We start from the raw sequence: 124,511 nt of genomic DNA on the forward strand, positions 1-124,511 counted from the left end.
TATTTACTAAATACTGTCTTCCAAAATCTGAAAATAATCATCTTGTGTACAGAGGTCTTAGATCACATGGCAACTCCAGTTTGACATAAAGCATCACACAATTAACTTGTCATTATAGCAAAAATAACATTCATAGTTGCTAAACAGGGATTTGTGAACTGTTTTTAAAACAGCAGAGCACAGTGTACTTTCTAAAAGAACTAATTTTCAGAATGATTTTCTAAGCAGTATTTGACAAATGTAGTGATTAGGTAAAACAGGCACTTGGCACTCTGTCACTTTCAAAAACCTTCCACAGTTACGCAACTCTACCTGTTTATTTCTCTGGCCAGCCTTTGAGGGTACGGGGGCAGAAGGGAAGCATCTCTTTTTTTTTGCCAGAAGTCAAAATCAAAGCAAGATTGCCTAAGGTAATTATTTCTTCAGAGACAATATCAGCAAAAGTTCTTTTCTCTATCTTGTTTGCTCTCCAAACAATTACAATTTCTGAGAACACCAAAGGAAAAGAAGTTTGGGGTATTGCATTGCATCAAACAGAGAAGTACAGAGTCGGAGACTGAATTCTTCTCCTCTAGAGAGAATGTACTGGCCTGTAAATCACACCAGTACCGTGCAGTGTGTGGAGTGGGATAATAATGATAACCTGTTAAAACCACTCAACTCTATATTCATGAAATGCCTAACAAGCTCACTGTATTGAAGTGATTTACAAATGGCACATGGTTGGGATAAGGATGGCAATCTTGTGGACAGATTTTCACACATATGCATAAATATGTATGTGTACAAATACACACAAAATCTGGCTAAAATCTGAGCTGCAAAAGCTTTCTCTGCCCATGAACTGATGTCTTCTTTGGTACACAACTTTGTATATAGAGATCTTAATTATAAATCTGTGTTTGTGTTCGGAAAATATCTCCTGGACATTTAAATCACAATTAGGTCTGAATGAAGTATTTTGGTAAGAAGCAAAATATTTTCTTCCACTACAAAATGTTATTTAATTTCCTCTGAAAAGTCCCAGGAATAGTTTGTTTAATTTTAACCAATCTTTCTTGTGTGTAAGGAAACTAATAATTTTGCAGATAAATATTAAAATTTGTGTGCTAAAAGCAGAACACAGTGAACTTCGCAGTGACAGAGCATATTAAATTCTTACAATGAAACCAAGAGATAAGTTCTCCAGCGTGCTGTGGATAGGAAAGTCTCCATGAGGTATTTACACAGCTGACATAAAACTGAAGAGTTCTGGTGTCACTGACTTTACAGAAAGAGCTCATGCTGTGGAGCAGGTGGACAGATGGGACCAAGGGAGTACAATGCAGATACAATGTGGGTAGACAAGGAAGCAAGAACCAGCTCTAGAAATAAATGTCAGAAAAGCAAAGGCTACGCAGCTGCAGTCCCAAGCTGACAGAGAGAGGTGTGACGTGCATATGTGTGAAGCAAACAAAACTTGACAACAGCATAGCCTTGGAAAATCCACTACGGATTATGAATTTACAAGCACGGGGTCATAAAATAGAGTCCAAGGAGTGTGGTAACAGTTCTCCCTTCCTCAAAGGTAATGCTTGATCTCTGACGTGAAGCTGCACATGCCTGTGAGTAGACTGAGGTGGAGGAGGAATATCTTCATCCCCTACAGACTTGGCACTCGTCACACTGTTCTTTCAGATTCAGGACATAGCATAGCCTGAGACCTGCACGTGAGGGTAATTTGCCCGCAAAGCAGCAAAGGTTCAGAAAGCAGGTGAGTTGTGCTAATTTATTATTGGTTGGAGTGGTGGCATAGGAAAGGCTCAGGACAGGTAGCCACAGCCAAGAAAACAAGAAGAACAAACTACAGAAAAAGGTTACTACAATGGATGAGTTTGTCAAGGGACAGAACTTGGGGAAACCTCTCAGTGGTCTTGAAAAATGTTGTTGGATACATGACTTGCAATAAGGCCTTTCCAAGTCTATGTGGTCCTGTTGCAGGCAATGTGCTCAAATGAGTTGTCTTTTCCCCTGTTGCTCACTGGTTTCAATAAACTCTACATACAAGAATCAGCAGTTCCCAACACAGCATGTGACAGAATGCATAAATCAGGAAAAATGGAACATCCACAGGCCATGGCACATGTAGCTATCAGATCACCTTGTAACTTGAGCGCAATGTAACTCACCATTATAGTAGCAAAAAAAAATCCAAGGTTGAATGTATCATTCTATTGCGCCTTTCCACCCCCCACCCCTCCCCAAGATCTGGACATGTAGATCATCATAAACTCTGTCAGGTTGAGCTTTGTGACCTGGGTGGCTGGTTCCGCCTAGGGTTGGGATGCAAACAGGGAAAAGGGAGGAAGTTTTGAATAGGATGGTACCAGGATGATGCAGCTTGCAGGCTCAGGAGGCTCTTTGAATTTGACAAGACAGGTGGGTGCCCAGCTCACCACAAGATCTTGAAATCTGAAAAGGGAATGTGTGCCATGCTGCTCAGCAGGACCAGAAGGGCCATGTGGACTGAGGGACTGCTGTTCTTCAGGACAAACTTCAATCTATGGCTTCCACTTTGTGACTCTATCAGTATTGACATTTAGATGGTTTTTCCTGGATGTAGTGGCACTATGTGTGCAGGGTTCTTCCACATTAAAAAAAAAAAGTGTAATGCTCAGAAAACACAAAGCCTGTCAGTTGCACAGATCATCCCTTCCACACTCTTAGAGGTGCATTATTGTCTCTGCTTGCAGCATATTTCCAGTTTCTCTACATACAGCTGATATTCATTCCCACTCATGAAGTAGAATTTGTCCTTGTCGCTGCTGTTGTGTGCTTTTTAATATCTGTTTGTGTTCACTGAAGGGCTGGCAGCAGCTGCCTGTGTCAGAAGAGCTGCTAATGTTTATGAATGAGCCACTCCATAATGTAAGCAAGGCCCAGTGGAAAGCCCTCCAATATGCAATACAGAAAATACTGATTGATTCTTCTGCTGCTGATTTCCTGGTTAATTCACTTTGTTCTTCAGCATCCCACCTGTAAAGAAGGCTTATGAACTCATCAAGCTAGAGCAACATGGTAATGTTCTTTTTTTTTTGTCCCTTTTCCATATGCATGTTTGTTGCTGTAATGCATTGACTTTCTGAAGCATGTGATAGATATATCTATATCCCCACAGTTTTTCTGCTCACACTGCCACCTGACACATAGCTATTTCTTGATATGTAAACTACTGAACATCACAAGTATCACTGTTGAGCATGCTAAGACTCTGGCTCATGGGCAGATCTCCCCAGTTTAGCAAGTCATTCCACGTAAGCAGAGCTGTGGTCTCTTTGTCCATACCAACAGCATGTACCAAATACAAGGCACTGAATTTAGTTAAACTTGCAATGGAAGAGGGCTAAGTGAATTATTTTGTGCATTATTTTGCATTTGCTATGGGTTCAAAGTTTGTGTACAGGCAGTTCAGGTGGCTTTGTTGGTGCCTATTGATCTCATACACTTTGGTAACTTTGACCATGTATGCAACTTCAGTTGTATGTCCAAAGGGTGTACCTGATGGCTGCAGCAATGTACCTGACCCCAAGGACCTAGGACATAATAAGTAGACCCAAGACTATTTGGGGAACATCTCTGCAGTACAGTTTCATCCTATCTAACATTTATACTGTCCTGTTTTCCATATTAGGTCTCTCCTGCCCACTATGGGACTAGATAGCTCTTGCACGGGTTGGGAGACACCCAGTACGCAAAGAGGCAATTCCTGTTTTCTTTTCCCAAGTGTTTAGAGAACTTTATGCCCCTATACCCTGTCACTGGCAGCCTTTGATTCACTATGGTATCACACTCCTCCTTGTGCCTGTGTTTGTATACGTGTGTGAGGCGACTCATTGCCTGCACTGATTACTAGCACTGCTCTCTTACTTATTTCCATGCCTATTGAAATGCTGGCTTGCCTCTTGCTGGGATTCCAGAGAAAAGCTACCTTGCATTGGCATATCTCCTTCTGAAGGCCCTTCCCTCTTTTCTTTCATGTAGTGTTTGCTGTATAGCAGTTTCCTGAGCAGATCTAAATTAAGACAAAACGATCCAGGATCTTGGATCTTGGTTTCTTTTCGCCTCTCAGGGATCACATGGGCCAAACTCCTTGGATTGTGTGTACAGAGAAAACACAGGGAAAGCTGGGGCTTGCTTTTTCTGTCTGATCCTACATGTGTCTCCCATCCCTCACTTCAAGTCTTGTTACAGCATGGTTTGTTCAAAATAGTGAGTCAATATCTGCTGGATTTTCCTCTCACAGTTCATCACAAAATCTTAGCCAAACCATACCCCTCAAATGACACATGGTTGGGCTCAGGGTTTAATAGAACACGCTTCAGCCCATTACAATATCACTTATTGCTGCCCAGAGATTCTGGCTCTTCCTACCCCCTGCTAGTTATAATGCTTTCATATTTACAAAAGAACTGTTTTCTTCTGCTATTCATTAACACCCTCTGTACAACTATACTCTTTGTAGGCTTTTGATAGTTTTAAATACAAAGTTTAGGGAAGAATTCAAAGAGTTTTCAGCCTTGTAGCAAGAAACACACCTTGAATGTGCCTAGCACCTAGTAAGAGCTGGTGCATACATAGATGCTAACGCACCTCACATGATATAGGTTTAAGAGCTGGGGTAAGTTGGTCTGGCTGATTAGATCCCACTGTGTTCCTTGTGGGCAATTTTGCCTGAGTATGCTTTTAGGTGACATCATGAGAAGGGTATTTCCCTGCAAAAGCCGTTAGGGACCAGCTACTGTAAACATGGGGGGGTTATCTGTTAAAAACGCTGCAATTTACAACAATCAGCTGAAGTTCACTGGGAGAGGGAAGAAATAGCAGGGAGCAGCAGAGAGGAAAAGAAGATACTGACAAGGACACGCTGATACACAGTCAGCAATGGTAGATAACATAGGTTGTCCTGGGCCCCTGGGCTCAGGTATGGTGCTGCAGCCACCAGGTACACCCACTGGACGTACATCACTGCTGTCACCCTGCTTGATACAGCCTAACTGCTCAGCTATCAGGCTGTCAACTTAACCTCAGTCAGGTTTTGCATTCTGTCCCTTTGCCTCTTGCCTATGTCTGGATCTGGTGCTCTCTCTGCCTTCTCTTTCCTGTAGGTGCAGGCAACACTGATGTGTGAAAGCAGGGGATTGTTCAGGCACATGGGCTCCACCATATATGAGTGGTTTGAGAGCACTGATTAGTCCGCTCCTCAGTCTTCCTCTTCCCATTCAGCCCACGCTTTCTAAGCACCCTCCATGTGGCTGCAGCAGCAGCATGGTGAGCAAGTGGAAAAAACAAACAAACAAAAATCAACCAACCAACCAAACAAAACCCCAACAGAAATAGAGGCAGCAAGAGGCAGGGAAGTTCACCAGTGTCACTATGAGAGCTGAGAAAGTCTGCCAGTGTGGTAGGGTGCAAAGATGCCTGAAATCACAGAGCAAGAAGGATTCTCTTGCTCACTGCTGCTTACATTTGAGCCTAACTAACTGAGCTGAGTGGAGACAAAAGGTAGAGCAAAGGTTGCTTCAGCTCTCAGCAGAGCTGGTATTTTGACAAAGTTCTAGCTCAGGTTTTGTTGTAGGTTTCTTTGTTTTGTTTGGGGTTCTTTAGTGTGTGTGTGTTTTGTCTGGTTTTGTTTATTTTTTGTTTTGTTGGGTTTTGTTCATTTTGTTTGTGTTGTTTTGGTTTTTGTTGTTTTAGGGTTGTTTTTTTTTTTGGCAATCACTCTTTGTAAAGAACTGGTATAAGAAGAGGCAGAGAGAACAGAATCCTAATTCTTTTGTTCCCTAAGTCACCCCTCACGGTTTCAGCAAGCACTGCAGCCAGTCAGTCTACCTTCAGCCCTGTTATGCTTTTTGAGTGCCCAACTATGATAAACAGGACATTAATAATTACCATGTTATTACTAATCACCATTAGCTGTATTTTCCACTTTGTCAACATAGCTTGAGAGGTCATTGGGGGTTAATGAAAGATCCTGGCTGGACCCTTTGAAACAAACCCTGAAGTAATTTTTCAGTGCAATTCCCTGTGGAGAACTGAGCCTTTGATTTCAAGTCTCCAAGCTGTTAACATAGTTTAAACCACACTTTTTAACACAATGGCAGAATTACTGAGGGAAGTTCTAGGGTCATGGTTCAAGTAGGTCAGTATAGATGATCTTACAGGCCTTTCCTGACCTTAAAACACTACTAATCTATGAACAGTTCCTCCAGTGAGGTAGGAACTAATCCACTGAATCCTTACAGAGACATATAAATTCTTTAAGGTACTTTTAATTAAAAAGTTATCATTTTTTTAATCGAAGACAAAGCAAGTATATCTAACTCTGAAGCTGATTTGCACAGTGAAAAAGCATTGCAGTCCCCTATTCGGGAAAAAGTCAGTACTCCTTAAGATGAAGACTTGCAAAGATTCATCTTTCAATGACCTTCTTCCATTTTAATTATAGTTTTCTCCTGTGAAAATGCTGTTCTCAGCACTGGCTGGTTGATTGGACAGTATTCTCCACTGTTACTGACCACCAGGTTTTCACATTTCTTCTTCAACTCATAGAATCATAGAATATCTCAAATTGGAAGGGAACCATAAAGATCATTGAGTCCAACTCCCTGCTCCACACAGGACTACCTAAAACTAAATCACATGACTAAGAGCATAATCCAGATCCTCCTTGAACTCTGACAGGTTTGGTGCTGTGACCACTTCCCTGGGGAGCCTGTTCCAGCGACCAACCACCCTCTCAGTGGAGAACCTTTTCCTTGGGTCCAACATGGACATTGCCTGAAGCAGCTTCATTCCACCTCCTTGTGTCACCAGAGAGAGGATATAAGCACCTCCCCCTCTGCTGCCCACCTTGAGGAATCTGTAGGCTGCAATGAGGTCACTCACCCTTCTCCAAGCTGAACAAACCTCAGTGATCTCAGCCACTCTTCCTAAGTCTTGCTCTTCAGGCCTTTCACCATCTTGGTCACCCTCTGAATGCACTCCTAATAGTTTGACACCCTTCTTATATTACGGTGCGCAAAACCGCACACAGTACTTGAGGTGGGGCCACGCTAGTGCAATGTAGAGTGGGACAACCACCTCCCCAATCCACTGGTTGTGTTGTGTTTGGTGCACCCCAGGATACAGCTGGCCCTTTTGACTGTCAGGTCACACTGTTGACTCATATTCAAATTGCCACCAACTCAGATCCATAGACCTCTTTCCACGGGGCTGCTCTTCAGCCTCTTGTCCTTCAGTTTGTACATATAACCAGGATTACTCCACCCCAGATAGAGAACACTGCACTTGCTCTTGTTAAATTTCATATGGTTGGTGATTGCCCAGCTCTCCAGTCTAGCCAGATCTCTCTGCAAGGCCCCTTTTCCCTCAAGCGAGTCCACAGCTCCTCCTAGCTTAGTATAATCTGCAAACATACTTAATGTACATTTTATTCCCGCATCCAGATCGTTTATGAAAACATTAAAGAGCACTTCCCCTAAAACTGAGTCCTGGAGAACCCCACCAGCATCTGGCTAATAGTCTGACATAATCCCATTTACTAAAATTCTTTGAGCTCGATCCATCAGCACATTGCTCAATTTATTATGGACTTGTCTATCTATGTGATGGACCTTTTGTCCAGAATGATACTGTCAAAGACAGTATCATTACCTTTGCTAAACAAAACAAAACAACACAGATCTACTGGCTTGCCTCAGTCAGTGAGGTGGGTGACCCTGGCATGAAAGGAAATTAAATTAAGCAGGCCTTTCCCCTCATGAACGTATGCTGGCTATGACCAATGACTGAGTTGTCTCTCGAGTGTTTTTCCATGACTCCCAGAGTAACTTTCTCCTTAATTTTACCAGACACTGAAGTGAGACTAACAGGGCTGTGATCACCAGGGTCTTCCTTCTTAACGTTCTTGAAAACTGGTAAAACATTTGCCAGCTTCCGGTCAACGGGGACCTCTCCAGACACCCTGGACCATTAAAAAGTGATGGACACAGGTCCTATGATAACACTGGCCACCTCCTTTAGTACTCTGGGATTAATGCCATTGGGCCCTATAGACTCCTGTGGATCCAACTGGAGCAGCAAGTCTCAAAGAAGTTCAGGGTCAGGTGGAAGTTTATCATCCCCCCAGTCATGGTCTTCCAACACAGGGTTCTGGGGGTCCCAGAGCCCATCAGTGTTGAAGGCAGAGACAAAGAAAGCATTAAACATCCCTGCTTTGTCTACATTCTTATTTGCGAGGTTACTGACCACATCAAGTAACAGACCAATGTTATCTCTGATCCTCATTTTTCTGTTGACACACACAGGGTCTTCTCCAGGTGCCGGTCATAGTTGAAGAGAGTGAGATCCTCATGATCTCCCACCTTTATATGATGTATGACGTGGATGGCATGGAATACTTAATTGGTCAGTTTTATTCACCTACTCAGTTCGCTTCTCTTTGCAAATATGCGACGTGCATTCTTATCCACAACCTTGCATTCCATTGCTATGTCTACCAAAACATGTAGCCAAATTGAGAAAAGCACAGTTACTAAGAAGAACTTGGCTGAAAGGAAAATTCACTAAAAGAGGAACTGATCTTTTTCTTCAACAAAACCAGATGTCAGTTAGAGGCAGGTTTGAGTAGAGTATACTGAGTGCCTGAAAGCTACGTTCCAAACAGTATCTAGGTCAAAGCAATTACTCTAAGCAGAAGCAAACTAGTGATTTTTCTTGCTTTGCTAAGTAGTGATGTTCAACATCTTAGTCCAAGCGCACAAGGTGGTGGCATCTGATAGTCATGAAGTTCACCCTATAGAACCTCCTACTACTGCATTATGGTATGATAAATGATTTTGTGAGTAGTGAGCAATAAGTTTTAGTGGATATTTCTCAGAAGTGAGACCAGGGAGCCTGACAAAAAGCAAAATTGAATGCTACAGTGGAGGCTGACAAGTGGAATACAGTTGGAATCTTGACTAAGAAACATTCAAGAATTTTTGGCCATAAAATGATAGAATTGCAGACTGTTTTTTTAATAGAATCACAGGATGAATCACAGGATGTCCAGAGTTTGAAGGGACCCACAAGGATCATCAAGTCCAACTCCTGTCCCTGCATATGACAATCCCACAGTTCACATCATGTGTCTGAGGGTGTTGTTCAGTCTCTTCTTGAACACTGTCAGGCTTCAGGCCGTGACACCTCCCTGGGGAGCCTGTTCCAGTGCTTCAGCACCCTCTGGGTGAAGAACCTTTTCCTAATGTCCAACCTGAACCTCCACTGGCACATCTTCCTGCCATTCCATTCTCTCAGGTTCTGTCACTGGTCGCCAAATGACAGAACTTACTTCTTACTTCTGAGTTAGTTTGCTTGGGAGAAAGAAGCAGCCTTGATATCGGACATCAATTTGCATCAAGGCTGATAACCAAGGACTCACCATGGCATGGTTTAATGTTCAAAGCAAACTGCAAAGCAGATTGGTATCTGTAATAAGGAACTGACAATTCCTATTAGTAGGGGCCTCTCTTTTTTTGTATCTCAAAAGAAAACATGCAGTGGAGACAAATTCATGAAGCAAACCACTCCCAAAAGCAGCTAAATATGAATTGCCAGTAGTGGAGGACTTAAACAGTGTGACCTGAAGAAACCTTGAACTATTCAGTGTGATGCACCCATTAGAATGCAGACTGAGAGCAAAACTATTTTAAATTGCTCAGTTATAATGTCTTTCTGTTTGCCAAAAGCTAGTAAACAAAAGCTACAACCAAGGAATAGGAAAACGGGGGAAAAGAAGGGGTGATTTTCACAGCAACAGCTTCACATGGGATGCCACCGAAACAACGTTATTGGGGTTTGCAAGGTAATGAGATTCATGACACAAGAACAGGAGCTTGAGGACAACAAAGGAAAAATATTGCTTCATGGCCTCTGGGATAACACCATCACAGTGGCTCGTGTGAAAGGGCAGGAGCTGCCAGAGGAAAGCAGGCCACAGGACTGCAGATGGGAGGCCTTCCAGACCAGCAAGCTGCCAGGAGTTTTCTAGTGCCTTGTCCCTTCCTGCACTGGCCTCATGTGGAATAATGAGCTGATGCTAAGAAGCTTGTAACTCAGGAGCTAAGAGCACATCGAAGGAGCCATCCTCTTTTTGTGTGTCTCCTCTGCTTTGCAGGAGCTCTAGCTCAGCTGAAGTGCTCCCAGTGATAAAAGGAAGAAGCCTGGGTTTCAGTGTGCTCAAGTGTTACTGGAGAAGTTTGTGCCAGCTTAACCAGAGCTGAGGATGAAACCTCCATCAAAACAAAGAGAAAGCATCTCTTCTGTCCTGCTAGGTGCCTGGTTCGGCTTTATGATATTAAATGTGCCCTGCAAGAGAAACAAGAGCAGCTTTATTCTGTTTCTCAGGAGCTCATTAAGAATCACAGAATCACAGAATGTCAGGGATTAGAAGGGACTTCAAAAGATCATGTAGTCCCATCCCCCTGATGGAGCAGATGAGGTTACACACGAACGTGTCCAAGTGGGTTTTGAATGTCTCCAGAGAAGGAGACTCCACAACCTCCCTGGGCAGCCTGTTCCAGTGTTCCACTACCCTCACTTTGAAGAAGTTTCTTCTCAAATTTAAGTGGAACCTCTTGTGCTCCAGTTTGAACCCATTACCCCTTGTCTGAATTTGGAATTGCGTTGTCACTGAGAAGAACCTGGCTCCATCCTCATGACACTCACCCTCTATATATTTGTAAACATTCATAAGGTCACCCCTCAGTCTCCTCTTCTCCAAACTAAAGAGCCCCAGCTCCCTCAGCCTTTCCTCATAAGGGAGATGCTCCACTCCCTTAATCATCTTTGTTGCCCTGCGCTGGACTCTCTCCAGCAGTTCCCTGTCTCTCTTGAACTGAAGAGCTTGAAGTGAAGTAGCATGCTGGAAACCCCTTAACACCCTCATCACTCTTTTCTGCTGTGTCCAGAGGAGCATGAGACCTACGGTCCCAGAGCACAGCCAAAACTTCAGGCACAGACTGTGACTTTCCTCAGCCCTTAGCCAGATGGTGATGTTCTAATCAGGAATAAAAAGGGACAATTTTTATTTGCTCACCTTTGGAAAACATTTTAATAGCTACTGTAATGAATTCCTACCCGTTAGCTGCATATCAATTATTCATTATTTTCATTAAGGAAAACAAAGACAGGATAGGCTCATGTGGATGAAAGAAATCTGTAATGTTCTCTCTCTCCCTCTTCCCATGCCCCCCACCTGCCCCTCATACATTATAACTTTGAGATTCTTCTTAATCCATATATACTTGAATTAGGAAAACATATGGTTTTTATTATCATAAAACTTTAGGGATTTTTTTCCCCTACTGATTTTTCATAGATTTATGGATCCATAATTATTCACGTCACAGCCTGAGGGAGATGAGGCTGGAACAGGATAATAGCCCTTAAATCCCCTTCTCTAAGCACTCAGATCTTCCCTGTCAGCAAGATTAAAACGGTCAACAGCAGTCTTCATGTGTCTATATCCCACACAGAGCTTTCACAACAACCGGAGTGGTGGCTGGCAGGGAGAAAAATGCAGGACCTCTGCTGTGCGCGATACTACTGAGATAGAGAGAAGAAAACAGGATTGTCAGCCTTTGTAGTGTTGGAAAGTACTGTGCCAGTTCCTTGATCAGGTGAATGAAAAGAAGGGAGAAGAGTAAGGAAAAATAGTATGTTGCAGTTTAACATGCAGCGACAGTTTCCTTTCCTAAAACACAGAGGCAGAGAAAGACAAGGACCAAATGTCCTCTCGCAGACTGACAAGGGGAAGGATACAGAAGGCTTGCGTGTAGACAAGCAGAGTGTCTTTTCTGCTGCTGCTCCATTGAACTCCCAGCCCCTATTGCTCCTGGGACCTGAAGGGAATTACAACTATTATGTGGATGATGAAGATGAGGAAGAGGAAGAGAAAGAACAAGGAAAATGGCCAAGCGGAGACACTTTTGAGGGAGAAAACAAGCCCTCATCATCTATTCCTTGCTCCCCTGCCCTTTCTCCTGGAAGCCCAGCCAAAGCTTACACTTCATCTGTGTTGAACATCAATGTCGGCGGCCAAAGCTATCGCCTCACCTACCAGGCAGTGGCCATCTATCCCAAGACCCGCCTGGGCCGCCTGGCTACCTCCACTGACCGTCGCTGCCAGCTGGGCCTGTGCGATGACTACGCTGCCCAGGTAGATGAGTACTTCTTTGATCGGGACCCAGCCGTCTTCCAGCTCGTGTACAACTTCTATGCCTCAGGGGTGCTGCGTGTGCGGGATGAGCTGTGCCCCCGTAGCTTCCTGGAGGAGCTGAGCTACTGGGGCGTGCGGCTCAAATACACACCTCGCTGTTGCCGCATCTGCTTTGAGGAGCGCCGTGATGAGCTGAGCGAGCAGCTGAAGGTCCAGCGTGAGCTGCGCTCCCAGGCAGAGGCTCAGGAGAACGAGCAGCTCTTCCACCACATGCGCTACTATGGTCCCCAGCGCTGGCGCCTCTGGAACCTCATGGAGAAGCCCTTCTCCTCTGTCACTGCCAAAGTGATGGCAGTGGCCTCCAGCTTCTTTGTGCTCATCTCTGTGGTGGCCCTGGCACTCAATACAGTGGAGGAGATGCAGCAGGTAGACCGGAAGAGTGGGGAGAGCCGGCCTGTCTTGGAGCACATTGAGACCCTGTGCATAGCGTTCTTCACACTGGAGTACCTGCTGCGCCTGGTTTCTACCCCAGACCTGCGCCGCTTTGCCAGCAGTGCCCTCAATGCAGTAGACCTCATTGCCATCCTGCCCCTCTACCTGCAGCTGCTGCTTGAATGCTTTGCTGATGATGACCACCCCCGAGGTCGGGGCTCTCAGCATGAGCACGATATTGAGAAGGTGGGACGGGTGGGCAAGGTGGGACAAGTCCTTCGCATCATGCGCCTCATGCGCATCTTCCGCATCCTCAAGCTGGCCCGCCACTCCACAGGTCTGCGTGCCTTTGGCTTTACCTTGCGTCAGTGCTACCAGCAGGTGGGCTGCCTTTTGCTCTTCATTGCCATGGGCATCTTCGCCTTCTCTGCCATGGTCTACACAGTGGAGCACGATGTCTCCAGTACCAACTTCACCAGCATCCCTCATGCTTGGTGGTGGGCTGCCGTAAGTAAACACATCTCACCTTTCTGGGTAGCTGGAGATTTCTCTCCCTCTTCCCCACCCCTTTCTTGCTAGAATCACTGACAGTCTTGAAAACAGCAGGCTCAGATCAGTGAACATCTGCTCCGAATTCTGAGCTTACAGGACATATGCACTCACTCACGCACACACACATAAGCACTCATTCACCTCTGTTGTAAGCTGAAATCAAGGCTTAATCAGGCAGACAGTGCTGAAATTCCTGTCTGACCAAATATAGACACTACTAGCACTTTTAAATAAGAACTGAGCAAAGAGACAGGAATAATAATAATAATAATAATAATAATAATAGCTTGCATTGGCCTAAGTGGCTGCACGTGCACACAGGAGTTTCATTCTAGTCCTTTTTGTAGATCTGCTGTGACCCATCATACAACTGCAACATGATAAATCATCGTTTATTAACTACAGTCTGGTCATGGAAACTTGCAAAGCTGAAGCTGTTGCAGAGCTCTGGCTGTTAAAAATGCACTGGGACCAACAGTTGTTTTAGACAAGAGATTGTGTTCTGTTCCTTATGAGGCACATCTAAGGTGCATATCTGCACACACACAAAACATTGGTGGTTATTTATATGGTTCCAGGTTTGCAGAGGAACAAATACAAAAAGAAACAGAATGGCTCAATGGGCTGATAATGGGATAAACTGCCTTCTACATCTAGGTCACTGGTTTGAATCCCGTATCAGTCAGTACTGAGAGCTGGTTAATGTCACCTTGAATCTCTTTTTGCAACCTCTGCCAGAAAGAGTGTGATTTTAGTCCCATCCCAAGCACTTGGAGTGACGATAACTGGCTGAATTTCAGCTGACAAGCTTCAGAAATGAAGACAGAATGACCTCATTTCTAGAGACTGCCACTGGGTTAGTGCTCTAAGGTATTCAGACACATCTCGTTGAGAGGTCTGAACTATCACTGACCTGTATTATACTGTGTTATGTGGAGGGGTGTTAATTGAGGCAGCATTTTCTGGGCTGTTTGGTTTACATCTTTCAGGGGCATGAAGATTTAGACAGGAACACAGAGCTGTGAGATTTTAAAGTCCTCCACCTTGCTCAAGTGCCTCCTGGCTCTAGCACTGTCCTGGTAGCACTGTTACAGCATCCTAAACTCAAAATGCACATCTAAAGGGTTCAGGAAGCAGTTCAGCTCCAGGCTTGGGTTGCATTAACACCCAAGGACAGACATACATTCATTTACAGAAGGCCAAACAATACTTCTCAAACTGTTGTGAGATCAAAACAATAGTTACATCCTTCAAGGTGAACCCCGACAGCAAACAAAACACTTCTGGGTTTATCAAGACTAGCAGACAATGGAGAAGGAGACACAGGCTCTAAGTATAGTAAATGCTTAACAGATAATCTTAATGCCCAGGTATGGCAGTTTCACAATCATCATTTTTACAGCAATCTTTTGGCAAGGAAGGGGGTGGTTTCATGAAGGACACTGGGGAGAAGGAGATGTTGATCCCAGCCTGTGCTGCTGCCTGTGCTATCTCAGAGCTGGAAAACAACAACTCTGTTATGCTGCAGAAGATGTATGGATATATAGCAGCCTGGATCAAAACACAGGGCAGGTAGACAGTGCAGGTGCTGAGAGAAGGTAAAGGGCCCATATCTTGACTGTCCATAACTCTATGGCTTCTTCTAGTCTGTCATCATATACATGTCATTTTGCAGCAGCTGATGCTCCCCTCCATAACCCATGTTTATGGCAGGGCCCCGGGAGCACCTCTGACCCCTGGGCCAGGCTATGGGGCTGGCTATGTCCCAGTCACTTCACCAGGGAAGGAAGCCCATGTAAATGGACAGGAAAGGAGTAAAATGATCATTTAGATACTTCTGAGAAACCTATAGGACTATGACTGTAGCATGAACATTGCAATTCCAAGACATAAAACTCCTTTTAAAGCCTATTCATTCTTTGACAATGAAAATTAAGATCTTATTAATTTCATTACAATTCAACAGTGTTCACTGCCTCACGTACACAGGAGGACAAGTATCCGTCCCAAACTGTCACAGGTGATGTAGAAGACTATGCCAGTGGAACAGAACCTTATCACAGGATAATGGTTTTGTCCTGGCTGGTAGAGATAAACATCTTGCCTTCATCTCAGTATTTATTTTTGGAGATATTTATCCTGTATTATCATCCAAATCCAGTGACTTAATTTCCATTAAACCAAGTGACTAATCCTTTTTATTCCACAGGAAGCACCAGGTGCATCCTACAAATGTGCTTACCCAGTGCTGTCTCATATACCCTAATGCTTTCTTCATTTGAAATATCATTTTATATAGCATGTTAGTGGATGGCAGGCTGCACACTGTGACCTTCCTAAGACCTATCTCAGCGCTAAAGCCACAAGGACATTACAGTGAAAGTCCTACTGTCTGTGGTTTATCTCTGTATCTGTTTCACAGATACACGGGGTTTGTTGAGACACTGTTAGAAAAAAATAAAAAATTAATTGGCTGAAAAAGATCCTTTGCACAGACTACAGGGTGCCAGATGGCAGAAACATGCAAGTTTTACCTGTAAGAGAAAAATACATTGTATTTACTAAATGTAAAAATTTTAAACAATCAAGCGTTTCGCAGTGGAAGTAAATAAATTATTATATGCTGACTATTTGTCAGTACAGCATTCATATACATCATCCACATAAGCAAACATCCATGAATTTTTGAAACTAAATTTTACAAAGAAGCTATTGCAGTATTTGTTATAGTACCGGGTACATATAAAACACCGTTCTTTCATACATCCACAGGCTAAAAACATAAAATGGTCATGGTTGAGAAGAAAAAAGTACATGAAACTATGTAGAGAATATGATGGTAATATATATATATAGATAGATTCATATAAAGTGGATATACTTAAAAAACAACAAACAAACAAAAAATAAACAAATGAAAACCAAAACCAAACAAAAAAAACCCTCCCAAAGTCTTCGTCAAATGGGAATTCAGTAAGAATTTCCCACCTGGGTACCTGTCAGCTAAAATAAACAGGAATATTCCCTACTAAAGGCACGCATACACCTTACTTTTGTAACCTCTGACATACAGCTGAACAGGAAGATCAAACGATTTAGCACTATAAATATACATGTTGCGAGCATACACTGTGACCAAAATCTTCCAGGGAACAGAGAAAGATCTTTGTTTTTTCCAGAGCTCCTTGTAAGTATGTAACTATTAAAGGGGATTTTATCTAGAAACTTCAGTGTCCTGGTTCACTTCTTCCTCTAGTGTAAACACTATAAAAATATATTTCAAATCAGCTGAAGCTTTTCATGTGTTTTTCATTGTTTCATAAAATGTATGTGATAAACAAAGGTAATACTGAAAATACAACCCACAGAATAAGTCCCAAAATACTGAGTTTTATAAGCACACTGGATTTAAACACGGAACATCTGTTCCAAGTAACACGATGAGGGTGCAGGGCTGTGGTTATCACTGGATTTGCGTGCTCGGGGAGCCAGCTCTATCCACTCTTTGCAGCTGGGCAAACGCCTTGTGGACAGGCTGGTGCAGAAATTGTTTGCAAATTCCCTCTGCAGGACAGAGCCTTTCAAAATCCTCCTGAATGTTATCAAACTGCTCTGTTACCTTTCTTTACTGCATGAGAGGGATGGTTTTTTAATTGGGGATTTTTGCATACAATGGACAGTACAGAAAAGAAGGCAGCAGAAGATACTTCAGATTTATGATTCAAAGTGCAAAAATGCTAGCTTTAAAATTGTCTCTGGTCCCTGAGCATACCTGTTTGTACGCTTCTTCTAATAAGCTGAATGTTGGTTTGCCTGTAGGTCAGCATCTCCACAGTGGGATACGGAGACATGTGTCCAGAAACTCATCTTGGCCGCCTGTTTGCTTTCCTCTGCATCGCGTTTGGAATAATCCTGAACGGCATGCCCATTTCCATTCTCTACAACAAATTCTCAGATTATTACAGCAAGCTGAAGGCCTACGAGTATACAGCTCTCAAGAAAGAAAGGGGAAAGGTGGAGTTTACACGGAGAGCCATAAAGAAATTATCCGAATGCTGTGGAGAACACGTAACATACCGTTTGTCACACCACTGATATAATTTGTGGCTTGGATATTTTGAGGGAACAGAGGAGCTGAATGGTGAAGAGAAACAGATCAGCCAGTCTAACTGAAGATAAACTGAGAAGGCCAAAAGTAACAAAAGTAGACGGTGAGATCTGTTTTAAAGGGGATTTTTTGTTGTTGTTTTTGTTTTAGTTTTACGGGTTTTTTAAAGGCTTAGGTTGCAACATACAACAACAGATTATTTTTCTTGGCTTTTTTGGGCTGTGAACAGCACTTAAACGCTCATCAACTGAACGACACTCTTCAGACTAACCAGCAACTCTGAATTAGACCCACATGAAAATGTAAGGCCCACAATAATCAAACAAAAGGAAAACAAATTGCTGCCATTGAGGGTCAGCCACCTTGCTGCTGTCAAGGTAGTCTCAAAAATTAAACAAATAGAATACTCAATATATTGACTGCATTGCTGAAATCGGTTTTCCACCAGCTTTCAAAAACAGGAAAACAGCCTAGAGCATTTACCTTAATATTAGCAGAATCTATACTCCTTAAGCTTTCAGCTTCTCTTTCCACTGTCAGATAGCTATGCTTCACAGTTCTATTTATATTGTCCAAATGCAGCCCTGAAAATTATTCCCATTTTCATACCTAGGCAAGCAGCACACTGCTTTTAGTATTTGCCACACATACACCTCCATTATCATCTTTCATTATGCCAAGAACAAGGGAATAGGTCTGGAGGCTGAGTTGATAAATCTCACTGATCAATTTTGAAAACATTTCCAAACCAAAACCTTTGTTAGATATTGGATTAAGTGATGAACTGAATTTCTTTTGCGGCATTTAATGTATCTACTTATTGAATAGTCAGAATAATAACAGGCATATCACAGGATATAAATGTTAGAGCAGCATTTAAAAAAATCAAATTAAATGTGTAATGGATAATATCTCATAAAGACTTTTTATACAAAGGATCTTATCAGCATTTATCCGCAACCAATTTTAAATATAATTTAAAGTTAGGATATTTTTCTGGTACACACAGTCACTCAGGACACAATTCTGACACCGCAGCTCACACCAGGAGTACCTTAATTCCTTGGATTACTGAGCCTTCCTGCACAGCTGGATGCAATTTCTCACACGCTAGAAATTCACCCCAAAAACCTATGCAACAAATAACAACAACAATTAAAGGGAATTAGAGTTTCAGGATCAGTTTCACGGCATATCAGGAACAGTCATACTAGTTTAGTAATGCTAACCTGAATAACATATCTGAAAGAAAAGTTATTTTATTGATACACAGATACAAATAGAATTTTTTAAAGGGTAACAAAAAGAACCAATGGTAACCATCACTGATATCACCCATGGCTGATAGTCAGCAGCGCTCTTGCTGTAAAAAACCTGATGGCAGGGATGCATATTAAAATTATTGAACTCTCATGTTGTCTGTGCTGCCCTGCAGAATGCAAATGGCTGCATTCAAATCTCAGAGCCACACTGGAGACAATAGTGTGAAGCTTACTCTTTGGACAGCTGAGGGTGATAAAGTTCATTAATTTTGCCATGCCCATGCAAATTGTGTCAAGCATAGGGACATTTGTCCTTTCAATGGTAAGAAGGTAATTAGTAACCAAGTTGCTCTTCTCATTCTCTACCTCCAGACAAACATATCATAAGCCCATCTGTCATTTTGTTCTTTAGGAATGACAGTCAGCACATTGTGTGCTGATCAGCTCTGTTAAAAGCTAAACCATGTCTTTAAGGCACAGCTGAGCCCTGGGAGTTGAATGTGATAGATGTTTGCTGTTCAGGACTGCACACAAAGCAGCAGGCGCAATCCTGGCACTCACTGAGAAGAATAGCTGCTTTACTTTGGCTCTAGGGATGGTTTGAATTTGCATGGCCCTCTGCACAGCAACAACAGGATGAGGAGCTTTCTGAAGCCACAGGAAGCCTCTCTTAGGCCCACACTGCAGTTCGGTGAGGTGGCAGGTTACAAGCATGCAAAAGCACAGCTGTGCTTTATTTCCAACATGCAGCTTGGGTTAGATTCATTAAAAGGACTTGAATGTTGGTGATTACTCAACTTTCCAAGTTACGGGGCAACCTAAATTAATTTCCTTGTCTGGAGGAAACAGTACTTGCATGTACCACACAGATGGGATGCAGATGCTCAGGCTTGCATGGCAAGATCAGCAGCTTCTTGCCACCTGGAGAAATCCAGAGCCTGAGCACTTTCTCTGCTGAGGCTGGACTTCCTCATAGCCTCAGACTTGACACAAACCACAGGACCCACTGAAGTAGATGTAGATGTTCTTCCAGACATATAAGGGAATAGGCTTTCTACCCAAAACATGAGCAGGAGGAAAAGAACTGTTTCTATTAATCAAGAGTCAGAACTGAATGCTCTCAGTAAGTGCTTTCTTATCTCTCCAATAAGACTTTAATGCACAAGCCCCTTAGCTCTGCTCTAACCATTCAAATACAGCTTGGAGTTGGTCTCTCCCACCCCTCTGAATGAAGCTGTTCCACTTTGCACCAAGTAAATAACAACCCACCTGTGACAGAGGAAGATTATACAGCTTGGTGTTCGCAGCACTCAGCTGGGGGAAAACCTGAGGGTCACAGTCCCTGCTTCAATAAAGAGCTCTGAATATACCCTGATCAAGCAGCAAAATCTCCCCACTCACTCTCCCCTGGCCCAAGCAATCTTTGGCTGAAGGATTTAGACCAGGAAGACTCCAGAATCAGTCCCTGCCACTGTGCTGCCACAGGAAGGCAAAACTCCTACTTAGAGAACCCTGCAGGTTAATGGCCATGGGCCAAAACACTTCTCCATACAGATGAAAACAATTTGTGTCCCCTCATGAGAAGAAGACATTGTAACCAGTACCATCAGGTCCCATCTGGGTACTCTGAACACCAAGGCCATCACACCTCAGGCAGCTCAGCTCAGCAGCTGCCTCACTCTCCTCTTTCTCAGTGCACTTTGCCCTCTCATCCCTCTGCTGTCCAGTCCAACTATCTTGCTGATGGCAGCTTTGGTACCTTTTTGATTCTTCTGTGCTCTGACTCAACACACAAATGTGACAGTTTTGGGGATCCTTGGTTGTTTCTTGACCTAGCTCAATTTAGAGAGCTCTGACAAGTGCTAGAGCTGACGCAGAATCCACGGTAGAAGTGTGCAGTCTGGAAGACAGACCTCTGGCAACTGCCTCATGAAAAGGAAGCAGACGGCTACAAAAAAGCTGCTGTTTTTCTGCTTTGTACTCCCTGGCTCACCTGCTCTGCTGCAATCAGCAGTTAAATAGGTCCTTGGTGGAGTAAGGCATTTTTCAGAGAACTGAAAGTTGGGGTCTTTTTTATTTGGTTGTTGTTGGTGGTCGTGGTTGTTTATTTGTTTCAATCAAAGACTCATCATTTTACTTCCTGGATTACCTTATGAAGCTTTCTGCCTTGTGATTTAACTAATATTATTTTAGGGGTGACAAGCTTAAGTCTGTGCATTTCAATAGGAAAGAGTATACACAAAGTCGAGATACCGCTATACCAACCAGACGTTCTGAATGCCCAAAGATCTGACAGTACCAGCCTTTTCTGTCAATGGATACTAGCAAGGTCCTCCCACAAGGTCGTCTCCCCATGTGAGAGCCCCTGTGAGGGTGGAGGACCTCTAGCCAGCTAAGAGGAAGGAAGCTCATATGATGATATCCAAAACTAACACAGAAGAGCCTTGGTTATCTTGGTTACTTGAATGCCACAGGGCTTTGACAATCAAAAGAGTTCAAAATAACCACATCAAGGGACAATGTCCTTGAACACAACAAAGATGGGCAATACTATTAAAGCTAAAGTAGATATGGCTTGTTTTATGAGGTATTAATTTGGCATAGCTAAGTTATTGGGGAAACAGGGTGGAGGATTCTCAAACCACTGAGAAATTAGAAACTTCTCTGAATGCAATCACGCTGAAGTCTTCTTTTTTAACTAATTGCTGATATTAATGAGCCCCAGAGGGAGAAGTAAAATACATTCTCTAATTATGTTTCACTACAGACTTAGCAAATATGTTGTCTTTGGTAGACAAAAACCAGTCAGTTTATGTGGATGGCCTGGCTTCATTATAGGACAACTAGGTGTTGTTTCTTCTATTCATTTCAGGCCTAGGAACTATAGAGAAAAGAATAAATAAAAAGGAGAAATAAAAATTAAAAAAAATAAAAAGGAGAAAAAAATATAAGAGTGCGGTTGGTAGAAATCTAAAGAGCCTGTCCCTACATGAGGCAGTGGAAAGAATTCCTATTAGAATATATGCTTACACAAATCCTTGTCTTAGAAGAACATCGCTTTTTCAATGCAATTTAGCAGCTGTTTGCTTTCCTCATTCAGAAAGATAGCACTTAAAGGGGTCGCTACAGTACAGCCACAGATTAACAGGCATCTGGTGCTATTCCCAGGCTTCTAGGGTAAAGCGCAAAATTCAGTCTTTAAATATGCATAATTTTGGGGATTATAAACTAGGTATACTTCAATGTTTTAGGAGAAAAATAATTACTATCTGCAAGCCTAGGAAGGAAAAATGGTTTCCTTGCTTAAAAAATAGTTTCAACTGTTTAGCATGTTTTGTTTTTATGTTATGTAAAAATATTTGATTCATGCTTATCCGCTATTTACGAAACCTTTATTAACTTCTTTATTCAGTAGTAGAGAAATTACATGGCATTTGACTGTAATCCAGCTCCTTATCTTGTGTTGAAAAAGGGAAAGGTCGGAGGTACTAGCTTTTTATGTACTTAGATAATTTAACGGAAATATGCTGAGAGAAATTAAAGCATTCTACAGGTAGCTTCTGAGGCAGAGATTATGAATCTTTTTAAATAAAACTTGTCAGAGTCTAATTCTACCCTACAAAATGACTCCGCACTATCATTCTAACTTCTGAAGCAGATTTGCTCCGTTTATAAGCAAAAGCATTTCCTCCTTGCTAATAACCAGGTGAAAAAATGCCATACTTAAAAGTCAGTCTTTCACTTCCAGTAATAACTGTTCTTCAGGCCGCCACATACCCATGCAACACTATTCCCTCCACTGGTTCTGGCAGAGGAGATGCATGAGAAGCGCTTGGGCTACCAGCTGGCAAAGACAGGCAGAGCCTGCTCTGGCTGCTGAGCTGACATAGCTCTACATGGGCAAAACCAGGTAGCACTATGTGGCAGGATGCAAACCCCCTCTCTCCCCCTCTCTCCTTCAGTATGGAAGGAGTAGGCACATCTCCCTCTCTCTCTGCTGTTTGAGGCTGACAGCTTCTTTTGTTTGGCCCCAGAGCACCTTGGCCAGTGCCGTTAGGAGAAGGCAGTGCCGAGGCGCCAGGGAGCCGCTGGGCGCCTGCGGGCAGTGTGGGGGATGTTTAGAAGCTTCAGGGGCACCCACAGCCAGTGTGGGGGTGCAGAGAAGCTTCTGGAATGCCTACAGTCAGGTCTGATCAGCCAATAGAAAACGGGACTCTCGTCGAGACTCCGCCCATTGTCGCGGGTCTCTCGGAGCACGAGCGAGATGCTGCCCGAGAGCCCCGCCCCCTCCCCGGGATGGAGACTCCGCTCGCCTTGCTGCCATGGCTGTGAGTGAAACTTCTCACAGGATGGCGAGTGTATTTATACTTCCCGTGCACATATGCACGTGTAACTTTCTGTGCTTAATATGAGCACGTGTAAAATTAATCCTTGCATAATCGCGGGTGTATTTTCCTCCCGTGCTTCCACATAAGCACGTGTAACTTTCTGTGCACATTTGGACGCGTACTTTCCGTGCTTAATAGAAGAACGTGTACTTTCCGTGCACATTTGCACGCATACTTTTCCTGCTTAATACAAGCATGTGTAACTTTCCGTGCTCAATACGAGCATGTGTATAAAGTATTTCCTCACACAATCGCAAGTGTATTCTCCTCCTGTGCTTCCACATAAGCACGTGTAACTTTCCGTGCACATTTGCACACGTACTTTCCGTGCTTAATAGAAGAATGTGCACTTTCCTTGCACATTTGCATGTGTAACTTTCCGTGCTCAATACGAGCACGTGTATAAATTATTTCCTCACACAATCGTGAGTGTATTTTCCTCCCATGCTTCCACATAAGCACGTGTAATATTTCGTGCACATCTGCACGTGCAAGTAAATTAACCCTCGCAGGATTGCGAGTGTATTATAAATTTACACTTGCAGAATCGCGAGTGTACACTTTCCGTACTCACTATGAGTACGTGTATCTCTTTAAAATAATCCCACACCGTGTACAGGCAAGTGTGTACTCCTCCCGGACTCAGAAACGGCTCCAGGGTTGTTTTGGTGAAGCCACGTGCATGCACTCTGTGGACCGCCTGTTGTATTAGTTGCTGCCCCTTAATAATTTTCCTCAACTGATATCTGAACCTGTATTTAAGTCACTTTTGGAGTGCTAAAACCCTGTTTCTCACCAGTTTAATAAAAGTTGTTTTGGACCCTGTTGTCCCTTCAGCTAACCTAGGGGTGCCTCCGTGACACACCATCACTGAAAACTTCTGTTTTCAGAGGAACTTCTCAATACCCATTTAAGAAGAGCCTCACTCAATAGGACACTTCTTCCTCAAGTCTCCTCCAGCCAATGCTTGAGGGTCAGGCTGGTCTGACTTCCAAATACTTTAACATCCAAATATTTCAACATCCAAATATTTCATTTGGATAAACAAACAGGAAAGAAAAAAAAAAGCAGAAATTCAGGAAAATTCAGGCAATCACACACAGGTTGCGACAGCACGTCTTGCTGTGATGGGGGACCACAACACCCTGTGAGGAAAAAATGGGTCTCCTTGGGGAAAGTACAGTCCATTTCATGCAAAATTGTTCAGTGCTGCCGCCCAGAGGTTACAGGCTGCCAGGTTGTTATTTTTCTTAAAAATAAATCTAGTGCGTGCTACCTGCTGTTGGCTGACTGTACTCTGCTGCATCTTCCTCAGGTACAGTGTACCGAAAGCCTGGAGTCCTGTCAGCAAGAGCGTTCACAACAACGTAAAACTTAATCTGTATTGCAAAGTCTGTATTATCATCACTGTGCACTACATGAATCTTCAATCTAATGCTGCATTAATTACACTGGAGATTAATTTCCCCATTCCTTCTGTTCCTAAAAGACAGTGATTCTAGGCAGATCTGGATGACACCAGGATATGTTTAATACTCAGTTTGCATATTTCTAGAACAGTTTAAAAACAAAAATTATCATCACTTAACACCAGAAAATTAGTCAGGGAACACCAAAGTTCAAGATAAAGTTACTTTAACGGTAGGTTGAATGGATTGTTTTAGACGAATAGGGAGTATTGTCCAGGTTTTTATTGATGGGATTTAACACAAGCAGTCAAAACACAGGTCTCAACCAGTTGTCATTCAACCTTGTGGTACAGCAGGTTTAAAACAATGCTGATTTTCTGGATGTGTTTTTCCATGCAATACAATGTATGTTCCTCTAAATCTGCATGCACTGAAGAGAGAACAGTGCTGTTTTATACACAGATTTGAAATACAAGTTTGATCCCCTGCAAAGAGAATGTCTGCTCCTGGCCAGCATCAGACTTCGTGCAACGCTGCCGTTTAGCTTGTGCTGTGGTGTTCAAGCAAGTTCCCCTTTGTTCAGTGTGTTTTACCAGCTCACTAACAGAAACTAATTCAACAAGATTCTATGCAGAACACCACACACAAATCTCTAACAGGTTTGTGAACTGAACAAGTTTAGTGAATAGCCTGACAAATGCCAGAGCCGCTGTAATAAGGGGGCTGCAGCATCTTCTGTTCAAAGGCAGAAGGAAAAACACTACTGACTCTCCAAGCTGCTGGATTCAAAATTGCATTTATTAGGTTAACTGAGGGGCTGGAGAAGAGAGGAGGACACAGAAGGCACTAAGCACTGTTACCGTTTCACCTCTTTCCACAGGCCTCCACTACACTTACACAGCTGTAATACAGCTAATACACTTGCATTGTCCCCCTTCAATTCACTTTGGCATTGCTTTTCTAAGGCATCTTTCCTTCTGCAACAAGTTATTTTTCTCCAATCCCTTCTCCTTCAGAAATCTGCAAATACCTGCTTGTTTGCAGGTTCAGTTTGTCGGTACAGCACAGACCACTTCTTGACGTGCCTGCCTTCTCCCTGTGTTTCTCTCGTCCCCTCTGCTCTTCATACAAATTCTACCACAAAATTCACCTTCTGATCAAGTCAGATCGATTCTGTGTGATAAAGTTCACTGTTACAGATGCAGATTCACTACATTAGTGCATTATCCTAAGGCATTTTGAGTAAAACTGTCTGAAAACAAATTTTCATGTACAGTTTCTGTTCATCATACAGAATTCTGAGTAAAACAGTGGTTACTCCAGTTCAAACACAACACTTTCCCTTTGCAAAAATAAAATGGTTTTGGCTTCATTCATACTCGTCTCTATTATTACATTTATATTTTTTTTTAATCTAAAAATAAGCTTGGTTTAGCAAAACTTGCATTGCTTATCTCATTCCGTTTTCACAAACAAAAAAATCTTCTTGTGGGAAGAGAGTTAAAAACAACGTGGCACAAGTTACTTGTTAGAAAGCAGACCCTACATATTGCAGCAATTACATTCTGAGGGACATCACGCTGCCTAAGGGCAGACAACGTATGCAGAAATTTTACATTTTAGTGCACCACACCAAGATTAAAGGACAAAGCGCGACTGACAGCAGACACTCGACGTGCACCCAAAGCAGAAGAAAACAGGTGATTTGAAATGCACCATTACCGTGCTTGTTCCATTTGCTCTGTCAGTAACTGCTTGTCTCCAGGGCCGGTTCCAATGTGCACTTTGAACACCCAAGCAGCAATTGAAAGAGGCAAATGTTCAGACAGTGCGAAGCTGAATCATTATCTGTGAGAGCAAATGTCATCCAAATCAGCTGTGGTGCTGTCTAAAATAGGACATTTTAAAAGGGAAATCACTGGTGCTTCATGGAAGATGGTGAGCAGCACCAACTCCAGTAGCTCATTCATGACTGGGCCTTGGCTAATAAAATACCCTGAAATTTGACATGTAAAGTTGCAAGTTCAACAGATTCTAATTGTTTTGAAGATAAATCATTCAGACCCTTCTCAAAAATGTCTTTGCACTGCCTGTTCTTTTCACCTTACACTATGAAAAGACTTGGAATTTGATTTGTGCAACGCACATTTAAATGAATCTGTTTTAAAGATAAAAGAAACAAAAAAAAATCCCTCTACTTTTAGTATCTGTTTAGTACCATGTATATTTTTTTTTAGGACATAGCACAGGAAGAGTGAGAACGCTTATGTAGAAAAGCTGAAGTGCCAAGTGGTGAGTGTATGACGGTGTGGCCTTGTGTTCACCCTGACAAGTCTAAAACCCAAGTAGACAACAGAATAACAGGACTACAAAAGAAAATCTCACAGTTTATGGGTCACAGTCTGCATGCAATGTATATATTGTCCCAAACCATTCCCTGTTTTTCCAGCTACTTCAATAATTCTGTTTTATGGTAACGCCACTCTGTCCTTTGTTCTGCGCTCAGGAACAAGCTCAGAGTAACCATGTATATTTTCTGCTTCTGAAGAAATGGTAAGTTGGTGGAGTCAGAGGAAAAATATAACACTGCTTGTTCTTGGTAGCTCCTGCCGTTAGAAGCAAAGGGGAAAGCTGGTCCTTTCATACCTTAAACCAAGAAGTATTAAGTTGCAATAGTACCTACCTGTATTTCCAAGCGAATGGGAAATACACTATTACACACTAATATACACTATTACCAAAGTAATGGGTCATCTAAGAACCAAAAATAATAATCGCCACCATTTCTGTTCTAAACTGCCCTAGAATTCACAATGATTAAATATTCACTGTTCACCCTCCAACTTCTGCTGCATACAGTGAGAGGTGTTGGCTCTGGATGGCCAGAGGGACAGTCTCTTCTCCTCTGGATGGTGTCTTTAAAACCTTTAGTACCTCCCATAACCTCCTTCTTCTCTCCTTCCATAAGGTTATTTCAGAATTCAGTTTCAACTGACACTGAAGACACACCTTAACAGTAAAATTTATACTTTATCTCTGATACAAAAATCGTAGCATCATCAGCATAACCTTAACTGATGTCTATTTAATCAAGAGTGGCATTTCTCAAATTGTGATAAGGAAAATGAGTAGTCAGTCACTCTAAATTGCTACATGTAATTTAAAATAAATCATATACACAGTCTCAAAAATGGCAAATATACTGCCTGGTAGACATTCAGCTGAAGTAACGGGAATTAAAGCACGCATCAAAGCCTCCAATTAGATTCACCTAAGCAGACACTCTCACATAGTTTTTTGCTATTCAGTTTATTAATACCTATCTCTAGCTATGACTTACTTTCACTGCCCCCTTGAATTTTCTTGATTGGAAATAAGTGCCACATTCTAAGTAGTAGTTTATTCCCTTCAATAACCTGAAAATGGAGAAGGGTTTTATCAGATAATCTTTTTTTCCACTACTTTACTCTGCCCTTAATTATTCAGTCACAAATATATCGTGTATTTCATTCAGGTTGGGTTTTTTGGAAGTAACTGAGAGTTCTTTAGAAACAGTTAACTACAGTTTAAATTCATTAACTTCTGCTAATTAAAATGATCTGTTTTATTACCACAAAAGAAAATCCTGTTACAGAAACTAATGAGCTGCAACCTTCAGTAACTGAGATGTGTTTACAAGCACAAACACTTAATGCCAATGCCAATCATGTCTAATTGGGATTAACCTTAAAGTATTCAGTACTACTCATAAGCTTCGGTGGAATTAGAGGGAAGCACAGTCAGCAAAGTATCAGTAAATCAACAGATACTAACATTAGAAACACTTCTCCTACTGTGATGTTCATGTATTGCTTAAATTAACCTAAGTAAACTATGAATTACAATTGGGTTTATGATTTTTTTTAAAAAAATGCCTATTCAGGTATCTTACTTCTTTTTTTTAATACTAAAAGATGTTCCCCCCAGACACTGAGAAGCTAGAGATTACTTATCAAGATGAAACAATGTACTTCATTTCTTTGGCTAAACTCTTTATACTTAAACATACACGTCTAGAAAACGTTCTTTTAGCGCCTGTATACATAGAGGCGCTCCCAAGGAACCAGAGTATTTCACCTCATGCTATGGGCGTGAGTCTGAAGCCTCAGATCTGATCTTCACGGGTGCTGAGAACTCAAGCTCCCCATGGACTGTAGGAACAGCTGTGGATCACCATGACCTCTGACAATAAAATCAGTAATTTGGAAGACTGAAATACATGAAACACAGAAACTTAAAGCCAGTTTACTTAACCACTGGCAACTTCCAGTTAGTTGTATTGTATTTTATGTTGAAGAAGCTGTACTTAGCTGAAAATTTAATTAATTTGGTCCTTTGCATCAGTCCATCACCACGGCATTACACACCACCAGGGTGTTGTATGAATGCCCTACTAAGAAAGGTTTTTGTGTTGTTTGCTTAAAATGAAAAAAAAAAAAAACACAATATTGGCTTGTTTTTTCTAAATCAAAAGAGGGTACAGTAGAAATGAAGCAGACACTTATTTGATATCATGCAAAAGTAAATTTATCCCTCTCCTATTACAAGGAAGACACAAGGCCCCCCCCCCACCAAATCCCTCTGGTTAATTAGGGTCTTAAAGTCTGTGCTTTTCAGAAGACTTCAGAAAAACAAAACCAAGCTGTGCTCCATTGAAATAGTCAGCCTCTCCTTCAGAATCCTCTTTGAAAAAAGTCAGAGATACTATTTTCATTCTATTCTTGTTAATTCCTGAAGGATGAGAGCCTCCCATCACTCCTTCTCAGAGTAAGAATGGGACCTGACCTGCTTTTCTGCTCTGTTTTTTGAGGAAATCAGGAGGGAAGGGGATTAAGAACAAAAGTATTTGCCCAGTACACAAGAATATCTCCAGAACAGATGCTTCTGTTTCTATGGCAACCGTGACAACATACACACAAATACTCACAACACCCGAAGACTTTTTTGCAAGTTATCAGGAAAGATTTAACTTCTTGATTACATCAGGAGTTTCCACTAGCTCTTAAATCTTCCTGAGATTTCAATCTTTGAGAACAACCATTTACCACACACAACAGAATGAATACAACAGACAAGTTGTTTTAAAAATTATGTAATTTACAAACGCAGACATTGCTTCTTTAAACAACCATGGTGCAAAATCTTACAAATTCTGAGTTGCGTTGATGTAAATTTGTCTTTTTAGCTTCATTTACACTAGGAAGTCAATTTCTCCAGTAACGCTTCTATTCCTTTTACATCTTTCTTCAGCTTCAATTTTGGGACAAGCTTTTTCAGCCCTTTTTTGACTGTGTTTGCCACTTTCTGATCACTGCTCCGGAGAAGGCTACGAGGAAAAGGAAAAAACAAAGATGTCAAACGTCAGCATGTAGGTTATAGGAAAAGCTGCCCATGTAAGACAACAGGAACTGTTTAGGAAGAATATAGTTCAGGGCAGAGTCTACCACTTCCTATTAGAACAAGACACAAAATTCCCCACAAATCCTGAAACACCAACTGAGAACAGAACAAACACAGGTTAAACGAGATCGGAAGGAACTGCAGGTCCCTACTCAAAAGCAGGTTCAAACACTGGGTCAGAACAGGCTGCCCAGGGCTTCACCCATTTCAAGCCTGAAACCCTGGAATGCAGGAGAGAGCAAAATGCCCCTGGGCCCCAGCCCTACCACTGGGTTGTCCTCATGGGAAAAAGGCTTCACTTTATATCCAGCCTGGGCCTTCTGTGCTTCAGCTTCTGCCACTGCCTCCTGCGCTCCCACCATACAGGCACTGCTGTCTGGAGCCCAGCTTTCTCCATCCCTGCCAGTGTCAGGGATGCTGCCAAGTGCCCCCAAAGCCATCCCTTCTCCCAGCCAAACCAGCCCTGGTCCCACAGCCTCTCTTCCCAGGCCAAGGGATCCACCCCATGAGTGCATTTGGTCACCCTCCATTACAGAATCACAGAATTGACTGGGTTGGAAAAGACCTCAGAGATCATGAAGTCCAACCCTTGGTCCAACTCCAGTCCATTTACTAGATCATGGCACTAAGTGCCATGTCCAATCTCAGTTTAAAAACCTCCAGGGACGGTGAGTCCACCACCTCCCTGGGCAGCCATTCCAATGCCTGACCACTCTCTGTGGAAAGAATTTCTTTCTAATATCCAGCCTAAATTTCCCCTGGCAGAGTTTAAGCCCATGCCCCCTTGTCCTATTGCTGACTGCCTGGGAGAAGAGACCAATCCCCACCTGGCTATAACTTCCCTTTAGGTAGTTATAGAGAGTGATGAGCTCACCTCTAAGCCTCCTCTTCTCTAGACTAAACAACCCCAGCTCCCTCAGCCTCTCCCCATAGGTCTTGTGTTCAAGTCCCTTCACCAGTCTTGTTGCTCTTCTTTGGACCCAGTTGTTCATGCCCTTCTTGTAACAGGGGTCCTAAAACTGGATGCAGGGAAGTACATCTAATACATATCAAGTAGTAATACTTCTGCTGTTGTACTTCCATGCTTCATTCAGAGCAGGACTACAGAGCCTACCAGTTGTGTTCTGTTTTAGACACTACTTTTGGAAAACAAACGAGCTTTCCCAGATAACTTTTCTCCCCTAGAACATGATAATTCATCATAAGCTCTAAAATACTACTAGGAAAGTAAAAGCTTCTGCACTATCCAGATCAGCCTAGGCAGTGATTGCCCTTCTCCCCTTCCTTCAGCTAACAGTGAAATGTTCTTGGATTATAATACAAAATCAGTACAGGTAATGGCACACCTAATTTGCTACCTCAAAATGATGAGTAAACACTGCCTAAGAAACTTAATGTCTTCTGCAGCCAATGTGTACAATGCAGAACAGAATTACAACTTGCACTGGCATAGAAGGAACTGAGATAGGAAACACACTGTAACACACATACTTGCACCAAGCAGGCTGCAGGGCACTCTGCAAGTCTTTGCCATCCCCAGGGTTCTTCCAAACGGTTCCCAAATTTGCAGCTGCTTAAAAGCTTGTTTCTTGCCTACTTTTTAAACAAGGACTAGACATGCCAAGCTGAACTAAGTAAGATGGAAAATTTATGTAGCTTAAGGTAAGACTTAGATTTTGTCTCCTTAGGACTCCAAATCCTGTGCTGGGTGACAACACTACAGGCAGTAAAGTATGGGACGCCCCTCCTGACGCCACCACTATTTCCGCCTACTTTATTTCAAGATTTATTTCTATGACTAACAACTTCTAATGGCAACCTCTGTTACACTTTTAGCTACAACACTACTATTTAATCAAGAGGAGTTCTTTAAAACTGAATTAACACAGGTGAGTGCAACACTTTTCCAGCTTTTCTGTGACTCACATACCCCTGATAACAAGAAAGCCATGAGTACAGACAAAGGATGCGCTGAACATATTGGTATCTAACATGGAGAGATTCACATGGTTCACTACCAGGGACAAAGAGCATATAAAGTAGCAAGCCAGTCTCTACAGCATTTTATGTATTTCTGAAAATGAATTTCATCTGCCAACAGCTGTGCATGTAAAGCTGCTTTCAAATTCTTGGTATCCACAGATATTTCAAGACACCCTATTTTTCCTATAGAATATCTACATGTCTGATAATACAGCTAAAATACCATCGTAGGGGTTTTTTGTTTGTTTGTTTGGGTTTTTTTAATTATTATTAGGAAAGTTCTTCTAAGATCTGGTAAGCAGGCACCTATGTATTTTGTGGATATAAAATATAACTTTATCTGTTACAGAAATCACATATGTAAATCAATTAGTCATTTGGTGAGGTACATTTTTATCCATTTTCTACCCTGATATAACACATTATTGCCAAATTAAAAAATACTGAGGAGAGGTCTGGTGTAGAAACCTAAGTAGACCAGCATCCATGATATTCAAGTACTTACAACACTTTTATTTACACTAAGCTGGATTGTAATGTCTGCAAAGAGCCCTCTCCTTACCTTAGGACTCCCCATGCTTGCACTAGGTCAGAACCAGGTCCCAAATTTCTTTATACAAATCAAATGAGAGGCAAGTACGTCAATGAAAGGAGAGGGTCCAGAGGATAGCAGGTAACCAAGCAAACAAGCACATACAATGAACTGCTCACAGCTGGTGGATAAGCTTAAGTAACTAGAAAGACAAAAATCTCAAATGGACTGTCTGGGTAATTCTGAGTTTCAGATCTGCACACAAGTGACATCTTCTGAAAGCAACAACAAAAAAATCAATCACAGCTTCAGGGAGAACTGGTGGAGCCTGAAAATTACCCTGTCTGAGGGATTTGAGCTCCTTTATGACAACAGAAGTATCTGAATACTTTTTAAAATGAGAAAGCTGAGACTCAACAACTGTTACATGTTAAAAATATTGCAGTTAGTATGCACACCAAACTAAATCAAATTTATAATTGCTGTATGATTTAGGTAACCTCAGGCTTCAATGCATGCAGCTAAACAAAGACGAGATTAATTACCAGATGTTAGCGAGGTAAGCAGGTGTCACAGGAAATGGAACAAAAGCAGCTGGTTACGTGTTCTCAGCTGACTGAACGAAAGGGCGTCATGCCTCAACAATCAAGAGAAGTTAAATCTACAAAGGATTCAATTTTTTTTTTTTAAGTAAAACTAAAATTCCAGCAAACACACACTCCTCACCCATACTTTTCTCTCTCTTTCCTGTTGAGTTTCAGTATTGGTGAAAAATGTTTGACTAACAATCTGGGAAATAAGCTCCCCTGCTTGGTAACAAACCACACTTGTCAAAGGCCTGCCCTGTAGTGACATGAGTAATAGCAGAGAGTGAAAGCTTGATATTCCTTACAGACACGTCCTAAAACACCTGTGCTGTTTTTTGCCAATAAGCAATTACTAGTTTTCTGTTGATTTTCTTTTTGTTCTGTAAGTCTTCCAAAACGACTATGAGACTGCTGTCACAGTGACAGCTGAACAGTTATTGAAGTGTTATACGGGGAAAAAATTCCACTAATTTACTTTGCAACTTTATTTGGACAATCAAAATAACATAGTTCAGTATATAAACCAGCAACACCACATGTTAAATGAATCTCCTCAACTTTGTGTTCAGGGAAAAAGTCCAAGCATTAATACACTGTCAGTGAACAAGCCTTTATATAATAACAAATCTCCACTGAACATCTGTGAGCAGGATCAGATAACTTAAAGGCATTAGATGCATTTATTGAATTCTAAAGACCTGTTATCAGAGGCAAAGAAAAAGTGTTATCATTTTAGCAGCTGAACAGTCTTACCAACCAGATCCATATGACTATTACAATGTTGTGTAAACTGGTTTCATATCTGGATTGCAACTACTCTTCTACTACCACTTCTTCTCACTAGTGCTCTGAATGGTAATACTAAACAAAGTTACAATTGAACTCAGATTAACATAAGTCCTATTAGTGAAAGCAGTTTTTAATTCACCGTGCTGAAGAGCATAGACATCTAAGTAGCCTCACTCTAAAGTCATAAAGAGCAAAGAAGGAAAGCAAACAGCAAGGAGTCTAAAGTAACTTTAGGAGAGGGATAAACGGGGTGGAAAATAGGGAGATGAGGTTTTTATTTTTTAAAATAATGTTATCTGAATTGTTTGCTGATCTTGGCTCAGTGCAATTCTGTATGAGGAGCCAGCAGTGCAATGCTGACCCAGCAGTTCCAGAACACAGCCCACACACTGTGAGCTAAAGACAAAATCTTGGGTTTCTATGACCTGCCACTGACAGGTAGTTAGAAAGTGAAAACAGCGATGATTAACACAGCTGTCTGCATTTGATAAAAAAAATATTAATGTTAGCCCAATTCCTGTGGGGTCTTTTTGATCTCACTAGTTGCACAGTTCACTGCTCCGAAGCTTTGATCCAGTTAACTCGTCATAAGCCTCTGCATGGTCTATTCCAAGCATTTTTCCACTTCAGTATGAGACATACTTAGGATTCATAGTTAAGGCATCAACACAAAGCAGTGTTATTGAAAACAAAACCCAAAAAAAAAAAAACAACCCAAAACCACAACCACCCAAAAAACCCCCCTGGATTCTTCTGTGTTGCCACCTGTCACAGGTATTTCAGAGTTAATTATTTTAATGTTGCTATTTGTGCAGTGCTCACTTGAGAATTTTATGCTTGTAAAACAAGACATATTAAGCACAATTTTAAAAATAAATTTGACTTTTAATCTTTGGATTTTCCAACACTGAGCTACTTTCTAGTACTGCAAAGGCCTGAGCTCAAGAAACAACTTATGGAAACTTTGGTTTGAATTTTTCCAGTACCCTGTTCCATCACAGACTTACCACTGGCATCAAAGAGAGAACACACTGAGGAAAAAATAGCATTTTGCTGGTAGAAATTTCACATAATTATAGAATCATTTTGGTTGGAAGAGACTCTCAAGATCATGGAGTCCAACCATGACCTAACTCTGGCACTAAACCATGTGCCTAAGGACCTCAACTACATGTCTTTCAAACACCTCCAGGGATGGGGACTCAATCACTTCCCTGGGTAGCCTGTTCCGGTGCTTCGCAACCCTTTCAGTGAAGAAATTTTTCTTAATATCGACTTGAAACCTCCCCTGGCACAACTTGAGGCCATTTCCTCTCATCCTATCACTTGATACTTGGGAGAAGAGACCAACGCCCTCCACGCTACAACCTCCTTTCTGGTAGCTGTAGACAGCAATAAGGTCTCCCCTCAGCCTCCTTTTCTTAAGGCTGAACAGCCCCAGTTCCCTCAGCTGCTCCTCATCAGACTTGTGCTCCAGACCCCTCACCAGCTTCATTGCCCTTCTCTGAACTCTCTCCAGCACCTCAATGTCTTTCTTGTAGTGAGGGGCCCAACACTGAACACAGGATTCAAGGTGAGGCCTCACCAGTGCTGAGTACAGTGGGATGATCACTTCCCTAGTCCTGCTGGTCACTCTATTTCTGATACAAGCCAGGATGCCTGGGGTTGTTGTGACCCAAGTGCAGGACCTGGCACTTGGTCTTGTTAAACCTCATATAACTTGGCCTCAGCGCATCGATCCAGCTGGTCCACATCCCTCTGTATGGCCTTCCTACCCTCCAGCAGATCAACACTCCCACACAACTTCATGTTGTCAACTGATATTCTCTTAGCTGTTCAGAAACAGCCATGTGTCTTACATACCAGGAAAGAATAATGGCGCCTCGATTTACTTCTGCCCAGGTCTTCATATTCTCAATACCAACACGTTCCACCAATGTCCTTCCAAAGCAAACTGTAAAATGTGGGAAAGGGGGAGGGAGAAGAAAAAAAACCAGTATCTTTATGCAAAAAAAGCCTGTTAAAAGTTCTCTGCAGTTGTGATTTAATTAGAATTAAATTTGATGATTTTAGCCATCACAAAGTTTTGCACTCTGAAAATAACTGACTATTCAGTGGAATGAATACCTTTACAGATGTTTAACTACTTCCAAGTATTGCTTAAGATTAGTTAGACAATATCAGCACTGTGTGACGTTTCGCTAGTGTAAAGCAGGCAAGCTTGCAGTTTTCTTTTTTTTAAAGAGTGTCAAAGGCTATTCATGTCTTAAAGAAGGCATTCACTCCAAAGAAAGAACTTATTACGAACAATACAACACAAAAAATAATTATATGCAATATACTAATCCATACACACCTCTGCTGAAAAATGTTGGGTTTAAGCACCTGACTCTACAATTGAAGAAACAGAATTTGCGAAGATAAAGTTACTTATAACTTCAGAGCTAATCTTTTATTAATGCATGAAAACCACTAGGAACTTCGTTTCTTTCAGCTGTACTAATGCTACAGTGCTCTATTTCTTCAGCAGCTTTGAAAGCTTAAGTTGACTTGCAGATTCATTGCACTAATGGCATATACAAAAGGAAGAACCTAGGCTGACCTCAAGTCCCCAGCTGAATGTGAAGAACTGAACTTCATGAGAACTGCTCTTATAACTTGCATGCTCAGTGAAGTTATCAGCAAGCAACTCCAAAAAATCCCCACCCAACCCCAACAACTCCAGCCTCCAAACAAACAATGAAGCTATTTTTCACTGTCACTTTAGGTCAGAAATCCATCTGAAGAACAGGTCAGTTTTAATTCAACTTGTTTCCCACATGACAACAATTTGTTTGATTTTTAATGCCAATTCCATAAACTCAGGACAATTCTGTACAGTGCACTCTTTGGAGAAAAAGAAACTAAAGGAAACAGCTTGTGTTTAAAATGAGAATTGCGCAGTTCCAGCAGAAATAAATCCAGATAACGATCATCGTCTCAGTTAGGCTAGTCTCTGAAAGATACTGAAGTAAAACTTCCCCTTGGCACATTATTAATCATTCACTCGAGAAGTAGCAAAATAGCCTCCTTTCACACCCATTTAACAAAGCCCAACTAACTCTTATTTTTAAAGGAAACAGGAGATACCTGAAGGTAGCAAGAAAAAAAAGAAAGAGGTTTAACAAGGTATGATAATTCTACAAACAAAAAAGTCACTAACAGAAGAGAAGCTCCCTCCAGATTATACCATGTCACCCCCACTTCCTTTCATTTTTTGAGGTTTTTGTACGGTAAGAAGTAATCTCTATTAGGATATGGTGATTCACACAACAAGATTTTATAGTTATGTAATAAAATAACTTTAAAAGCTAAATTAAGATGAGAACAGCTGTGCTCAATCTCTGCCTTCTGGGATATGAAATGGCAAAGATGTCCTATTTTTGTGCACAAATTATTGTAATAATGGTCACAAAGCACCAACCCAGCAGCACTAATGAACAGAGTAAAGATTACCGTTTGGCTCACAAGCACTAATGAAAGAAATCTTCCTGTTAGAAAGACTTTACTTTTTCTATTATTATCCTTTAAATTGCTGTGCAATTTAGCAAAGCTATCAAGACGTTTTAAGCACAGAAATGAACCCTGTCCCAAATACACAGCAAAACCCTGAGGAAAAAACAAACAAACAAAAAAAACAACAGACCACTACTTGCTTTGCAGAGAAGGCAAACATATCCATGGCATTCTTTTCATATAATAGCTCACAACAGCAAAAGCACAGAAGCAATAACCTTAAAGGATATGTCAAATTTTCCAAATATTAGTATATTCAAAGAAATAAATGCAGCATTTTTTTTTAGGTCAGATAACTGATTACTCTTAAGTCATAAATTGATCAAATAAAGTTGAATTTTCAACTTACCATCTTTTCCACTCTCTCTCATCTTTTCATCTTGCTCTATTAACCATTTCAAAACTAGATGGCCTGCTGGATGCTCTGCAATGTGGAGCTTTAAGGGAAAAAAGAAACCAAAATAAAACCGAATTATTTATTGATGATATTTCAAAATAGAGTTACATGTCTGTCCATAAATATTCCTGCTTGATTTATACACTCTGCCCTCAAATGCCACATCACACTGATCCACATAGTCATCACCTACGCAAACATCAACAATGTAAGTATGTGAGTTCTTCTTTAAACTGACTAGTCTATTTTTTATGACCCTCCCTGTGTAATCTAACATTCGGTAATATAAATCCTTTCAACTGAAGTTTCATCCACTCCTCCAAGGACTTCATGCTTACTGAGCAGAATATTTAGGTCTAGCTGCTTCTACAAGAGCTTCCAAACTTTCCACATTGTCACAGACTTCAAAATTCACTACAGTATGCTGTACATATCTGATAGAGCTTAATCCAAAAAAATAGGGCAGGGGCAGACTTTGAAGAGAAGGTCATACTGTAAAGACAAACAACTACTACTGTAGGACAAACAGCTATTATCTAAGATCTTTCCTTGCATGGAAACACGCATACCTGAAAGCTAAGAGACCCTATCACTTTCTGCGTAAACAGTCAAATGAACTATTAAAATTTACTAACTGCTTGATTGCATAGTGGTAATGTTAAAAGAGACACTCTGTAACATGATTGCCAGCTACCTTCCCACAAAGTGTTTAAAGCAGTTCTGAAGATTCCAGTCATGAAGTACCTTGCTCTACAACTCAGACGAAATGCTGGCTCAAACCTTCACCACTCCAGATGCAATAATAATACATGATGAAAGGCAAATGCCACAAAACAGAAACCATGTCTAGCATATGAGTGCCATCAGGGCAGTACACTGATGTCTCACGTAAAGGAAAAAGTGAGCAGACTTCATTTTAGTAATACAAAATAAGCAAACTCTGTGCAAGATCTCAGCACCTTGTCCTCTGTTACATTACCTGCCCATCACGGCCACCTGGAACCAGCTCTTCTGCTGCTAAACTAGCAATTGCATCTAGTGCGGGCTGGATGTCACCAAGAGCTGTTCTTAGGGTATCAGCAACCAAGACAAAGGTAGCTTTGTCTGTCACCACTTCTTGGGTATGTTCTTGCAAATATTCTAGCAAAGGCGAGGAAATAGCTTCCAGCAGTTCACGGCGGCGGAGTTCAGTATCCTTCTTACTGTTGAAAGAGACAGCATGTTACTGTGGAAGCCTCGCTCTGTACACACATCAAGCAACAAGAAACTCAGAACACATGGGCTATTTGAGACAGCCATAAACTACTGGAAGATCAAAATAAAGCATTATTGTTCCCTCTGTTTCACACACAATTAAGCACATGTTGGACACACATTTTAACATCACATACAGTGAGAAAGTGTATAGTGTTTAAAGCTAACTGCCAGTAAACCTCAAGAGTTTTCTGTTAACAACAATAATTTAACCTCTGTTTATTTTCTCTTTATTCTGTTATCTCACCTACCGAGACGTATTTCCCAAACAGCTCATTAACCATCTAAAATTGCTCCTTCTTCAAAACCTGATAAGCAGTGTCAATACCAGACTGAATTGAAATTAACAAATTTCAATTTTTATTGCTAGATTTTGAGATATATTTTTATGCAACTCAAAACACCAATAATGCATATTACAATTTTCAGCTATGCCAAATTTGACATGTGACCTTAAACAAAAATTACATGACAACTTCTGTCCTTAACAAAGTGGGTAAACTGCTAATCACCAAAACATTGCTGGTCACCAATCATCATATACAAATTTTAAACCAAAACTACAAAAAGAAGGACTACAGACTGACAGGTATTATTCATATATATTTACATTACTTAGATATATCACGAAGAAAACCTGAAAGTACATTGATCATAAGAGAACATTGTGTGAACTCTTCTGGACTCTAGCGAAAACAACTTAACCCTCATATCTGAGTTACCTATAGGCATTTCCATCTCCCTGCTGCAGAAGCGTGACGATTTCTGGAACAAAATGTGCAGGGTCTCTAGGACTTAGCAAGTACAGCAAGACCTTCTTTCCATATTTATTGTTTATCATATTTGGCAAAGAAGAATTTATTTCCTGTACAAGTAAACAAACAGCAACAAAATATTAATAATAGTTTTGAGCCATCAGTAATTACTGATTACTTTTCAAATGCAAAGCTTAGGAAAAGAAAACTACATACTATGAATAAGATTCATATCGTCTTGTGAAATTAAATAAAACCCCTCTAATCAGAATGGAAGTTTGCAGAAGTGAGAGAAATAAAAAACATTAAGGTTTAAAATGTGTTCATCAGATGCATCCATGTCACCGATGTCAATGTCCTACACAAGGACAGGATCTGTTTTCACTGACACATGCAAGTACAAACAACACCACACATTCTGGTATGTCACTGGGAAAAAAACACCAGGAGAAACTCTATAAACAACACAGGCACTCCCACTCTTGTCAGTAACATCTCCCTAGCACTGCCTACTTAGAGTCTTCTTGAAAGAGAGGGATTTCCCACTAAAATCTGCCTGAATCCTGACACATGCCAAGCTCACAATGTACAGTTCCCATCACAAAGGAAAGTTTAAAGCACTATAAATATTCTTTGGTCCTAGATTAAGACAGTGGAGATGAGAGATGATGAGAAGAGTTTTCCTGAAGGATTGAAAGAGCTTAAAACCTACCCTTACATAAAAATTCCCAGCCATTCTGCCAATCCACATAAGTGATCAGTTTTATCATAGCTACCAAAAATAAAGACAAGACTTGCTCAAACACTGCTTTTTCTCCCCACAAAATCTTTTTTTATTTTCCTTACATTCCTAGGCTAAATTTTAGTATGGACAGAATTATAATCGATATAAGGTGTTTTAGAAGTCTAGCTGCTCTTTAAGATAATTTTGAGGCTTGGAGTCTTCTATAGTGTATGCTTCAATGCTTGATTTCTAGATGCTTCTACATTATTCTCTGCAACTCGTTTTCATTCACCACCTGAAAAGCTGGTTTTGATCTTTTCTCATTACTTTTTTCCTCTTCCCTGACATTTTTTCCCTGTTATTGACCTCATATAAACCCAGACAGGTCAATTCTGTATACGTGAAGGCCACTCCTCCTTATTGTCCTTTGCTCTTCTGTCCAGATTGATGTGGTAAGATGACCAAACAGTAAACACTCCATTATCTTTGATCTCAGACAGTGGAAAAACACAAATGATTCAGGAATCAAATGACATCTTGGAAGCTCAAGTGAAGCCAAACACATTATCTGAACCAATAAACTCCTCAGAAAGCAAAGTGTTGGTAACATAGTATGGGCACACCTCAATGACCTCATATCAAGACAGCTCTGATCTGTCAGGTTTTATTTGCTTGGGAACTTGCCCAGAAGTTGTTGCATTGCAGACTGGACTCTGGAAAAAAAATCCAGCTGTGATGACAGCTAATATACCCAAGAAACAAAAGCCATCTCCACACTGGTATGCTTTCATATCTCCACACCTATCAGAGAGGCACAGTGTTAAGGCCAGATCTCCATGCTGGGGTACAAAAACCCAATGCAAAAGTTGCTCAGTGGAAGAACTGCTCATAGTTTTTAAAGCAAGCCTCATCATAACCACCTTCTCCTCATAGTCCTTCTCCACATGGAGAGTATTTGCCTCATCTTCACCTCCCTATCACTGTTTCTCAACCCATTAGTCCTAAAAGCTATAGCATGAGTACTGCTATGAGCACGTTACAACCTATACATCATTTATCATCCTGCTGGCGTGAAAATTAAAAGAGACTTCATAGTGTACAATTATCAGTGTGAAAATGTAACTTCATGATAATTTACAGATTAAAACATCTTAGAAGTGATAGAATTTGCATGTAAACAGAATCTTAACAATAAACACTTTATGAAACCTTATTTAATATTTTTTGCAAGGAAGGTGGGGAAATGGGACATTCCAAAAGGAAGAGATGCAGACTAGATGATAGTATCCTGACTGTTTATTCTGCAATTACATGTTGGTGGAGCAAAACAGCTAGAGTGCTTCCATTTTGGAAGCAAATAAAAATATTACACAGATTTTATCCAGAAAGTTAGCTATTGTTTAGTTATCAGTATACTATGTAAAAATGTCAAGTTTTGAGAATTAATGTGAGTTAATTGTTTTAGCACCCAGCCCCAAGTATCCAAGTACTTTTTCTTGTTTGAAGTCATGGTATACTACATTCAGGTCTGTTGCCATGTTTCGGAAAGTTTACTATAGTTTATCTTGAAGTATCAATTTCTGAGATGCTACTTCTGAAAAAAGAGCTAAATATGCTAAATAGTCTCTTATACAACAATAAGTTTGCACAATAAGGACATTCTAGGCACTGACATTCTTGACATTCTAGGTTTTCCTTTTAAAATGGATAAGGTGACATCTTCATTCTAAAGTTTTCCACCAATTCAATCTCTTTAAATACTAGCAGAGCTCAAACTTCTATGACAAAGATATTGACTTTGAAGAGATTCCAGTCATCCATTTGCCAGAATGACCATGTACAAAAAGGGTAGTTTTCAGGAAGCACTGAATCAGGCTTGAAAACTAATTCAAGTAAATAATTAAAAGTAACATATGAAATGGTGACAAGGTCTTCTATGGAAAGAATAATCCCGATACACAAGTATAATGAAACAGAAATGGTGGAAAGGAATTTAATGGCTTGAGAAAAGCGGACGGATTCCTACTCTCCTCCTTCTGTACACTGACACACACACTGATGCTATTTAGGAAAAAATCAGTTACTTACAGATATAATTAACTGTTTCACAAGTTTAGTGTCATCAATGCAATCAAATGCTGCCAGCAGGACCAGATGAGAAAATTCACCCTGCAAAGATGACACGTCAGAAAGCACCATGCAGTCAAGTTCTATGAATATATTAATTGACTTATACACAACATTTCTGAAAGTTTATTGGAAACATGACACACCATGAACCACAAACACATTCTGTCTACTTTCACACAATGAGAAGGCAAACACTTAGACTCTCTCTGAAAGCAAAGCTTGTTAAGAGAAGCATTTTGTTAAAACAAAGGTAGATTAAGTTTATTTGGCATTAAAACTTGATATACTGCTTTATTACATCCAAACTATTAACCTAGTCCTATTGTTTAATCATAATTTGAAATAAGAGGGTTTGCCTTACAGGAACATTACATACAGACTTTACTTCTATGGTGGCTTTGCTTAAAACTGAGATAAATGACACACCACATTTTGGAGATCATGTCTGTGCACTGAGCCATACAGACTCTGCTGTATTGCTGGAGAGCAAGTCTCTGGCACACCCAAAAGGGCACAACCCAATTCACTTGTATGTCAGTGAGACTCTACATCAAAGTGAAGACAGACCTTCAGTGCTCCAGTGTTTTAGCTATTGTCCACCCACTGTCTCAAATTTCTATACATTTTATAAAATATAACAAATCATTTATTCTGGTACTTGAAGATTACGGAGAGTAACATTACTTAGACCAAGTGACCCTCAAAGTGGGATGCACAAGATAATCCATTGTGGTGCAGGAAGAAAATATTATTTTGCACCATTTATAAATATATAAAAATAAGCACTAGTTATCTTTATCTCATCTTTTTAAAATTTCTATTTCTTGCTATGTTTTATACCATATACTAGTACAGTATTATACATACATAATTTATACATATATTGTGAATGTGTGCTCAGGGTCATGGGATCTAAAAGGTTCGGAAACCACTGACAGAGACAATGTCAACTATTCGTAAACAGAACAACATGGTAAACAGGAAAGGAAGAAGTTTAAAAATCTTTTCTTCACAGATGTAGTTTTGCCCAGCACTATGAAATCTGTTTGCAATTGTTACTCTATTGGTGTTGCAGTCTCCAAACATACATGTTATTCAGAAAAAAAAAAAAACAGGCTTCCTCCACTGTATGTTACTTCAGCATCAATTAATTCTGAAGCTTCCTGACTTAAAAAGTTATTGAGCCTCTTATAAGAAATATGCACATTCAAATGGCCTTTTCAATGACATCCTCAACACATCATAATTTTTCTTCCTCTTCTGCACACACGTTATTTTACTCCCAACCAAGGAGAATTAACCAAGGAGCTACATGAAAAAGCAATATAATGTTGGACTCAAAAAAAAAAAAAAAAAGGTAGAAAAAAATTTAGGACTTATAATTAATTCAGCTGCTTTAAAGAAGGATAGTACTACACGTAGTGCCCACAATGAAGCTTCTCACTATGTGCCCAAATATTCCATAAAGTTCAGTATATTTCATATTCTCTAGTACATCTTCACTATTTTATACCTAGTTTTATTAAGATCTCATAGATATTTTCAGTATCAAAGCACATTTAAATTAGCCCCTATCAAATCACTTGTGTTTTCAGAGGCTATGAAATAAATAGTTAATGGACACTCACCGTTGCTATTTTTTCAATATATGTCTTCATAGTCTTCACAATTACCTTTCTGTCCTATCCAAAAGGAAACATAAAACTCAAATGAGCCTATAGGGCCAATATACTGAATAACTAAACTGTTACTTACACCTTCAAAAAGATAACCGTCAATCTGCTTACTAAAGCAAAGGCTATTTGCCAAAATCTAACATGTCTCAAGTGGTAGACCTGAACTGTGACAGTTCTGTGACATGTTGATAAGTCCGACCCACCAATGGGAAATGCCAAAAAGGGCAACTTGAAAAAACAACAACAAACCAACCAACCATATGTGTTCACCTATATCTTGTTCACTAACTACAGAAGAAGAATGCACCTCAGCTCTTCATTGAGAGAGAAACTTCTTCAAGAGAACCTGAAACTTTAAGGTAGCAAGTATTCTAGCCTGTTGCAAAACCTCTTCACTAGCAGGATTTTTTGGCAGAGAATTTCCTCTGTGCTTATACTCTTGGCTCTTGCAATTACTGCTCAGTCTTCTTTAGACTCATTACTACCCCTAGATCCTAGCAACTCTGTATTTTTTTCTATGCTCTTTTACGAGCAGACTATTTTAATAAATTATATTTAAGTAGAGAAAAAGATGGGAGGCATTACAGTATTTCCAAAAGATGACAGTATATGTTACACCTCAAAAATTTCATAATATTGTATTAGCAGGAAAAAATAAAACATGGTTCCTACAACATTTTTGAAGTCTTTTCATTCCACAGCCAAACATTGTCCCACATTAGGATTTCTTTACTTTCCCGTCCCTACTGCCACTTTCACCTGCATTAAGAAATCCATGGGATGAATGAATGGCCAATAATCCTAAAATGGAAAAGCTTTATGTGTCATCTCCAAGAACTCTGCTAAAAATAAAAGGAGATGCTTCCACTATTAAAGTTCTAATGAAAGCACTTGATTAATGAAAAACTACTGCTTATATTTGCTAATAGGTACAGTGGGGCTGCTTTTTAACCTTGCTCTCAAATACTTAATTGCGTCAAAATGTGCACTGGCAGAGGGACACGCGAGCAGTCGGACTCACAGCCTCAGACTAGACTATTGTTAAAGAGGACTGGGTAGAGAGAAACCAAACGATACCTTGGGAGTACCATGCCACAAACAGTGCATCGCTACGCGGGCTCCATCATGAGTGTGTGCCAGGTAGATGACAGCCTCTCTGATAGCTTCTATCATTTCCTGGAGAAGAAAAGGTGATAAAGCAAAAAAGTGAAAGAAAAGGCTTGAGAAATCTCAAAGCAGGTGGGCAAGGGCACGTGAGAGGACATTTTGTCTGTTCACAATACTATGGAGAGCACCACTGCCGCTACAGAACCAAAAAATCTGTAAATAACAAAAGCTTTCTCCCTTCAAAACTACAACATCCATCGTACTCATCCTGTGAGATGAGAACAGTATTGAAGCTTGTCAGTTGTCCCATTACAGAAAATTCAAGAAAGGGTGCTCAGAACTGAGACAGAAATCAGAAGAGGAGTTAAAGATAACCATCCATTTAGGAAGAAAAACTCTGGAAGTGATGCAATTTGTTATTCATACAGGGTATTTGGCAGAAAACAAAAAGAACTAAAAGGTCATTTAAGTGCCAGGTGATGTTATAAATCAGGTACGGCAAGATTCAGCCAAAAGACAGTCTTCATATCAAAAGAACAAGGTTCTGAAGTCATTTCACAAATAACACTACCAGCCAAAAAAGAAAAATTAAACCTAACAACCCCCTCCTGGGTTACCATAATATATACCACTTCTGTTACTCTTTGACAGATTTCTTTGACATGAAGCTCCCTTTCTATCCCTACCTTCTTCTTGCTCCCTAGTCAAAGGTTCCAAACGTTTCACCATTTATTTAGAAACTGCTCAGTCACAATACAATTTGCATCACTAGGTATATGCACAGGTAGGAACAGATCTACAAAAGGCATTTCCAGCCCCCAAAGAGAACATTCATATGCTACCACGTCTGCACAAAAGCCAAGCAAAGAGGAAGAGATATGTCCTTACTCCCCTGATTCACTCCAGACTGTGAATACAGAAACATTCTCTGACAAAGTATTACACGAAACCATGCACAGAAACCTTTAATTAGGTAAGATCTGGACTCAAAACAGGCCATGAATAATTCACCTCACTACCCTTCACTTTGTGTTTGTTAACAGTAACAAGAGTTCAGGAGTCCAGGCCGGCAGAAATAGGTAATGGACAGCAGGTCTGGAAGCTTCAAATGGCCTGGAGTGAGACTGTGCTGAACTGCAGAACCAAGGCAAGGCTGATGGACACAGCCTAAAACAGCTGAAGTCCAGCAGGATACTAGCTTATACAATGTCACATCACACAAATAGATTTAGGCCTAATTTCTGCAAGAATGGCTGGGGTAAGCTTAAAAGTGGAATTTAATATAGACATGGTGATACAAGCCATATGCTTGGTTCAGGAGGAGGCAGAAGACAAAGTTTTGGCTGCTGTCAGAAGGGCTCAATCTCATTGTATTTTAGTCAAGAGGTTTTTGGGCAATGGCTAGAAATGGGTAAGAAACTATGTGCTGGAAACCTAAACTATTGGAAGCAATATCCCTGGCTTTAATTATTCTCCAGCTATGGAGAAGGGCCATTTAGCATGGAGAAAGGAGACATCGAAGTAATTCCATCATATTTTTTTAAATTCAAATATCAACAAACACTAGGGCTTTAGTGTGAAAGTTCACTGTGACTGTAAATCTACATACAACACTACTCCCCAGTCATCTATCTGGAATCACCAGATGTGTAAAAATCTGTAAATGTAAGATGCATATTTTTGACTAGTTACAATCTCACTACAGGATTAAAACACTCCACTGAAAGGTGAAAGAAGACAAAACCAAAGAAAACGTACTTACAGATCTTTGTTTTGGAAGAGCGTAAGTGAAGAAGTCCAAAAATACTTTATGTACCAGCGAGTGCTTTATCACAGCCTCTCTGTATTTGGGAAGAGGAAAATAATGCAAAAAGTCCCACACAAGTAATAGTCTTAACATAAGCTATCCATACTTCATTTGTATTTTATGAAGTTAGGCAGTGTGCTGTGCAGAAAATACAGTCATTCCGGAACAGATGTTTCGCATTTACAATATGTGGAAGATTCTATGAAAACTTAGGAATTCTAAAATCTATCTAAACACTTTTTCGCAAAAAACACTGGAGAAGCTTGTCGAATAACGCATTATGGAAGAAAATCACACTGTGAGATTTCAACTGACTGTCCCACTGGGGCAGGGGACAGTTCAGTTTATGAAAATGGCATTCAAAATTAAGGTAAGACACTCATTATGACACTTTGGACAAAACCATAGGTACTTACTATATAACCCAGCTATGTTACAGCAGAAAAGAGTATCAATATTACTGTTCATATGTCAGAAACAAACCAATTCATGCTAGATCATCACACTTCAAATAAATTGTTGTTCTTACTTTTGTGCCATTGGTGTAAGAATCTGTTTCATTTCATCCAGGATGGCCTCTCTCTTTTCAGGCTGAGCTTCTAACACTTTATCCAGTGTTGAGACAATTGGTGTCTGAAATAAACACACAGAGGTTTAATTATTCCCAGTAAGTATCAGAGTTAAAATTACAATATTTAGACCCTTTTCAATTAAAATTCATAAACAACATCACAAACAAAATGAATTCTCTGAAAACGGTTTTCAAAATTTTAAAAAGAAAAAGCTTATCTACTTTGAGTATGTCAGAAGCTGTGTACTTAAGTTATACAAATTATTCATAATTAGCAAACAAAGATACTTCTGCTGTTTAAACTGCTTGTTGCCTGTTATGGTCAGCTCTTCACAAGACGGTCAAATACAAGGTAAAATACACAAAATTGGCATTGTGCTAAGGGGTTCCTGAGACAGCAAAAATCCTGCATGATAGTATGCACACGACAGGGGGCAACAGTGCAACAAGTCAATGAACTGAGAAGTTAATCAAGGCCCAGGAAATTCAAGTTCAAAGAAAGCAGAGAGGAGGAATATATAACATGTACCTTAAATACATAAGTATTTCCTGGTATTTCATCTAAACAATTATACTGGTAAGTCTTGTAATATAATCTGTTGTTAGAAGAACAATCTGACTAGGTATAAAATTAGAAGAAATGTATTTCTAACTCTACCTTCTTGGGGGTCAAATGGGGAATGACGAGTTGGAAGCAGGAGGAAGAAAAGTAAAACACACATTTCAAAACTCAAAGAAATTCCATGTCTTGTTAAGGATTACATTGTAATTTCTTATAAACCCATATGTTGTTGAATCTCAGGTTTGCATCTCAATGTAAGACTATTTGAAGCACTCACACCAAGAATGCCAGAATGATGGAATCTAACACTGTGCTTGATTTCAGAGGCTATTTTACTTCCAGCACAAACTACAGCCCACAAACACAGCAAACATGTTTATTACAGTGCTACAAAATGCTTTACTAAAAATAGCCTGTAAAGAAAAAACAGCAATACAGTTCAGAAATAAGCTGTTAATTTCTTATACAATTTTAACAGAAATCTTGGGTAGAAGTGTGCCATGTTGTGTACTAGGGTCCAGAAGTCACTCTAGTGTAGTCAATAACTGCGTAAAACAGTTTTTTACTTTATAGCAAATATAACTAATCGTGCCTCTAATGGAAGCCAACCTTCCAAGTCAGCAAGAAAGAAGGTAAAACAGAAGTCAAAAGAAGGGAGGTTGTACTTTTTAAAAAGGTTCCTACTGCCTGGAGAGGATCTACAACTAAATGGTTTCAAAAGAGTTTGGACTCAAGTCTTATATTCTCCATGGGAATAGAAAACAAACAAAAAACAAAGCCCAAATGGCATTCTCTATATAAATATAGGCACATTGTGCCCACACTCAGTTCCCATGAGACACAAGGCAGTTCTGAAACAAAAGCTTTCTACAGCATTAATGGGAATTAAGCCTAAACCTTACCTCAGCCAGGATGACAACCTCAGGCTAGACACTATGGTAACTACCACTACATGATATTAGACTGCCTTCGATGAGCAAAGCAAGCTCATACATGAACAAAATATATTTTAGAGTTCTAACTGAAAACAAAAGCAAGCAATTTAATCTGTAATAGAAATGTGCAAGTAACTGTAACATTTAAACATGCTAAACTAGACTACATTTGGACAGCTGACAGAAAGACATGCAAACAAAAGAAATAGTAGGTGAGATAGGTAAGGTATTACTAAACCTAAAACACCTTAGCATCCTAAATGCTAAAACACCTTACACCAGAAAGTATCGAAACATTACCTTGTACACCTGGAAAGTGTTCCCATATAGTTCTTCAGTCAGCATATTCCTCTGCTCCAGAATGGCTTTGTCATTATACGCATATTCCACTACAGCAGATGCTTCAGCATGACGGAGCATCTTTTTCACATGGCCTTTAAAACTTTTTATTATTTCTGCAATTTGTGGTTTTGTCCTGTTTCACAGGGAAGGATAGATAGCAAGAATTAAAGGTTTAGGGATAAGCTGACCTATCAATAGTATGATTTTTGGAATCACACTTAGGTGATAAGTTTCAGCACAGAAACCAGGAAACATATGCATGTGGATCAGCCTTATGGCATTTATGAAAATATGGTGAGGAAGCCAGGAATCTAGAATCACAAGGCATTTTGAGGGAAATAAAAGAAACCAGTGGATAAATTCTACAGAATAAAGGATGCCTTCCTAAAACACTAAGCAGAGAAAATTTTTAAGAACCAGTTTATTGTATAAGCAAAGATCAACTTTATGCCAAAAAAGTCCAAATACATGCTCATTCTCCTCAATATGTACAGCTTTAGCTTTACTTTCTGCAAAAGAAAAAGTGCTCTTCGCAATACCAGACACTCTCCTGTCTCATCAACATTATAAAGATGTTTCCAGAGGCATATTCATTCATGCACTATAGATTAAAAGCAGCATTCACACTGGAAATGAAACAATGCAACACAGCTAAGCAAGTTCACCTCATACTCACCCATACATAAGGAATTTCTTCACAATATTTCTGGAATATTTTGACTTGCTTAATTCTATTAGGCTATCTAGAAAAAGGGAAAAAGATTCAACTGGTTTAATTTTTCACTACATAAACTCTACAAAACAAGTTGCCATTATTTAAGTAAGTTTTAAGATCTCATTAGGAACAATGCGTCATTTCAGCAGAAAATTAAAAATATTAAAGAGAAAATAATATGGCTTGTTTTAATGTATCCTAACAACAATGCAGAAGCATATAGGTAAAATGTAAATGGGAATAAAGTACCTTTCAATTCTTCAAATATCTTTTGCCTTTGCTCCTCATTACCATACTGAATAAAGCACTGGATCACTCTAGTTGAATCATGTGCAAACGCCAGCTACAGGATAGAAATATTTCATTATCCTAGACTGTTCAAACAGCATTATGCACCAATTTTAATGCACTTTTTCTGTGATACAGTTGTATGCCACAAGTAGCATGTAATGCCATTTATAAAAGTTATCAGTTTATAACAAATTAAGGTTTAGGGTTTTTTACTGCTTTGTAAGCACTCTGTCAAACAAAACATGGACAATACTTGCAGATGCTAACAAGTACAGACATGCATCAAGGTTTTAATACTGAAAGAGAACCATGAAATGGTATAATGTTTTGTCTCACGTTATTGTCATTTCAGAGGGAGTGTGATGATGTAGCTCCAAGTCAGCATGGAATAGCAAGAATCACTTTAAAATCCAACATGTATTCCACTGCAAATTTATACATTTCAATATCAAGTGGAAAGACTCTTTAGTATAGTTAAGTATCAGGGCATTAATTTACCTATAATAAAGCTGCAAAGCAACAATTGTAATTAATCAAAACTCTAAGTGGCCAGTTTTGAACTTCAGTTAACAAAGAATTTCACTGAACTAAAGTTGCCTGGCAAAACAGACAATCTTGTAACAGACAAAGCATCCAGGACTACTGCCATGAGATCCAGGTGTCCAATGTAGCCTTTCAATGTTGTCCTCATTCTTTTTTAGACAGCTTAAAAAAATTCCCTGTAGGTTTTGGAAAAATAGGTGTCTACTACATTATAAGTTAATTTATATTTCACCATTCTTCAAAGTTTTTTTGTGATTTTTTGCACTATGGCATTAGTTTTTCTTACACTTTTAATTTTTCCTTGGATAAGTTTCTGCAGTTCATTCATCAGCTTTTCTCGCTTCTCCTTATCACACTTCTTCCTACAAGCAAAAAAAAAAGTAAACTGATCTTAATTGAGGAAGCACATGTTTCGTAGAACGATTCACTTCTATCTATAAATTAAGAAGATAGTACAAAATAAAGTTAGCTCCTGCTAATCCAAATTTACATTGTAATTCATTAAACCTGTACAGAGATGCAATTAAGCAGTTTTGGTTCCTAGAAACCAAACCAGTTTTCCACACTTCAGAATTGTTATTTTCTGAGTAACAGGACTATTAAAAATAGCAAACTCAAAACTGCAGCCAGAGTTGCTTACAGATCAAAAAAATCAGCCAGTACTGCAAAGCACAGACACTCAGAGTAAGTAAAATCAACTCGTCCTGCTGATGTGGGGCTCCAGTTCTAGAATTACACCTGCCCGGAGAGAATATATAAACCTCCACAAAAAACTCATGCAGTGATCCCTCTGCATGATCAGGCTGCATCAGTATGTGCTCTGTGCTTCAGGATTCAAAAATAATACAACTCCATAAGTATTTACTTACAAATTTTAGCATAAAATACAAGTGAGCTCAATCCAGACACTTCTAGCACTATGCATCACCACATTCCGCTTGAAGCATTGATTGCCTGTAATGTTATCATTCACCCACAGAGTTTCATTGTGGGGATATAGTTTCATAAAACTACAAGAGGAGAAAGAGAGGTGTCTTGCAACTTCTGACTAGAAGTCCACTGAATGAAGGAAAATAAAATATTACTATTACCTTCTCACACTTTCCCATATTTGCTTTGATTTTACAATTATGTCAAAATTACTTCTATCATTAAGTTGTCTGGTTTGCTTTAACTCCTTCCTTTTCTTTTTGAATTCATTCCACTTCGGTTTCTTAGACTCTGACCCTGTAGACAAAAATAAATACATTTTCTGTAGTTAATAAAAGAGAAGCACTGGAATCCTCTATTAGTATAAACTGTGGCAGTTCTGTAATTTGAACGGTTAACAATCCAGGAGCTTTGCCTGAAATTACCCAGCTAGCTAGTATGAAAGTGTAAATACCTATTATACATGCTAAGCTAGCAATTTCTACTTGTAGAATACTAGAAGAACACGGCAAGCCATGAATTTTTCCTCAAAGCTCTGTCAAAGGATGCATCACAAACCTCTCAATAGCTTGGAAATTGCCTCAAGATGCACCTAGCAGCCTATGGCTACCCAGGTAATTCTCCCTTAATAGTTCATCCTGCACTCATGCATACCTTCTCCTTCTTTCAAAAGAACCCTAACTAAAAAGGTACATATTCGAAATCTCAGAGGAAGGAAAAAAAAAGTCTTTTTACATGCTTTATCTTTTTATTCAGCGAAATCCCTTAAGCATGGGATTTTACTATACCACAGCTATGCACTGCCACACAACAAACTCATTTAAAGTAACTTTATAAAAGTGCCACAAATGACTTATGGAAAAACTTCAAGTATTTTATCTCAGTTTTATTCATACCTTAGCAAAAGCCATCATCTTATATTACATGGTTTCACAGGAGCAAGTCATGTTAACTATTACTTCTGTATGGAACAATTAAGACGCAGCTTTCAATTTTTAGACCTTAACGAACCACTTGTTGGTATTTAGCAGCACGCACTTAACTGTCTTACCCACCCAAAAACAAAGCTCTCTTTTTACAAAGCTTATTAACAATTTTTTCTATCACTCTCCTAAAGTATTAGTGACAAGCAAAACCCCAAACCAGTAACACTTTGCTTTGAGAGCAGTGCCGCCGTGCAATACACACCAGCTTTCTGTTATTCTTACAGACAACATTTAAGGTTTGTCATTGTGTTGTTCTGGGTTGGTGTTTGTTGGGGTTTTGTTTGGTTTTGTTGTGCTTTTTTGATGCTTTGTTTTGTGGGTTTTTTTGTTTTGTTGTTTGGGGTTATTTTGCTTTTTAAAGCATCTTAATATGAACAATTTATTGCTATTAAATTTCCAGACATCTAGCTTATATTCCCTGTGAAGCCCTTCTGCAAACATGCAACAACAAAAGTGAAATACTCAACACCTTCTACTGTCTTTCAAATAACTAACGCTTTTCTGCAGAACCTCAGAATCCCTCAGGTAAGACTCCACTTCTCATTTTACCGTGCTGTTTAACTGTGCCAGTAGAGCTTTGCTTCACCTCAGAAGAAGGAACAACATGAAGTTCTGATGTACCAGAAACAAACTTACAAAATAAACCCATGTAAACATTGATAAAACCAGACATCTATTTAGCCTTTCTTTATAAAGACAAAAATAAACTGTAAAATGTAAAATGCTGTGATAACATTAATTATATCGTCTGTCCCCCCAACTTATTTAAAAAAAAAAAACAGCTGACTAGTCTGGACCACAGAAAAAAAAAAAAAAAAGAATAATCAACTTTGTTTCATGAATTTTTATGTTCCAAACTTTATAGTCAGTACTTTTAGAATAGAGGATTATTTCTAAAACAGTCTATGAAAAACTCTGCATTTTTCAAATTTGTGTGAAAACAGCAAGTTTCAAGCCACCCACTTCATACTGTCATCAAAATAATCATAGCTTTATGATGGCATACCAATTATTTAAATTTATTACTGCAACTTTTTTACTTCCAAGAAAATTTGTAACTTATGATTGTCAGGACTGCAGCCTCAAGCTTCGTCACATGAAGTATATTTTTCCACAGCAAAGATTACACATGCAGTAAACTTGGAGTCATTCAATTTTGAAGGATGATAGCACAGCAATGGAAAAGAGGAAGACTTAGATGAACAATGTATTTCCCAAAACCTATTTTTCCAATTTTTCCATTGATATCCAGGCTTAAAAATATGCTCACCTCCCTCTTCGCCATCCTGGAGTTTCCTCTTCTTTGCAAACTTTTCTGATTGCTGTTTATTCTTGAATTGTTTGATACTACCTCTCCCAGGTCTTAATTGTCCTTTCACGAATTTCTTGGAAATGGTTTTAGGCTTTCCCTCCTCATCTCCTTTCTTAAGAAGTTTCTTTGGTGGACCCGAATCTATTAACCAACAAAACAGAAATTAAAATATTATCCTAGACTTAATGTTGCTTCAAAGTAACAAATTATTACTGAGCCAAGAATTTAAATAATTTGTAATAACAGTTACATATGTAACAATAATTCTTACATGCTACTCAAAGATAGTGGTTTTCATTGCTGTCCCTGGATGTCAGTTTTCCCTAGAGAACTTTTGCTGAGGCATTATTTTGCAGCAGTATAACGGCCCAAGGACAAAAAGGATTATTCTAAATTAAAAATTTCACCACCCTTGACATCGAAGTCATCAAACCCTAAATCATCTCTTCACAGTTATGGTTAGAGCTGTTTTGACATCATTTGTTCTAAGTAGAAGAGAGCAAACACTGAAAGGTATCTTCCCAACCCTAACCTACTGCATTTCATACACCATAGCTTCACCTCTCACATAAATTTTTTCTTAATGTTTGAAAGCAAAGTCTAGAATCAAAAAGTTAGCAATTTCAAACTTTTAATTTAAGGAGTATTTTAGGTCAAACAAATAGAGCTGAAGGGCTTGCAATGCAATCTATTTAAAGCATTTCAACTCTACTTTTTCCAGGTTATCGGGTCATACCATCAGCATAGCTTTGCATGCAAGATAGAATCATGGAATGACTGAGGCTGGAAGGGACCTCTGCAGGTTTCCTGGTCCAACCATTCTGCTCCAGGATGGTCACCCAAAACTGGTTACCGAGGACCATGTTCAAGAGGCTTTTGACTATCTCCAAGGTGGGAGACTCCAAAATCTCTCTGGGTCACCTGTACCAGTGCTCAGTCACACTCACAGTAAAAAACTGTTTCCTGATGTTCAGAGGGAACCTCCTGTGTTTTAGTTTGTGCCCATTGCCTCTGGTCCTGTCACTGGGCACCACTGAGAAGAACCTGGTTTTGTCTTTGTACCCTCCCTTCACGTATTTCTATACATTGACATGATCCCACCCAGCCTTCTCTTTGCCAGGTTGAATTGTCCCAGCTCTTTCAGCCGTTCCTCACAGGAGAGGTGCTCCAGTCCCTCCATCATATTTGTGGCCCTTCACTGGTGTCTCTCCAGTATGTCCACGTCTCTTTTGTACTGAGGAGCCCAGAACTGGACACCACACTCCAGGTGTGGCCTCTACCAATGCTGAAGGGAAGGAACACCTCCCTCAAATTGCTGTCAGCACTCCTCATAATGCAGCCCAGGATTCAGTTAGCTGCCTTTGTCCCGGGGGCACACTGCTGGCTCACGTTGAACTTTGTGATCACCAGGAGCCCCAGAGCCTTTTCTGTGAAGCTGCTTTTCCCCAGCATGTACTGGCGCATGGGATTGTGTCCCCCCAGCTGCAGGACTTTGCCCTTCATTCCTTGTTGAACTTCACAAGGTTTCCATCAGGCTGTTTCTCCAGCCCAAGGAGGTCCCTTTGGAGGGCAGCACAACCCCTGGTGCATCAGCCACTCCTCCCAGTTCTCTGTCATCAGCAAACCTGCTGATGACATATTCTGCCTCTTCATCTAGATCATCAATGAAGCCACTGAACAGGACTAGACCCAGTACTGACTCCTGGAGTCTGCTGCTAGTTACTGGCCTCCAACTAGATTTTGTCACACTGATCACCACTCTCTGGGCCCAGCCATTCTGCCAGTTTTCAATATACCTCACTGTCCACTCATCCGGACCATAACCCATCAACACCTCTGTGAGGGTCTTACGAGAGACACTGTTAAAAGCCTTACTGAAGTCCGGGTAGCCAACATCTACATCTCTTCACTCATCTACCAAGCCAATCCTTTAAAAACATAAGTTTACCAAGATAAAAAACTAAGTCCAAGCATGCCTGTGCACAACAATAATCACTTGTCCAGGACTCCTGTTCGGGAACCTCTGCTGTCTTACCTTTATCCTTTTTAAATTTCCTTTTCCCGTGTGGCACGTTTCCACGAGGTGTTTTTCCACTCTTCCCCACGAACTTCTTTTTCCCCTTGGTTTCCATAGTGGCAACACTGCAAACGGAGCAAGAGTCGGCATTACCGGGACGCCGTGTCTCCCCGGCTAACGACGTGCAGAAAATAGGTCTGCGCTTCCCTGAACACCCCTTAACACACTCAGCGGGCTAAATCGTTCTCAGTGGCCGCTGCTGGGTACTGCGGGGCGAGAACGGGCCGCCCGCAGCCCGGTGGGCGCGGGGGTTCGGCCGGGCAAGACCGCGCTTCTCCGGGCCTGGGCGGCCGTGACCCCGCTCCCCAGGGATCCCCGGACTGAGCGCAGTGACAGCGCCCGGGAGGACGCAGCACGCCGCCGGCCCGCAGACGGGCGCGGGAGCCGTGAAGCCGCGAGAGCCCCCTAAGCCCTCTCATCCCCCAGCGCTGGCCCCCCGGATCCACCGCCGGACTCACCGTTCGCTCCACACGTGCCGCCCCGCCCGCGCTTTGCGGCCTCCTCCGGCGGGCGCGGCTCCCCATTGGCCCGCCTGGCCGCTGCCGCGCGACAGTGCCGAAGCTGCGTGCCGTAAAGCGCCTCCCCACGGCGCCCCTTTCTCCATTTAAGAAAATGAGCAAATGAGCAAGCGGTGATTGTTTTGGTTTAATCTCAAATGTTTTCCCTATGACCACTTTACATGTACATCACAGTGCAGTGTTGGACAGATACATATCTTTGGCCAGAACACGATATCAAACACACTTTTATTTTTGACATCTACAGTAGCAGTTCTCTGTGCTGAATAGTATTTCAGAAATAATCCCTGGCAGTTTCAAGACTTCGGAAAATACTAAGAGAAATTCTGTCTGTATGTCAAATTAAAGCACATATTTTTGTTTTTATAATCTGTAACATATTTTGTTTGTAAAACAAGTGGGTTTGCAGTGACTGCACTGTAGCCGTCTCTGGAGTTCTGTGTTGTCAACATGAAGAGCCTCTTTCAATCGGACGAAGTTTTCTTCCTCTTTTCCTCCAAAACAATTATGAAACCCTCGTCTACTACTGTCTCTTCTTCCAAAATCAGCATAACTTCTCACTCAGGTCTGGGGGTGCTCTCTAGGGAGCAGGTCTGTAAAGGAGGTCTCTTCAGGCAAACTTCTCTTGCACTTACATCTAATGCAAAATTCTTTTGCTTTAAAAACTGGGCATGGCAGACAGGTGTATTTATAGTTCGACACATTGGCAATCCTTTAATTTACATCTCCATAGTAACTGTTAACAGAATCCAGGGAAAGAAACTACATGCAATCTTGGTTCAACAATTACACTGCCACATACTCAGCACTGTTCAGTTGTATGCAGCAGTTTAAAAATATGCGCTCATGGGGCCTTTTCCTACTGTTATTTCTGTCATGGCATCACTTTGTGACAATCTGCTGTGCCTTCCCTGTGCTCCTGCCCTTGCCTTCTGCCTCCCCTCCCGCACACCGTCCGGAGCCCAGCCCGCCCAGCGCCCTGCACAAGTAAAATCCCAACTTAAAAATAAGGCAGTGTACCATTGTATAGATTAAGCCGTATTGATGCAGGAGAACACCAGGTGGTTCACAGCAGAAGCGTTTTTCACATTCATGTGTTTCAATAAAGTAATCGCTTCCAAATAGAAAAGGGACCCATAATCATAAATGTAATTATTAGGTTTGTGTGATTACACTAGCAACTACATGAAGTCAGAGCATAGTAAATACTTCTGTAATACCTTCTGTTTGAGTACAGAAGTGATGTAGAGGGAAATTATTTGGTGAAGCAAAGGTTTTCTTCAGTACAGCTGGTGATAATACTGTTTTTCTTGTATTTGTCTCCTGGGAAGCACTTGGCAGTAACTAAGAAAATAGAACAGGCACAGGTGATGGAGGGAACAGGATTATGGTGCTTAGTTTTCTCACTCCTTGAAATGTTGAGATTGTGCCTGTCAAAATTACATGAAAAGCATGTGTTTTAAAAGGGGGGGGAGGAAGAGTGTGCATTTTGAAGCGTGGCTTAAAGGGCATAATATCCCAAGCCTGCATGCTTTCGCAGCCCAAATGTTGGGAATAGCCTCTGTAGATACTTGAGGTAAGTCTATTGTCCACACTAATTACATTTTCCAATTTTTTGTGTGTCTTCTTTTTAAAGATCAGGACCACATCCAGGTAAGACATTAAAAAATATATTGCCATACTCAGCTTGTTTGATATAATGCAAACACCTCACAGAGAATAAACCAATGAAATTTTTGAATGTCAGCCAGACATTCAAAGTCTAGCAGCTTACAGGTCCAAGCATCTATCTTTGATGAAAAATAATTAAGGGTTTCTTAAAGATCTTCCGGTACCTTAAAACAGGCTGTAATTGTAGAACACAGTTCTTGATCTAACCACGTCTCCAGTATATTCACAAGTGTGTTCAGAGTTATATGTCAGAACAGATATTTTAATGTCTATTTTTTATATTTGTTTTATCTCTCTCTTGGATGCTGTTTTTATACCATGGAGATACTAAAAAAAAAAAAAAAAAGAATAAAAAAATTCAGAAATTCAGAAAAGTGCACTTGTAAATTGTGAACAAGATATGTAACGTTGAAATTCATTATTACCAGTCTGTCTCTCTAGTGAAAGTCTCATCTCAAGATCCAGATCTGCCTTCAGATTCTTCTAAAATTGTGTTGTGCTCACATAATTGCGTGTCACTCCTTCAGCATGAGGTATCCAACTTGGTATCCCAAGCATTTTTTTTCATACCTTTGAAAATGTGTTTCTAACAACTTCTTTAAAACAAAACAGAACAAACAAAAGAAGGATCATGCTGTTTGGGCAGCAAAAATGAGCAGTAAGAATTCCAAGAGCATGTGTCACTGAATAGTCATAGGCTGGATAAGATCATCATGAAGTGTGTACAGCCTTTTTGTCTTTCACACAGTGCATCCTCATCCATTCTGATTTCTCTGAGGAATGAATTTGTTACAGTAGTACCAGAAGCAGCGCTAGCAGACTCGCACTTAGGGCCAGTCCCTGATGCAGCACTTTTCTGGCACTGGCTTCCAGCTTGAGGAGAGCTATGGGGAATTCAGTTAGTGACAGAGGACTGATGTTCCGGTCATTTTCCAAAGTATTTGAAACCCTCACTGATACCTGGCAGAAGTGACAAAGTGAAACTGATTTGGCCACATGTTCAGCAAACAAGAGGGCAGGCTTCCTGAGCATCTTGATAGGCTCACTGTTGTTTCTTATGAAACAAAACTGCTGTCCACATGACATCTGAACTGAATTATATTTCCCTGTTTCCAAAGCTGGTTCAAAACACTCAGCTGCAGAGTCATTTGTTCTCATTTATTAGCTCACTATTTCAAAGGTGGATGGAGTGCGGCAAAGAACAAGATTATTAATGTGCATGTCCTGGCATCGGTGTTCTTGGAAGTGTTACTGATATCCTCTGAAATCCAGCATTATAGTTGAATGTTGTGAGTGAAGGTTGGCCATTTTCTCTTGTATTGTTTTTCATATAAAGACTGTAAGTGCTCTTTGATCTACAGGTTTGCCAGACCAAGGCCTGTGTTCATAGCAGATCTTGGGAAGGCACTATTCCCTTTAAATGCTTTGGAAATTCCACCTGAATTCCAGCAAAACTGGATCCATGTTCCTGCTGTCAGTACACACCAATTATCTCATATATTAGCAAAGGAAAACTTGTACTGTTGGGATTTTGGGTGATTGTGATTTTTTCAATGTATTGTTTTAGTTCTATGCTATTTCCTGAGCTCCAGCGTGTTCTGAGGTACCATCCTCTTTTACTACTCACGTGAGTGTTACTGGATTAATGTACATTAGAGGATCTCTGTCACGTTAGCTGTAGCACTTAAGCGAAGAAAGACACCCATGAAACTAGTTTTGGCTTCTCCTTCCACCACTGAAGAAGTGTTAGTGAAGAAGACTAAAGATTACTTTGAGTATCTTCACAGATACTCAAAAATGTCTATTGTTCACCAAACTCAAATGAAAGGCAGTGATCTGAAGTGAAACCTGAATGCTGGTTGTTGTTCAGAGGCCAATAAACATAAGATTTATTATTGTAAGTTCCAGTGCTATTGAGCAATGCTTTGTTCACAGCAGATTTGAATTATGATCCACCGTATTTCTGATTATTGGCTGACCAGTTAGCTAAGGACATCTAAAGCCTCCTGTAAATTAGGCTGAAGTTCCAGCAAAATCAGGCTGAAGGCCCAGCAATGTTGTAAGATGGCATGCCTGAAAGCTGGCCAACCTAGGGAGACACAGCCACTTCAAGAAAGACATTTTTGTACTTCCCTCTCTTTTGTCTGTGGTTTTCTTCACTTTACATTAGTTTCTGTTTCTTCTGTAAACAAGTGCGTCTGAATATCACTAAAATCAGTGTGGGTCAAACCTGGTGAGCTGAACCTAAACAGTTAGTCTCAGGTATTTGATACACTCATGGGTGCTTCCAGCAGTAAACGAATTTTTCTGCCTGCAATCTCCTGTTGAACTGCTGACTTCCATTCTATCAACTCTTCATCTGCATCTTGACAGTGTATCTTTCCCCAGTTTTAGCTCTCAACTTTCATCAGTGCAGAATTGTCAATATTGTATTATCTAATCAAGAAGAGTGAAACCCTGTATACCATGTGTCAAAGCTGAAGGAAGAATAAAATGCAAATAGCCTGGAGACTGTTTTCCAAACTCTAAATACCTTTTTCTTCCCCACTCTGTTTTTCGCTTTTTTGCATCTTGAGAAAAAAGCACAACTCGTAGAAACTTAGCTAAGCAAATTAACACCAATTGCATTGTGTTTCACTGCACTTAGATCCAGATGCATCAAGATTGATTCTGGATGTCATAGTTGTCGTAAGTATGAAGAATTGTTATCACAAACATTTCTCTGGGTCTAGTCCACAGGGTATGCTGTAAATCACTACTTCTAGCAACCACTATAGTAACAGTAACCAAATAGAATTCCTATACTGTTCCTAACAAAGGAATATTCTAATCGTCAGTTCAGATGGGAGAATTCAGAGACAGAGATTCAAAATGGGGGTCTTTACTAGTGAAAATGCAATTTATCATTAATCACCACATATATATGACTGCTTGCAAAACTTTAAATGCATTTCTCTGGGGTGGTGGTAAAAGAAAATAACCATTTGCAAGTGTTGAAAAATAAGCTGTTAAAAGCATTTCTTTCTTGAAGATTAATCTTCTAAATGACCATGGATACAACAAAGCATGAAAATTTATAGCTCCTTAATATGATATTCATTGTCTTTCCTACTGTGTTTTTTGAGTCTACTGGATACAAGGCAATGTATCGCTTTTCAAATGGATTATTATAGCCTCTTAAGCTATAAATGAGGAAACGCTGTATTTTATGATGTGTTCAAATCTGTTCAAGAGTCTTACATTATAAAACTACATCATCACTGTTTGCTCCAGCATCTCTACTGTTCTGCTTCAGTTTTCCTATATTCTCTAGGATTCAGTAATGTTGCCTTTATAAAAAACCAAACCAAAACACCAGCATTTTTTTTTTCAATAAAATATTTTCATTGATATGATTTTTCAAAAATATTTTACAACTATATTCTCATGTTTATACCCAGAAAGTCCTGTACAGTGAAATCAGTACATTGTAGTCATTGTTTCAAAGTCGGAAAGAAGAAGAAAATGTTAAATTATAAGGAAATGAAGACAGTCACAGGACCTTATTTCAAACTGCAAATGGTAGTGTCTGATTTCAATCTTCTCTTTGGTTTTGGCATAGAATCTGGAAAAAAGGGAATTCCTGAAGTACAGAGAAATATAAACACCAGTCCTGGATCATTCAAATCGCTTCAAAGTAGCAATCACTGTGAAATATTCTTTATACTTGTTAGTGTGTAAGGAAACAATCGTTTCTATACATATTGAAGTTGCGGTTATTAGATACATACACCTTTTGCTCTGGAAATAAAATAAGATGCACAACCTGACACTACTGTCTGCTGCTGTTGTTTTTCCTCCTTTTTATGTACTTTCTTCCTTAAAAAGAATTGAAGTTGGCACATGAAGTTCAAAATGTAAGGTTTGTCCCTATAGAAAATAGTAGTCTTTGATACACAGATACTTTTTAGAAGACGTTTGAAACTGAAATGAGAGATCCAGACAGACATGCAGGTCAATAGGAGACATCACAAATCTATAAGCTGAATTCAGATTCACATTTCTTATATGCCTTTCATAATTGCTGAGGAAAGCCTGCCAAACTCTTTAAAATTCTGAACTGCAGCTGCCTGGTACTTGGATTTAGACATTCCAGAATTTGTTTTCTTGTCTCATGTAAAACCACCAACCACTGTACAGACTAAATTTAGGAACGATAGATACCCAGCCATCAGAAATCTCATTACATTGCTTGTACAGGTTAGAATGGCCATTTCTGAGGCAGCAACCCACATTAAATACATTTTTGAAATAAATATTATGTATTCGGGTAACAAAACAGTATTTTATTGTGCAATCTACATTTTTATACTAGAAGTCTCTCACCTGCTGTACTAAATGCTACTGGAAATAACAAGGTAATAATTTTCTGACATTTCAATGGTTTCATATTCATGTTACTTCTACTAGCTTCACAGTTTTAGGGACTACTTTCTACAGTCTCCTTCCACTATCTTTAAATAGCTGCAAATGGCTGTTGACTTGGAGAAAAACCTCATAAACTACAGCTGTTTCTCAATTCCTCCTAGCAGGTGTCCTTAGGTGGTCTTTTGATCAAAAGTGGTATGTAACTTCCTGAGAGGAGGATCAGTTTTTGTGGGGCTTTTCCCTCAAACCAGCCTTTGCCCCTGTGTGGAAGGCTGGTTATGTCTTGCTGGACGTATCACTGCAGTTACGGTTTTGGTAGTAAAATGACGTATACATTTCTGATGTGACTCCAGCTTATTAATTCAGTTTAAGACATATGCTTTGAGTGACATAAATTTATTCTGTAGAAGTCACTTCATGGTCTCTATGGGTAACATTGTCTGGTGAGAGATCTCATTAAAATCTGTGCTACAACTCTCTAGTCTTCTTCATTTGCTACGTACCCAAGCCGAAAATACTTCTTTGTATACCTTGGACTATCAATACTTCTCAGCGACCTACAGAAAAAGTGAAAGTCACACATACCATATCATCACACTAGGCTGGGAGTTATTTACAAACGTGTCCTCTTACACTTCTATAGGGGTAGGGAAATCTCAGAACATTTGCAAAGTATATGCAAGATAACTTTAGGTTTGTGTCTCTAAAATTAACTAAATTAATGAGTTCACTGAGATAAAATTGAAGTATTTAACACAGTTCTCTGGAGAGATAGAAGATTAACACCTCAGCTTGGTAAGAATCTCACTTCTGTTTTCAGATGCCATACTACAATGTATTCTAGGCATACCTAAAAATGGATGAAAGAATAAAATAGTTACAATAAAATACACAATTCTTCAATAGCTTACAGCACTAGCTGAACTAAGCAGATTTAATAAATTCTAATGTAACTTACTCTACTCTGGAATAAAAACAATTGACAGCTTTTTGATATTTAATGACTTCTATGAAATAGAAAGTGGCTTAAGCACTCACCCAATGTATATCAGATAAGTCTCATTGGAATAAAGCTAAGAAATCAGTCCCCTTGCTGTTACTGGATTTATTAAATGCAGAGTGATTTCAAATTTAAATTGTCTCTTTCATTTAGACTTGCAGCTCTGCAAGCAAGTGTAAAATGCTACCAAATCCACTGTGGCATATTTTACAAAGGCCAAGGCCTTCTTTCGCTTTTACGTATAGCAGCTCAGGCCATTGCCTTCACAGAAATGAATGGCTTCCCAGTGTAGTTGTTTTTGTTTGTTTGTTTGTTTGTTTGTTTGTTACCTTACACTATAGAATTAGTGTGGAGTTGTTTTAAATAAGAATAAATGTCCATCAGAATTGCCCCTTCCCTGCTATCCATCCCTATGGTACAGAAATAAATATTTGTATCAGGGACCCTGTGAAACAGTGACATAGAAGTGAGCTAGGCTGTATGTGTTGGCATAACGTTCCACAATGCACAGTAATTTCCATGTCCTAGTTTAAAACCTGGATTATATTTAATTTTTTTTAAAACCTTATGAACACTTCGAAAGTTACCTCATGCTTATAAATAAGCATTTTTATTTAGGGAAGTATTCTTTGCCTTTGATTTTCAGCTCTTTTAGAGTTCTGGTAATTGGTATGGGAAGGCAGGGGTAGAATGGAAAAGGAACAATAAACAACAACAAAAAATCCTAACCTCACAGGGGAAGCCTATTAAATAAGGTTAGTGTGTTATGACAGGATTTCACAACCAAGCACTCTGAGGATTAATATATAAAAGCACAACAGTCTAAATTATCAAACTCAATATGGCAAACTGGCTAGCTACCATGAAATCACACCGTGACATTTTTACATTCAATTTCCAAGCTAGAATGCTGCTTTATATAACCTAAAGTACTTCTCTGTGTAACACACAACTTGACCATTTCCCGGCCTGCTTTCTTGCAAATGAGTGATAGTATTCCAAAAGTGATTTCTACATTTTATGTAGGTTAAAAACTCTTTTAACAAAAGCTGCTTGTGCTTCTAAATGAGTAATCTTATATCATCTTTGAAAAGTCACTCACATTTATGCAATTTGTGCTAAGACTAAGTGATTTTAGAAGACCAGTAAACTTACTCATAATCATCCTCACAAAAAGCTTTTAGATTTGAGACTGGCATTAGCCAAAACAAAAACATAAGCAAGCTAGACACTGTCCATGTCACAGTTCAAATCTGAGAAAATAAATATTTTCCAGTGCCTTATTTTATTTAAAATTATTGCAGTCTTCCATGAACAGTCTTTATTGCAAAAGCATTTTATGAATTAAATCAAAAGGTTCCATTCTAAGGCCAAAAGAATTGATGGGCTGCACATTTGATGTACAGATGAAAATTAATTAATTTTCATCAGACACAATGGATATTTTTGTTTTATAGGATTACTGTGGAATTGTCATATAGGTGTAAGTTTAAAAAATAGGAAACACAAAGTGAACAAGGGAAGCATTTTCCATGTATACCTCTGGAAAAAATAAATTTTACCAGCTGTATCAGCCTATTTTTATACTCAGTACAGCACACTAATGAGAACAGAACACAGCCAGACTGTTTTTCTCCTTTGGAAAAGCTGATGGCTCCTTACTCCTGCTTGTTCCGATCTGTAATTGACAGCTTTTCCCAAAATACAGTGCTGTAGCAATGCCAAAGGAAGGTCTCTGCTTGATTGAAAAGGATTGCAGCAGGTAGGTTTTTTTCCCTCCTCACGTTTAATACAGAAAGGACAGGTCCTTCATGTCAAATAGTAAGAGCAACTTATGTACTCAGCAGAGTGTATCTCAGCATATTGCTGATTCCTTGAGTCACGATGATACACATCACATAACAGGAAACAGCAAAAGATTTTAAGTATACATTAGTTCAAGCAAGTAAATGTCTACTGTTTTGTCACAGCACTAAATCATTAGAGATCTTAAATAAAGCTTTTTTCTTTTGCTCTTTGTCACACAGCCTAAACAGAATATTGCCTATTGTCTTATATAAGTAACTACTCCCTCATGCCTATAGAAATAAAGTACACTCTAAGAGATCAGAAACTTGTTACCAGTCTACAATGGTATTTTAGTCAAAAGCATTTCTCACCTAAAAATTGGATTCTTTAAATCAAGAATGTTACCAGATTTACATCCTGTCTGGTCCACCATAGCCACAATCTGAATGTCATAACTTTGTCTGCATCAGAAAGAGAAATATAAAAGAGAGGTAACAGAACTAAACCAACTATAACATCTTGTGTGAAAAAAATACCAGTGTAGCAACTGTCAGAATAATAACCACTTAATATAAGAAGCAAAGGTCCTCCTGCACAGAACAGAGGTGCTATGTTGATCCCTAAAGCAGATGAGCTCTGTGGTAGGACTTGTTAGCTCAGTGCTAGGAGACAGTTCAAGTGCTCCACATTCTCAGTCTGGCAGGGTCGCTAGCTCAGGTGTCTCTGAGCCATGGTCTGTTGTGGATATGCCTTATATATTCAGGTATTTACAGCAGTGGCTGTGGGATCACATTGTGGTGTACAACATTCTTTTTAATATATTAAAATGCCAATACATTTCAATTTGAAAGAGACATATCAAGATCTATATTATTTTCTCCATGAGGAGTTTCTGAGCAGAAGATCTGGAAATTTGACAAATGCCAAATCAAGTATTTGTTGCTGATGTGATTAAAGAACCCTGGAAGTATTACTGACAGCTTTGGTGTCACTGGAATCACCTGACTGGTCAGTGTCTTTCCACACCTTTTCCCTATGCCCCTCAAAAAAAGAAAAAATTCACCTTCCTACAGTGAGAAGGCTTTCCTTTCTGTTAAAGCTACACATACACATAAGCAAACCAGGCCAAAACTTCTGCAACTTGAGGACTGTTTTCAACATAAAGCATAGGAATGGAGTTACCAAACATTTGACTGACAGCAGGAACAGCAGAGAAGTCTAGTGAGGAAATACACCATTCCAAAAGTAGCCCTCTTCATCAGCCTCAGTGGAAGGACAAACAACACGGAAAAAGCACTATTCTTAAACAGGGGAGCACATCCATGAGGATTATATTTTAGAATTTAAAAATGTAATGGATTTGGCATCAACCCTGCTTCTCTTTGTCTCTGCACAGGACTTGTTGGGAGACAATGGATGTTGGATCTTCAGGCAAACAACCAGGCTGCTGACAAAGACATGGCCAGAGGTTACACTACCAGAGCAGGGTGTGGAACATCACTGGACATGACCTGAGAACCTATGTGTGCAGGACAGCAGACTGGAAAGCTGACAAAAAGCTGCAAGTAGCACTGTGAGCAAGGGCGGGATGTGAGAAGTGGTTAAGTAGAAGGTGTAAGGGAAGGAATATGGAGACCTTTTGGTAAGCAGTCTCACAAGGTCATAGAATCATAGGATCATTTCAGTTCGAAGAGACCCTCAGGATCTTCAAGTCCAACCATAACCTAACCTAAGTATAGCACTAAACCATGTCCCTAAGAACCTCATCTAAAAACCTTTTAAACACCTGCAGGGATGGTGACTCAACCACTTCCCTGAGCAGCCTGTTCCAATGCCTGACAACCATTTCCATGAAGAATTTTTTCCTCAACAGTCTGTGTAACTGTGTCAGTGATGCCATATGAATTGGAGATACTACCAGAAATAACAAATGTTAGTACAAGTGTACCCAAAAATTAATTGGTGTCTTTTGGGTACCTCTAACAAGAACAGCCACACTAGAAAACCTGCTTGAGAATCTTTTACACTTACCGCGTATTGGCAACAAATAAGACTTTCCCTGAGAGCGTTTCCCCCTCTTTAGCAAAGAGAGGCGTCTGAAGAAGGCAGCGTACTTGATACCAGTGAGTGGGGTGTTCTGTCGGTGCAGTGGACAACCAAACGGTTACCCTAAAACAAATGAGAAAAACTATCTAGACTTTCTCTCCTGTCTTCTCTTTTTAGAAACAATTTTAAGTTGTTAGGCCTTTATGTATGTGAGTGCTCCACTGCATAAAATAAACCTTAAAATGCCTTCAAGTGAACTGAGAGAGTGATTCTACCTTACGTTGGGAGATCAAGACAATATGCCTCATTTTCTTTCTTTATCTATACTATGACTGTCACTACCAGACCTGTTTGCCTAAGCCAACCATGGACATTTGAAAAAGAGACTTCAGACTCCTATCGTCTCTTCTTTCCACACTTCCAGAACAGAGAATACTTATTTCACTCAGACAATTTCAGGTAATCACAGGAAACATTTGTCCTGAATGTGGCAATGTGATTCTTCACAATGGTCGTTTCATCCTCTAGACAACACTCCCCAAGAAGGCCCTAGTTTTCACTTGCAAGAGGTATTTCCATAATATATAGAAAGGGGCTGAAGGTGTGAAGAAAGAGATAGCACAAGTAATACCATGAGCCTGATCCACAGAGATTCCAAGTGCTGAGACAAAGTTACAGAGTTGCAGAAACATGAAAGAGCTGCTGGTGAAGCAGTTGCCTGCTCCAAAATGGAGAACTTATCAGTGGAGAACTTCAGTCAGTTTCTACAAGCCTGCAATTTTCTCTACTGTTTTAACTGATACAGAGTTTCTGGTTCCTTTTTTAAGATTAAAAACTTTACTATCAGCTCTTAAATAGAAATGCACATATATCAATTTTCTTTTAATGGATATACTATTCTGAATTCTTGTCAATCCTCATTTCAAAGGCTAATAAAAGGCATTTGTCAAAACAAATAAATAGAAGTGCGTTTTATATTTTATTGAACAATATCGCCTCACCTAAAACTACATCAATTTAATTGGGAAATCAACAAATCCTATCTAAGAGCTAAATATAGATACCTAAAGTCAATGTATTGACTACCTTAGCAAGTTCATCTAAATTCCAACTAATGTCCTGATTTTGAAATAAATGTCTGGTGCTACAGTGAAAAATCTCCCCAAGCTTGGTGAAATTTTCTTCATTTTCATTTTGTTAGCTGGAACTTGCAACCTCCCTTCCTTTTTGCCCACAAACAAGACCAGCCCAAATAGGGAAATCCAACTTACGTTCAAATGCTGCTGCTTTACTTACAATGTAAACCAGAAAGGTGTATAATACTACAAAGAATCAGCGTTGTGCAGAACAGTGCATTTTGATCCTCCATAATTCCTGGATGTGGTCTACCAGAGATAATGTGCACCCCAGTCAACTGTAAGCAAGATCACCACCATCTAGTCATACTGCTAGTGCTAGGTTGTCACACTTGTTATTGCCTCTAGAAGGCATAATTTCTTGAATACGAAGGAATTACATTACAAACAAGGTCAGCACCAGATACAGGTCTAATCCTGGCACACTTTGTATGAAAGATGCGATTTTTTCCCCTGTAGTTATTATTTAATAGGAAAAAGTACTTACAGTGATCCTATAAATGCCACATCAAACCAGAAGGCCAGGCCATGGATTAGTCCAGACTGTATCATTTGGAAAACAAAAGGGATTTCTACTCTGCAGGAGAGAAAAACAATATGTTGCCGAAGTAATTTCCAAAAAATACTGGAAATTCCACCAGAAACCTAGCTTGTAATTATTTATGTATTTCCTTTTGTATCAGTTTATGTCTCAATTTTCCACATATTTAAAAGGATATTCTCTTTTTCTCTGTTCCAATAGAATTCATCAATGACACCAATTTAGGTGTTAGTTTTTCATGTGCCTTACTCAATAGTAGAATCAAATATGCCACTACGCAACTGTTAATGCACCATTTGTGGCAACACTGCAGACTGTTATAAATATAGAGATTCAATCTTTCCAGTGGAAAATTTCCTATTCCCAATAAAGAATGTGGATTTAGTTTAAATGCTATTTTGAACAGGAAAATATTCCACTACAAAATTGACAAACAGAACTACTACTGGACCAGAAGGAAAAATTGAGCTGCTTGAACAAGAGCTGGAATATTTTCCCTTCCAAAAGATCTATTACTGGCTATGTAGTTGAACCCAAATCTCATCCAGTTTTGCAGAAACATATTATACGATCAGCATTCAGGTATGAACATGTTAGTTCTGAGAACCACTGAAAGAAGTCAATGCCAGCTAGCTGAAACTAGAAAGCCATTCTGCAGCTGTTTCATCCCTCTTAGAGCAATTATTCTTTCTCACTAGACCATGTCTTTCATACAATTAGTTGTGAGTAATGTTCAAACAATAAGGGTTCAGAGTTTCAAAGACAGTACGTGATATTTTCCCTTTATGACAGTGTCTTGCAAGGACTTGAAGTACTTCCTCAATTTCTCCCATATGGTACATTTTATTTCACAGATGTCCTGGAAGGAGTCTTCTCTACTGTCATTTTGAGACACAAGGGATCTGCTTTATATATAAGACTTTACAACTAAAGATTTGAGGGAGCTCTGGAGAGAAGTAAAGAGATGCAGCTGACTCCTATTAGACTGGAAAATGTTTCTAAAAAAAATGTACAAGAGTTCAGCAAGGCAGCTTGTGATGGCACCATTTGACAAGGTCTTTTAGGATGTCTACACAGGAAAACAAAAATTGTTTTGTAACTAGATTTAAGTGTGTTGCAACACATAATGCTAAGAAGCAAACACTGTCCTCCAGAGCCCATTTTATCCCTTCCACTAGGAAAATTTTGTGGACTGATCTCTGGTGTTTCACAGGCTCATAAACACGCTTCGTTGTTAACACTAGACAAATTGTCATCCAGATGAATGCCCCAATCCATTACGAGTGTTGTAATAAGCATTTAGGCAAGCCACCTTCCCTCCTCCATGTTCACTACCAAAGCTTCCTTCTCTGAGCACCAACAATCAACAGCCAGTTACAAGAATGAAAGAGTACGTTCCTGGCATCTGCTGACCTATGTAAATCTTCCTCAACAGCTTCTAGGAAGTTAATGGTGTATTTCACTGTCTTGGCCATCAGAATTCTCACGTCAAAAGTATCCTATGGGGTGAAAAAACAACAAAAAAAGAAAAAATAAGAGTTGAAAGTGTTACTATTCTGTCTTGTCAGCATATAAACTTGTTTTATGCTAAAAAATGGGGAAAAAAAGACAAAAACGAACCTTCACCCCAATAAACTTATTTTAAGTGTTTCATTTCTTTGACATCCCTTAGAAGACAGTTAGATTTTGCAATATTATCAGGATTGAATATATTTGATAGCTTACACACCTATCAAAGACTGCTTTATTCAGCCTAGCAACAAAAGAATTGTCCAGAAATTGATCACTTGTAAGAATGGTGGGTTTGTTTGGCTGGTTTATTTAGTGTTGTTTTATTGTTATTAGTTATTTTTTTGTTTGTTTTGGTTTGATTTGTTTTGTGGTGTGTTTTTTTTTAAACTACAGACATTTTAATGCCCTCTTCTGCAGCACTGCACAGTTGGGTAAGCCAAATTAAGACTGTATGGAAGTAATTGAAAATTAAATTTTCAAGTATAGGAAGCAAAATTACTTGGTACAGATTGCGCTCTAGAAAAAAAGTTAGAGTAGTCAGTCAGCAAAGGAAAACTTTCAGCTTCTTTTCTTTCTTTAATCACATGTGCTAATCCTATTCTATCACTGTTCACGAGCTCTTTCATAAGTAAAGCAAACCGAACATTAAGGCTTGTATCACATCCCCCCCCCAGTGAATGCATCTCAGGACTAAAATCTGTCTACAGAGTAAGGGGAAGCCAAGGAGATATGTGATATTTTAAAAGAAATAACAATTTAATGTGGTTTTTATTGAGCAACACATTTCTGATCTTCAAGGGAGGAAGAATCTCAGCTGAGAAATCAAAGCCAAACACACAGGATGCAAGTATGTGCTGCAGTCCTATGGATTACTGCATTCTCTAACTGAAAGCCAAATAGCTAGTACTGAGAATGACCATGCTATAGTCAAAGATCTGGCTGAAATTTACGAAGAAAAACGAGATATTCTCTTATCCATTTCAAGTATTAAAAGCAGTCGAGTGCAGAAGGTTACATCAGTTGTCTGGTGGCCCTTGCAGATTTCTGGGCAGATTTTAGAGTCTCCGTGCAAGAGGAGGTACGCTGTCTCTACTTAAAATAGTTAGCTTAAAGCTACCCAAGCTTTGTTGCAGTGAAATTTCTGAGAGTGAACCTTGACATTGCACCTACACTGAAGCTCTACACTGCAGCGGGGGGTGGGAATTGTTTAGGTTTTTTCCCAGAGAGGTGAGAAGAATTTCTCCCACATTCTTTCTAAATAGGTACCATGTAGACTTCTACTAAAAAGAAGGAAGGAGAATGGCAGGTGCTAGATCCATGTTACCAATAAAATAAGGATATTTACGTATTTTAAAATTTTGTTTCATAGTACAGAAACCTGTTTGCTTGGCTGCTTTCTCTTTTTCTTTAATTTGTGAGTCAGAGATGGGAAGGGAAAAATCAAGGTCAAGGCACTTGTTTAAGCAATTGGAAACACTGAGGGAAGATAGTTGCATGTTAGGAAGACAGCTGTATGTTAGGAAGACAGTTATTCACATGCTGTGGCTTCCTAATAAGTGCATATCTCTACACATCTGTTATCCATAGCAAAACCAGGCATATAACGTATAGTAGTTAACCTTTGACAGCAGCTCTGTTCACAGTCGCAGGCTTAGTTCTTGGATTTCTACTGAACAGAGACAGAGCTCTGTTAAAGTAGGAGGCTACTGTACCTGTATGATTTTGTGGAGGGAATGAGATAGGGAGAGGACTAAATGCAAAAAAATAACTTCCAGACATATAAACCTACCACAACAGGTTGCTGGAAATACTCATCCACAGCTGCATTGTGCAGACTGGACAGGTTGACCCCATAAAAGGATTCTTGGTACCTAGAAACAGTAACATATAAAATGTTTAGGAAAAGATGTTTTTTCTGGGTTCCAACCAGGCCCATTCACAATAACTGTAAATGGCAGGCAAAGCATGGCTAAGCACCTCTTTACCTTTCTCTTGTCTGCCAAAAGGCCAAACTGCAACCCTCCTTTGCTTACCTTCCCCACAGACATCCTATACAGCACTGAGGTGACATGATCTCCTCAAATGTACAATGCAGAGACATTTCATGCTATACCTCTGAAAGAATTCACACAGTAAGCAGAGAATAGGGAGAAGGACTGAGGGACTCAACCTACTTTTGTTATCTTGAGCTATTCAAGGACTGGGGTGGACCCTGTATAAATCAAAATAGCGATGAGGACACCTGTATTGCAATTCTTGTTCTTTTTATTGACATCAAAGAGGAAAATAAAGGTCATCTTATACCAACTGAATGGGGAAGAAGATAGTATTTTTATCTTACCAAATTATGTAAACGTGTATTTAATGTATACTCAGACTATTTTCAGTATGGAATTTGAAATGAAAATATACATGCTTGCTGTAACCTTCCTCCTGCATAAAACCCTCTGATCAACTAATTGAAAAATTTAATAGGTACCTTGCCTTCCAGATAATATAAACGAAAGGGGATGGAGAGGGGAGAGGGCAAGGAAGTTGAACTCCTTGGGATGGAAACTTCAAATGTTTGTCCTCATTGTTACAACATCATACAACTCATAAACTATCATAACTGTTTTCAAAGTAGATGACTTAGTCTAAACCAATCTGGTAATATCCCTTGAATACTGATAAATTCTGCATTACTAGTTCTGTGCTAATTGTATAAAGGAAAGATGCCCAGAAGACTCTATGCCTGACGTACATCTGCGAACATATCTTTAAGGAGAGAACTCAAATAAGCACAACAGAAGAAATGAGCTGACACTAATACCTGCAAGAGATCTTTTACCCTTTTCCATATGTTTGCTGTACTGTATAATTGAGTTGGTTATTTACCACTGATGAGAAACACAGACAAAATGCACACTATTTTTAACTACTTTCTGTGTATTTATGCTTTGTATCTTTCTATCTTTACAAGCTTTTCACCAACAAAGAGAGCACTCTACTTCTCTGTGGCAGATGATACATCTTTTTATGTATGGTAAACGCAAATTAATATGCAACTTTGAAGCTCAACAATAAGCCAATCTATAGACTTCAAGAGAAACAAAGCATTCTTACACAGTCTCATAATTGTTATTACAGTACAGATCCAAGACAATAATTCCCAGGTATGAAAAACATGTAGCCTTTCCTTTATATAGTAAGCAGGCTATGCTAACTGCTGCATCTAATGTTAGAACACACAGCATGATTTTTTGCATTTTGAAAGTTTTTTAAAGTCCTGGTGCCTTTGCCAGATGAAAGTTCGAGCTGCAAATCTAGATATTTCTTTCAGTCTTTTGCTCAAGTGCTATCACCCAACTGGATTCAAAACTATATCCAATCTCTAAAACACAGAACGCAGGTTTAGCTAAATAAGAAAGGATTCATTACACACAAAACATATCTTCTGTTTCAAGTAACAAAGATGGACAATGAATGAAAGCTGTTTCTTGAGGCCTGGGATTTGCAGCTTAGCAAATCACAGGCTGTCACCAACTATTTGCTGCTCGTTTACTTCAAACGTCCAAGAAAGTCCTGAGAAAATGCTTTGTCTGAAATAGAACGTTTATAGCTCTGAATCTATCATGATATCCAGACCTTTTAATATTAAGAACACAAATGTCCTGGAGTGGTACAGAAGCAGAACTACTGCACTCTTAGAACATTTTGATCCCACACTTGGCTAAAGACATTAGAAGCATTAAATTGTTGGTCTCTAGAGCACTCAGTAACTTCAAGAATACTTAATCTTCTTGCACAATCAATGTCCTGAACATACATCCATTAAAAACTACAACTATGTGGACCAATACGAGGACTGATACTATGTCCCTCTGCTCAGGGGATGTCTCAAGACAGCAATAAATTACGTTGTAAGCACACAAACTATTTTATCTAGGAATAAGTCAAACAGAACCTGATACTACAAAAAGTATCATGAAGGGTATTTGTGTGACATTTCTGTGGTTAGTTTGGTTGATACATTCTCATTTTTAAAAAATAAAAGTAGGTAATAAAAATATCTGTCAAAAATGAGCGACATCCTTTTGCAAAGATGGGTGGATGATGGGCTGTAGTATGTTGTGATTTAGATACAAACCTGATTGCTATCATAATTACAGAGTATTACTACAGTCTGTGATAATAATGTCAATCACAAAAACATTCTTGGTGCAAAGAGAAATTAGTTAATAAAGCAGACTTGAAAAATCTGTTTTTCCCCTTAATGCAATTCTCTGAAAGCCTTGCAGTGGTTGACAGATAATCCAGTTTGTTAAATGTATACATGTAGAACATCTGGAATAAAATCATGCCAGCATTTTTTTTTTTTTCCCGAATGCAGATGGTGTATTTGTGTTAACAAGGTATAAGAAACTTATCTAGCTGGACTATTCAGTCCCAGATGTACACTTCTTAAAGAACAAAAGGGAACAGATTTTTTCCCACCACCAATAACATGCCCATATACCTCAGTGTTCATGGAGATACACACTCATATACTGTATCTACCCCACAGGTATTCCACAGGGGTCTTACATTTATTACAAATGAAGATGAAGCATCCAAAGCAATCTAAAATCAAATGCTTTCATATTAGCAGTAACCCTCAGTCCTGTATAAACCTGGAAAAAAAAAAGGTATGTTCCTGCTTCAAACTACTATGTATGTATCTATGCATGTATCTGTTTTCTTTATTACGTGCTGAAGAATCTGCATCATGGTACAATGTTGTGCTTCAGTCTTGTAATCTATAGTCTAATATATATCATTGGCATCATGTATATAAGCAAAAATAATACGATTGTTGAGAACAGGGACCGGAGTAGCATTGGAGATGTGAAAACTCATGAGAAGGTAATCCTACCTTTTTTTTTCAGTTTCTTAACATAGAAAAGTACTGCTGCAGTTTTTGTGATGGTAAACATACAACAGGAACATTTTATAATTGGCCCAACCTACCCAGTGCAACAAAAGAGCACAAACTGGCTGTATAAAGTAACAAAGCTAGCAAAGAATTCAGCATGTAAATTGCTCAAATTTCTCTCACTCCTTTAATCAGTATAGAAATAGTAAGATTTCATCATAGTTCTACTTCAGAGACACCAGAAGAAACCTTCAGTTATATTGTAATTTGGGCATGGAAGAAAACTTTGCCTTTAATCTGAGAAACCAAAAAAACAGGTGTGATGAAGACTACATAAAATTAACATTCCACATTGTAAGCTGAAGGAACAGTTGAAAGACTAAATTTATAATCTTCCAGAAAATTTAAAAATAGTTAACCCTGGAGTTCCACAGTACCTTTTATCCAAAACCTTTAAATAATAATCTATAAGTGGCTAACTTACAGATTAATGGATTTGTATCACACAAGGGACTGGAGATGTTTAAAAATAAACTTGCCCTTTGCTAAAAAGGTATCATGTCAATCTTGTCATTAGAATATTGCGGTAAATGTTTCCTCCTACACAGAACACCGCAACAGCTCAACAGTGGATAGCAGCAGTAGGACACTCCAAGGCAAAAGGGGTACAACTTCCAGTTAAAGCTGCATGAAAAGTGTAGGTGGAGAGAAATCACCTACCAAATTGGGAATTGTTCAGGACATGGGAGTTAATACTCTGTAAAGGCTGCCAAGGAATCTTTCTCATGCTCATGCACCTGGGACTTGAGTCAGTACAACGATTAGCGTTCACAGCATACTACTTTGGTGCAGCAAAGGAAACACTAGCACATGTTTCACAGTCAGCTGTTTTTCTTGTACTCCATGGAGTCAATTTCTCTTTCAAAAGAGACTCAGCCAGCTCTAGCACTTTCTGAGACATCCTTCAGACTTGTACAATAAACAACATGACTGTAGGTCAGAGCAGAAGTGAGCATGGAAAACATAAATGTATTCTCTTCCAGTGTGGAATAGATATTTTATGCTGAATCAAATAACTTTTAATTTTTGACTTCTACTGAATCTTTGATAAAAACAAAATAATATAAATAATCATTACCAAAAATTTGCTCTGGAGTAGTGTTCCATGTACAGCTGCTCATCGGAAAAAGGAGCCAAATGAAAGTCACTGTATGTTGGGAACATCATTCCTAGTAAACAAATGACAATACAAAGTAGAAAGGCAAGTGTTCAGGAAGCATTTTGACAACACTGTTAAGTGAATTATTTAACATTAAGCTTTCCCTGTGTAGAGTAAGGAGTTGGACTCAATAATCACCGTGAGTCCTTTCCAACTCAGAGTACTCTGTGATTCTCTAGTCCCACAGGTGTCTCTACAGGAATGTCTTCACTAGTGAAAAACCAGCAGTTCAGAAGCAGCAACTGCTGTACACTTCAGATATCTCAACATCTACTTTAATTAACATATGCACTACTGGAATGTGAATATGCTAAAGAAGTTAGTAAAAAAAAACTTATATACTTACTTCAGAGTAAATACTGAAAATTTTACAAACACAGCAATGTATATTACACCTTTTTTTTTTTTTAACGGATGCTCAAGTTAAGAAACATGATTTTATTTGCATGAAGTGGCAAATCAGTGACAGCACAGAATGAAATCCTGATCTACTAGTTTGCAAGAATGCATTTTTGGTAGAATCTCATACTCTAATGGCTCAGGAAACCAGAGAAATTACCTGCCATTATTTTCTGTGGACGGTGCATCAGACTGCCTAGCAGCTTAAATAAAAGCCCTTGTGTTCTATCGTGCATGTGTCAATGGAAGCAGGAACAAAGCCTGGTCATTTTGAACTGCAGTTCAGTACACTTCTTTACCTTTTTTCATCTGGTATAAAACATAATGCGTAGTTGAATGGGAGGACAGATAAGAGAAGGGAGAAGGAAACAGTTTTTCTTTTGTAAATACATCCTGTAGAAAGAGTCTACAGCAATTGAAATAAAACCTATATCAACTCACAAAACATATATGCTGTTTAAAACTGGCTGTGGGGACAATATTAACATGTTTGCAGAGAATTTGGGACAGATACTTTCCAAACCTAACTGATACTAAATATTAGTGACTTACTCAAAATGTCACAATTTCAGCTCACTTCTTAGACAATTATTCCTTTTTCTATGCAGGGGTTAACTGTGGGGCCACACTCACCGTTTGATTTCAACCACTTTCTAGAATGGAGGTAACTTTCCAGCATCCTTTCATTGAACAGCATATAACCCATCGGTTCAGAAATTACCACATCAACACTCTCAGGTAGGGAGATCTCCTCGATTTTTCCAAACAGAACTGTGATCTTGTCAGAAAGGTTGTTGCTTCTCACCAACAGCTGGAGGAAAAACAAAAGCACACAAAAAGTGTTGACTCCTTTGATTAGCAGAATTTATATCTGAAATCTTAATTAGCATTAAACCCTCTATAGTGTAAACCAACTACCTCAGTCTGTTAATCACAATAAAATAGAAAGGTAGCATATTCTTCCTTTCTACATCAAAATTTCTAAAGACTGGGGCTCACTGGAGCGAACTCAGAGAAATGTATTGTGTGGAATCAGCAATTGACAGTACAAGTACTATTGTCCTGTAAGAGAGAACTGTAATCAATATCTACAAGAAAAAAAAATCTAACAGAAAAAGGTGGATATTTCAATTCAATACAGAAGATTATAAAGAAAGGGTGTTCATAATTCTCCAAATTTTTCCAAATACTATCTTAAGTGAGTTACATAGTCATGAAAAGATAAAGAAACTCAAGAGCTGAAAAGTCTGCATTGAGCAATGTCTAAACATAAATGGAGCAAAGGACTATATTCACATAAACACATTCAAATGGGGCAGTACTTATAGCTAGGATACTGAAGATTTATCTATTTCTGTGTGCATAGTGAACCTCAGACCAAAACGTTTCATGAACAGAAGAAATTTACCTATAATTTTATGTTCAATACAGCAAGCTTTTAAGGAAAATAACAACCTTTTCAAAGCCTCTGTATATCTACATATGGATGCGTATCCTATTTAGCTGTAATGTAGTCAAGACATATGGGAAATATCTAAACCTCTAATGTTTAAATAATGAGTAGAATCTGGATTCTTCTGACACAAATTTATAAAGAAGCAATTATTTCACAGTAATCTGAGGTACACATTGATTTACAGATACACCAGGAAAAACAAGTATACACAATCCAGTAAGCAATAGGAAACACTCCCTCACAGATGTACTTGCACTGGTATAATTGTAACATCAGCAGAAGTACATAATTACTTCAGCAAATCTTTTCCAAAACAGCCTGGGCCTTAGGTAACAGCGATGAAACTTATTACTTGTTCTAAATAGAGAAAGACAGACTCATGTTGTAATTAGCTAATACACTGAAATGTGAATATGCTAAAGCCATTGGTACTGCTGGTACCCAGCCCAAAATAATTTATAGAACAGACCAGAATACTTAATAAAGTCCTAATAATTTCATGATCCTATATAAAATATTTGAATTATTTAGCTTCCTTCAAACAGAGTGAAATGCTAGCCATTAAATACCTTCTCAACACTCTGCAGTGGAGTTATAACACTTTTTTGCTTATAGCTAACCTAATAAATATAACACCTGTGTGAAGGACTTGCACAAAAGCTTGAATGAGTGATACAATTAATGATTTTCACCCATAACCTGCCAATATAAACTACATGCTAATATGATAATAAAACTAGAAAACCAAACCAAACCAAACCCCACTGTACATTAATATGCTATCAATTAGGTAAATATCATTGCTGCTTCTTTTACTGACAAGCATTTGTTTCCAAGAACAGGTTGACAGATTTTATTTGAAAAGTCCTTTAAACCAGATAATACACAAGACGACACATTATGTGATTTTATTTTGGAAATGAAATTAACATTTTGCTCACAGGGGAATTCTGAATCTAAAAATAGCAAACTGTCAAATGACAGCTCAGCAGTAGCATGAATGTACAAAAGGCGAGAAGCCTAAATCATTTGAGACCCTCAAAGACTGTGACATTACTCATATAGTTGGCTAGAGGGCAGCAGAATATTACAATATCTCTATCACATCCAGCAGAGATGCTTATACTATTAAAATTTTTACTTTTACTGGAAGTAGCATGGAGACATTTAGAAAAGGTTTTTCATTGCTATTCTGTATTATTATTATTCTGTATCATTATTATTATTGTTGTTGTCATTGTTATTATTATTACTATTATTACACAACTTTAAAAAATATTGTCAATTTTTATTTGTTTTCTACCCTCAGACACTCCAAAACCAAAAAAAAATTCAAAGAAACACTGTCAGTACTAATCCTTTCCTTTACAGTGTAGTATGACTTGGGAAAGCTAAAGTTACAGTGCTTTTGGCCTTCTGAACCTTATCACAGATGGAAACTTCATTTTTAAAAGGAGTTTAGCTGATGTCGGGTTTTGGCAACAAAGCCTCACAGAAGAGAAACCTCTGCTTATTCACACAAGATTCTTCTCAGTGTCCCACTAATATGCTCTAACAGTGGTGTGAAGAATCAAGGCAATTTCGCATTGATAAACTCTGATTAGTGGCTCATTATTACAAGAACAGAAGCAAAAAAATCAATTAATTCAGAGTAAATATTGGAGAGCTACAGTCTCCCACAAATTCCATGCATCTCTTCTGTACAAGAGGAAGATTCTACAGAAGTAACAGAACCGATTTATAACAGATACAGAACACGAATGTATTATATTAAATGCACTTAAAATACTGTTAACATCTAATCCCAGGCAATATTAGTCCAAAGCTGAGCTTTAAAAATAAATAAATTAACTAATCGTTTTGAAGAGGTGACAAGCTAACAGCTACAAACTAACTCTTTGTCTCAACTACCTCCATCTTCTTCAAACCAACCTTATTTTTGACAGGATTTTAAAATTAATTCACCCTCTGCAGCACCTTCATGAATTGAGGGTTTTACACATAAGAAAGTTATTTCTGCCATCACCAATATGACTTTGCTGCTCAGGCAGTAAGATTGGCCAAGTAATTTAAAAGACTTGCCTTAAAAAAACTATTCCTTCTTTTCTTACACTGAAATTCCCAAGCCATATCTTCATTTTGACAGCTTGCTGTTTTTTCTCATGTAAATTGAAGCTTATTTTTTAAATAACAGCAATTTTTGTGCCTCTTAAAAATCTTATGGGCAAATGAAGAACAAGCAGCTAAGGGTGATGGCAGTAGAGCTTTTTGACTCAGTGCCTTTGGGAATCAACAGCAAATCTGTCGTACAAGGAGAAGAGGTGTATCTGAGTGGGTGTGTTGACAATATTTTTGCCTCCCACATAGTATTTAATAAATTCCTAAAATCACCAAGTTATAAGGAGCACAGTATGTGTGAACAAAAGGAGTGAAATACTTTCAATATTTCATAGCTTTACTAAGGAAAAAAAAATTTCCACCCAGTACCTTATAATTTTTTCAATGAATGAAATAAGTGTGTTGTTTTCAACAGCTGTGTGCTCTCATGATTCTCCTGGATTTCAGGAGACTTTGAAAGCAGGGCAAGATTACAGTGATGGAGGATAAAACTGATACCATAAAACAGAACACAGTTAAATTTGTATCTGGTATATGCACTCACTTCAAATGAGTTGTGTCAGTCTGACACCACATGTGGTCTTATTTGTGTCTGGCTGTTTTTTCCTTTACCTTTTTTCATGCAGCATTCATGAAAATCCAATGTTCAAAAGTCTTTGGTAAAACCAAACAAACACCAGCACCAGATCAAAACTGATCTCTGTAACACATTCAGGTAAGCAGAAGCTTCTCACATATCTCTCTCCTCATGAAAGGTCCCGTTTTATATCTAGACACAGCTGATCTCCCACCCAGTGAAAGAGAGACACAAAAAGATGCTCACTTGTTCTGCAAGCCTGATAATCAACGTCATGGATTATACAAAGCTATGAATAATTCAAGCCTTTTCCATATGACTTCCCCTAGAAATATCATGAAACTCTATAAAATATCATTAACTGTTTTACAATTTGGCACCGAGATCCAACCCAAAAGAAAATAAAGAGTCTGTTTTCTCTGGAGACCAAACAAAACTCTGCAAAAATTCCTCATGGAACAGAAACAAAACTCTGAAAATGAAATAATTGATTCCCAAAGGAATCTCAAAGCTGCAAACAGATTGAAATATTTCACATAGATTTAAAAGATTATCTGTGCAAGCACTGATATGTATATATATATAAAACTCTGACAAAACAGTAAACAGCATGACAGCGCCTTTAATACTAAAACAGAAATAGTCCAATGGTTTTCTGTCTCATTGAGCAACTATCTATTTTTTAGAGATGCTTAAGAACTACGTGTTTGAAACTGTAATCAGACATTAACATACTGAATGCTGGGTGATACAGAGAAAACAACTTCTTCCCACTACATAGAAGACTGATGTAGGTGTAAACATATATATGTGTTAACAACATGCCTTTGTGCAACACTTCAAAAAACACAAACAAAATTGCAAAGTTAATTTGATATACACATTATCTGTACATTTTTCAAAAGTAAACAGCAAGAATGACAGATGACCCACCCAAGCCCCTGTGCAAAAATGTGACAGAGTATTTAATTGGCTGTAATGATCAGTTGTCACAGGTAAGAGTACAGTTATGCACCTGCAAAAGAAAGTCAAATTAGTAGGGTTAGTTTATCAGGCAGCTTTATATATCTCCGCCTCTAAGAGTCTGCACTTCAGTAGCAGCTGCTTTTATCCAAGACTTTAAGTCACTTTCCCAACATCACCTAACAGGAGGTCTCAGAAGTAATTGCACTTGCATCAGAAGTTAAAATATAAGGCTTGGTCCACACTTCAGAGTTCATGCGAACTGCCAAGCCTTTTAAATTTAGAGGTAAACTAGGAGTCTGTGAATTAGATGTTTATCCTACACTAGTTCCAAAGACCACAAGGAGTAGTAGAATGATTTGGGTCGGAAGGGACCTTTAAAGGTCATCTAGTCCAGCCTCCTGCTGTGGGCAAGGATGTCTTCCAATAGACCAGGTTGCTCAAAGCCCCAACCAACTGGACCTTACACACTTCCAGGAATGGGGCAGCCACAACTTCTCTTTCCAGTGCCTCACTACCCTAACCATAAAAAGGTTCTTCCTTAGGTCCAATCTAAACCTATCCTCTTTCCATTTAAACCATTACTCTCTGTTGTGTCACTACAGACTGTGATAAAAAAATCTGTCCCCATCTTTCTTACAGGCCCCTTTTAAGTACTGAAAGGCCACAATAAGGTCTCCCTGGACCCTTCTCCATGCTGAACCCCAACTCTCTCAGCCTGTCCTCACAGCAGAGCTGTTCCAGCTCTCTGATCATTTTTATGGCCTCCTCCAGACGTGCTTCAACAGGTCCATGTCTGTCCTGTACTGAGGGCTCCAAATACACAATATTTGATACAATACAGATGGAGTGTGTGCTGCTTCACAACTAGTGATTTTGCTTACTTCTGACTGGAGTCAAGTTCAAAGCTGTGGCCAAAAGGTAAAAAAACCCATATCCATTATAGTCACTGCTACACATTATACTACTAGTAGGGAAAGCAAGTTGTCTTTTTGCTTTTTTATTATGCTTTCATAAACAAAACTTCTGTCTATCATGAAACAAATATATTGTTCAAAATCATATCTGTCTTCAAAACCCCATGTGAAATAAGAACCACCCTTCACCCTTGCCTCTGAGAGATACCTTCTGTATATTAACAGTTTCAATGCTTTTCATATATCTGACAAAATGACAGATATCAGGAAAAAATTGCCTTTAATTACAAAGAAACTTTCTAATTATTCAGATTATAATAAGAATATATATGTTCTTTCAGAACGCACATGCTAAATTGGGCTAGTAAATGCTTGCCAATTCCAAAAGTAAAACTCACATAATAAGAAAACATTTGTCAATAGCAACACAAATGAGGTGAAAGTGGAAAATGCTTGTATGAAACAACAGCTTTCCTCAATACATAAGTTAATGCAAAATGCATATGGGAAGATTATGGAGTCCTCTATTTACACTAGAATGAAAACCACCACAAATTTATACATTAATAACTGCTTCTATCTGAAGAGAAATAAAAAAATATAATATCCACATTTTCTTATTTAAAACCTGAGCAGATTATCTCAGTTTCCAATACCAATGCATTTCCTTCACAGTGTTACAGTCAACAGCAGGTGTTGGCCAGCCTTTACCAAGAGCAGGGCTGGATGGGAGCTTTCACTGAACTGCTGCATGTTGTGGGCTTAGAGAAGTATGAACTCCCAAAGTTGCTCACGAATATTTATACTATAGATCAGTAAAGAAAAAAGAAAAATAAACATCTAGATACAGCAAATGTTTTCTAGGTATGGGATGAAAAATCCTCCACTTCACCACTTTTCATGCTCTTCCGCATTAAAACTATTTTTAAAACTCAGCTAGAGGTGGTCAGTGTAAACAAAATTTATAACAATAATGCTCACACTTCTCCCTACGCATTCTGATGTTCACCTAAATAAGTAGAGGCTGTGAGAAAAAACATTGAAAATTTTGCTCTTGCTGCTATTTAGGATTAACACATTTTAGGAAGGGAACTCCTTCTCCTTCTCCTTCTTCTCCTTCTCCTTCTCCTTCTCCTTCTCCTTCTCCTTCTCCTTCTCCTTCTCCTTCGCCTTCGCCTTCGCCTTCGCCTTCTCCTTCAAGTTACCAATATCGCTATGAAAACCTTTTTTTTTTTAAATCACATTAGAATGCTTTGAAAAAACAATATCTAAAAAAAAATAAAGTACATTCTTTTGACATGTTCTTTTTAAACCCTAAGATCACAGTTTCATAAGAAGGCTAGGAGACCTAAGTGATCACTCTTAGTGGAAAATTAACTCAACTGTCTGGTAACACAAATGTCCAAGAGCCTTAGAAAAAATCCACCCAAATGTTTTTGCACAGAACCCATGAAAACAACATCTGGTTTAATTTTTTTTTCCCCTTTTGAAAGTAAAAAGTTCAATCACAGTTACAAGACATCACCTTTTTTCACCGAAACAACAATCCTTTATTTATTGCACATGCTAGAGCACCTTCAGCAATTACCTTCTGAAAAGCGTTGGCCGTTAGAGACCTGACTTCTTAGGAAAATCAAACAGAAGCCTTTTTCAGGCACATTTCTAATCTTTTCATTCTACACCATTCTAACACTTCAGTCAGGTGAAAAACACTTACCTCTGCATATTTTGCCACTGAACTGGCTTCAACTGCATAGACTTTTCTGGCTCCAGCCTGCACTGCAAAAAATGAAAGGATGCCTGACCCGCAGCCAACATCTAGGACAACCTTGAAAGCAAGAGGCAGACCAAAAGAAACAAAATAATCAAAGAGTCACTTCCTGACACCTTTTTTAAGTGACTAAATTTTCATAGCTATACCCTGCATTTAGTAAGCCTGGCATTATGTAAAAATATTACTAATTTCACTCCAAAAAGTGAAAAAGCTTCTTAATGAAGAGTTTTAATGCCTTTATTACTTATTCTAGCAGCAACAGCATATATTTAAAAGATTGTGGATTATGTTTATGTGTAAATACATCATTATGGTTTGGTGGAAATCAATTTTTGTAACGGAATTCCTTTAGGAGAAAAAAGGAAAAACAAGTGTAGTCTGAATACACTGGGAAAGAAGGGAAGACATGAAAATAATAATTCTTTGAAGGACTGCAGTCACGTCTTACTGAATGAAAAATCACTCTATGATGTGGAAGTATCTTGAATGAAACCAAACTATGTATCTTTGTTCAAATATTGGTTCTGCCTGCTGATCTTAGTATTAGACCTTTAATTGCACTGCTCGATATGGTGTTTCTCAAAGGCCCTCAGTTAAATATAAATCCCAAAGCCTCATTTTCTCCGTCAGTCAGGTGGCTCACTTGTAAGCCAAAATGTTGACTGAAATGTTTCAAACGGTCAAAATTTTTGTTTCAGTGTACAGTTTAATGCAAAGCCAAGTTTAATCCAAAGCCAGTGGCTGTTGCAACAGTCCAGACAAGCCCCCAGTTCCTACCTTCCTTCTGTTGTACAGGTCGCTGAACACTGCTGCAGAGGCGTAAATAAGTACATAGAGAGGCTAGCTGCTAGAGAAATGGTTACAATGATGTGACTGATATGATCTTTGATGCAAAGCTGACTTTTACACTGCCCAAGAGAATCAGGTTAATACCAGTACCTTGCTTCCCCAAAATTTTAATACCAACTTTGAGAAAAATCTCACAGAGTGTGACAACCTTGAAGCACTCCCCCCATGCTTAGCAGAACAAAGACCTTGTTATGCCTTAAACGTCTGGTTTTTGTTACTTTGGGAGGAGGAGATAGATGACACCTCATCTTATCTTTCCTGAAGTTTTATGGCCATGGAGGCAGACACCTTGGAAGATAAGGACAATTAACAGTGTTGCTGTAAAAGGTCTCACGGTCTGACTGGGATGGTAGAGATGAACCATCTGTCGGACAACCAACTATCAGAAGAAACCACGAACCAACAGCTACCCCTGACAGGCAAGACAACTCACTTCTGGTCAATACCATGAACCTTCCCCTAGTTTGAAGACACCAGACTCATTTCCAGAAGAGTCTTCCTAATTAGCATGAAGAGCAAGCAGAGGGAGGAGATGAACTGCCTTCTCCTATCTCGCATGTAAATGAACTGGGTTATAAAACAACCTCACGTATGATACAGGTTGGTGGTGTGTAAATCTTCAGCGCGTCCCCCCCTCCAGAGGTCGTAGCGGGACCGATGTACCTGTGGAGTGGTGATATCTTACTCTCCCTCTCTGTCTCTCTCTCTCTCTCTCCTTTTCTCTTTCTGATATCTTAGTTTTTCTCTTCTCCCTCTCCCTTCCTTTTTCTTAAACATATAAAGTAATTTCATTATAAGTTCTGCTACTAAAGTCTTGTCAAGTTTTGCATTACAGTTACTAATTGTTGCCAATCCACCGTTTTCAGAAGGGCTTTTGTTGTCAACGTATTGATAAATTCCGTGGTACTACAACACACTTTTGCCAAGTCACTAATTGCAGTAATTTGTATACCACCATGTGCTTTTAGTAAATTCATAATTGGACCCCGGAGTGACTGTCTGTCATTCACTTAGCATTGCCGCACAGAATTACCTGGAGTTAACTCACACCTGATCTCATCTGTTGAGTCAGGGCACGTGTCGCATTCAGAGTTAACTCATCCCTCATCCCATCTGTTGGGACGGGACACAGAGCAGATCACCATTCGGGCTCCTCCTGTGTTTTGGTGCTTGACTGAAAACAAGAAGTGACTGTTTTCCTCTCCCTGTGGCTGAAATTCCCATTAACTTTTTATTCAAGATCTGAAATTCATGAGCCTGTTAGGTGACTTCAGCCACTTGAAACTGGAATCTTCCAAGATTTCAGTGGGGAGGTTGAACGGGAGATAGTTGGGATCTTCACAGGCACTTTTTAGAGGCAAAAGCCTTGAGCATCAACACCCGGCTGTGCAGCTGGTATCATAGGTAGAAATTTGGCTTTTATGAGCACACTACCTTCTTGAGGAATTAAGACTGATGGGGAGAGACAGGACCATGGGGTGAGAGTATCTTTGCCATCAGTTTTCCAACCTAACAAGGAGTGCTGAAAAACTATGTACATGTTGGAGGTCATCATAGCCTCAAGAGAAATGAAGGCATGAGGGGAACTGTTCAGGAAGACAGCACAATGCACCCCTTGTAAAAGCAGCACGACAAGGGAGCCATCTGAGATGCACATATACTAGCACACATAGCATGGGAAAAAACCAGGAATCTGAAGTCCATGCACAGATGCACAGCTTTCACAGAACCACAGAATGTCAGGGATTGGAAGGGACCTCGAAAGATCATTCAGTCCAATCCTCATGTCGGAGCAGGAACACTTAGATGAGGCTACACAGGAATGTGTCCAGGTGGGTTTTGAATGTCTCCAGAGAAGGAGACTCCACAACCTCCCTGGGCAGCCTGTTCCAGTGTCTGTCACCCTCACTGAGAAGAAGTTTCTTCTCAAATTTAAGCGTAACCTCTTGCGTTCCAATTTGAACCCATTACCCCTTGTCTTACCATTGGTTGTCACTGAGAAGAGCCTGGCTCCATCCTCGTGACACTCACCCTTCATATATTCATAAACATTAATAAGCTTTCATCTCACTGGGATTACAGAGACATGGTGGGATAGCTTGCACAGCTAATGCTGCAATGGATGGCTAAAGGCTCTCAGAAAGGACAGGCTGACAAGGTCAGGATGAGGGGTTGTACTCTGTGCGAAGTGTGACTCAAGTGCACGGAGCTTTGAGAACAGGCAATGAGCTAGCTGAGAGTTTATGGGTAGGGATGAGAAGATACAGTGTAGGGATACAGATATTATTGAGGTAGGCATCTGATCAAGAAGAGGACATGATCAAGCAGAGGATGGAAATTATGCCTTCTGGAGGAAACCTCATGAACATAAGCCCACTACTTATTGGGAAATTCAACCACCCTAATTCCTTCTGGAAGGGTGGTATGGTGGGGCCCAACCAGTCCAGGGGATTTCTGGAGTATCTTGATGATTTCCTGATAGTAGTGATCAATAAACTGAGCTGCTAACAAACATTCTCAGCCTAGAGTGAGGACAACTTCTGGAAAGCAGCTTTGTAAAAAAAGAGACCTAAGGGTCCTCCTGCCAGACAACAAACTCAATACAAGTCAGCCCTTGCAGCCAAGGCCACCAACTGCCTACTGAGCTGTATTAGAAAGAGTGCAACCAGCAGACATCAGGGAAAGGCCATTTTTAAGATAACAGTTGGGGGTCTCTGCAGTTTTGATCTCCTCAGCACATGACACACACGAACACTTGCAGTCTCATGGAGGTCCACCAAGATAATAGGTGAGTGAAGGACATGACATGAAGAGAGGCTTGACAGAAATCAGTTTGTCTAGTTTTAACAAGAGGAGGCAGGCTAACGGAAGAGCTTACTGCTGTCTTAATCTGCCTAATAGGATTTCAGAGAAAACTGAGACAGTCTCTTCTTGAAAGAGACACATGGTGATGGGACAACAGGCAACAGACAAGACTTTACACAAGAAATTCCAACAGATATAGTAAAATTTTTCACTGTACGGATTGTCAGACACTGGAACAGGTTGCCTACAGAGTTTGTGGCATCTCCATCCTTGGATTCATTCAAAATGTAACTGGTCAGACCTTAAGCAACCTGGTCTAGTTGGCCTTGCTTTCAGTAGTGGTTTGGACTAGAGATCTCCAGATGTTCTTTCTGACCTAAATTACTTCAATTAATTGAACTTGTAATAGCATACCTTGCTCTCCAAGTGGCACTGCTGTTATTGCTGGCATCTCCTACAGAAAGTTTTGCTACCCGTAGACAGGAAAAGCATCCTAACAGAGCTGTGGAGCAGCCATTAAGACAAAGTGCTGTGAAATAACAATACATGGTACTAGTATGTGTTTTTCTGAAAAGCAGAATTTTAAACACATACTTGGGTGATTATAATGTCATGCATATTGAGAGGAAAGATGGTAGAGTGTATGTGCTTCAGTATTTATTTTGAAATGTGACATTTTTCATTCAAAATTACTATATATCAGCAAGATGATACAAAGAAAAAATAAATATATATATATACACTTTTTTTTTAGCATTTGCCTTCGGCTGCACATTGTGAATGGTTAATTTGTGTGATCCTTCATCCAGGATCATTGCAGATATTCTAATTCTAGTTGCTTTACTTTTAAGCAAACTATTCATAAATAGACTACAAATGAAAAATTCAAAAGGCTCAAGCATAAACTTGTCAGCTTTTATTCAGTTTGAAACAGCATTATACACTGCTACTGTAAAATTTATTTATGAGTCTTTTTTTTTAGGATAACTAATGAAAACACTTTGAACTCTCCCTTTTGCCTCTATAACAGTTCAAAATCTAAGACAAAGTTTTACTAAAAAAGTTACTGAAAACTCTAAGGTGAATCCTTCCAAGAGAAAATATAAAGGACTATTCGTGGGTAAGAATTGCCATATTAATGTGAAGAATCCAGCCTCAGATTTGTTATGTTCTGAATGAGTTCTCCTTATCCTTTTAAGCTTTTATAGATATAAATGGTCAATCCATGCACTGTTCCCAGTTGTCCTAAAGTAGTTTACCTCTGACAGACTATTTGAATTTATCACCAAAATTCCTCTCAAAGGCTCCAGAATCAATTTTGTCCAGCACAAGTTAGAAAAACTGTTGAACTTTATCATAAAGATTTTTTTTTCAAAAACAAAGCTTAGAGTAAGAAAAAAAATACTTTATCACCTGATATCCTTTCACTATATGCAATAATAGTTGTATAATAAATTACTACAGAATTTAGGGAAGTAGGTAGCAAAGGTGAAGAAATATATTGGAGGGATGCAGACTAGGTAGGAAAAAAGATACACAGCAATTGAATAAAACTTTTTCCAATAAAAATAATTATGTCCCTTTTGCCTTTTTTATCTCCTCACTGCCATTATTAAATGTTTCTGCCTGCCTTACAGTTTCTTTATGTAAGACAAACAAAATTGCATGTTTCCAACAGATCAAGACTCAGCACAATGGGTTTCTCACATTCTCTTGGGAAAGCATTTTGCTACAATGTAGGAAGTTCAGTTTTTTCAGCTACATTTATTCTGAAAAATTGCCATTTCTCAACAGAATCAGGAAAAAGAGAGATCATTTTCTAGGTGGGTGGTCGACACCACCCAGGCTGTAAGTCTTACTATTAGGTATGCTGAAGAGAAGCCAAAGCACCTCCAACATTTGGGAAAGTAAACAAACCAAGAGCTAAGGTAAGCAAGCTGTACTGCTACACAGCAGTGAGATTTCCTACAGAGGAAAAGAGTATGCAAAACCTCAGTTCCTTACTGCAGGCACAAAAAAATTGGAATGGGTATGTTACCTACAGAGAAATCTGCCTTTTGCATTATGACATTGGAACATCCTATTTGGCAAGAAGCCAATGGCAAATCAAATCCTCCCTTCTGTTTCGTTCCCCATATATTCAAGTTACCTATTCCACTACATATATAATCCATTAATGATACAGTAGCTCCGTGTACCCAGCTGCTATCATCTGATACCACATGCTTTGGGGTTTGATTCTGTTTAGGCTTGATATTAAGAAAAACTTGTTCATGTAAATGGTTGTGAGGCATTGGAACCTGCTGCCCAGGGAAATGGTTGAGTCACCATCCCCGGAGGTGTTTAAAAGATGTGTAGATGAGGTTCGTATGGACATGGTTTAGTGGTGGACTTGGCAATGCTAGGTCAATGGTTGGACTCAATGATCTTAATGGTCTTTTCCAACCAAAATGATTCCATGATTCTATGATGCTCATAGCAAACTGGAGCAGCCCTGTGCACAGCACTAGTTCACTAACCTTATCGAATTAAGTAAGAGAGGAGGATTGTCTCAGGTCTGAAAGAAATTACAGAGACTGAAACATATTTGTTTCACTTCTATAAAGGTTTGTTTCATTTCTATAAAGGTTTGATTCATTTCTATTTAAGTAAATAGTTATGTGTAGTTCTGAAAGATGCACAGTTCACCTAAGTTGCATGGCAAAGAAAAATTATCAGCTGTACTTGGTTTTGTTACTAAACTTAATAGTTAAAACGTAATGATCTTAAAACAATGCAGATAAATTTCACATTTATGACTCTCCTCACTTTGGCCATAAATATGCTACACATTTAAAGAAAAATGTTTTGTTTGGTATTTGCTTTTATGTTATTAAAACTATTTTCTGTGATGTAATAAAGCCATTTGTACTGGCATGAGCTAAAGTCGGAGCCTCCTTTTGATAGTAAGTGCACACAGAAAGATAAGAGAAAGGAAGGGGAAAGGAGAAAGGATAAAAAAAAAATGACAACAGCGTGAAAAATAATTGCAGCTTTATTTTCTCTATTGTTTTTGTTTGCAGTCTGATGGCCAAACATCATGAACAGAGCTCACATGGTCTCAGCTGACATTTTGAGACCTAGAAAACATTTCTGCTAGGCTGCTGCTTACAGACTACCTATTTGCTTACAGAAGGTCACATGTAGTCAACTTTTTTGCTGGTTTTTATTGATTTGTTAAGAGAGGTGAGCAGTGTCATAGCAAGAAATGCAGATGACACAGTATCTAGTGATTAAAGAGCAAAGTGAGCTAGTGATGGTAGTCCACAGGAGAACTCAGTGCTGATTAATATAACTTTGTGGAAAATCTGAACTGTTTCTGTGCAATTCAGATCCTAAATGAATAATCATCATCCACAACAACAACAAAGAGCCTAGACAGCATTTTGAATTGTTTGGTGAAGATCAATGCTCAATGGACAGATGCAGTCCCAGGAAAAAATGTCAAGAATCACGAGAAGTACAATAACAAATAACTAGGGAGTTAGAATTCTGCAATATAAATCAATTGTATGGAACCGTCTACACTACCACACATAGCTGCTGCCAATTCTGCTTGGAATAGGAGCTGCAAAATTAATGGTGACACTGAGAAATATGGCAAGGATGACAATAGGGTATGTGCAATTTCTTCACACAGAAGACAACAGAGAAGATCATGAACACTGACCTCAGAAGCAAGGCTACACAAGGAGAGACAACAAAAAATTACACAATGGAGGAATGATATAAAGAAAATTAGAACTTCAGTCCTCCTTCGCCTCACAATATAAGAGCAAACTGACAGAATTAGAAAGCTGATAAATTAAAAATCGTACTAAATGATATACTTTTCTGAACAACATGTGATTACATTATAGAATTTGTTGCTGTATTAAGGGTGGAGTCAGAGAAGAGTGTGCATGGGGACTGGTGTCCTGGAGAGGGTCAGACAGTCTCTAGCTAGTGTGACTGATTGAAATGGGGGCGGGTGGAGGGGGAAGTAAAATATACTCGGTCTATGCTTTGCATTTCAAGAGCCCTAAAAAATGAAATTAGAAAATTACTTCATCTGTGGCTAGGAGGCAGATTATCCCTGATCTCCTCAGTGTAAGTTTTCTTTTGTCTTTTGCTGAAGTATCTGATTTAGACAATGTGAGAGGGAGAGGACTAGATAAAGAAGTAACAAACATCATTATATTCATTACAGTAGTCTTCAAGATCTAGATACATATTTCGGAGATGAATTTTGCATCTGAAGTTGTAAGTTTCTGCATTGTTTCCAAATCTTTGCCTTCTACAAATGGAGTCACACCAGCCACTTATGTGCTTGTTAAGTTCATAATGACTGTGAGATGCAAAAACATTCAGTGTAGATGTCCATGAATGAGATATAAACTAGAATACATTTGCAGGTATTTGCAAGAGACTACATGGCACAATAACAAATACACAGTCAACAGTTAGGGAAATTAACATTGTATATGAACTCCAAGATGCCAAATGGAATGATAACAGCCCAAAATGTCAAGAAACATATATGTGTAGGTTCCCAGACTGCCCAGAGAAGACAGCAGAGGAATGCGTAGCTCATGTTTGGATCCATGTTTGGCGTCATTCATCCTGAGGATGTACCATCACCATCATACATTGTCATCTATGTGCTTGACAAAATGCACTAATAATAGTCACAGAATCACAGAATGTCAGGGATTGGAAGGGACCCCAAAAGACCATTTAGTCCAATCCCCCTGCTGGAGCAGGAACACCCAGATGAGGTTACACAGGAATGTGTCCAGGTAGGTTTTGAATGTCTCCAGAGAAGAAGACTCCACAACCCCCCTGGGCAGCCTGTTCCAATGTTCCATTACCCTCACTGTGAAGAAGTTTCTTCTCAAATTTAAGTGGAACCTCTTGTGTTCCAGTCTGAACCCATTACCCCTTGTCCTATCATTGGTTGTCACCGAGAAGAGCCTGGCTCCATCCTCGTGACACTCGCCCTTTATATATCTGTAAACATTAATGAGGTCACCCCTCAGTCTCCTCCTCTCCAAACTAAAGAGACCCAGCTCCCTCAGCCTTTCTTCATAAGGGAGATGCTCCACTCCATCATCTTTGTTGCCCTGCTCTGGACTCTCTCCAGCAGTTCCCTGTCCTTCTGGAACTGAGGGACCCAGAACTGGACACAATATTCCAGATATTAAGCAGACATGAATTAGAATATTCACACACAAAGTCCCAGGTGAGAAAAGGCTCCAGTCTGATCAGCATTGTTCTACAGAGCAAGTTGAAGTTTAAAGCCTCAGAAGCATACTGCAACATTTAAGACTTTTAACAGACCTTACCTTGTCTGCAAAATCTATGTGGTTCTGTATGATAGCTCTGTAATAAGTGGCTGTCCTCACAAAATCCTGCATCATATTCTGTTGTTGAGACAGACAGCCATAAAACTGAAAGGAAAGGAGGAGAGGAAAAACAGAAAAACAGAAAAAAAAAAAAAAAAAAAAAAAGATAAAGCCCATCTTCTATCAATCTTACTTTAATTACTTAGTAATTACAGTATCACAGTATGTTTGGGATTGGAAGGCACCTCAGAAGATCATCTAGTCCAATCCCCCTGCCAGAGCAGGAACGCCTAGGTGAGGTCACACAGGAACATGTCCAGGTGAGGTTTTGAATGTCTCCAGGGAAGGAGACTCCACAACCCCCCTGGGCAGCCTGTTCCAGTGTCTGTCACCCTCACTGAGAAGAAGTTTCTTCTCAAATTTAAGTGGAATCTCTTGTGTTCCAGCTTGATCCCATTACCCCTTGTCCTATCATTATTTGCCACCGAGAAGAGCCTGTCTCCATCCTCATGGCACTCACCTTTTATATTCTTATAGACATTAATAAGGTCCCCCCTCAGTCTCCTATTCTCCAAACTAAAGAGACCCAGCTCCCTCAGCCTTTCTTCATACGGGAGATGCTCCACTCCCTTAATCATCTTTGTAGCCCTACGCTGGACTCTCTCCAGCAGTTCCCTGTCCTTCTGGAACTGAGGGGCCCAGAACTGGACACAATATTCCAGATGTGGTCTCACCAGGGCAGAGTAGAGGGGAAGGAGAACCTCGCTCGACCTACTAACCACCCCCCTTCTAATACACCCCAGGATGCCTTCCTGGCCACAAGGGCACAGTGCTGGCTCATATCAAAGTCCTAAGCATCCTCTGAATAAACCTCAGCTATCTAACTGACCTGATTACTGAAGTCAAGCAAACAGTAACTTAAATTGCACAAACTGGCACTGTAGTTTCATTACCTGAAAATACTGAGCAGCAGATGCTTCCTCTGTTCGCTGACTGAACACAGAGTACTTCTTCTGGCTACAGCATCTCTGCAATGCATTTGAAAATGTGTTGTATTCTGGAAAAGAAAAATAGAAAAGACATAAATGTAGCAAAAATTACAAGGATAGTAACTAAAGATAAACATCCAAAGACAAGATAAGAACACATTCAGTCACACTTGAGAGGAATGTTTCATTTGGCTTATGATGTTCATAAATACACAGTAAACAGTTTCAAATTTTGTTAAACAGGCAAGAGCTCCTGCAAATATCTGGCCACCACTAAAAGATTTTAAGAAGCACCCAGATGCATGCAAGTGTTGTCAAGGATTCTCTATTCAGTTTAGTTGGTGAACTCTAAGTGAGGAGTGGTTGAACATAAAGCCTCAACCTGCTGTTTCAGGTTAATCTACACAGAGTAATCCAAGCTCCACACAGAGAACCACTGAGGGTTAGTGAGAAACATGTGGATTTGAGTGAGGAGGTTTATAACCAAGAACAAAACATTCAAATTCAATTGGCCTAAAAAGCCAGGCTGAGGACCACCTTTTCTTCCTTTAGAAGAAATCTAGCTAAAAAGATGACAGGTATAGCCCTTGGGCTTCTGTAGACAAGGTGACTTCTCACATTAGGGAAGTAACAGGAAAAATCATGTGGACCTATAAAACAAACAACACAGACGCTTTTGTGTCCAGTTTTTAAGATTAAAACAGCTCCACAAGCAAAAAATAGTTCATTGATGTCCAAAAGAAAGGCACATACAGTAAGTGGAGAAAATATCTAGAAAAAACTCCTATAAGGAAAAATTGTTGGGAGGGAACATAGCTTACAACAATAAAACCAGGGATGGAATTTTTGCATCTTCTTTTCATACAAAGACAAGAGAAGACGGAGCAGACCACACCACATTTATAACTTGCTAAACCAAAGATACAGGAAACTCCTACAACAGTTCATTACAAGGAAGAGTGGTCAAAATTACAGACAATGCCAGTCTTCTCCTGGAAGATGCAAAAATCAACTTAAAACAGATTAATCTTTCTGTTCTTTCTCTGCATGAAAAGACAAAACCAGAAAAATTCTGACACTGGACAGTGGAGATTTTTTCCAGGTAATTACACATCGTCTTAATCTTCTCCTTTTTTTTTTTCCTATCTGAAGGCAAGAGATGATGCTACAGATTCAGTGACATGCTTGACTCCTTTCTTTTCTAGTCAATCTTCAACATTATTTTCATGCCTCTGCAGACACTATTTGATAACCAAGAAGACTGTATTTAGTCTTTGGGGTCTAGGAATTACAATGAATTCCAAAACCACAACACTAAAAAAAACCTGGAAAAGCTTGCCTAGAGAGGTTATGCTGCAGAAGTTTTTGTCCTTGGAACTTTTCAAAACATTACTGTATAAAGCTCTGAGAAACTTGGGGCTGAACCTATTTTGCAAAGGAGGCTTCACCAGATGACCAAATGACTTGTCTTCCAATTAAATCTTCTTTGATTATTATCAGACACTTAATTCTGTTGAAGCTGAACAGGTCAAACTGATTACTGCACAAGTCTAATGCCCACCAAGCGTTTGTAACAGCCACATAAACAAGTTAATACAGGAAAAGCATCTAGAAAGCTCAGAGCCACTTTGTGACAGTGGATTAGAGACTGGAGTATGACACAGAACCACATTTTCTGCACCGGAGGTGAGAAGTTAGGGATTACTAATGTGATCAAAAGTAAAAACCTTCCTGCTTTTTAAAGTCATTTCAGAGGCAGCACCTCCTACCATTCTTTCGAGACTAGCAAATTCTGGATTTCACAATCACTGCAAATTGCAGGGGTGTAATTACAGTCAAGGCATTGAATAAGTTCTCCTCTCAACAAGTTGCACCTCATTGTTTACGCAATAAAACTCTGCAAGAGTTTCAAGCTGCAAGATGAAATACATTTGTGAATTTAACTGCTTTCTAAATTAACTCAAATAAAACAAGATTCAGGTAATCAAACTCTTTTTAAAATTATTTTCTGAAAAACAAAATCACTACTTTAGACAGTAACTAGCAAGCAACCATGGAGCCATTTGGTCCTTTACTTCACCAATTTATTATGTGACACAAATTCCTAGGTGTAAACTGCTGAACAGCATCCTTGCAACCTGTGGGTCTTGAGGCGTATCAACCAGTTGTTCCCACATGCACTGCTTTGGTTTGTATGACCGAATAGTCTCAGTGCATGCTAACTGGCATTTGTTTGGATGAAATTAAACTAAATTATGCACTCCAGGAATAAACTTTGACAGGCAATAGTCATTTAGTCTGTGTGACCAGACTAGATCCAATGCAAAGTAAACACACTTTCCACTCTTGCCTCCTTCCCTCCTTCTCAAATGAGAACAGCCTGCATACCAGGGCCCCAGCACCAATTGTTCTGTTCTGCAAACTTGTTCCGTCTGGACTGTGTGACTTGGTAATGGAATCATAGCTCATTAGATCCATATGCCATTACATGAAATAATAATTTGGGGAAAAAAAAGAAAATCACAGCAAGACATACCATGTTCTTTTACTTGAATTAATTGCAGTAACAGCATGTATGTTTACACATACAAAACTCAATGTATGCCTTTAATATATTTCACCTATATATATACATCTACAGACACACACTCATATGTCTCTAGGTCAGTTCTGTATGCGGAGATACACAAGTACTATATGTTAGAAATAATTGAAAACAGTAAATAACACCTTTTTCCCCACCTGTACTGTGCTTCTATGGAAAGAGCACAGGTATTAGAGCTGGCACACAATTGTCAAGGTGAGTTGAACTAGCAAAATAACACCTACAGACACCAGCCATTGGCATTTCAAATGCCTGGATGTACCGTGAAAGTGGCTGGAGACCAGTGTTATGAGGTTTGAAAGGAACCTGCCTTCTACCACAACCCTGAAACAACAATTCATCCTGTGCTCATGAACTAATTCCATGCTAAATTAAGCAGCTTATTTCCACTAAGGAGCAGAGAGCTGCATACCAAGTCTGTCACAGATGAGTTACAAACTGGTTGGGTGGTGTATTACAGATAGATGATCTTTGTTTTTGAAAGTAAAGCCTGTAGGCTACTAACTTTCATTTTTATTGCCTCCTTGATCATACTCAGATGTTTAACATATGTTCAGCAGGAAATGAAAGATACAGTCTATAACTTATGATTGTCTACATGCTGGAACCAGAACAGCAATTCTCTGTGTGGGCACAAGCAGGCATGAATTTCCCTCCCCCCATTCCTCACTCCTCATCTTCCTCTATGTTTCTAAAAGACAGAAGACTTAGAAAACCTTATTGCATTTTCCTATCACTTTTAACATATGATAAAGGACCTTTCAGTCCATTTTTGAATAACAGAATTATTTTTATTTATTATACACACATGCACACTTGCAAATACATAAAACTGAGGGTAACACCTACACTTCTACACAGCAAACAACAAAAGGTTAGCTTAGACTTCTTTGTAAAAACATAAAACTTTCTCAAGACTGGACAATGTTTGATTTACCCAACATGTAGAAGAAGGTACCAGCAAGCTGTTTCTATGGCATGAGGAAATAATATTCTACAAGTAACTTTCAGATTAATGCGGCAGCCAATACATTCCATTTAATATCAACAGGTTTGTCATTTAATCTGAACAGACTTTACTTTGACTAGTCCATTATACTTCTGTCTTTGTATCCATGAGTTGTTGCACGGACTAACAGGCCATTTCACTTTATTTTCTGCTGAGTTTTAAAGATGGAAAAATATAGAAAGCAATCAATTTTTTCATGTTAACAAGCAAAATCAGAAGTCATAAATTAAGAGACTTATCTATATTGTTATTATCTTTTTTCACAATACATAGCTATATAAGTGAATTAAACACAAATCACCAAGGAATATAAGCTAGAGAGGACTGAATTTACCACTTACCACTTTCCTCTCAGGAAAAATAGCAAACTGTACAGAAATCAGCTGGATTTTTTACAAATACTTGTTTGTAAAGGTGGTGAAGAGCACTAAGAGTAATATATTTTGCCTTGGGATCCCAAACTATCAATGCCTTTTGGAATCAGAACCATCCTAGGTAGGCAGGACGTAGTAAAGATTGCAGTCCAAAGCGTACTGACAAACTTGCCTGACTTAATTAGGAGCAGTGAGCTAATAAATTGCTAAACACCTAATCTCAATTATTGTTTCGATTATGATGTTGGTTTCTGTAAGAGACAATATTGTATTGCAGACTCAAGAAAAATTATAATAACTTAATGGAACCACAACACTGATCTGTAACATTGAGATACATACATTTAAAAAACAAAGCCAACAACAACAAAACAGAAACTCACAATCATTCTCAGCTTACATTCATATTGTTTTAGCAAGGTAAGAGGTTGAAAATGTGAATAGTTTTTCCTGACAGATACAGATGAAAAGCTGTAACCAGGTAGGACTTCAAAGGCCACCAAGATTTCGCACCCAACAGAAAATACAGTTAGTCTAAAATCTGTATTTTCTAGTAGAATGGGACTCCAGAATTCATGTATTGTATCTACATGAGACAGGACTAGCAACTCATTGCACAAACAAACCTATCTAAATCCAAATTCTCATCCTTTGATGCTTTGAAACATGTATGTGTCTTTAAATAAGCTGCCAAAAATCAAATCTAATTGCTTTGTGCATCAGTTTCCACACTACATAAAATTAAAATAACTATAATAGCCTCCTGGAAATCACCAGGCCTACTGATGTAGGCTGCTATATAAGAATGCCTGTTTACTATTAAAGAGGAAGCTGTATGTTACTTGTAGTCACACAATTTCAAAATTAATTGTGGCCATGCTGCACACTACTCAGAATAGATATGCAGCCTTCAGAATACCCTTCCATAAAAACTAAGAATGCTTTTCCAAAATCGAATACAAGGACATGAGGATATCACATATTAAAAAGCTTCAGCTGTTGGATTTACAAAAACACATTGCCCAGAACTATAAAAATACAGATCTTAACATTCTACTAAAATACAGTCACGTTTCTACAACAGAGTGAGTTTCTTTTTCAGCATCACTAAACACAAAATACCTATTCTAAGAACTGCAGGTGTATGCTAAACTACCTCAATTAACTATACAGATGAACAGATCTGCAAGACAACTTCTGAATAGGGAGCAAGAAGTGGCAGATTTTCCCCAAAAAGCATTTGCGAGTTATTTGAGTTTACGAAGTCATTTGAATGTGTTTTCTGCACTTCCTTTATTCAGAAAATTAATCTGCAGTCGTTTTGCAAAAATGTTATGTTCGCTACATGAATGGTCCCGTACTTCACAAAAGGCAGCTGGAATGGGCTAGTAGCAAATGAAGTTGCACAAATTATCATAACAAAATGTAATATTTAAATAGCCAATATGAAACAGATATAGAAGATAACATATTTTAACGTGAATTTTACCAATACAGTAGCATGGTAGGGAGGAGAAGATACACAGAAGTCCAGGATGTACTTACCAGCTTGTGACTTGAACTGAAGCAAGGCACTGTTGTATCCCAACGTAATCAACACAGATTGTTTTCCCACACGACAGTATTCAGTGTCTCTGTTAACCAAGCATTTAAACACACAGACTCCATCAGCTGAAGGGAAAAAAATACTTTAGAAAACTTTTAGCAATTAAAACCAAAACCATATAAAGAATTAGATGTCTCTTTTGATTAACAATATATGCATAAGCATGTGTCTGAAGCACACAACTTGGCAAAAATACACTTTCTCTGACGTTGTTTCTTAAGCCAATTTTCCAGCCACCTACAGTTTCCATCACACTCATCATCCATAGTTTCTTGAAGTTGCCCTGTCCTCAGATGAAGGAAAGAGAGTTGACTGAATTAATTTTTACCTGAATCCTAACAAGGTCTTAACATTTTTTAATGCTTCTTTTGCTTCTGCAATCGTATGTGCTGATGTACTGATAACGTGATAACAGAGATGCTGCTCTGGCAAATGAAGTGGCAGTGTAAAAATTCAGGGATCAATTACATTGATGAAATGAGGAGAAGTAAACTAGCTTTGTCCAGTAAACACACATTACGGACCACACCATGTATGACAACTATCAATAAATCTACTGTGTAAGAAAAAATGATGCAATTTTTCAGACAATGAAGAACACGCAAGTACTAGGAACAGGCGCGGTAGAGGGCAAGCCTGTATGATGGGCTCTTTGGGGAGGGGGATCCAAAATCAGAGGCTTCCATGGAGCGGTACATCAGCACACATTGTCTCACCATCATCCTTGCAGCTCTCTAGGAGGCAACTGTGTGAGCACATCAAGCAAGATGCACATTGTCACTTTCAGAAACCTGACAGAGATCCAAAAGGAAACTTCATGCAAATAGCAGTTATGGACATGATATACAATATGTAAAGCTTTTAGATTACCAAAGTTTTGTGTTATGGATATTTCATCACTCAAGCAGCAAAGCTTTGGGACTTAATACCCCTGGATCATTCTTTCATGCATTTTAGCCTACTTTGCTGACAACAACTGTTTATTATGCATCTCCCACACACATTTTATCCTTCTGGAGATAAACAATACAACCACACACACACACACACACACGAAACAAAAACAAAACAAAATGACAACAACCAACCATCACCACCACCACCACCAAAAAACAGAACCAGAAAAAAAGAAAAAAAAAAAGTTAGGACAAAATAGAACAAAAAGAGAACTAAAAGCAAAAGTTCACAAACTGGCAGTAACACAGAAAAGTTATACACTGCAATATACTAAAAAGCATGCAAGAGGAAAGCCAGAATGAAGGGGAAGAAAATACACACCTTGAAAAGCAAGAGATGTAATAAATATATTATTATTAAAAGCTACTAAAAATCTAGCTATGCACAGCTGAGCTATGTTATTCTGTTAGCAAATTTCACAGACCAGAGTGAGAAGGCATACATATGCATACACCATACAGGCACCCTGTGCATTTTTTTAAGCCTTATACTTCATAGCATCTGCTGTGGTGAGAAGTGAACAGAACAGATAGAAGGACTACTGTGATGTTCCACACACCAAGCAAAGTTTAATCACACACAAACAGACCCGGGAATTATTTCTAAATCTTTGACATTTTGCATTAAGAATTAGGATAAATTCCTGCCTCATCTCCTGTGTGAGTTTCAAAGACAGAGATCGTTATGCAGAAAACTGTGCACAAAATAGGGTTGGAATGAGTCCTGCCTGATAACATACCACACAAATATAATACAATCTTCAAACGAAAAAATTTGTGTATTCATCCTCAGAATACATTTTAAACTCAGAATACGTAACATGGAAGATGTCTTTACAAAGCAGGATGAAAATACGTTGATTTTTTTTTCTTATTCAGGTCTTAATTTTGAGTGGGTTTTGTGTGTGTTTGGTTGGTTTGATTTGGTGCTTTTTTCACCTGTTAAACAGCCCAAATTTTTCATAAGATCACACACAGGCCCTTGATAGATCCTCATTATAAAGATATTCATTAAAAGGCATTTCAAAAGTTTGCTGTATCAGAAGAATAAAATTATGTTATACATGGTCTCTTCATGGTGATTATTTCAGACTAAACAAATCCTTCAATAGTTAGCACAGTGTTGCTCAATAGCTGTGTTAACAGCCAGTCATCCCAAAGAAACCTGATTATCAGCATGTGAGAGCTGAACATTACCCTGCAAAGCACAGAAAACTTTATCCCAGAATGGATATTAATTAGTTCCTGGGATAGTCATACTGTAGGGTGGTCATTCACAGGTTACATTTAACCATCGCAAAGATGATAGTACTCAGCCAACCTCAGAAAAAACAGCACTTCCAAAGTGGCAGAAAGTAATCAAAAGTCTGTCAATGGCCTCAAGGCTGTTTCTTCCTTAAGTAAATGATTGGTAACCTCTGGTGATGATTCTGACCTGGAGTTAAACAGCACCCTGATGATGGATGCCTGTCTGAAAAGAAACACACCATCAGAGCTCAGTTCCTGCCCTGGTGAGGAAACCGAGGTACACAGAGTTTGCTAAAGAATGTAAGATATGTCACTGGGAAGTTTAATGAGAAATTAATAACTGGGAATATCTTAGAGAGATTAAAAAAACCCCAAACAATTGTGAGTTGATCTAAAAATGCAGATAGACATATTAAAATGTTTTCACTTTTATTTCTACTTGTGTCCTTCTTGAAATACGTATCTATTTTGTTTATATAAATACTAAATACATACTATAAATACTATATATATATATATATACACACACTAAATTTTACTATCTGCATGGGTTGCAATTATAAATTTATTCTACTTTAAATTCCCAATGTACAGTTAACAGTGATCACACTAAGACCATACCAAACAGGTCATATCATAGGAGTATTAAGTACTTCAAGTTCTGGTGGTTGCTTAACACCCTCTAAAGCCACAGCCACCATATACAATTCAGAATCTCTACAGAAGTATCATACATTCATTTCACATATTTATTGCCATAAAAGCAAATCTATGAATAATTAATCTATCTATGTATCTATCCAGCCATGAAGGGCTGGTATTTGGAAAGCTAAAGTTCAAATAGATTTGAAACTAGAAAATAATGTCAAGAAGAGCTTCTTCTACTGCATCATCTTTAAAAAAAAAAAGAAAACAACCAAACAAAGATTCCCTAAGAGAGCTGATGGTAAGCCAACATTTTGCCATTCATAAACAAAGACAAAATTAATAAACTAGAATATGCACTGTTTATAACCTGGAGAGTGGTACAGTTGCACCAAACATAAGGTGGTAAAACTCCGTTCTTCAATGCAGCTCCTTAAAATAAGACCCCAAACTGGGAATTCCATGTCCAAGTATTCATTTTATTTACAATACAAACAGGCTACTGAAGGAGGGGCCCAAGGACATTTCCTTTACCCTTGTCTCAGAAGTCAGTATTTAAAAACGATAAATTATTCTCTACTAAGCCTATGGGAACAGGTCACATACAGCACCTTCTCTTGTGGTGAGAGAAATGAGTTCCCTTCCACAAGTCTTTATGTTTATTCAATATGTGAAGCAGATTTTACCAGAGTTTACTGCAAGGACTGTCTTTTTATCTCTTCCTACTATGCTGTCAAGCATGTAGATATAACCTTACAACTAAAATGGATTTACAAGAAATGTGTCATGAACACATGTAATTTCAAAATCTGTGGAATCATACAAGTTGTCTTAGCAGGATTTAAGAAATAATTTAAGAAAATGAAATGGAAAATAAAAAAAACGGTATTACATTCAGTAACAAAACAACCCCAAAACAAACAAAAAAAACAAATCCAAACCTTGGTACTTGCTGATGTTTGTTTGTTTGCTTGGTTTGGTTTTTTGTTTGTTGGTTTGGTGTTAAAGTCCTCATAAGAACTCATATTCAAACAACAGATAATAAACCTGTCCCATCTTTTGCAGCCTTGACTAGCTAGTGTTCAAGGATACAAATATTTCTGAACAATTCCTCTCAAAGAAATTCTAGGTTTCCAAGTCTAAAAATCAAGCCAGCACATCTTCTTCTAACTATGTCACAGTCTACTGCATACAGCACCTGCAGAACACTACAAAAAGCTTTACAAAAGTCAAGAATATCTGTTCAGAAGAAAACCAAGCATACGACTAACATTTTTTATGATAGATACTAACAATAAAAAGAAAATTTGTACAAAGATTTTGTCCAAGGAGAACAGACTTAATGAACAAAGCCTGAAGTCACTCCACCAAAATTTAAACACAATGAACCTAAATGACTGAAGTTTCCAAGATACCTATTCACATACAAGAATGCGAGAGGATGAAAGGTCAGTCATATACCGAGTGGCAGGGGGAGAAGAATGGAAATTGTGTTCTTTCACTTAAAGTTACTGACCAATGGACACTGTTTAACCAATAGTCAAGGAAGAGGATTTAAAAACTATTAAACTCAGATAGCACAATGTGGCTTTTCTCAAATAATAAAGCAGAATTTATTTAAACAGATTAACGCCTAGCTTTCCTAGATGGACCCTATTGCAGCCCCATTCCTAAGGAAGCTGGTTTATGCAGCTGTGCTGATTGGCAATCCCATCTTTCCTAATTCTTGAACTCTCCAGCTGAGTAAAATAAAATTTGGCTGACATGCCAAAAACATGGGTTTTTTTCTTCTCAGTTCATGCACAAGTCAACACCAGAGTCAACACCAAACTCAACCACTGCTGGTCATACATAAGTAGGAGACGGGGGATTCATAGTCATGCTTAGCAGTGGAGTAACTTTAAGCAACCACAGAAAGGGTTGGGACAGAGAGAAGAAGGAGGCTCTGAAGTCAGAATGAGAAAGGATGAGGAAGACACTACGACAGATGTGAACAAAGTAAACCAGCTGAAGGAAAACCAGAATTCATCAGTTCTGCTGTTCATGGAATAATTATTTTAGCCAAGAGATCCTCTCAACAGTCTTTATGATAACACATGAACTCAGTGTCATGGCATTCCTCTGCATTCACTACACCAGGCAATGTTGTACCATGAAGAGAGCCTAAAACCTTCCTGGCCCCTCACAGAAATTCTGCAACAGGAAAACGTGTAGACTCAGTGACTGTTAATCACGTACTTCAACCAGAAGATCATCTCTGAATCAAACCCAACTTCAAATCACAACACAACACAACTTCATTACAAGAGAAAGGTATTTATACTGCATCTACTTGTTTACTCTGAGCTCGCCTGCTTTACTGATTCTGCATCTGTATGTTCAGGACCCTAAACTTTATCAAATAATGGCAAAAGAGTCTCCTACAGAAAGCCCAAAGCCATTTACCTAAAATTAGGCAGCATGAATCCTGCACACCATGAGAGCAACTTTCTAACCCACAAAACACTTTTGGAAAACCAATCCACTTACTGTAAGTTGCTTACAAATGTATGGCTAAGAAATAAAATTATTAACCCCCCCACATCAAGTGTTAGTTTCCTCAGAAGCTAATACCGGAAACAAAACACATGCAGAGGTTGCTGCTATTGCATAACCTATTAGGCATTAGGAAAACGTATTTTGAATCATACAATCTACCCTTTTCTGGATAAAAAATACATGTCTCCAGACCATCTAATTTCCGCTACCAAAGCAGTTCACACAGAGGGCAATTAGTGTATAGTAATTACAGGGTGCTTCTAGCCAGAAACTTATGCTGACATACAACTACTGTCCTGTAATACAGTCTTACTTCCATTTCAGTGTCAGCGTAGAATGATGAATGTACCTAGGCTTTTACAGCCAGTTATCACTGCTCTGCACAGTAAGTACACAATTCCAAAGTGTCACAGAATGATTTGGGTCGGAAGGAACTTTTAAAGATCATCTAGCTCCAAACCTCCTGCCATGGGTAGCGGTATTATTCCACTAGGCCGGGTTACTCAAAGCCCCTCCCAACCTTCCAAGCACTCAGAACTTCCCTGAGCAACCCGTTTCAGTGTACCACCACCCTCATAGTACAGAATTTTCCCCTTATATCTAATTTAAATCTACCCTCTTTCAGTTTAAAACCTATCACAACAAGCCCTGGTAAAAAGTCTCTCTCCAGTTTTCTTTCAAGCCCCGTGTAAGTATAGAAAAGTTGCAATAAGGTCTCCACAGAGCCTTCTACAGGCTGAACAACCATAACTTTCTCAGTCTTTCTTCAGAGGAGAGCTGTTCGAGCCCTCTGATCATTTTTGTGGCCTCTTCCAAACCCTCTCCAACAGGTCCATGTCTTTGCTGTGTGGCACTTAATATGCAGCTGCTGTGTACCCACAGCAGCACATTGTCCCTGGACATGTCATGGGAACGGCTTATTGAAATGTAGTTTTCACTGCAACTTGTGAAGGCTATTTTTTTGTTTGAAAGGCTGGGCCTTCACTCAAAAGTTACCTGTGTTTTCCTTTGTTTGTTGGTTTGGTTTGTTTGTGCGCGTGTTTTTGTTTGTTTGTGAGCTATCATCAGCAACTATCACGTAGCAAACATTTTGCCTAAAAGTTACTTAAAATATTATTTTCCCAGATGAAATTTGGCGATAAATGTTCACATTTTTCTCAAATACAGCAGCGTGAGTGTAACTAGATAGGAAGAGCTCCATCCTGACTAATAAATGACTGTGTTGACAAAAGACTGCAATGATATTGGTCTAAAGTTCAAAGCTAAGCATATCTCAAAGTAGTTAGAAAAATATCTCTGTACTTGTAACAATGATTAATCTTGAAGTACTATTTACAGCAGTATTAGGCAAAAGAAAGAAAAAACAACAACATATTACTCCAGTTTTAGGTGTATGTTAAGAGAATGGAATATGGCACTTAGAAGTTTTCACTTTAGCTGTCACTTAATATTCTTACAAGCCACATGCACACTGACTGTGCTAATGGCCATTTTGGAATCAACTCAATGAACAGTTCATTCCAAAGTTTGTCAGTGATCTTCTGCCATATATCATCTGCCAATTACAATTTATATATCATGGTTAAGCCCTAATTATAATGAAATCAATTGCCTGCTAACTTGGAATATGCTACGTGTTCACTGGAGCTCCTATGGACGTTCCCATTATATTTTCTGGTGTATAGTGAACAGAGGGCAAATAGACAGATGCTGGGATCTTTCCTCCTGGTAGTCTGTAAACTATATAGCATAATAGCATCAGTAAAAACATATTTGCCATGTACAGATCTGTATAGATCTTTCTTCACCTTGACAGGCAGGATAATGCTGTGTTATTGCAGAACAAAAAAAGACAGAAAAACACCAGACTGTATTTTGGTATGGAGACACAAGGCAAGAAAGATGGCAGACAATGTAATACCCTGCAGAAGTCTTTGGAAGGCAAAGTAAATACATCCCTGCCTGCCTCAGTTAAAATGGGAAAGGAAAATAACACACTTCAAACTCAGCACACAGAATCAGTACTATTTCAGTTTGTTGCTTTTGCATCACACTGAATATGACAGCTCATTGCACAGCTGCAACAGTCAACATGTACAGAAGCGTTTAATAGGACCAGTAGGCTGTTACTGCACTGGGGTGGATATTGCTGTGTCTGTGATAACTTCCATTTCCTCAGCCTGACTTCTGAGATAATTTCATATCCATTTTGGGTGGAGCATGTCCCCAAGGTCTGTGAACTACTGAAAAAATTAGGCCTACTTCCCCATGGGCTCGATGTTTGCCTTCTCATTAGGATACATTTCAGACTTCACTATAGAAAACCAAACAAAACAATCAACCAACCAAAAAAGTTTGTAAAATGTTTTATAATTTTACTCTAAACAGGAGAAACAAAACTGTTGACGCAAACCCCTCACTTCCCAGCTACTGGAACATCTACAGAATAGCTCAGTAACTTTAAGTTAAGCTTTGGGAGGAAAGTCAGCATTTCAGAAGAGCATGTCTTTTCCTTTTAAAGGACACACAAAACTTACATGGTGTACATAAGTAGAAATCTCTCAAACTCTAAACAGTGCTCCAAGGAACCAGAACGAAACCCCTGGACAGAGTCCATTGCTCCCACCAAGCTTTACAAGAGGTAACTTCTCCTCACTTTGCCCTCCCGCTTTATTCCTCTTATATACCCACTCATTGCCCAAGCAATGCAAATTTCAAAAGAAACCAGATATTTCACAGTATTATCTCCCACCTACTTCATAAACAACAAACAAACCAAATAATTAGTGCACTAAGCTGATCTGTTTAAATATATTCATCTAAAACCAATACTTGCTAAACGCTTTCTAGACAGAAAAATAACTTATTAATTTATTTGAAATCTTTTCCTTATTCAGCATATTAATAACAACAACTAAAGAGTTAGCAGTAATCTTTTTAAAAGTACCAAAGTCTTCCTCCTTTGCTCCTCTTCAAAAAAGATCTTGATAAGGTTTCCCTTGACAGAAAACATGGGACCGAGAATCTGAGAAGAAATATGACAAAGCCTGGGGAGAGGAGAGGGAGGGGAGGGAAGGGAAAGTGAGGAGGAGAAGCAACTGAATTGAAAATCCCCTGTCTTCTTGCTGGAAATATTTCTAAGCAGTGGCTGTTTACTTGGAAAATAAATCTATTCTTGCAGATACCTGTACCTACCCATAAATGTCTTCTACAGAATTGAGCAGTAAATATTTACTTTCGTACTGGTCTTTCTCCAATTAAGATATTATATGAGCTACTGAAGACTATTTAAAAACCAAAGTGTTTTTTAAATACTTCCCCAGGTACCTACTTTTTGAAATTAACTGTTAAAGTTAAAAAAAGAAAAAGTTAAAAGTTAAAACATTTAATCACCAGAAAAGGCATTTGCCACACAGAATTACTTTTCCTAAGTACGTTTTCAGGGAATAGAAAATTTAACAGTTGCTGATGTTTCCCTGAAAGGTCTCTTCATCATGTCTCCCATGACAAAATATTTTTCCTTTAAGATTTTCCTGGCCTTTATGGTTGAGAGGAAGATGATGCTTACATTAATTTAAAAATTACTGCTAATCAGCTTTAGAAGAAAGATAATTTGACACAGTTATGTACTATAAATCCCAATTTGAATACAGGTCAGCACCTACTGCATGTAGAAGGCTAATGCCAAAAAGAGATTTCCAAGCAATTCACATCCTTCAACATCACGTTGTATTTCAGCATTGATGCAAACACAAAATGAAAGAAACACAGCCCTACCAACAGTGGGCTTCAAAATACTCCTGCTCACTAACTACCTGTATCACACTGCCCGTTCATTCAGCTGACTCATGATGCCCATTAAGACACCAAACACAACAAAGAATGTTTACCCCCCACAACTAAGTGTAATGTAAACATCCGTCATTAATAGTTAACCAAAGCTGGTACACTCACACAGCAAAAGACATCTTCCAAAGACACTGACTCAAGCCTGGAAGTTATCTACAGGCAACACAGTCTTGAGTTAATATGTAACCTGAGCTTTGAGGGCAAAGCTGGTTTTTACGGTGCACCTGTCAGGGTGCAGGTGTGACAGCCCCAGAACAGAGCTCTGCCTTTGTCTGCAGTCATGTAGCTCAACAAATAGAACATGTCATCACAAGCAGATCAATAGACACCAATTGCAAGCAGTGTTAGAAGAATACCACCATACAGAACAATTTGTGCCAATTTTAAGAGCGTTCCTATTTATTTGGTCAGCCTCAAGAAGATTGTCGTGTTGCAATAACAAGTTATTTCTTCTAATTATGGGTGTAACTGACACATCCAGGTTTCAAAAGCATAACTCGGTTCATAAAAAATGCTGGAGACAGAAGGACAAGTTGGGATTTAGAATCATGGGCTCTAAAATTTTTCTGATACACAAGCCACCTCACCCAAACACCCATGTCTGCCTGTACTCTCAATAGTGATACCTCCTCTAAGTATTTACTGCACCATTTAAAACCTCATATGTGACTAAAACTGGCACCCATAAAGTGTAAAGAATCTCTGTGACATGGACTTACAACGGTGACCATTTAGGACAACTGCTCTCCTGGTACCCTGACTGTCTGGGATGTAGTTTCTAAGGCACTCAGAGATCAAGCAAATATTCTGAAATAACCACCAAAGGAAAATCATTTGACACACAGGAGACTTAAGTAATCATACTACAGCAACCTTTAGAGAAATCAGGTACTTAAAAAAAATGAATATTTATTCCAACAGACATTAAACTGAGTTTGATAAATTTATTTCTCAATTATACACTATCATCTGTAAATGTATTAAAGAGTTTCTTTTCTACTATAAACAGACACGGTTTTATTTACTTGAAATCAGCAAGTATTAATCTCAGATAACTGTGGTAAACCACTGCAGTTTAGACACACTGCACCAACAAAGCACTGAGCTTTCAAGTAAAATAGGATAAAGGAACACAATAGCACTGTATAAGCTACCTCCTCTTACTTTTAAAGGAATTAGCATAAGAAAAGCAAGTACTGCTAGTCATAAATTCATTTGACACTGCTGTTTTTCACTCAGCTTGACATTTTCAGTGCATCTCCTTCTTTGTACAAAAACACCTTGGAGGGGACAGGCCTCATGTTAAGTTATCAAATTTGCAGAAAGAGGCACCCACACTTCTTTTGTCACTTTCCAAGTCCTCTTCTAATTACAATATAGATATACTTTTATTTTTGCAAATTTTATGCCCACACATTTCCGAGAGCATCGTTACATTTCAAATATAGTTTTACAAAAAGAAGACTTAAAAATAATAAGCTACCATAAAATTATCAAGGAAAAGCTGCAATGATACATGACTGTTGACCACTTGCATTTAAATCCTAACAAAAAACAACAGTTTAAAAACCACAATATTCTCTGGACTGGAAAGCCCAATATTTTTAAAGAAAAGTAATATTTTTTTTAATGTGAATTAAAAGCAGTATTTTTTAAAGAATTGGTGGGTTCAGCACAGCAAAAAATGCCAGCAGCAATTACATTGTATCCTTTGAGATACAAGCTTCTTCCATTTTTCACTCAAGACTAAACTAAGATGCTACATTTAATATCTAAATATTTTGCAGCTACTGCAAAGCATCATTAAATGTCAATTTAAAAAATAAAGTTTGTTTCCTGAAAACATTATATTTTAAAAATCAGAGAGAAAATGAGGAAAGCAGTAAATTAAGAATTAAAAATTAAGAATCTCTTACCTATGGATCTCTAAAGAAACAAGCCTTCTGATTAAGGGTGACAATTTTAAAAGACGGAAATCAATAAATTGTAGTCACTGACCAATACATGTATAAGATTTGTTACATTTTAGTCAACAAGTCAGATGTATTTTATCTTTTTAAGCAGTGGTGAGTTGAAGTAGCAAAGAAAGAAACAAGACACAGACAAGTCCTCAGTCATCACTGATCTCTACTGCCTTATCTCAGTACCCTACAGTAGCTGTGTAATCTGTAATTCTCAGCCATCTCCTTCTGCTGGTTATGAAACAGCAGAAATATCTCAGTTTATTACTTTATTGTACCTTAATTACAGCTGATATGTTTGATATAATTTTCCTACTTCAAGAATGCTTTTTTCACTTCACGAATGCTTTAGATATTATTTGCCATTTAACCAGACAACAGCGTTACTTCATTTCTAGTCAGAAACACACAGCCACTGTACGTGGCAGAGTACCGAAGTATTAAAACCAGAATATATTAAGTAATAATAAAGATTGAAGAATTCTAGAGAAAAAACAAAACAAACACAACATTTTCCCATTAAATATTCCCTTCATATGTTTGACCCTAATATCACTCTGTCTGTACCAACACTGCTTTGCATTCCTTTTATATCACACTACTATGGAAATCAAATAAGCAGACCTGCCTTTAGGAAAACTAAGTTCCTAACACAGGATTTCTGCTACAGTTTTGGAAGTGACTGTGAAGTTCAGGGCATATTTGGAACATTCTGTACATGTGGCAGTGTGAAATGAATGGAAAGCCTCTCTCTAGTAGACACTCTTTAGCTACCAGAAGAACCTGGCATACAAGCAGCTGGCAGTGAAATGATCAGCCCATTATGACCTCAGTGCAGATGGTTTGCTTTCCAGATGTCTGTTATTAAATAGTTGCCATTTGTTTTCTGGATAAAAAGAACCTGATCCTACCAACAGATGTAGATGTAATGCCACCCATGCTACTTCCAGGAATACTGTCAACTGAAGCCAATGGCAATAAATCACAAGGGAAAAAATACTATTAATAGTACGCATTTTTGCAGGACCAGGATTTGTGCCCGACTCACGCAAAGTTATATAGCTGAACACAAATGGATGCAAGATTTTCACATTGCACTTTCAGATGCAGAGTTTCTAATTAATTTATAGATAGCAGGTAAGATTACTGAAAGGAGAAAGTAATTTATGTTGACATTTACCTAAAGATCCAAATATATTCATACACAGCTTCAGTTTCCCCTGCAGATTAAATAAATTAAAATGCACACACAGAAAATTCAAGGCAGAATATGAAAAGATCATAAAAACAACAGAGCTAGCAACAGGACTCCTGCTATGCTACCACAATCTTGTGCAAGTATCCTCTGAGAGGACTGTGACATTACTACTGTATATAAATCCTTCTACTTATTAAAAAAACCTCTAATTCAATCATCTGTAGTACACATAACAAAACAGCATTGGCTTTTGGGGCATAAGAGACAGAAGTGCAAGTCTACTGCACTAAATGTATTGTTGCATACAACTTCTGCCAGCTATGAAAACATTTGAGTGATGCCAGCTCTCAGTTGCCATGTTGTTGCCTTGGCTATATACACTGATCTCTTTAGTTGGCTTTGATTAGAGAAAAGGGACAGGCAGGAGCTGATCCAGGCTCCCTTGAAGTTGATAAGGACTTTTTCACTAATATCAGTTGCCTTTAAATAAAACTCCCCTGGCATCTATCCATTCATTTTCTCTGTGCATGCAATTTAAGTAATTCAGCAAAATAATCCCATGCCCCTACAAACCTGAATAACCTTTCTTTCCCCCAAAGCAAACCCAGAAAAGTAAATTTATTTCAGAGGGCAGTACTTTCTCCTCCCTCAATTAAAAGCATATCCTAAACTCAATCTAAATATTTACTGCAGCATGTAGTATCTGACTCCTAGATTTAAAATCTTCCTGGTAAAGTGTTCTCTTCCTTAGCTTTGTGATCTAAAATCCAAATATGATTCTTCATTCTTTCTTTCTTCTCTCATTCACCTCTATGCTCTAGATAGGATGGGAAATCCGTGAGAAACAACTGTTTTTATTACACATATCTCAGCAGAACTGCAAAACATTTAACAGCAAACACATACAAGCTAAGTAGGTATTTTCATTGACGTCTGTCACCTATCTAGAAAGTAAAGGAAAAAAAGTGTACAAAGTACAAAAATAGAAAATCATGCATCATTTTCCATGATAACTATTTCCATCCACACTGTCTCTTCTTCACATAAGCACTAGATGTTCGAAGTCCTAATTTAGTTCAGTTCAAGCTACACCAGAAGTAATAGAATCCAAAAGTACCATTATTCAGCAAGGCATTTAATGTCTTCTGGTTCATTTAGGATTCTTAATTTATTGCCTCAAAAAGAAAATTTCCAGCGGTTTCATTTTACTAGCACATATTTAGGTCTGAGAAATTTCTACACTTCTTCTTCAAGGCCCTTATTCAGAGTTTAAGTTCAGAAAGAGCTGGAGTCATCTTATAAACTCACTCAAGTAGTCTTTAAACCTTTGCAAACCAAGCAAAGAAAGTTAACTCTGAAAGCCTTCCTAGAAAGTTATACTACTAGTACAAGGGCCATCAAACCGTACCTTAAAATGACAAGTCAATTAGTACAAGAGAATGAACCCTTTTTCATGAATGTTCAGGTTCCTCAGGTGCTCTTGAACGTGATGTTGTCTAACTGTGGGAGGGACTTTGCTCCCCCTGTCCCCATCTTGCAGTCCATCCATGTAAGAGGTGTGGGAAGCATGGCTGCTAGTGAAGACTGAGGCAAAAGAGTTGTGGACTACCTCAGTCTTCTTCTCGTCCACTATTACCAGTTTGCCAGTCTCGCTCATTATGGTGGAACACTTTCTTTGACCTTCTTTTTCTAGCTGAAGCACACTTGGAAGCCCTTCTTACCATTCCTTGTGTCGTTCCTTGCCAAGTTCATCTACAGGTGTGCCTTGGCCTTCCTGACCCCATCCCTACACAATCGGGCAGTATCCCTATACTCTTCCTAGGATACCTGTCCCTGCTGCCACCACCTGTGCATTTCCTTCTTGCCCTTTTGTTTGACCAGCAGGTTTCCAGTCACCCATGCCAGTCTCTTGTATTCCTTTCCAGATTTCTTAGAACTGGGGACTGAGAGCTTTTCATTCTATGGAAAGCACCCTTAAAAATCTGCCAGCTCTGTTCTGCTCCCTTGTTCCTGAGGGCAGTTTCCCAGGGGGTCCTATTGACTAACTCACTGAAGAGCTGGAAGCTGGATTTCCTGAACTTCAGGGTCCTGACTTTACCCTTTGCCTACCCCACATCCCTCAGGACTGAAAACTCCACCAGTGCATTATTACTGCAGCCCAGGCTGCCTCCAATCTTGGTTTCACTGATCAACTCACTTGCACTGGTGACCAATAGGTCCAGTAACACAGCCCCTCTGGTAGGGCTGTGTATTACCCGGCTTAAGAAGTTATCCTCAGTGCACTCCAGGAGTGTCCTGGTACAGCCTCAAGCTCAGCGTAGTACTTTTCCAGCAGAAGTTGGCATACTTGAATATATAGTGGCTTCTCAGTGTAAGGCATTATAGGCAACACTATTTACTATGAACTCAGTTTCAATGCTTCTTGCGCCAGCCACTACAAAGCTACTTCAACCCATCTATAGATGGTCTTATCACAGTATCCAAGCACCTCACAACTTTAAAACATTTAGCTTTACCATATGGCTGATGGGTGAGGAATTCCTATCACATTTTACAGAAGGATTAGGTGTATTATTGATGCACACACTTCATGAGAGCACAAAACTGAATCCAGACCTCTCAAATCTCACATTTGCATGCATAGCCAGAGGACCACCTTTGTCATAATACACAGTATATGCAATGTGATGGTAAAATATAAGAACACAAGGAGCATTAGCTAGGATACAAAGAAGCAGAAGCAAAACCAACCAACCAACAAAAGGCCTAAACCACCACCACAAACCAACTAAGCTATACAGTATATACTGCAGTTATTTTCTGTGTAATTATTGAACTTTCTTATTCAGCCTTTAATTTATTATCTCTGTATTAATCTACCTGCCTATATAAACACACATGTGCATATATAGTTACACTATCTGTATTGATACAAATACCAAAAATGAATGATAATTACCAAACAATAAAGGTGAGGCATGCTCCTACTGCAAAACTTGCACGTTTTGTATTACTTGCTCACTCTTCCAAGGTAAAAAAGGGCCATGACTGACTAGCAAACTGCTTACCTGTTACAAAAGCTCTGCATGGAAAAAAAAACAACCTAGCACTTGATATATAACTAAAAAAAAATCTACCAACCTTATGAAATGTAAGTTTAAGAATTTATCAGGTCAACTAACCACTGTAATACTTAGTACTATATGAAACAGCTAACAGGAAATTGCAGGATTATTGTTTCTAGTCATACCTCCTTCAACCACTTAACTATTCCTTCACACAAACTATTCTGCCTCAACAACTGTCTGACCTGCAATTTCCTCTCAAAATAGAATAAAATAAAATAAAATAAAATAAAATAAAATAAAATAAAATAAAATAAAATAAAATAAAATAAAATAAAATAAAATAAAATAAAATAGTGCTTTTTTTATTCCCCCCTGAAATCCTTTGTGCTGCCCTAAAGATGTAGAAAGAAGTGGAAAAGGACAACTAAGAGCCTCCATGTCACCTGCATGTCAGAGGTTACATGAATAACATGTATAAAATATTAACTATGTTGTCTTTTCTAGTTTCCTCTAGCAACTGATTTTCCCCCACTAGGAAAATGAAGATTTTCACAGTGGAAAAGGAAATCGTGAATTACATCAGTTCTGCTGTTCAGAACTATTGGCAGTGATTGCCCTCTACCAGCACAACGAGGCTGCTGATGCTCGTACTATCTGTGCAATGCATGCCAAAAAGTACTTCAGAGAAACAGTAGTTAACGGTATTTCAGAGCAACTAAACAAGAATGTAACAGCATTAAACCTGAGCTGCCGTGTCTAGGAGAAACCTCCAGACATTGCCAAATTTTGAAGCCTCCAGTTCGATCTTCACTGGTCCTGGTTTAAGATCACCATCTGTTTAGCTCCCAATTGTCACAGGAAAGGGAATCCAAAAGGTCCTCCTGGAGAAGCCACCATACTCCTACACCTGCATCTTATGACCCTTGCCCATCTGCTCTTAGGCTTCCTTTGAACCAAGCAGGTTGTACTCTTGGATTTTCTCTTCATCTCCTGGAAACAATTGCTGGACAGCAATTTTCTACTTTCTTCCCAGAAGTTCTCACTATCCATACCAGGACTTTTGCAACTCTGTTAGGATCATTACATGAACCAGTTATAAATTACATTTTTAATATCCCATCCTCCCACTATGTCAGTCAACAGGATTTCTTCTTCTGTTAAGGACTCTCAAAAATATTGTGACCCAAGGTCAGAGTTCTCTCAGCTGCAGCAGGCGACCTTTCAAGAGTCGCTTTGCAGACTACATTTTAATTTTCAAATCAGTGGTGAAAGACTGTCAAAGAAAATGAGCCGGACTGGGTGATCATCTATCTTATTGACAACACCTTTGCTCCACAAGAGTGACTGGTCTCCAGCTCTCCTTGGGTTCACAACTCACTAGAAACCACTGCTTCCCTGACAGACACTTCTTTCAAACGGCTGGAGCTTCAGCTCAGCACTTGCCCCACTGCACAGCACTCAACATACTCACCTGCTGGTTGCCTTGGACACCCATATGTTAGAAAGTCCAGTGTTGCTTCCCACTCCACACATATTCATACTACATTGGGACGATTCTTGCATTCCCCTGTCCCACATCTAAAACAGATCCATCACCTGATAAAGCATAATCCTTCATTCTTCTTTAACATCCTGCATTTATTTGCCAGTTTCTACATGTCTCAGGATCATAACCAGTTGTTTCACCTATGGAGAAATTCTACTGCTTCGGGTTCCTTTCTGGGCAACAGAGTGGTTGTGTTCATTTCTCTTTACTTTAGACACTGTATTGCCCCCATGTGCATCCACATGAAAGGGAAATGCTAAGGCTGGAGCTGGTGTAATTCTTACTGACACTGCCAGTAAGGAGCGTGAACTCCAGCAGTTGATTAACCACAGCAGAACTCACTCACGTTTGCCCTTAAAATCAGCATAAGTTTTGACCAGACAGGGCACATTGAATATGCACATTAAAAGTGTATGCTTTGTTTCCTGACAAATATTCCCTTACCAGTGAAAAAAGTAGAAGGTATCCTCAACTAGAATGGGGGTTTGCTTTTTTTTGTGTTGTTTGGTGTTGCTTGTTTGTGGGGTTTTTTTGTTTTGTTGTTATTGCTTGGGGTTTTGGGGGGTGTTTCTGTATGGTTTTGTGGGTTTGTTTGTTTTTAGTTTGTTTGTTTGTTTGTTTGTTCTTTAATAATCAGAAAATACAGCAAGATGTGTTTAAAGTATCACAATAACTACAACAAATTATTTTTTCCAAACATAACCAATACATACCTTTGGGAGATGTATTCAGGTACAAAGCTTGGAAAAAAAATAATTTTTATTGCTTCAATGTGAAGTATGCACCAAAAAAAAAAAAGTCAACACTTCAAATTAAGTCAATTTCTTTATTGCTTAAATAACCTGCATCTTACCAACAAGAACAAAAGGCACCATGGTATGATCAATCCTATTCAAGATTTGTAAAATGGTTTTTCTCTTCATAGCAAAATTGTCCATCCTAGGTGAGACAACATAATAGTAAGATCACTGTAATGAACAGATACTAATGCCAGAAAAACACACCGCATTTGCAGCACTAATAATAGGGTACGTCATCTATCTGTTTACAGACACTTTCCTCTCACATACCACACAAAAGTATTCAAGCATCAAGTTACTGAAAGAAGTAAAAGCTTGTAACTCAAAACAGGTTTGCAAAGTTCTCCTCCCTTGGCAACAATACATTGATGGCCACTGATGCACTTACGAAACAAGTCTTTGGTAAATGACCCTCTAGTGTTGTTGGGTATTAAAAAAAAAAAAAAAAACAAAAACAAACCAAATCAAACCAAACCTCCATGTCTTCAGAGTTTCCAGTTGTGTCCCATGTGAGCACTTCCAATAAAAAACAAACAAACAAACAAACAAAACAAAATCACAAAAAAACGCTGATAACTTTGAATTACACTCTGCTGCCAACAGGTCTTTCATTCACTTGTAGGCATGAATGAACATGTGTGAAATGAAAGACCGAGAGAACAGTAACCACAGACCAATCTTCGAATTAATGCAATGCAAGACAGAAGCACATGTCAACTGTGATTAAGCATCAGGTTTTATCACTCGTGATTTCTAAGATTACATGTTAAATGACTGATAGTGCAAGCAAATATCCAATATCAACTGGCATCTGAACTGATTTACACTGCTGACTGAAAAAGGAACATGACTGTAATCCATCTACTCCAACAATCCTTTCAGAAGTTACTGAGGTCGCTTTTGAAAAATTGAAGTCACAACAAGCGTTGTGTGTCTAGACCTGCTCAGGATTGGTCTCATATTCACTCATCTCACTGAGAGCATTTCTAATTATTTCCTATACCAACAACAATTTCAGTTTTCCCTGGTTTTCCCACCACCCAGATTCAAGAATGTTGTTCGATTTTAAAATAATGGCTCTGTTACTATCCTGTAAATAGACAAACTCAAAAGAATGACTGCTTTGGCGAAAATCAGTAAAGTGTGTGCATGCTGACATCACCTGCGCATCTTAGGACAGCCTACCGACCAGGAGCAGAGCCAGAGAGAATTACTTCAGGGCTAAGCGCTGCCCTTCTGGACCAGTTTGGATTGTCCCAGCAGCACAGCACACCCGAGGCACTGCCCTGCCCAGCTACCCGCACAGCACAGCTGCCCAGCTGCCAGTAGAAGAAGAAAGACAAAGAGTGCTGTTTATGCAACTACGGAGTGGCTTCTTTACTTCCTCCCCTTTCCAGTTTTGTTATCTCTTTGATTTGGCAACATAAGAAGAAACCAAGACGTCGCCTTTCAGATGGGGAGGGGGTGGGTGGGAGGGGATGGAGTATCTTCTGACCATCCCTAGCTAAAGTTACAAACTCTGTAACGCTTAAAAACAGAGAGGAAAAATGACCCCGACTTTCGAATTTGTACCTTTCCCCGATAAAGCAACCTTTCACTGCCGAGGCTGACACAGTGGCACACAGGGCAGCTTTGCCCATCGTACAGACGGGACCAGTTCCCGCTGGCTGCCGGCGCGACACCCGTCTGGCGTTCGAGCCGGCTCCTAACCGGCAGTTCATCGCTCTTCCGTTTCCTCGGCCGCCCCAGAGCCCGGCAAGCCCGAGGAACGCAGCTACAGCGGCCACCTGCTTGCATGAGCCGAAGTGAGCCCGGCAGGGACAGGGCAGCCGCTGCCGAGCCCGGCGCCCACCGGGGCAGGTGCCGAATCCCCCACGCCGGGAGGGACGCGGTCCCGTCGCCCACAACCCGCACAGCGGACGCTCCGCACCCCGGCCGTTCACGGCCGGTAACGGCCCGGGACGCGCCGCCCGGCCCCCCAGGCAGCCCCTCGCACCGGCAGAGGCGCGCCGGGGCTCGGTACTTAACCGTCTGTCACAGTCACGTCCGCGTCCTCCTCTCTCGCCCGCACCTCCAGCTGCAGGGCTTCCTGACTGAGGCTGGTGAGCTGCAGCCCCGCCGCCAGCTCCTCCCTGGCCAGGAGCAGCTTCACGCTGCACAGCAGCAGCTTCTGCTGCGTGTGCGGAGACGGAGCGGCCATGATCCCGCCGCCCCCCTACGCCGACAGCGGCTGCCGCCCCTCCCGCCAGCCCCGGGAAAACGGCTGCGGCGGAGGGACAGCCGCTCATGGGCCTTCACCGGCAGAACACCTCCACGGCTCACACGCCTCCCGCGGCATCTGCACCGAAACCCCGCCTCGAAAAGCTCCCCAGCCGCCGCACGGCGCCCCAGCGCGGGGACCGGAGCGGCTGCCGCCGGGCAGCGACACCTCCCGGCCGCGGCGGCGGCTCCCGGTGCTACCGGTGCGGAACGGGCGCCCTCCGGCGGCCCCGGCGCTGTCCCAAGGGGAAGGACGCGGGGACGCGTTGGGGGAAGACGGTGACACGGTGACACCCTGACGCCCGCTCTCCCGCCAAAGTAACTTCAGAACTATTCAGCATTTACTTCCTGTGGAAAAAAAATCACCTTTGAAAGCTCTGGACAAGTATCATTGCAAGAGCTACTGTGTGCCACATCTGTGACCATAATACACGCTCTCAAAGGCCTTTCGGAGAAGTCTGCCTTGACCCCATAGCAAGGAGATAGCTGCACCTAACAAATGTGAAAGAAAGCACCAGACAGCACTCGCTGAGCTCTAAAACAAACAGCGTTTGGGGACGTCTCTTTCATGCAGAGATGAGATCCATAAGTTATGTGGGAGCATTATACCAACACTGAACAACATAGAAGTGACAGCTTTCCTACTTGCTATGTCATGCTGTCAACCTGAAACAACTTGATTATCATGCTGTTCACTGGCTGATCCATCCAGAGCCTGGGCTGCATGCCATGTTACAGAGGGACCCTGAAATTAGTTTTAGGCAGACAACCAGGTCCAAACCAGGCTTTTATTCTGTCCGGGAAAATCCAGGAAAACAACCAATTAGAAATGGAATTTCTACAATCAGTTACTCTGGTAACATAAAATACAGATTCAGATATCAACTTTGAGGAAATTATTGGGGTATAACAAATAAGAATAATGGAGATCCACAGTGTGCATACACGCGGCTCACCAAAAACACTGCCAGAGCCATCCCCGATTCTAGGAAGAATACACCCACGTGTTTAGTCAGAAATTATATGAAGGACATACACTTGCCTGAACCTGGCAAGGAATTATTAAAGAAAATGCACGTGCTTATATTTAAGCACGGAATACACTCACATGTCTAGTGAGGAAAACACCTACCTAAGCGGTGAGGAATTATTTAATACACTCACTTATCTGGCGAGGAAATATCTAAGTTATAACTCACCCACACGTGGAGAGGAGGCAGTCCCATTTTTCTTTCGGGAGGTTACTTTAGACGGCGTCCCAGTCCCGGAAGGGCTCTCGGCGGCAGAATTTGGCCCGTGCTCCCGGAGGACCACACGTTTATAGTCTAGTCAGATCTGGCTGTGGGCAGTCTAGAAGCTTTGCGGCTTCTCTGCACCCCACTACTGTGGCTATGTGCACCCCCTCCTCTCTCCTAACGACTCTGGCCTGGGTCTCACAATAAGAGCCATTAACTTGCCCCATTGCAGGAGAGGGGGGAGGTGTTGAGGAAGCTGGGGGGGTGCGCACACATGCAGCTGCCACATTAGTTCTCAGCAGAGGAGGAGGGGCTGGGGGAGAGTGTACTGCCACGCCATGGTACTTCAGCTGCAGGCCTCTCCTTGTTGGTGAATGTCGGCTTGTCCAGGCTAGGGCAGTCCCATTTTCTTGCTATGTTACTTACTGCACCTTTTGATTTTTGCTGTTTGGCTTTCGTGAGTAAAAGTGGAGGAAGAAGAGGAGTCTGAACTTCACTTAGGCACCAGAAACTGTTGAAAACCAGGGAAACAAAAGGATGAAGTGATTGCTACCATTCTGAGCAAAAGTCACCTTGACACTCATATGGGCCAGTAAATTCAGTCCCTGTGTTGCAACTACTAACAAAAGCTGCTTTACACACAGTCCTTTATGACCATAACTTCAACCAATGTGGTGTTATAGCAGCTTCTACAGCTGTTTCTGCCGTGTTTCAATATTGGTGGAAGACAATACCACCTCAAATTACAGCCTCTGCAAAGAGCCAGTTCACACCCCCTTCTTATAAAGTACATACTAAAGGGTATTCAGATATTCCTGTTCACAATAACATCCCTGGTAGCTCAAACTGTCCTTTAACAACTCAAGTATTGTAAATAGGCTTCTGCCAGGAATACTTCATGAAAGAAGACAAAGGATCTGACTATTCTTGTGCTATCAGCAAGTTCTCAGGACTTTCTAACCAACAAACATCTCCAGCAGCAGAGACACTAATACAGACCACTTTTAGTAGCAGTTGGAGCAAAGGTGGCTAAATCAAAATGGTGCCAGGACACCATCTACTACTGTGGCTCCATTGTGGGGAAAGGTAACAGCCAGCTGCAAAGAGAACAGCTTGAGGCAACAAAATTTCTAAACCACTACCAAATAGATCTTTGAACATATGCTGGGTTTATTAACTACTAGATACTAAATAAGTACTAACCTACTATGCCCTAAACTCTGATAACGAAAGCAGCAGCAGATTTTGTGGACGGTGTGCCAGTGGAGATGTCTATATGAAAAGTGATTCTTACTAGAACCATTCTTATAAAATTGCTTAGAATAAACCGTCATCAACAGCACATTCTGGTAAAGGAGGGGTTGTTTTGTTAGGAAAGTCCTGCTGGTTATGTTAATTCATGTATGGGGGACATATACAATAGAATGTTGCAAATTTTTGAATGAGCTCCTCAGAATCAAGTCAGATTAAAAACTCTCTCTAGCATACTGTTAACAGTGCCAAAGATAGGTCAAGGTTTCTTCCTTGCCTCAATCAGACACCTTTGTATAAAAATAACTGAGTTATATTTCAGGTGGTTTTTGGCATAGACCTTGATATGGAACTAAACAAGTGATGCACATTGGATTGCTGCAGGCTGTATGACATTTTCCATAATTGAAGTGAATGCTTTAGATAAGTCAAATTAAATATGCTTAAAATAACTTGTTAGAGAATGTATCTTACTTGTTTGATATCATTAACATTGTACAGAAGATGACCTTACAGAAGTAATAAAAATAAGCTTCACTTACAGCCCTTCATATACTTGTGTTTTCTTACAGGACCCGGTATTTCTGAATTTCTCCTCCATTTCAGCTATGCTTCATGCTCTGAGGTCTGGATCATTTTGGAATGCTGAACTAAACTTCCAGTGGTTAACCAATTAAACCACTGTAATTAATATCAACAGCAGCAGAGGCTGAATTCTGCAGGATCTCACTGGTTACGCTGTCAGTGGAAAAGAAGTGAGTAATGTAGGCTGTTGCCTCTATCAGCTGTTGGTGGTGTGAGATCCCTCTAGAGGGAGATGTCCCCTTACAGGCTGTTTTCTTGTGCATGTGTGCTGGAGCAAGACCGACTTAGTGTCAGTAGGGCACCAGCTAGGAAATGAAGTCTTAGTCTTGATGAGCAAACCAGTTAGGAGTATTCTGTAAACATATGTGTGGCTGGCACTGGTGCAGAAAATTTATAGTCTGGTTTGACAGGATGCATTGTGGGAGACAGTACTGTACTCTACTAAGCT

General features: G+C 39.4%; 3 protein-coding genes across 8 annotated transcripts; 1 reads left to right on the forward strand and 2 right to left on the reverse strand.

Moving 5' to 3' along the window:
- The first annotated feature begins 11,515 nt into the window (after positions 1-11,515).
- KCNV2 (potassium voltage-gated channel modifier subfamily V member 2) lies at positions 11,516-22,151 on the forward strand. Its single transcript, XM_065861652.2, has 2 exons — positions 11,516-13,177; positions 17,042-22,151. The coding sequence occupies exons 1-2, from the start codon at positions 11,738-11,740 to the stop codon at positions 17,315-17,317; spliced, it is 1,716 nt and encodes a 571-aa protein (XP_065717724.1). The 5' UTR covers positions 11,516-11,737; the 3' UTR covers positions 17,318-22,151.
- Positions 22,152-29,504: 7,353 nt separating this feature from the next.
- On the reverse strand, positions 29,505-56,939 carry PUM3 (pumilio RNA binding family member 3). The gene is made up of 18 exons (XM_065860696.2): positions 56,847-56,939; positions 56,347-56,453; positions 54,270-54,452; positions 52,175-52,310; positions 51,370-51,445; positions 50,499-50,592; positions 50,211-50,277; positions 49,493-49,667; positions 47,654-47,757; positions 47,080-47,158; positions 45,288-45,386; positions 44,163-44,216; positions 42,493-42,573; positions 39,648-39,790; positions 38,651-38,873; positions 37,624-37,711; positions 35,583-35,673; positions 29,505-29,754 (listed from the first exon to the last, which is right to left on the reverse strand). Exons 2-18 carry the CDS (start codon positions 56,441-56,443, stop codon positions 29,625-29,627), a joined length of 1,920 nt encoding a protein of 639 aa, XP_065716768.1. The 5' UTR covers positions 56,444-56,453; positions 56,847-56,939; the 3' UTR covers positions 29,505-29,624.
- Positions 56,940-61,391: 4,452 nt separating this feature from the next.
- Positions 61,392-121,137, reverse strand: LOC136115430 (histone-arginine methyltransferase CARM1-like). Of its 6 annotated transcripts, none has more exons than XM_071802208.1 (13): positions 120,805-121,137; positions 100,864-100,989; positions 95,295-95,398; positions 94,342-94,446; positions 85,268-85,378; positions 78,153-78,330; positions 77,040-77,130; positions 72,797-72,878; positions 70,909-70,994; positions 69,442-69,531; positions 67,804-67,941; positions 66,144-66,233; positions 61,394-63,834 (listed from the first exon to the last, which is right to left on the reverse strand). In XM_071802208.1, the coding sequence occupies exons 1-13, from the start codon at positions 121,019-121,021 to the stop codon at positions 63,825-63,827; spliced, it is 1,428 nt and encodes a 475-aa protein (XP_071658309.1). In that variant the 5' UTR covers positions 121,022-121,137; the 3' UTR covers positions 61,394-63,824. The 6 variants fall into 6 exon arrangements, with proteins under 6 accessions (XP_071658312.1, XP_071658311.1, XP_071658313.1 ...); XM_071802207.1 differs by having other exon boundaries at positions 100,864-100,952; positions 120,762-121,137; XM_071802209.1 differs by having other exon boundaries at positions 120,762-121,137.
- Between the last annotated feature and the right edge of the window lie 3,374 nt (positions 121,138-124,511).

This window comes from Patagioenas fasciata, chromosome Z (genome assembly GCF_037038585.1).
Source record: "Patagioenas fasciata isolate bPatFas1 chromosome Z, bPatFas1.hap1, whole genome shotgun sequence".
Lineage (NCBI taxonomy): Eukaryota > Metazoa > Chordata > Aves > Columbiformes > Columbidae > Patagioenas > Patagioenas fasciata.

Excerpts from the sequence above, each read along its gene's own strand:
- KCNV2 (XM_065861652.2), top strand. The coding sequence starts at position 11,738 with ATGTTGCAGTTTAACATGCAGCGACAGTTTCCTTTCCTAAAACACAGA. Across the intron at positions 13,178-17,041 it reads ATGCTTGGTGGTGGGCTGCC|GTCAGCATCTCCACAGTGGG; the intron begins GTAAGTAAACAC and ends GTTTGCCTGTAG.
- PUM3 (XM_065860696.2), bottom strand. The coding sequence starts at position 56,443 with ATGGAAACCAAGGGGAAAAAGAAGTTCGTGGGGAAGAGTGGAAAAACA. Across the intron at positions 51,446-52,174 it reads ATATGGGAAAGTGTGAGAAG|GAAGAAGTGTGATAAGGAGA; the intron begins GTAATAGTAATA and ends TTTTGCTTGTAG. Across the intron at positions 29,755-35,582 it reads GGCGCCATTATTCTTTCCTG|CCTTCTCCGGAGCAGTGATC; the intron begins GTATGTAAGACA and ends TTTTCCTCGTAG.
- LOC136115430 (XM_071802207.1), bottom strand. The coding sequence starts at position 121,021 with ATGAGCGGCTGTCCCTCCGCCGCAGCCGTTTTCCCGGGGCTGGCGGGA. Across the intron at positions 78,331-85,267 it reads CAGTGGCAAAATATGCAGAG|CTGTTGGTGAGAAGCAACAA; the intron begins GTAAGTGTTTTT and ends TTTTTCCTCCAG. Across the intron at positions 69,532-70,908 it reads GTTGAGGAAGATTTACATAG|AGTAGAAATCCCTTTTGTTT; the intron begins GTCAGCAGATGC and ends TCTCTCCTGCAG.